This window comes from Camarhynchus parvulus, chromosome Z (assembly GCF_901933205.1).
Source record: "Camarhynchus parvulus chromosome Z, STF_HiC, whole genome shotgun sequence".
NCBI lineage: Eukaryota > Metazoa > Chordata > Aves > Passeriformes > Thraupidae > Camarhynchus > Camarhynchus parvulus.
Genome location: NC_044601.1, coordinates 20,809,912 through 20,931,807, shown reverse-complemented (window position 1 = coordinate 20,931,807; position 121,896 = coordinate 20,809,912). Strand labels below are relative to the sequence as shown.

Below are 121,896 nucleotides of genomic sequence, written 5' to 3'. Positions count from 1 at the left end.
AGCAGGAGAATTAAGATCATTTATCAGTGACCAGCAATTCTTGCAAGAGTAAAGAGTAAGATCACTACTCATTGACAGGATACTTTGATAAGCTTTTTGATGTTTTGTCAAACAAAAGTGATTAGGGTTATAGGAGTTTATAACTTTCTTCGGAGGAACATCTACATACGCAGAGTGCCAAACCTGATGATTTTTTTCTCATATCTTTAAAAAGAAATCTTTCTTTAATATGCATGAATGATCATCATCAAATTGTGTTATGGTGACATGCTTGTCAATCTGCTTTTCAAAGGATGCAGGGCTTATATTTACTAAAATGATGTGTAAGACATAATGCCTGAAAGTCTATGAGATTGACCTTGCTTATGTAAAGATGGGGAACGTAGGCATCACCATCTACAGATACACAGTATCACCTTATAAGTATCCTGGGATGTCGTACACAAAGTTATGCCTAACACCGTCAAATTATTTTAATTTTGCATTTTTTTTTTCTTGGAAGAGCTTCTGGGCAGAAAGAGGATCTAATATTTGATACAGGGATAATGTAAGAATGTAAATTGATGTGGGTTCTGTAATTTACAAGAGAAAACACTTGTAATGCTGAAGTTTCCTATGAAAAATTGATCAAGACTAAAAACTAGTTACAGTGGAATACTATAAAGAAATACTATAAAGTGTAGCAGAGAGAATGGCCACGCTGCCTCACAGCAGGGAGACATCTCAGCCTGCCGTACCCTTGGTGGTGAAGAGCTGCTGAAATGGTGAGGTGCCGCGGTCGGACGGAGCCGAGGGGCACACTGCCGGCTGAGCTCGGGCCGGGCCTGAGCTCCGCTGCTCTCTGGGGCCCGGCCCGCCCTCACCGCCCGGGAGCTGCCGCGCCCATCCCAGCCGGCTCCCGCTTCCCCTCATCTCATCCGGACGGTGAAAGGCCCAGCTGCTCACAGTCACTCTGAGGTCCAAGCAAAAACGATTAGTTTCCCTAACCTCGGGGACCCAAGGCTCCTGCTACCACGTGCTTCCTCTTGTCATTGCCCGGTGGGAGGGAGTGCTGCGGCCGAGCCTCTGCCCTTGTGAAAGGGGCTGGGAGCGGATGCGCTTGGGGTCGGCGCTGCCGGCCCGGGCAGGCGGGAGGCGCAGCCGCTCGGCAGGTTTCGAGTCCGCTCCGTCACCACCGCCTGTCTCCGGCGCAGCGGCAGCGTTTTCCAGCGCTGTTTTGACAGGAAAGTCGGGTTATTTTAACAGGAAAGTCGAGTTCCACGCGGGGCGGACGGAACTGTCAGCCCGCCCCAGGGACGGCGCCCGGGCCGAGCATGCGCGGCGCCCGCTCCGCCCCCGGGAAGCACCGCCTCCGCCGCCGCCGGGCGCGGGGGGACAAGCGGCGGTGGCCGAGCGGCCGCGCCCTCCACCATGAACCTGCACCAGGTGCTGACGGGCGCCGTGAACCCCGGGGACAGCTGCTTCTCTGTGGGCAGCCTGCACGACCAGCCCTTCACGGTGAGCCTCCCCCGCCGCGGCCGCGGCGCCTCCGCAGGGCCCGGCGCCGAAAGCGGCTGCGTCAGGCGCGGCGGCCGCGGGCGGCCCCGGGCGCGGGGCTCGCCCCGGTGGCGCCGTCCGGCGGCGGCGGCGCCGCCCGAGGGGCCCGCGGGTCCTCTGCCCGGCGGGGGCGGGGACGCGCAAAACTTGTGCGGAGCGGCGGCCCCGCTGCCGGCGGCGGTCCCGGGCGGGCACGGAGCCGGCGGGGCGGCGGGCACATGCCGGCAGCGGCGGTCCGGGGCCGCGGGGATGTGGTGGCGGCGATAAAAGATTACATAAACGGCTGCCGGGAGGTGCGGCTCGCTCTGGAAGGGAGTTCAGCGCTGCCTTGCAGTCAGCAAGGTGGCTGAAATCCTCTTCTGCGCATAGCTGAGGAAGGCTTGGAATACCCAACCCTAGTGTTGCTGAGGTTTTCATAGCCTGTTTGAAGTCCCTGTCTCTTGGAGTGGAGAGAAAGCACTTCAGTACGTTGCAAAGGCCGAAGTCTTTATTAACGTGCCTTTTCCTTCCTTTTTTTTTTTTTTTTTTTTGTAAACACACTTCTGTGGTGTTCTTTTTCCCACCCTCCCTCCGCGTAGGGCTGAAGAGGAATGAAATCAGATGCAGCAAAGTTTCTCAGGGCACCACGCTGGGGTATTTTTAACCTTACCTTTTATGGCTGCCCCCAGCTTCAGCCTGGTGTGCTCTCCAGTTTGATAAGGGAATGATAGACGGAAATGCAGGAATGAAATCTTGTTGTTTGCTGTCCCGTCTGGTGTACGCAGTTAAATTCGTCCAGCTACTTGCAGCTCTGCCTGGGCCAGTGGAGCAGAGGTGCTTCCCCAGGGTTAGGCTGGCTCTGCAGAGTCTGTCTGCAGTGTTGTTCGGTCATGCCCTTGCTTCCCATAAATAAGTTCATGTTGGAAGATATCTTAAACTCAACAGTTGAGATTTCAGGTACCAAATTGTGCGAAACTCTCTAATTTTACATATCCAGAAATGTCAAAGACCCACCTACGGTGGGAAGCCATTTACTAAGAGACAAGGAGGCCTGCTTTACAGAGGAATGCTAATAAGCTTTCAAAATATCTTGTCATAAGCTTGCCATTTGGAGGTCATTCTTTTTTGAGGGAAACAATTTGAGTCATTCATGCCACTAGACTCACTTTCTGCCTGTTACAGCCGAACTTATCTAAAATTTTGGAGGTCCCCAGTGGACAGGAAGAGTAGGAATCTTTTCTTCAGGAGAATGGAATGATTGAGAAGTGTAATTTTTGATATTCATTACTGTAGTATCTCTTTTGGAGGAGCTATTTTCATAGAAGTATATTGTAACAATGTTTCCTAGGCATATATATAAGAGCAACATTTCCTATAGCTGCATTCATCTTCCTTTCATTATCCTTTTCCCTGAAAGGTTGTTGATGAATTTCTTTTCCTCATATTTAAAATGACTAACAGAAATATCCTTGACTGCTTCAGGGCTGTTTTTGTTGTTGTTACTGATTCTGTAATGCTGTGTTAAGTTGACGAGATTGCTCAGAAGGATTAAGAAGTAAAAGGCACTGAAGCTAATTTCTGCTTTTTTGGAAAAGGATGATGGACTCAAGCATTAGAAAATCCTATTAAAAAATGCCCCATAGTTTTTCCCTGTCTGAAATGATGATATAAGCATTAATTAGTATAAATACTATTGATTTTTTTTTTCCAATTTAGAAATGGAAAAAAAAAACCCAAACATGTCAATCTTCCTTGCTTCCAGTTATTGTGGCTGAGAACATAGGAGTTGATATTTCAAGGTTATGTACTGTACAGGAGGGACAAATTGTCCTTGTCCAACAGGAGAACTTGGTCTGCAATTTTATTTTTTTTTAGATACAGTATGCTTCAGGATATTTTCTTATAGACAGCACTGAATGTTCAAAGTGAAGTATTTTAAAATATTACAGTTCTAAGCTAAAAATATCAAAATTCTTCTCTTAAAAGCTGAAAATTTTGAAGCAAAATTAGTGTAAAACTTTCTGTATCCACTGAATCATATACACCTTTTTAAGTATGTGCTGTTATATTTTAAGGAAGTATTTCAGATATCTAATGTGAGGCAGGTTTGTTGTTCTGACTTTTTTTTTTAGAATGTGAAGGGTAGAGTGGAGCATGAGCTTCCTTGGAGAGAACACTGATAAAGTTTTTAGCCCATCTTTTATTTATGTGTTGAAAAAGGCTCATAAGTATCAAGATACCATAAGAAGCATGCCTGTTGTTTCTCTGCTGAGGGCAGGTGATAGTAACGTATGGCACACTTAATCAATGAGAACCTGGCCCTCAGCTGTCAGAAGTTACTTGTTTATTCTTTATGTCCTTCTCCAGATACTGAATTATTTTATTTTCCATGTACTTGTCCACAGTGGAAGACATTGTTTACTTTCTTTTATTCATGTCAGGTCTGAAATATTTGAGTAAAAGTTTAAAAAGCTCCTGGAGTTTATCACATAGGATTCCTCTGAACTAGCTATTACTGAAGTTGTATTTAAGTTATTAAGTTAAGTGGGTAACCAGCACTGATACAATGTTTTTGCATAATCAGTTCTGATTCTCTAATTTTTTTTTAGTCATTATTATTTCCCCCCACCAAAGTAGCAAAAGATTTTGGAGGGGGGGAAGTCTCTGTGAGCAATAGCAACTTTACAAGTGCAAGTCCCAAAACTGATAATGGAAATCACAAAAGAGTGATTGTTCGTAGGGGAAAAATGTGTGACAGAAGGATTAATTACATACATTATTTCAATGGAACCAAAATATTTCCTTGACAGATTTCATCTCTGTGTGTGATTAAACTAATTCTGGACTTGAGACTTGCAATGTACAATTGATAGAACTGGGAACTAAATATCTGAAGTTGAAAGGCACCTGGAAAATTGGGTTAGGAGTGAGGTTCCATAGCTTGATTAAGACCACACTGAGTTTTCTAAAGGTACTGGGTTGCAGTAGAAGGAGGTTTCCCATTCTGCAAATTTTTCTGATAAATAAAAGTAATTTCTATGACTCAGTGATATTCCTTCTTACCTGTCTAGAAAATACTTAATGTCTACACTTAGAACTCCCTGGATATCTGTAGTCCAGAAATTTAGATATCATAATAGTCGGTCAAGAAATTACACTGTTTACACCTCACCTGCTTCTTGGTTGATATTGAGTAAAGGGAAGGGATTTAGTAGGAAACCTTTTTAAGAATGCCTTTTTTTTTTTAAATAATACTTGAGTTAAGCTACTCTGGACTTAAGAAATTAATTATGTCTTAACTGAATTAATTAAAAAAAAAGATATGAATTGGGTATGTGTATATACTCTAATACAGTTGTAGTATAATATTCAAGTACTTCTGATAAATAAAAAAGTTGAATTTTTTTATGAAACACGATGAAGTATAATTGCTTAAAATTTAATTTAGCATCCTAATAAACTAATTTAATTATTTCAAATAAATGTTTAAGTGGAATACTTAGACTAGTGTAAGTTTTGATCAAAAGTGGGGCTAGAGAGGGGCCATACTAAACTAGAATAAAATAATTCAGCAAGATACCATGTGGCTCATGGTGAGTCTTTTGATTTTGACGATTCTATGCATAGGACAGAAAAAAATAGCAATTATTGCAGTATCATCTGCTTAATAGATTTGTCTTTAGTTTTTATCTTGACTTTACTGAGTTTTGCATTGTCTTTCTAGTGTGTGTTCATCCCATATATGCTTGAATGTGTTTATATATGTATCTTTATAAATATGCATGTGTGCACACATGGTCTGCTGCATTTAGCCATGGATAATAGCTGCCCTTCATGTAAGAGAGGTAGGTTAAATAAAGTTTGTGGAAGTTGTCTAAGGTAATGTGTCAGCCCTTACATAGCTGTAGCAGAAACTATAGCAAAAACTTTGTATGTCAATACATAGAAGAAAGATGTCAAGAAGGTTGATTGTAAGGGAAATAAATGTGTGGAAGGTGCTGTGCTGTGTGAGAGGTTGAGGCCCCCAGTTGTTGGCTTTCCTTCTGTTGAGGGTAATTTCCCAATAGCAGTCTCAGATTGTGAGTTGTGTATGTCAGACTTTCACTTTAGAAAGAAATCAGAATAGTTTGTATAATTGTCTATACTATTTCCCGTGCTTTTAAAGCACTGTTCCACTCAAAATTTCTATTCTTCTTCAAAGAAATATTAATTTAGAACTAAGAGCCAACATTGGATTAAAAGAATGGGCAGAATTTTTGTGAAAACCCACTTCTGCAATACAAAATCACATTTATTTTCACAGGTCTAGAACATCTTTCACTTCCTAATTTCAGACTTGTTTGCTATGTCAGCAGCAAGTGAGATCCATGGTCCTGCAGCCTGGACTAGTTCTATCTTGTTTATTTCTGTAACAGAAGAACAAAGCACTGTTTAATAAACATTCCAAGTATGTGATAATATCACGTTATCTGCTTGTCTTATTGTGCAAAGACAACTTTCTTGTAAATGTTCTAGGGCATTCTTAAGGTGAAAGGCTTTTATGGCCTGCCAACATCAGACATAGAGGCTCTGCTTGCTTCAAAAACTTGTCTTAGGGTTTTAATATTATTATTTTAAAAAGTTAATATGCATTTAGGAATTCTTTCTCCATTCAACTGTATGACAGCATTTTATGCCTTGCCCCTCCCTTCCTTCCCTTCCCCTTCCCACAAGGGAATATAGGTAAACGAATATATATATATGTATATGAAAATATCTATGTGTGTATATATACACATACAATAAATTCTTATACTGGAATCACTTGCACTTGCTTAAGAGAAGACTGGAATTACCTTTTTTCTTGGTTACCATTGCTTACAAAGATGCACTCATATTAACTCCTGTTAAAATGAAGATGAGTGGCATGTTAACTATCATGGACAAGTCTCACAATGAAAGTTAGATAAAGTGTCTGGTAGGCAGAATTCATTCTTGTTGTATCTGAGACCCTCTTACGGTATGGAAAATATTTCTTACTCCCGAGTACAGACTTCTACACTAAAATACCTCTGCTGTGAATAAAAAAATCTTAAATGTAAAATAAGTCCAGCAGTAAATTTTGTGCATTTTGTTTGGGGAAACATCTTGGTAAGATACTGCTGCTTAGGAACCTCATTTTCAGCTGAAGTCTGGGCTTCAGTGAGTATGTAAGAGGATCTGACATCTCTGCACAGAATCAGTCTAATGGATGAGTTGCAGGGGGGCAACAAAGAACCAAAGGAAGGACACCTTAGGAGGGTGTCCCTAAGGTGTCTGATCAGTGTGAGGAATAGTGACAACAGTAGAAAAGGGAGCCAGTTGCCAGAAAACTTAGTCATCTTCTTCAGCAGACACTTTTTCCATTGCAATATAAAATTTCCCTACCCTCTGCATCCTTTGCCTTTTGTCTTTGAAACTGTGGTTCTCCTGCAGGCAAACATTAACTAAACATCAAAAATAACCTCCGAGTCATCATCCTTCTGCTTGGCTGTAGTTCTGTTTGGAAGCTCTTTGAAAGGGCCTTTTTCTCCCCTTTCTGTCTCTTTGGGAACAGATCAGTTCTACAGGCTTAGGAGCTAGTCAGTGGTTCTGCAGCTTATTGGCATTAGGAAGCCAATGTGACCAGGTATGATCCAATCTGTCTGAACAGACTGATGTCTGAAGTGATTCCTTTTTTTTCCCCCAAGTGCCAGTCTTTTCAAATAGTGTGGAGAAATGCCGGAACATAAGGGTGTTTTCCTTCAGGAAACAACAAGTCTAGGATGCTTTAATACTTCTTTAAGCTACTCTTGTTCTTCATAGCCCGGGTTAACAGGAGCTAGCTTGGCTTCTGACTTTAGAGCAGCACAATGTTAGAAGGATATAAAGCTGTGAGAGAGCATCCAGATGGGACAGTGAGGGGTTTGGAAGAAAAGCTGTATCAGCAGTGATAGCCTGACTAAGAGGAGACTGAGGGGAGAGCTCGTGACAACCTACATCTTCCTCATGAGGGAAAGTGTATAGGCAGGACTGATACCTTCTCTCTGCTGACCAGGACAGGACTCCAGGAAATTGTCTGAAGTTGTGTCAGGGCACATATCAGCTGGATATTTGCAAAAGGTTGATCTCAGAGCATGGATGGGCACTGGAACAGGCTCCCCAGGGAAGTGGTCACAGCTCCAGCCTGAGAGAGTTTTAGGAAGTGTTTTCACATTGCACTTGGGCCTGTGGTTTGATTCTTTTGTAGGGCCAGGAGTTGGATGCTGATGGTCTTAGTGGGTCCCTCCAGCTCAAGATATTCTATAATAATTGTTTTAAATCTTATTTCCTGGTGCATTGATGACTATACAATTCCTCAAGTAGCCAGTGTATAATGTTTGATAGTTACTAACAGAGTTCTTCCAGTGCAAAATGCCAACTGTACTGAGGTCTTAAAACTGATGGAGTTATGACCTCTTTAAAATAGTTACTTCATGGATTGCATGATTTCTACTAATGGCATGTGTTACTCATTATGATGGCATTTTATATGAGGTTTAACAAGGCCAAGTGCAAAGTGCTGCACCTGGGCTGGGACAACCTCTGTTATCAGTCCAGGCTGGGGGATGGAGGGAGAAGAGCAGTCCTGTGAGAAGGGCTTGGGGGTGCTGCTGGGTGAGAGGCTGGACATGACCCAGCCATGGGCACTCGCAACCCAGAAAGCCAAACGTGTCCTGCAACCAAAGCAGTGTGGGCAGCAGGGTGAGGGAGGGGATTCTGCCCCTCTGCTCTGCTCTGCTCCGCCCTGGTGATACCCCACCTGGAACCCTGCATCCAGCTGTGGGGTGCCCAGCACAGGAAAGGGACAGAGCAAGTCTGAAGGAGGGCCATGAATATAATTAGAAGGATGGATCACGTCTCCATGAGGAACGGCTGAGACAAATTCAATCTGGAAAAGAGGAGTAAAGATTACCTTATCTTGGTCTTCCTGTTCCTGAAGGGAGTCTATAGAAAGATTGAGAGAAACTGTTTACAAGAACATGTAGTGACAGGACAAAGGGGAATGGCTTCAGACTGAGAGCAGGTTTAGATTAGATGTTGGAAAGAAATTCTTTACTGTGAGGTTGATGAGGCATTAGAATAGTTGTCCACAGAAGCTGTGGGTGCCTCATCCCTGGAAGTGTTCAGGGCTGGGTTGGATGGGGTTCTGAGCAGCCTGGTCTAGTGAAAGATGTTCTTGCCCATTGCAATGGAGTTGGAGCCAGATGATCTTTAGGATCCCTTCCAATCCAAGGCATTCTTTGTGTTCAATCCTATGATTGTGGTGGTGGCACAAGGTGGTTTCAGGCTTATCTGTGAAGCTAGAAATGGAAAGAACCAGATGGAAGAAGTATAGTAAGTCTTTGAAGTGCTGATGAGGCCTGGGGAAGCATGTACACACAGCAGGTGGGCTTCCATACAGCCTTTGACACTTCAGTCTTAAATACATTTATAATAAAGCTGGGTCTAGATTTCTATGTTATGTCTTTACATGGAAGCGCTTCTTTTAGTTTGTTTTTGTTTTCCTTAAAACTGCCCCTAGACAGAACTCTAAATTCTGAGAAACTGGTTTAGGAAAAAATGTATATATGGTATTTCTAAATAAGCTTTTTCTGGTGAACTGTGGACTTTACCAGTGAGTCACCAGGTGAGATTATTTTGAACTGAAGAAAAAAATATTCTGTGGTGAACAGGTCTGAAGTTAATGCCATCACAATATCAAAATAATTACTTTAACATTTGAACAAAAATTACTACTCAATTTCCTCTTTTGAATGAGCTTTCACTTAGATTGCTTTGGAACCTGTAGTTCAGTATGCTAATTAGTAATAAATGCTGCTCTTTTGACAAGAGGAATTATACTACTTGAATGTCTTGAAGCTTAAGGGGGAACTGGACAGGAAGGAGCTCAAAAACCTGCCAGTAATAAGTGTTCATGAATAAATATATGGTTATATATAGTCTGCAGAATTATAGACAGCATTTTCAATTATAAAGTGGTGCCTGATGTTCTGCTCGTTGCAGTATGATAAATGAGTATTGGCTGGGAGTGGTGAACACAGTCTTCTGGATAAGACTCTTCTTTGAAGCATCACTTAATCCTTTGTGGGGAAAATGTCCTTTGGACTGAAATCTCAATATTTTTCATTTTATTTATTTATTTTAAGATGTGTGATGGTATGATAGTCTAGGCCAGTCTTGGTAAAAGTACTCTTTCATGTAAAACACTTGAAAATATGATCATCAGATTTCAAATTTATATATCTAGCTTTCAGTTATTCTGCTTTTGTTTTCAAGTCCACAGTTTTTATTTCATATATTGGAAATTCGTAGAGAAGTTGATTGTGAGGCATGATATTTCTGTCAGTGTATGGAAATCTTTCATCTTCAGTTTCTGTGATGCTATTCTACTCTTGAAGCTTTTAATCAATTAAAATGGTGTATTTTTGATCCTTTTATCAGTCTCTTGCTAACAGAATACTTGTTTGTGCTCTTAATTTTGTTACTGTCTTTCTGACTAACTTTTTAATGAGTGTGCATTCCTTTTTCTGAGAATTTCATCTTTGAATGCTGCTTTCTTATGCTAATTGGATGATTGTCTTCACTGTTGTTTCCAGAAATTTCTCCGGGTTTAACCTTTTCTTCTATTTTTATCTGTACTCAATATCTAATAAAACTTCCAAGAAGGTAGGAAGAAATTCTGACTCAAGCACTGCAAGAGTCAGTGAACTGTCTCTGTGAATGTGTTAGATATAGCAACATACTCAGTGACAATATAAACTTGAGAGAATACAATTCATGCAAATAGCAGGAGACTCAACAAGTCTGAGAGGGAAGTTTTGCTTCTGTATAACTAAGCTTCATGTTGTTAGTCTTTTGATTTTTGCCTGTACAAAGTCCTTACTGAATGTTTTACTAAAATTTTAGCTCCTCAATTCTACTCCCCCTTTTCAGAAATTTCAAAATTAAAAGAAAAACTTCTCAAGTCTCTCTCTCCAATCTAAGAAATATATTACTTTTTTCTACTTTGCAAGAACTATGGCTTTTACGCTTTTACATTTCTTTTACATGTTTTTGTATGTCCAATTTTTTTTGTTTTTATCACAAATCACTGTTTGCTTGTTATGCAAGTCTTATGATGAACTTGTAAGCATGGAGAAAGAGAAATTTGCTGCTTCTGTTGCTTGGTTTTAAATTGCAGACATCTGTATTTTCTCTGCAAAGACCTCTTCTGACTGTATAGTGTTTTACTTGGATAGTATACACGGACTATAGTGTTTCATATTTCACTAATATGCTGCAAGTAGATAAAGCTTTGCATTATTTTGGAGTGGGTGTTTTTTTGTTTTCTTTGGATGTTTTTAATTTTTCTTATCAATACTGTAGGCATACGCATCGGGATGTGATATTGTGGTACTGGGGACTGACTTTGAGCGATTACAGATAATCCCTGGAGCAAAACATGGAAACATTCAAGTGGGATGTGTGGACTGTTCAATGCAACAGGGGAAGGTATGTAGAGCAATGTTTCTAATAATGTTCCAGCAATGTCATATTAAGTGCCTTCTTAGGAATGTGCAAGTTAGGGGAAATATACTACAATGAATAGTAAAATGACTGATTGCTTTCCATCTTTACTTGTAAGCAGCACAGTAATTATAAATAGTAACCACAGATATGATAGATAGTTGTAGAAGAGAGGTAGGACTGCACAGGAGGTGTGGATTCAGGGTTACATTCAGGGCAAGAATTTGACTAAGAGATTACTAAGTTGGAAGCAAAAGTCATTTATTCACTATGGCTTTGCACTACCGGGCATGTCATTGACATTCTTTGACATGTTAGTGGCTGGCAGGAGATGAGTGCTTCCACAAAAATCACTTTCAGATCATCCAGAAAAATGACATCTGTTTCAAGCAATTCATAAAGCCTCTCTTGGATGGGGTTTGCTTTCTTGAATTCCTAGCTTTTGTTTTTTTGTAGCTAGGTCTGCATCAGAATGTTGCATTTTAGACAACATTGGGTTTTAATTACTTTTAAGAGAGCTTTTTTTAAATTTTCCTGTCAGAGTGAAAAAGAAATAACCAGGTAACTGTTCACTGGGATGTCACAGTTCTGTATCACTCCATTGGGATGTCACAAGGATTAAGCTGTTGATCAGTTTACTGGGAACTTTGGATAACAATTTGTTCATGTTAGAGGGGTTTTCTACCTCTGTTGTTTCTTTAAGCTTGTCATTGTGAGTAGATAATGTCAGCTTTCTACAAGCCTTATGAGCTGATGAGAGCTTTGGTTATATTCTGGCTTCCATCTTGAGACAAGACCTCTGATGGAAACCAGTTTTGTTGTGAACACTCTGCTGATGAAACCCCAGCCACACCCTGCTCCTGCTTTTTAGCATTTGAGTGATAAACTCTTGCAGTGCTAGTGAAAGAACACAAATGAAAATGAGGAAATGTTTTTCTTTGTGACTCTGACACCTCATAGCCATAGTCTACCTGAGTTTCTCTGCTGGCTGCTGTTAACTAAAGGGGTTTTTTTTTGACTTCACTGAGCATTATTTCTCTAAATTTGCAAGGTCACCTGGATTGCATGATACCAATTCTGTATACATTTAAATGAGAAATTGTCCTTGAATTGTAGATGAACACACATGAATGTATCACGCTGTAAGGCTTACTAAGCTTTGGAGATTTTTCATTTCTTAAGTAGACATGTGAAGTCATTTAGAGTCTGCAAGTTGGTATTGTATTGCTGTACAATTGTATTGTAATTGGTTTGCTGTAAGGAAACTGGATGTATTTCTAAAATGCTGAAGTACTAAGCAGTGGATGGCTAGGAATTTGCTAATTGACCAGACTGATCAATGAATTTTCAGGTCATTCTTAAAAGGGTAGAATTTCTTCTTAGACATTCTTCATCAGTACTGACACACAAATTCCACTTTGGTTTGTCAAAACATACAGTTCTGGTGCTCTCAGTGTGTCTTCATAGGAGAAGTACTCCAGTTCTCTGACCGTTTTTGTGTCCCTTCTTTCAATCCAACATGTCCATTTCTGCCTGATGCTGGGCAGAAACTGGATGTGATACTCCAGTTGATGTCTCACTAGGATAGGGAAATCATCCCCTTCACCCTACTGGCCGCCCTTCTTTTGGAGCAGTCCAGGACCTGGTTGGCTTTCTGGGATACAGACGCATGCTGCCAGCTCACGTACAGATTTTTTGTCCACCAGTATCTCCAAATCCATGTCCACAGGGTTGCTCTCAATCTGTCAGTTTCCTTAGTCTGTACTGATTATGACTGACCCAGGTGCAGGACCTTGCCCTTGGACTTTTTGAAGTAGATGTTCACATGGTTGCATCTCTCTGCCTGCCAAGGTTCCTCTGGCTGGCATCCCTTCCCTGCAGCCTGTGGCCTGCTCCACACATCCTGGTGTTTTCAGGGAACTTGCTGAAAGTGCTCTCAATCCCACCATTATTCTTTTTGGTGGAGTGCAGCTCAGTGAAGATGCAGGGTGAGTGGCTGTGGAAACTAGTGGAAAGTTTTGGGAGCAGCAGTTGCTCTGGACACTACAAGTTGAGTATTTTGGAATGCTAATCTTATCTTTAAAAACCACTGAAAAATAAAATAGGAAAAAAGGAACAAAGGAAAAAAATCTAATCAATATGAGTTTATATAAATTTTTACTGCTGGGTATGGAATGGAATTATTAGAGAATACAACAGTAAGTGAGGTAGTTAGAGAGAATTAGAGAGGGCAGATATTAGTATGGAAAATGCCTGAAGAAACTTCTTCCTTGCAAATGTGACAAAATTATTCTTGGCATTTTTGGGTCAGGCTGATGTTAGTAGGATGGAAATTTATTTAACTATCTGTTCTTCTAATGTAGAGGGTTTCTGTTAAAGCTATGGATCTGTGGATTTTAGGATCTATATGAATCTTTAAGTTTGTATAGATCTCAGGTATGGCAGTTTAGTTTGGTTTCCTTTCAAACTTTAGTGGCTGATGCTGGAATCAAAATTTTTTTTATAAAGTGAATCTAACTTACTTTATTATTGTTAAAGGAAAACTGTGAATACTTTAAGTCAGAATTTTATGGAAAGAGAAGATTGATTATTGCAGCATATCGTATCTGTAGATGTTCTCCGTTTAACTACCATCAGTTCAGAATGCAGGATGTCTGTTGTTCATGACCTATGCAGACTCCTTAAGTTTTGTAAATCTGTAATTCAAAATACTTTTTGGCCACATTGTCGTGTGACAGTTCTCTCAAACTCTCTGCCTGAGGTCTTTAACATACGTTTGCTTGTTGTGGCTCTTCTTAGCAAGCCTTCTAGGCTTGCTTTTATATAGATACCTTGAGATCAAATACTAGTAATTTTGTATTAATGCAAGTTTGAGGTGATTGATAATCTGTGATGAAATAAGACTTTCAAACACTGACTTAAAACTGATCATATTGCAACTTTTTTGGACTGTTTTATGTTAGCCTTTAGTAGTGGTTTTATTTACAATTTTCTGCACTGGGTGTTTTTTTGGCATAGTTTGGATCTTTTGAAATAACGTCTTGAAAGGTAGCCTGTTCTAATGCTAGGGAAGTACACAAAAGTGCTCTGATTGTGTACTGGTTCCATGTCTGAGAATTGGAACTCTGCAGATTGTATTGAATGTTTACATAGTGTGTTTACTGCTAATAATCTGATTTTAAAAAATTGTCCAGCTATACTCTCAGTAGTTTACTGTGATTAATGAATAAATGGAGGATTGTATTTTTATTATTGACAACACTAGGTTAGAGCTTTTTGATAAATGTAATTTTCTGTTTTCAAAAGGAAATATGGATGTGAGCTTCAAGTTTATCTACAAGCAGGGTTAAAAGTTAAATCAACCATTTGCATCTTGTTTTTATTTGTTCAGCTTGTTTCTTTTATGTCTATATACATATAAATGTATATTACTTTAGATTGCAGCTTCTTATGGAAAGGTGATTTGTATTTTTGAGCCAGTTAGCATCTTGAAGCAGAACAGCAGTCATCATAATGTAAGTATTTCATCAGTTCTTAATTTATTTGAGCAGTTACAAAGCCTGACAGATTTTACTTTAAAGTAAAGTTTGCTTTAAAGCTGGAGCTTTTTTGGTGTCTTCTTCTAATGCTGGAATAAAGTTGAGACATAAAGGTGGTCCTTGGGAAGTGAAAAGGGTAAGATAAGGACAGAGGCCTGTAATTTGAAATAGTTTTGAGGATGATAGGCTTTACTCTAATGCTTCATATTACTTGCTTATGTAACCATGCAGTTCATAACCAAAATATGGCAGAACCCAAGAACACATACACAGCCCCATTCTACCATGAGTGTAGGCATTAAAATAGAAATTTCTTTTTGAACCACCCTGTGTAGCCTTTATGTGTTGGTGTGTTTTGCAGTTCTTACTTTAACTTCCGCTTATGAAATTACGTGTGCTTGACCAAATTGCAGTAGTTTCAGAAATCTGTGGCTTTTTTAGAATGATTATACTTCAGTGTTATAATGGTGAATAAGAAAAATATTTATTCTCTTGGGGCTTTTGGTGACAGTGGTTTAGTGATTAACATCCAGAATCTTAATTTCTGAATAATAATATGATTTAGGGCAAATTAACCATGTTTCTTACATGAGGAGAAATATGGCTATAATTAGAAGCATTAGATTCTAATTGAAGTCAGTTTGTTGATATAAGAACTTTGACAGCAATTGCTCAAGGAGCTGTCTCCCTCTTCAGGGGCTTGGTCACCATTTGTATTAACAAATTGTTTATATGACCATCTAGTGGATTCTCCTCTTTGTACTAACCAACTCAGTCATAAGATCCTCAATGTACGTGTAAACTTGTGGTATATATATTGTGGTATATTATGTATTAATTAATTAGCTGGAAATTAACACCTACACTGTAATTTACATCACTGGAAAGCAGTGGAATAAAATTACTGTAAGATGTGCGTTCTCACATTCCTATGAACACTTTGGATATACTGCTCTTGTTTTTGGTCCATCCACCCCATTTTCCAGTCCATCCTGAATGATTTTCTATACTGGTAGAGAGTACACTTAGTTTGAAACTTCAGAGTTGGAGTAGTAGCTGTAAGCAGTAGAAGAAGCACTCACCACCCACGATTTGCTTTCAAATGTTTTTAGTTGAAGAAATATTCTGTTACTTCATTCTTTCAGTTTACTTTTATACAATGGTTTCCAGCATATTGTTCAACAAAACCCCAAAAAATCCAGCTTTGCAAATACTCTGTGTAGGTCCTTATCTGCAGCTGCTTCTTGCTGTCTTTTGCCAAACTTCTGAAGAATTGAGTTGTCATATTTTAACTTCACATCTATTTCTGTGTGGTATTTTTGGGGTGGAGGATGACTACTTTTAAGAAAGTCTGGAATTAAGAAAGAAATTGGCTCCTAATATTATTTCCAGAAATGTTCTCATTTTCTTCTATAAATCAAAGCGTCAAGCTTTTTGATCTATTACAGAAACAGACAAGATAAATATTTTGTAAACTTAATCCTCAACCTGTTCTAGAGAGTGAAGCAGTGATGCAAAAATGAAAAATACTTGACTGTGCTGTTGTGTATTAAAAAAATTTTAAAAAAAGAGCGGAGGGGAAATATCACTTGTTATCTTGACCTTTCTGAACTGCTAATTCAACAATGGTACAGATATCAAGCACCAGGTGCCTTTAACTTGTGTAGTTCTTGGTATCTTATCTTTGTTTCAAAAATAAAATGTCACATCCTCCTAAAACATTTCCCAAATTCCAGTAATGATTTTATATACTAATTTTTTTCAAGCTAAACTTTTCAAATAAGAAGTTAAAAACCTCATAAGTATGGCAATGTTAGTGAAAAGCTATTTTGTTTTCATGTCAGAATGAGTCAATTTTTATTAGATAAGCAGTAACTTATGTTAAACATCATAAAATCTAGAGAATGCAGTGAAGATGTACTATTTATATAATAAAAAGAGGAGAATGAAGAGTTTTCATGCTCATGTTTGTAAATACTTGAAATTTCAGGTGTTACATTACCAGTGGCAGAAGAATGCTCAAATCTCACTGGAAGCCATAGTGCATAATCTAACATGGGATCCTCCAGGTACAAACAGATTAAAAGAAACACTGCAACTAATTTTTTTACTTTAAGTTTTGTCATTACTTGTGGACAAGGAAAAGGTTTTTTTCCCCTGTCCTAGCATGATAGAGAATATCAAAGTGGAGTGAAATGTACCTTTTGTCACTTATTACAGGAGAACTAAGTGCATCTGTATGGTCTGGCTTGATTATTCTTATCTGAGCCAATAAGAAAACATAGCTTAAATGGTAAATATTTGGTGAGAAAGAGTAATGTCTGCAGTAGACCTAGGCATTTCTTTTTGAGAATAACTCAAATTTGAATAATTTTCATAGTTTGCACTCTAGGTGCTCAAATCTACAAAAAAAATCTAGAAAAGGTGTATCTGCCAGTTTCTTTTCTGCAGTTTCAACTTTGCAGAAATTTTTTTCCTCTCTCTATAAAAGTCTATAGTTTGCTACTTGCTTGTTAGATTTCGATAAATATTTGTTCCAGGTACTCGTCTTCTGACTGGTTCCAATTGTCTTCAACTTTGGTCCAATGTTCCATTGGAAAACCCTACTGACAATGACAGTACTGAAAGAGCAGGTGTTGGCCTTGGAGAGTGGAGATGTATCTGGCAATGCAAGTAAGGAATCCATTTAAAGACAAGTAATTCAGTTTTCTTTACTGATTCATAACTTTGAGATTAAATACTTAGTGTAGTTACGTGAAATGCTATTGCATACTGTTACTTGATAAATATTATTGATGTGAGATAAACTTTAATCATATTTACCTGGACTATGTGACATTCTTTCCTCTTATAATATCAGTTGCAATTGGTTTTGGAGCAATTCTTCAGCTACAAACAAGACTAGTAAAATACTGAGGGAACGCTAATACTGAAGCTCTCCAATAAGCACTCTTCCTTGTAGAAGAAATAAGGTGAAAGCTGTGTAATTGCTGTCAGGACTCATTAAAAAAACCTTCCTTCTATGTTCAGTGTACTCCATTGTTGTTTCCTTCTTACACATCCACCCCTTGCTTTCACTCATACTTTTTCTAGATTTATTCTGGGTATTTGGAACAGTCAAGGTTGATACATTCTCTTTACTGTGTCTCTGAATTCTCTTCTTGTGTTCATGTTGATATTGATATTTGCATTTGTATATTGTACATTCTGAGGACTTTTAGTTTAGTACTTAAGTTTATAAGACAATTTAAATCGTTCTGCCATAAGTAGACTTTTCTAGTACAGTGGGGTGGGTACATTGTTCGTGTGGGAGCAATGTTCCATATGGTCATCTCCTAAAGAAGTTTCCCGAAGTGGCTGAATGGGCAGACCCACCTGAAGTTACTCTTTGTGAAGCACTTAAAATTCTAGTAGGTAGTTCTATAGGTAGTTTTCTGGATGTATAAGAAAAACATCCATTTTATGATCCTTCATTGTTCCTTTTTCTCTTCACTTGAGCTTCTATCAGTGATGTGTTTAAAAACCCTAGATCATCCAAATGACAACTCAAAGACTTTTCTTCGCATGTGATGAACTTTCTAAATACAAGCAGTTGAAGACTTACTCTATTTTTTGAGACATCTTTGGGCATTCATCTCTCAGCCTAATAAGAGAAGTCAACCTGTAGACAGAATGCCATTGAGTATGGCTTAGAATCTGGGGTTCTGGTAACAGTAGTCTAGATCATATAGAGAGTGCTTTTCTTCTGTCCCTTCTGTAACAGGTTTTGAATTTGTATCATGTATAAAGACTTACAGAAGTCTCAGCTCTCCACGTTTTCCTCTTTTAAACTCTCTTTGTTGGAGATAGCTAAGTGTTGCTTTTTTTGAATGAGTAGGTCCTGGAAAAGGTCAACAGAACTTGCTTTTTTTGTATACCTTTTATGCCTGTATGTCTTCTGGCGTTTGTAGTGCAATTAGATTTAGAATAGGTTTTTCTTGTAGAGAAGTCTGCAAGAACATTATTTTGCCCCTGAAAATATCCTGTTTTAATCCCTGAAGGAAACATTCCCAACTGTTTTCATATTTGCCCCAGCAGGAGAATTTTTCTTAAACCTGGATGGACTTCTTTGATACAGGGCTTTTGTAATTGCCTTGCTCTTGTTACTGGACATAAATACACCCGGCTTTATTGACATTAATTTAACTTAATCCCTTTTGAAAGTTGGGCCTCAACAACATATTATATGTGTTTTAAATTCAAGACAAAAATGTACACTGTATCTGTGGTGTGCAATTAAATTTGTGTATGTTCTTGTTGCTATTAATAAGCCTTGTTACTTGGTCAATAGCTGAGTCCTTCAAATCCTGTAAAAGAAGCTTCTTTATTAGTGGCCAATTAAAGTAAAATGCTCCAAAAGTTAACCACATAATTAGGTTAGAATATTTTGGTGTAGCATCTTATAGCAGTGTGACCATTCATGTAACAGCTACTTTCAGACACTTTTTAACTACATTTTTCCTTTTACACTGTTTTGTTTTCTTGAGTTGTAATTCTAGGAAATATGAAAAGTGAATCTGTCTTTCAGGAGAAGTTGGAAGATAATATGGTACAACAGAGACCATTTTGAGATCCCTATAATCGTGAAGTGGAAGTAGAGCAGGTTAATCTGTTGGCAACTGCTTTTCTGCTACAATATTTGTGAATATTGGATATTCAGCTACAAGATTTTGGTTTTCCGGATCACTACAGCCATGTGTTGTACATGAGTTTACATCTTAGTCTTTTGGACTTTGTTAAAACTTAACTTTCACACAACAGGATACACACTTGTATTTAAGAATTAAAAAAGTTTTGTGCATTCAAGGAAAAAAATGTCTAGAATTCTATAAAAGTTGTTAAAGGTTTTTTTTCTCCTTTTAATTGTCTTTATTCTATAGAACTGCTTCTCAAGTTTGTTTAATGAAATTCTCACCAGATGGGGAGTTTTTTGCTACTGCTGGAAAGGTAAGCATTTTTTTTCCTTAGAGCTTTGTGGGAATTCAGATAAGCATTAAAGCAAACCAGCAAAAACACATTAAAAAAAAGGTTATTTAATGAAAAAAATGTTTTTCATAATTTTTTTGTAGTCTGTCTATGTGTCTTTACACTTTGGTAAACATGAATTTGGTAGAAGGGTGGTTCCAGGCAGGGAGGTCACACACCAAATATTCAGTGCTTACTATTCTAAAATACTAATTTTTAATTTGTACCAAATTATAAGACATCAGAAAAAGAAGAGTTTTGAGGAATGGGGGAAATCTGTGGATGAGATCGCTGCTAGCTATCCTACTAGTGAGGAAGTAACACCAAAAAACATTTAAAAAAATCAAAAATAGCTCTTTCATATGTTTTTGTGTAAACATATCAGTACGCCTTTTTGTGTCTGTAGAAGAGGTTCGCATTCCCCTCCATGGGTGTATTGACACATGGTCATGACAGTGTTTGTGACCAGTCTCACTGGTTGGTTCCATGTGCTCAACACTGAGCAGTTTGTCAGCAAAGCAGAGCCCCTTGGCAAAATAAGCAAAAAAATTAAAGCAAATTGTCAGTCTTTTGTTTTCCTGAAACAAACTAATCTTTTATTTATACTCCAAAACTTGTTGTTCAGGTTTTGTAGGGGAATAATGCCCTTACAAATCAAAGCAGAAAAAAAAAATCAAGATCATGTAGAGGATCCAGTGAACAAATGTGACAAACCCATACAAAAATTTATATTACTTGTTAAGGAATATGAGTGGGAGAAGTAGTTGTTTTCTGCATTGAGTTTTTGCTACCTACTGAAGAACCTAAAGGCTGCAGAGTTACTAGATACAAAACAACATTCTAATATGTAAAGTTAATATCAGTTGCTGATATTAGGGAAAACCTGGTTTAAGAGTCTCAGAATCCTGAGCAATAGAAACCTGACAGAACTTGTTTCAGACTGAAGAATAAGAGACAGTTTTGCAATTTGCTCTAGTCTGTCTTGGATGTATGAGTGAAAAATTAGTGTGTACACGTATTAAGTGGTTAGAACAGCGTTTGATTTAGTAATAATGTGGAACTTGGCTGTTTGGGTCATCGTATCCCTTAATACATGCTTAAAAACAAAGACTTGATGGTGATTCAGTCTGCAAATAAATCTTGCTTTTGAAAGGTAGTTGTCATGCATGTTTTTGTGATTCAGTTATGTGTATCAGGAACAGATGAGTAATCTTTACTAGATGTATGTGGCTTTTTTCCTTTAAAGCTTGCCATTTAAGGTCATCATGCTTGATTAGAAGACTAACTTTTCAGACATTTGCTATCTTTAAAGAAAAGGTAAAGGTGCAACAAATCTGTAAAATTGCCTAGATTTCCTTTTGTAGGGAAACTATACTCCAGTTAACAAGCTTCCAACACATAAAGTGAAATACTGGCTTTCTTCATACTAGATTATTATCTGTATCAAAACAAAGCAATAAATTCTCATGCTCCATTCTTTTTGTGCTTATTTGAATGTTGTATTTCTTGCTATATGTTCTGTGATGCCTTTAACTGTCATAGAAAGGAGAGCCATTCCAGCCACTTTGCAGATAAATAAAATTCTTTGGGTATATGTTTTATGTAAAAAGGTAGTGTTTTGTTATTGTCAACAATATATATATATATATATATATGTATTCCACCTTCTTTTGATGGGTAGGAGTTAGTGTTTATTTTACAAGTCAAGTGTAAATGGTTTAATGGTTTCTAATGTTACAATTTGATGGAATGGTGGAAAAAGGAATTAATCTGCAAATAGCTTATATAAGGTTAATATTGCAGAGTTTTTGACTCCAATATTTTATGTCCTGTTATTTTAGATTATAAATTCCTTCAAAGCGAATTACTGAATAAGTAAGAAAATTAGTAAGTAGGAAAATTAATAACGTATTTTTTACCATAAATGCTTAAGTTAGTTACATGCCTGGAGAACTTTAAAGGACATCTTTGTTTCTATGTCTTAATCCTTTACTTAACTTTTTGTGAGGGACAATGCTGGTCAGCAACACCAACCTATCGTCCCCCCCAGTAGGGTCATGTTATGCATACCCAGGTTATTTCAATATTTTAGTGCCATTCACATTTAATAGTTGATCAACTAGTTGTGAATCTGGGTCCAGATTAATTTATCTAGTCCTTGAAGGCATAATCAATTCATGTGTGTGTCTGCAAACGGGCTGACCAGTATACTGAGCTTGTTTTTTGAGATATCATCTGTGACCTTTGTTTTCCTATTTCCAGTTAAATTTATGTAGGGAGTTTGGGTGGTTTTCTGACAAGGTACAATTAGTTGTATTAACATTTGAATACCATCTCAGGTTAGTGCAAGTTGTGGTTTTGTGATTAAAAATTGGCAGCTAATCAGAAGGACTTCTTTGAAATCCAAGTTAGTAATGACAAGAGTTAAGTGGAAGCTCTGCTCCTGTGTTTTCTTTAAGATCACATTTTGAAGTTCCATTATGGAGTGTTCCTCTCAGATAAGAAAAGCATTTTACTTTAAAGAAAAACAAAACCTCAAGAGAGGTACCCAAAAGTATTTGAAGTGCATCATATTCTTAAGCAAGGTAATCTTATTTACTATCCTTTTTTGTCTTTCCACAGGATGACTGTCTTGTGAAAGTATGGTACAATGCAGAGAGCTGGCGGTCAGCCGTATCACCACCTGGTGCCAGTCCAGAAAACCGAACAAAAGAGCTTGATTTTTCATTTGTTTATTTGGCTCATCCTCGATCAGTAAATGCATTTTCATGGAGAAAAACCAGTAAATTCATGCCACGGTCAGTAGTTCTAATAACTAGTTCATAAATTGCCAAAAAAACCCCTACACTCTAGAGTCTGCCTCTCTCTACAATCAACAGCCACACAATTATGTGTTTTACTTCAGTTATTGAGTGTGCACACCTTTTATACTGTTTTTGCTCTTGAGAGGAGGGCAAGTATCCTCTTACATGGGAAAGAATTGAAAAGATAGAAGTGTCAGAGACTGACTTAGGCATTGAACTAAATACAAAATTAGCTCTTGAAAAGTCATGTCTCTTTGCATTTTTTTTTGATTGCACTAAGTGACCATTCATGCATTTAATTCTGACTTGTTCTAGCCTGATGGAATCAGAGAAAAAGTTCTGTGACTTGAAGTCCTCTTTTACAAACATTCAAATATTTTTGTGTATTTTTATTTGTTTCTCTGCCTACTACAAAGCTGGATCTCTGTCAGAAATAGTATCTGGAAATTGGATTCAAGTATTCATTTGGAACTGATACCTTTAGTTTGAGGTGTTAGGGTTGTGTTCAGATGATTCCAAAATGACCTGTGCCTAGTTTTCACCAGTACTTTAAATCTTAAACTGAAGTAGTGTTAGCAGTTTTGTGGCCTGCAACCAGATTTTTGGCATGTTATTCCAAGTAGCAAACCAATTTGCATACCTTTGTGTTGAGCAAGTTTATGTTGTTCATTATACCAGTCTTTAAGACTCTTTATAAAACTGTACTAACTCCATGTGTTACTTTTGAAAATCCGCCTGCTCCATGGTTCCTCAGGGGGTTTGCTGCTGGACAGTCTGGTCGTAGCTTTAGAGCATTATGTAGAGCTAAATAGTGAACTTCTATGACCTGGAAACCTGATGATCTGCGTAGTTTTTTCCAGTATCTGGCTTAGGGTAATGGGATTTTTTGGCTATATATTTAACACACGTTAGACTTGGAAAAATAGTAACTAAGATTAAAAACCCATAGATTTAAATTGTCTCTTGTTTCTCTGGTATTATCTGAGTTTCTCTCTTTTGGATATATATTGTTTTGTAATTGGTAGATAACAGTAAGATCTGGAATTACAATCAGATATCCAGAATATTATTAGCTTTTTATGTGAATGACTTTAAAATATAAAAATTTGCATTTTGCTATTCTAGATATGAAGTTTTCTTTAAATTAAAATCCACAATTTGCTGTTGCTCTGTTATGTGATGACGTTTGAGGTGATTTATAGCCAGATACTTGAACAGAGGGGGAAAGCCTTTCCTGCATCATTTATTTTCATAACAATGTATTGATGAGTTTTTCTTGGGCCAGTATCTGTAAGTTGGTGCAATTCCAAAGACTGATAGTGGAAAACTGTTTGGAAATGTTGGTTTATTTTGATGCTGTGTAATAGTTAGCAGCTTCTTCACTCCTTAAATTTTCTTTCATTAGTGGTGCTGTCTGCAATGTACTCCTGACTTGCTGTAAGGATAATGTTTGTCGTCTCTGGGCAGAGACTTTGTTACCCAATGACAGTCTGTTGTACAGGGGAGGATACAGCAATTGGAGTGAAGCAGTGAACTTCACAAATAACTTCAAGAGAAATACTTCAAGTAAAGAAAAAGTGCATAGTGCATTGGAGGTAAGAATTGAAATTGAACAGTGAGAATAAACACATGTAAAAACTTGTGATTTTAGACAAGTTGGTAATTTGTATCTCAAACATGTATCACAAGCTGAAATCTTTTATACTTTTAGACCAGAGAGGTGCATAAAATGTTATGAAAGGGTGAATTTCCTTGAAATCTTCCTTGGGCAGGCTAAGCCAACAGCTCTTTTGCTGAACTTCTCACGTTGAAGCCATACTGTTCCAAAGTCACGACTGCCTATTTTTGTCTGGTGACTGAAGAAAGAATGCTTTGCAGTATTTAGTTCAAAGGGCTAGGAGCAGTATGGAGCACACATTATATATAGGTTATGTGAAACCCAGGGGTGATGCTGCCTTAAGATGTATGGTAGGGCTCTCTTGCTACCTCTGAAGTTGTGGGATGGTCTCTCTGACTTCTGCAAGTGGAAAAACAGTAATATGGAGGGAAGAAAAATAGTCTTTCTGCTGTAGTCCTCAGAGCAGACTGCTCATATGCATTAGGGCAAGTGATTCTTACCAGACAGTGTTTTCTAACCAGTATGAATAAGGAAGAAAGTGTAGCATTAATGGTCTGCTTCAAAGGTATGTTGAGCATATATGGGTATTGTGCTTTTATATTAATGGAGTGATGTATTTAGCATGCTTGTAGTGCATGCTATACCTGAAAAATAGTGCAGCATACCTGAAAAATATTGCAGGCTAAAAGGCACAACAGAGAAAAGGAAATAGTCAAAGAGAGGAGGAAAAAGGAAGCTGGAGAAATTTCTGTGTTCCTGTGGAAAATAAGAGGCAACATTAGAAATCAGGAACAGCAATTATGTGATAATTGAGAGAAGACTGTTTCACATGAGCATGCTGTGTAAAGATGGAAAGCACAGCAAGTGAAAAGGAATGCCAAGAGTGTAACACCATCTTTAATACAAATTGTGTACCTCTGTGTACCTTTGAGTGCTTACATAGATGTTTACAGCACAAAAGGCTTGAAATGTTTAAGTCAGTCTTAAAAACTGAATATTATTCTTTCCCTTGGAAACAAGTATTTGTATAAAAGAGGAAGACCCTAAAACTCGTGGCCTTTTGTGGGGTGTTGAAGTGCTGATATAATTAGATCCAAAGTACAGATCCCGTTTTTCATGAAATGAGACTACTCAGTATTGTTGCTTTGTTCAGAATCTTGAATAAGCATGGTGTGTGTTCATGAAACACGAGTATTTTCTGTGAAAGTACACGAAGTGTATGAACATTGTCTGCGCGCTGAAGTATGAAGTAGTTACTACATGAAAGTATTTTATGGGCCTTCATAAATAAATCCAAAGGGACTGGTTTCTCTCTACTGCAGACTCAACTCAAGTTTGCAAGAAACTCCACTGATTCTTTAAGTTAGCTTTTAAGCTGAAAAATATCACTCATTAGTGCCTAGAAAACCATTTAGAGATTAAATATGCTTTTTCTTTTTGAAAGGATTTTAAATTATGCTTTATTCTTCATGCAGTTAAACTTGAGGCACTTCCGACGAGGAAGGAGGAGGTCAGGTGCTGTTGTAGCACATACTGGATATGCTCTGCATCAGCAAGATCCTCATGAAGCTCACAGGAACATTCCTCCTCATGCAAATGCCCTTTGCCACTACCATATTGCTGCCAGTATCAATCCAGCCACAGGTAATAAATGTAATCTTTGCTATGAAGTGAACTCCAGTTGCTGTTAGGTATGTGTTCTCTCTGGAAACTTAGCAGATGTATTTGTTCAGTATTTATATGATCACACAAAATTGCTAGTATGTCAGTTTCATTTTTGCATGAAAGAACTTTCTACAGTAATAAAATTATTTGAATAAATTTCCAGTGCAGTAATCCTGTCTTTTATGTTGTTCATCTTTTACATGAGATTGATAGTGTCTAAAATGGAGAAAGCTAAGTATTTGTAACTTGAGTTAAAATTTACTGTGAATTGTGTATGATACTGGGAACACACTGATAAAATAAAAAATTTCTAAGCTTCTTAAAGTGAGCACCTGACACTTAAGTGTTGAAATAACCACACATTCATGTCTTCCTGTCTCTGAACCAAACAAAACATGCCTTCACCCTGTATTCCATAAACTCTGATATTGCCTTGCACTGGAACAACATGTTGGTAGGGGATGAAGAAACTCCCCTATAGCTGCTGATACTTCTGTCTTTATTATCTTTGTGTACGCTGTTTGTTATCCCAAGTGACCATTCGGTGTGATAGGGCCCTGCTCTGCTCCAGATGGCTGAAGATTTCATTTTCATGAAGTGTGTGTCTGTTCATTGAAAAACTGACTAGAGATGCAATATAGAATGAGCTTTCATGAAGGTTCTGGTGTGGTTTTCTGTGTCTAGACTTAATGAACAAACATACTATGTAATTCTTTTCTTAAACTAGTTAAACTCTCTTTTATAGTATTGTTTTTCTGTTCCTACTTGTTTGAAAGGCCAATTTTCAGCTAAGAGCATTTATGATGAGTTCATGTTTCTAGCTATACAATCTGGTATGATTGGAAAGAACAAGTGATTTCCATTAACACTGCTTTGCTAAGCAAAGCTCTAAACACTTTCTCCTTGATTATTCTTCAGCATTTTGAGTGGCATTTCACTGGTTCATATTTTAACAGACAGGACTAGAATCACATCCAGCCTACCAGAAGGAGACTTCTTACAGTTCTGTGCTGTACCATCAGTGCTATCCTATTTCTACAGGAAAAGTCTCCAGTCATTGCTTGTTATTACCCAATGTCACACAGGAAACTTTCTTGAAAGCTTCTTGGAGATTTGTTTATCTCCGCTTATATGTTTTCCTCTTCAGATTGCTCACTGAACTAGCTAATCTTTTCATGTAGGTAGCGCATAATCTTTGACTTTTTTTTTACTTGCTTTTAAAGCATTTTTTTTTAATACAGAATAGCTAATGTTATGATTAACCATGGTTAGCCATCAACCAAGCCCCAGGCAGTTGCTTGCTCACTCCCTGCAGGACTAGGGAGGGAATCAGAAGAGTAGAAACCTCCTGGACTGAGATAAAACCAAGTTAATAGGTTTTATCTCAACCTTGTTTTCCTTAATAGTGAAAGCAAAAGCTGCACACATGACCAAAGAGACACAAGGAATGACTTCAGTGCTTCCTGTGGGCAGGGAGATCTTGAGCCATCTCCAGGACAGCAGAGCCCTATCACACCTAACAGTCGCTTGGAATAACAAACACCATCCCTTCAAGCTTTCCACCCTCTTCCTTCCTCCTCTCACTTTAAGCATTGACCATGATGTCACATGGTCTGGAGTATCCTTTTGGTCAGTTTCAGTCACCTGTCCTGGCTGTGTTCTCGCAATGTCCACTGCAGCCCCAAGTGCCTTGCCAGTGTGGCAGTACAAAAACCAGAAAAGGCCTTGGTTCTGTGCAAGCCCTGCCCAGCAACAACAAACACATCTCTGTGTTATCAACCCTGTGCTCGGCACAAATCCAAAACACTGCCCAGTACGAGACACCATGAAGAAAGTTAGCTCTCCTCCAGGCAAAACCAGCACAGCTATGCAAACTTTAACTTTGCTTTTGATAGACTTTGCAGTTTAAATATGCCAAGCAGCAAACTTACAAATGATGATAAAAACAATTTTGAAAAAGATTAGAAAAATTAGGTACTTAAACTTGTCTTTGGCTTTTCTAATCTTATATTCTTTTTATGTTATCTATATCAATCAGTATCTGTTTCAATAATATCTTTTGGATCACTTGTCTTTTAACTCAGTAGATTGGAGGCTAGCAGGTTGTTCTTTATTGTAGAACCTCTGAGGTAACTTTCACATTTTAAATCTTAATTTGAAGAAATAAGTGTTCTCCCTCACAGTCAAGTCTTTAAGTACCTCAGTCTTACCACATTCTTCATGTAGACCTTTTCGTTTGCCATTTTGAGATGAAATTTAATCCAAAAACTTAATTTTATTTCCTTTAATTTAAAGCAAATTGGTTTGTGATGTCTTACTTTAAAATTTGCCATTACTACAGCATTTAAAATTATCTGATAAAAACTAAAGCCAAAACAGCTTTATCTCTCATTCACTTCACATTTTGAAGAGTAATGCTTTCATATATACTTATATATAAGATTATAGATAAGAATAAATACAACATGTATGCAACAAAAATTCTTGCGACCTACTTTTATACTATAATTTTATTTCTTCTGGTGTCCAGCCTGGGTGGAATTCTGTGAAAGGAATAAACAGTGGTTGCTAGGACGAAATTGTCTCTAGGAAATTACAGATAAAGTTACTGAATTCAAAGACTTAGATGTTTTCTGGGAAGAGATATTGTGATTTATGAAGCAAATAGAAATTCACTAAGAAAAATGTGCAGAGCTGAACATCATTTAGAAGCTGGTAGTTTTAGATGGAAGTTGGGAAAAAAGTGATTTATTTAGTGACTTTGATAAATACTAAAAAAGCACGCAGATTTATACTTAATCTAAAAAGTAATCTTTCTAGTTCGCCTTATTCATGCTCACTGTAGCTTCATCTTTCAAAGGGCGTCAATAAAGTTTTTCCCTTCAGATTCTGTTACTTTCCAGATGTATAATGATACTTTTGAGACTGGCATTGGCCTGTGCAGGAAGATAGACTTCTTAAATGACCTGTTCTACTTCTGCCCTGTTCCCCTGCTGTGTCCCCAACCCACAACAATACTGCTAGTTGTCGTGGTGCTCCTTTCTTTTATCTGTGTGCTGTCAGTTACAATTTTCTTTGGCTAGATTGGACGATTAGTAATTCAAATCTATTGCTGATTTTGATAAGAACAACAGATTTTGGGTGAAAAGTATTTTGTCTCCCAGGGTGTGGAATTTAAATAAGGGTGCATAAATAGGGAGCAGAAGGAGAAGAGACTATACATGGAGACTTCTAGGTGGGAATTACATGCAGTTTGAGATTTTAACATGCTGCTGTATCACTCATTTGAGGAAATTGCAGTAAATCACCTGTCTGCTTTTTAGCCTAGATTAATTTAGATTATGTTACTTTGCAGCAGTCTGATCCTTGCTTTTGTCACAAACTTTGTGATTTCTGCTTTATTTTTCACAGCAGCATGGGACATCAAATACCATCAAACAGCCATATGAATTAACAGAATGTATCAGAACCAGAACTCTTGGGGTTTTGTGATGGTATTACAGAGGGCATTCATTGTCTGATCTCTGTACTAATTTTTGCTAGTGTAAACCCTATGGTCTTTGGTTACAGTGTATATCTACTGCTGCATCCTTTGTGAACTAAATATTGGAAAACTATGCTTAAATAATTTGGTTCATACTGAGCTGTAATAGAAAAAAAAAAAAAACAGTAAATTAACCTGCATGCACAGTATTACATCAACATTGCAGGACCCTACTGTTATCCTAATGTAAGCATACTAAAGAACCTCTGTGTGGAACAAGTCTCAAAGCAGATGGTTTTGGTACAGGGAATGACAAGTGGCAGCACACTTGGATTTATTTTTTTCATTGTGGGATTTCTGCTTAAAAACCATTTCTATAAAATTGTTTTTTGACCTAACTTACTTAGTTCTCAAGAATGTCAATCAGTATCTTTTTCTGGTAGATATTCCTCTACTGCCTTCTATCACATCTCTAAGTCTTGGTGAAAATGAAGAAAAAAGTGGACCTTTTATTGTACACTGGCTAAACAACAAAGAACTTCATTTTACCTTATCTATGGAAGTGTTTTTGCAACAACTTAAAAGGAGTTTTGAACATCATTCCCCTGAGACTAATACTGAGGATTCTAATCAAATGGATGGCAGATCAGAAGAAGGTAAAAGTCATGCAGACATATATCATATAGAGAAATGGCTTTCAGTTTTTAAAGTAATTTGTAATGTTCACCCAGGGGGAAGTGAGAGATTGGCAACTTGACATCCAAGGATACAGAGAAATTACAGTGGCATTCAATGCATTTTCTTCATTTGCGCTGAAAGTATCTAAGTGACTTTTAAAAAAATGTATCTGAAAGTTCTGATTTCTCTTTTCATAGTTGTTCTAGAAATTTTGAGTTATATATGCTGAAAACTGTGTTATTTAATTAGGCCTGACTGGAGGCCTGTGCATGAAAATGTTACTTCAATATTAAGGAAGCAAGAGCAACTTTAGAATTAACTTTTTTTTTAGATATTAATGTACAGCTAATTTAAATAGCTTAATTCTATAACATAGTACAGTCAATTAATTTGAATATATACATCCTGGCCATTATTATCCTTTGTTCTGTCTATGCATGCAAAAATTTGTATAAAATAGAGGAAAAGAAAAATATTTCAAATTAAGGTGCAATACAAACTCTTTTGGTTTGTTAGACACTGAGATCTGTTAGAGGATTTATGGTTGTAATCTTCATCCTTTTAAATTAGTTCTTATATGGGTAGCTTATAAAAGGCCTGAAATTAGCTCCAGTGCCTGAATAACACTGCTTGTTATACTTTTGGTTTTGAATATATATATCTCTATATATATGTCTATATATACATATATATGTGTGTGTGTGTGTGTGTTGTAGAAGCTGATGAAAATTCAGATGAACAGAAAGGAAACCAAGAGAAGAAGGAACTGGGTGATGAGAAAGCTGCTCCATATTCAAGCCTTGTTCCTTTATCCTCTGCTATTTTTGATCATGAAATTGAAGTTCTGCTTTCTGAATGGAGTAAAAATGCTGACATGCTCTTCAGTATACATCCTGTGGATGGCTCCCTGCTGGTGTGGCATGTGGACTGGCTGGATGAATACCAGCCTGGCATGTTTCGCCAGGTGCAGGTACTTTATTCTTCCTGAATTTTACATCCATGTTCAGTGAGAAATATGATGGGAACCTTAATACTGAGTCTTTCTTTCTTAAATTGCAGGTGTCATTTGTCTCAAGAATTCCTGTTGCATTTCCCACAGGTGATGCAAACTCTCTTTGCAGAAGTATAGTGATGTATGCTTGTACCAAAAATGTTGACTTAGCTATTCAACAAGGCAAACAAAAGCCTTCTGGCCTTACACGATCTTCATCTATGCTTATCTCTTCTGGACACAGTAAATCAACCAACAGCTTAAAACTAAGTATCTTCACACCTAATGTTATGATGATTTCCAAACATGCAGATGGGTCACTGAACCAGTGGCTCGTGAGTTTTGCTGAAGAATCTGCTTTTTCAACCGTACTCAGTATTTCACACAAATCCCGATATTGTGGTCACCGTTTTCATCTTAACGACTTGGCTTGCCACTCAGTGTTACCACTGCTGCTTACAACTTCACATCACAATGCTCTAATTTCACCAGATGTTGAGAAAGCAATACAGACAAATGAGTCTTCTAAGTCTCAGGAGTCACCAGTAAGACCTCAGAGTAGAGGCAACGCAAATGTGGCATCCCAGGATCCCAATGCTGTTTACAGTGAACTTATTCTATGGAGAGTAGATCCTGTTGGCCCTTTGTCCTTTTCTGGTGGAGTTTCTGAACTTGCTCGGATCAATTCTCTTCATGTTTCAGCTTTTTCTAATGTTGCATGGCTGCCCACACTTATACCCAGCTATTGCCTTGGTGAGTTTCATTTTCTGATTTGTAACGTATTCTTGAATAAAATGAATACAACCTAATAATTCACTTTAATAGATAATGCAGGTATACTTGAATGTACTGGAAAAATGTTAAGCATTAACATTTTATTTCACAAATTTCACAAATTTTCAAGCTGCTGATACTTGGGAATTCTTTATTCCTCTGTAAAAGGTTTCTGTGTTCTACTCTTTTATGTATTTGATATTTTAGAAGCTTATGCAGTAGAGTTCTTAGGTACTAGTGCATACTTCATAGCATGCTGAAGATTTAAATGAGGGAGATTTAGCTCTAGTTTGCAAATGGAATTCTTGTTTCCTTTCATATGCTTTGATTTGGTTGCTAAGCACAGCTTTAAACTTTGTAATTCTTGCTTGTGAATAGAAGCTGTGTAATTTTTTGTCATAACTTCGAAAATGGCTATTGTCAAAAAACAAAAAAGGAAGCCATATGGTGTTTGAATATTTGAGCACTTTCTTCCTGCTTTTCAGGTGCATACTGTAATTCTCCAAGTGCCTGCTTTGTGGCTAGTGATGGACAGCATTTAAGATTATATCAAGCTGTAATAGATGCTAAGAAACTTCTGTGTGAGCTCTCCAATCCAGAAATTTCTGTAAGTGAAAAGTCATCTGAAGTTTTTGCATGTTATGACTTCATTCAGTTGCACTAGGCTCAGACTTGGTGACTGACTAAACTGGTTGCTGAGGATTTCACAGATTATTCTGCTTGTAAAAACAGATTAGCTATACTGTATTTCATTTAATCTCAAACTCTGCATATTGAGGCAGGCCAAGGTTTGATTGGGAAATATCTATGAAGTGCTTACCCCACAAGATAATAACTGTGTGGGTGCATTGCTATCCTGAGGAAAAGCTGAGACAACAATTCAGCTTTTGGGGTAAGGACAATAAATTGCTGTATGTGAGGCTTTCCAGATAATCTTGTCACCTTTCAGCCGTCAAAACCAAATGTGCTCTTCATAAAACAGAGAATGTTACCTCTGTTCTTACTGAATCACAACTAGTGTATATTTTATGCTTTAGTTAACATTTGCACAGTGATGTTGCACCTATCCAGCAGGTTGTGCCACAGAAATGCATAAAGAGTTAACAAGACCACCCCCCTGATTCTTTTCAAACAGAAATACGTTGGAGAAGTTTTTAATATCATAAGTCAGCAATCTACAGCTCGCCCGGGGTGTATCATTGAACTGGACGCCATCACAGAGCTTGTAAGATCTTCTGCTATACTCATCTTGTGTCATAATTAGCTTTTTAAAAATCATTAATAATAAAAGCAATACCTGTAGCTCTCCATTAGGTAAATTTGGGGTACTTAGACTGTTTTTGACATATTCTTGTATTTGTTTTCAACAGTAGCTGTAAATGGAAAGAATGTGAGTAACGAAAGTGCATTTTCATGAGGAGTCTTCTGTTGATGTGTTTAACTTATCAAGTTTAAAGCTCCTGTGTTAGGGAGCACTATTGAAAAGTATACATCAGGATGTTCACTTCTTGTGTATTTTTACTTCCTTAGCATGGCCGGAAAACACAGTTATTCCATGTTTTTCAAGAAGACTTTATTTTAAATACCCAGGAGAAGGAAATACCTTCAAAGAAGAGCAGTTTATCAGACTCAGGTAAAAATATTTTTTTTTTCATAGAACATTGAAGACAGTGTTTTATTTTTCATTCTAAAGGAGAAAAAAACTTGTTTAATGGCTTGGCTTTTATCATTTAAATGTCAAATACCTTAATTTGAAGTCTTCAGAAGAATGTAACTAGTGAAACTCAAGGGTGTTTCCCTTCCTTTGAGTTGTTTGCAACCAAATTTTAGATCAAGTAGTTTAAATCACAAGATACCCATTGTGTCCTGTGTTAGGCAGTCCCTTAACATGAAGGGAGGGAAGGGTTTTAAATGTCAAGCCTGTGCTTGTAGGGTATGACACAGACAAAACTTATTGTATCCTGTCATGGTAGATGCTCTTCTTTTACATCAGCTAAATACTGCTCCTCAGGCCTTGCATGGTACAACAAATGGCAAGCCAAACAATTCCTCCTCAACATAATACTGTGAGTAGCATGTGGATTTCTAGATCCTTGGACAGATCTGGACTGCTCTGGAAAAAATGATTGGCTTTCCTTGGTGGAGTGCCTCAGTTATTTGGATATATAGGCATTGCATTGTTCTGTCCCAATGAAATAATGCGCGAGGAAAAAGGGGTTGGAGTAAAGTTTGTGATACCAGGTCATCTGGAGTACTAGATAAGAGTCCTGAATGAAAGGAAGCAGAATGGTGGGAAAGTGTCAAAGGAACCTAGGGAAATATTAAATGAACTGAATATACATAGTGATTATTTGGGTCTGGAATTGGCTGTTTTTAACTGAGGAAGAGTTTTGGAGTAGTGAAGATAATCCCAGCCCTTAGTGGTGTTAGAAAAATGCAATTGAGATGTTGAAAATAAGAAACGAAATAGAAAACATAAGTGTTACTCTGCAGCATAATCATGTGTTTACATCTTGAGTATGACAAACAGAAATAATTTTAGAACAAATAGGGAGTTACTTGATCTTAGGCGACTGTATACATCTGTATGTGTTCTGAAAGTTGGTAACAGATTGCTGCATGCCATCCATGTAAGGAATTGGGCTAAACAGACCCTTTGAAAACTGTTAAATTAGAACTGTATCATTTGCATGCATTCTAATTGAAATTATTTTCTAGTACTTTCATATTTTCTCTTTAATAATGAGGTAGTTACCTCATATTGTTTTTAAAAAGAACAAATTCACTTACGTTTTTCTATGGTACCATAACCATTGCAATGTTAAAAGCACAGGGCAAATATAGCCTATTCTTGGTAATGTTTTATGTATACACACACCTAAAGGGTCAGAGGAATCATGGAGGAAAAAGACTCCCTAAATTATCTATTCCTTCTTGGTCCTAATGGGTTGACTTTTATATGAAAAGAAGAGAATACCTGGGTAAACTCTCCAGGAATGGGCATCTATTGATAGTACAACTCATATCTTCTTTTTGTGTAAAACTATGGCAAGTAAATTCTTAGGAAGAAGCATTGTATCTCTTTCTCTCTCCTAGACTATACTGTACTGATAATACATTCTGGGATTTAACTTTAAAGATAGCAAAGTCAGCCAAATGTGTTGTCATCTCTGAAAGAAAACGCTGGCAGTTCTTAAATGAGTGTACCTGTAATTGTAGTGTTTGTTGGTTGTGGAAAAAACTGAGAAAGCTAATGTAAGAGTTAGATGCAGTCAGATCATTGCATTTCGGTATTAGTTCATGTTAGCTTAATCTGATCATTTGCTAGCCAACAAAATTTAGTTTTGCTTTCAGGTGAATAACCCCTAAGATCTTCCTGTTCTCAATTTCACCAGGAAACCAGCAGAATGGATTCTCTGAAAAATTCTACTTAATAGTGATAGAATATACACAAAACCATTCATTACTACATATGTGGCATTTACATTTGAAAGCAATTCCTGTCTCAATCGGTAAGCCTTTCTACTTTCTTGTAGTTTTCTTTTAAAAAAACCACTGTCTAGTGAATATCTGCTGTTCAGTGTAATCTAAAATGTTTCATCTTTTTGAAAAGATTCTGCATTTGATTACAAGATTTTTATGACAACTATTCTTTTTTGATTACCTAATCTTCTGATTGCTGAAACTCTTCAGTTCAGCCTGAGCCTAGAGTTTGGTATTTTTTGTGCATTCTAAGGCCAGATATGCTTAATGGGCTTTAATACAGACTAACAGTTAAGATGTTTTGCTTTTTGGAAGTTTTAGTTTGCAATTTTTGAGTTTATGCATACATTTTAAATAGGACTGTAGTCTGAAGCACCTGAGCATCAGTGATGCCATTACAATTCTAAATAATTTTGATGTTCTGAAATCTGCTGGTCCTCTTTCAAACTACCAAACTATCTCTAAAACTCTTAGGTTTCATAGAAAGGTAAGATACACTTTGGTAGTTTTCTGTTAACATTTAAGGATTATAATAAATGTAAATCTGATACCACTTACCAGAGAAATCTGTTATAATCCATGTTTCTGTCATTTAAACTAAATTAGCATTTCTTACTATTGCTTTCAAATGAGAGAAAAAGTGTTATTGCAATTAATTCATAAGTTAGTGAGAATAATAAAGATCTAAATTTTCTGATGTTCTTATGTGATGAGAAAATTACTGAGAAGGCTCTGCAGCAAATCTGTTGGAAATTTTTGTGTTCCATTTCCAGCAATTTTATACTCCAGGTCTTGAGTTTTATCTAAAAAGGGAAGCATTCATATCACATTCTCTGAGAGCCTATGTTTTAAGGAATAAAATGAAGCTGTTATTAAAACATTTCTCAAAAATAACTTTCATCAGTTTGTAAGCTAGGACATGAGGGCCTTAATTTAATTTTCCCTTGCTGCAGGTATTCTATGCTTACTGAAACCTTATTTTCAGTGGATAGCCACATACATATTTCTTTGCAGTTTTTGGTCTTTTTGGTCATGCTTTGATTGTTTTATAATCTCTCAGCAGTTCTAGGATCTCTGAAGTATTTAATGTGAGATGTCCTAGTGTTTCTCTTTAAATCTGAATCTGAGAATACATTTCGTGACAAAGAATGTAAAATTTTAAGTCAGGTTTTGTCTGTCTCTTCTGGAACTATTAAAGTGAATAAAATAACTTCTTACATTAAAAGAAATCATTGATCTTTTAAAGTTAATAATGCATACCTTTTTTAGATGAAAAGATAGGTTCAAATCCATCTGAAGAAACAACACAAACAGAAGAATTGTATTCTTCACCAGATCCAGAGAAGATCCAATCACCTTTCACTCAAAAGTATCGGGCCTGTAGAGCAAACCTTCAGAGCACCAGCTGGCTTACTCTGTCTTCCAAAATGGTGTACAGTCAAGAGCTGAGTATGCCAGAAGGAGTAGAAATAATAAGTGTAAAGCCATCAGCAGGTTTGTCATCTTTTCTTAAAATACTAAAATAGGGAATCTCTGCCTTTCTGACTTTGGTCTTAAAATAGCAACAAAGTAATAGTGAGTTTTGGATTTGTTGTTAGAATCAACATGTGTAGGTGAATCCAGAAGGTTTGCTAAAATGTACTTCTTGTCACTTAATATCTCAATCCTGGAACTAACATGAAAATAAAGCTCTTACTTAATAGAATAGTAGAAACACAAATTTTGTTTTGCAGTCATTCATGAAATTTTTTGTAGGATCTGTACTTAAATGTTAAGGTTTTCATCAGCAGTCTTTCTAAAATACAGTTTTAGATTTTTCAATGAAGAAACATTTGTTTGACAGAATATATATTAGTATTCATGTTTAAATAATATTATTTGACTCCTCTCTGGGGCACAAAATGCAATCAAAGGATAAAATGGTTTCATCATGTTTTTGACATATCGTCTTTGTGAAGCCCTGTAAATGACCTCTTTGTGAGGAAGCAATAATACTTTTTAAAATTTGGAGTCATAAAATGGTGGCTGAATAACAATGTTGCTAATTTTGTTTTTTAGTATTTCCTCCAGTAAGAGTGTACTTTTTTCATTTTAGGACATCTCAGTTCTTCTTCCATATATCCTGTTTGTCGTGCACCTTATCTGCTGGCTACTTCCTGCTCTGATGGAAAAGTTCGATTCTGGAGATGCAGGGTTGTCACTGAAGCTTCTTCCATGCCACAATGTGGCACAGACAGTGATGTTAAATACGTATGGGAAGAATGGCCATTATTGATTGAGGAAGGACTTCCTAGTAGTAGTGCAATTAATGTTCCAGGGAGGCCAACTGATGTCAGCTGTGCACACACAAACAGATTAGCAGTGGCGTACAAGCAGGCAGCATCTAGAAATAGCCATCTTTCTCAAGATTTTGTGATGCACGTTAGTATTTTTGAATGTGAATCTACAGGGGGTTCTTCTTGGATTTTAGAACAGACACTTAAATTAGATGAACTAGGCACCATGTTGGACTCTGGTGTTAGTGTTGATAGCGATTTAGTGGCAGATAACCAGCAAGATACTTCTCTGTCTCGTGGTGGAAGTATTATACCCAACACAAAGCACTTGGTACACTTGGATTGGATGTCCAGGGAAGATGGTTCACATATTCTGACAGTGGGAATTGGATCAAAACTTTATATGTTTGGTCAGGTGTCTGGGAAGAGGCAGGAACAAAATGGTAGCGAGATTGCTACAGTTTCCCACAGTGGCAGTCCTAAGGCTGCGACTCTTTCTGGGTTTGTTTTGCTGCGTTGTGTTGACTTGGTTTCATCTGTGGAGGGGTCGCCTCCTTTTCCTGTATCCTTGTCTTGGGTGCGTGATGGCATTCTGGTAGTTGGAATGGATTGTGAAATGCATGTTTATTCCCAGTGGCAATCTCCTTCTAAGCAGGAACTAGTTAGTACAGATTCCTACAGTGGAAGTATGCCATGCCTAACTAGCTTAATGAAACAAAGCCAGTCAGCTGCCTCAGGTCTGCATCCACCAAAGAGAACTTTGACCAGATCTATGACCAGCCTTGCACAGAAACTTAGTGGGAAAAGGTCTGCCTCTGATCTGTCTATGGAATTGGAAGATTCTGGTCTATTTGAAGCAGCTCATACATTATCTCCAGCTTTACCTCAGTACCATCCGTATCAACTGTTGGAACTCATGGATCTCGGTAAAGTACGCAGGGCAAAAGCCATTCTATCCCACTTGGTGAAGTGCATTGCTGGAGAAGTTGTTGCTATAAATGAGTCTGAGCCTAATCATGACAGGAGGCTCAGATCTCTGACGATTAGTGCCAGTGGAAGCACTGCAAGAGATCCCAAAATGTTCAGAAAAACAGAGACTACAGACTATATAGAAATAGATTCTGTTCCACCATTGCCTCTGTATGCTCTGCTTGCTGCGGATGATGATTCATCTTATTCCTGTTCAGAGAAGTCCAATAATCAGCATTGTCAAAATAAAAAGGATATGCCCAATGACAGTTACGAAAATCTCTTCCAAAATACTGTTATAAGTACAGATGACCTTGTCACATTTGAGGCAGATGAAGACAGTTCAAAAGTCATTGATCTTTCTCAATACAGCCCAACTTACTTTGGACCAGAACATGCTCAAGTTCTTTCTCGTCACTTACTTCATTCAAGCTTGCCAGGTCTGACTAGGATGGAGCAAATGTCATTGATGGCCTTGGCAGATACAATTGCTACTACCAGTACTGACATTGGAGAAAGCAGGGACAGAAGTCAGGGTAAGGTGTCTCTTCCAAGTTAAATGTACTAACTACTGTGCTTCACAGCCTTTCCAGGGTTTTTTTTTCCTGTTGTGGAATATTTTTGTGGCTTGTAAGATGATGATGCACCTTCATTTCATAGTATAATTGTTTCAAGACCTACTGCTTGGATAAAAGTAAAATTTTCTTTTGCCACCTGGTAATGCCACTGTGAATCTATCAGTCCACATACTATAATTATTTTTAATTCACTTTTGAAGAGACAGGAATGACAAATATTTGTTGTACCGTGTAGAGAAATTGAGGAAGAATTTGGTTTGTTTTTTTTTTAATATATAACTTTTTCTGTCTCTTGCATTAAACAGAACAATAACTTCAGAAATTTTAATATTTGAAATTTTCTTCTTTCTCTTTTCTTGAAGGGAAGAATTATGGACTTAGCTATCATTTACAAATTCGAAGTATTAGTAGCCACAAAATTATATTTCTTCTATTAAGACCCACAATACTTACTTGGATTAATTGCTGTAAAATGTGTGTAAAAATATTTATTTCCAGGTGGAGAAACTCTCGATGAGTGTGGTTTAAAATTTTTATTGGCTGTCCGGCGTCACACCTTTCTAACAACTGCGCTTCCTCCTGTGCATCGAGCCCAGCTGCTTCACCAAGGTAACTGATGTCTTTTCTTAGATGAGTTGAGTTTTAGTGATGTAGCTGCACTGGTGAATGATGTGCTGTTGATGTGCCTCTGCAGAATCAGTAATTAAATTCATTAGGGTTTTTCAAGAAATACTGTCTAATATGAATGAGTGCTAGAGCAGAAAATGTCTTGTTTTGGTTGTGGTAAAGGTCTTGGAACTGATTTTTTTCTAACAAGTTTTTAGTTGGTGGGGGAGAGTTTCTGTTTCCCCAAATTAAATACCTCAGATTCCCCAAATGAAATTCTACTACCATGTTGTTCCAATAACCTTCTGCAGGAGTAATGTAGTAGACAACTGTACCTGTTTATGTAGGGGTTTAGTACATATTTGGAAAAAAAATTACTACTCAGACTTTAAATATTTCTATATACTTACTGTAATTATACAGTCAACTATTTCATATATGGAAGGTTTTTTTTGTACAATTTAACTAGTTCCATCCTGACATTGCAGATGACAGAACGAGATGGATTTGATAAGTGATAATCAGATGTAAAGGACTGGCTATGATTACTCCTTTAGCCATCATGACAGTTGTGGTAGCATTTTCAGTTGCATGGCTTGTCACCCCTCAGCTGAATCAGAGGCTGGAATTTGCTACAACTGCCAGAGCAGAGTATTGCAGAGTTAACTTTTGATGGGCTAATTTTAGTTGAGATACTTCTGTTTCTGGTGAGCTCAGAAATTGGTGAGTGGGAAGTGCCTCCAGGGCAAATGTGGAAGTGCCTTTCTACAAAAAAGCACCTGGCCCTCACTAGAGTTGCAATTATCCCTAGCCAGCTATGTTGTTGTTTAGTAATTGCTTCCTTCCTTGTAAGATTTTTTTATTTCAAGTTTTCTTTTGTATCTCTATCCCCAAAGGTGTTTTTGCTCTGATTATCTGAAGCTTGTGCATTTTCTAATCCAAGTCAAAATAGTGAACGTATCTTTCAAAATTTTGAAAAATGTAATCTGTACACTGCACTTTGTGTCATGGCTAATCTTAGTGCCACTTACTATCCATATGTTTGAACTTCATAGAGAAACTCCGTTCTTCACAAACTTACATAAGGAGTTTGCTGATGAAAAATTGTTCCCAGTTGTATAATTTTTCTGTAATATTTGAAATGCAGTCCTAACAAATACTCTTAAATTTCTGTTGCCTCACCAGCAGTGCACTTAAAAATTCAAAACAAGCAGTTTGACCTACTTTCCTTCCCCCATTCCCATCCCTTTATCTTCAGGTTCTGGATTATTTTATGAATTAATATCTTCTGAATTTTCTTTTCTTTTTTTTTTTTTTGAATGTTCATTGTACAGGTTTATCTACTAGTCACTTTGCCTGGGCATTCCATTCCGTAGCAGAGGAAGAGCTCCTGAGTATGCTCCCTGCAGTGCAGAAGGGTGATCCAACATGGTCTGAGCTCCGAGCTATGGGTGTAGGATGGTGGGTTCGAAACATCCACAGCCTGCGGAAATGCATAGAAAAGGTAAACAGAGCATTCTAAAAAAACCCAACAAAATCTTTCCAAACACCTGTTTTCCAGTGTTTACCTTTTATTTATGTAGTTTTAAGTTGTTAGATAATGAAGTTTTTCTGAGTGTTCCATGCTGTATTTTTTTGTATCTAAGCTGCTCTGTGTGCAGCTCTATATTTAACTAATTTTTTTTTAGTACTTTAGACTTCAAATTCCGTTGTGGAGTACATTTTTTGCTCTTTGATACTTCATCTTAAAGGTAATATTGTACAGTGCTTATTGTGGATGCTCAAGATACAGATGGAGCGTGTAGTTGTTTTTTATAGCAAAACTGAGAAACAAGTCGTGGGAAAAGGTTCTTAGAAATCTATCAGATGTGGGAACAACTTAGATATTCTATGTACATCTGTCTTGCAAATTTATTATTTTACATGATAAAACAAACCTTCTATTGTTTTGTTTTGGCTTGGTGATTTTTTTGTTCGTTTGAGGGTTTTGTTGAGTTTTTTATATTAAATATTTTAATAATCACAAATGTGGTAATAAGCCTGACTTCATTATCCCTTGTTTTAAGCTCTTGGGAAAGCCAAGTGTGTTGAGCTAGAAAATGACATGCGCAAGATACTTTGACTACAAAGCATTAAGTGGTAAAATGCATGTCTCTACTTTTACTTTTAAATCTTCAGTAATTAATCATTATTTTATGACACTTAAGTGCCTTGCATTAAAAAAATTCCAGTTATTCTGGACCTGAGTTTAAGATTATCTTACATGGGACTTGGACTATTCTTGCTGCCACTTACCCTTTTTCCTTGCCACCTTCCAAAAGCAATCACTGGTCCCAGGCTGTTTTTCAAGACTCCATCTTGCAGATGCAACTAGTAAATTAATAGTAATAACTAGTAAATTAATTTTGCTATGATTTTAGAAACTGATTTCAGATATAGGGATTCCCATTTGATCTGCAAAAACCTTCTTGAACTGGAAGAGCATGGACTAAGTGATATCAAACAGGTTGTTGTATCTTCACATGTTCTTACATTGGACTCATAATGACAGTAGAGATCCTGTATTAAAGAGAACTTCAGAGCACTATGGGGTATGAGATGCCAGAAGCACCACGAATCTCATTTAAGATTAATTGAAATTGTGATTGTTTTTTGCTTTTTGAACTGTCTTCTCAGGTGGCTAAAGCAGCTTTCCAGAGAAACAATGATCCACTTGATGCTGCCATTTTTTACCTTGCAATGAAGAAGAAGGCTGTTATCTGGGGATTGTACAGGTATTCAAGCTTTTACATGGAATTTCACACTGTCTATTGTAATTTTTTGGGGAAAAAGTTGAATGTGATTGTAATCCAAAGGAAGCACAAATACTGTCCTTGAAAGCTGAGGTTTGATTTCTAAACTAGTCATTACATTAAATGACTAGTTTCTAACCTTCTTATATTTACTAAAGGAGTTTAGTTGCTATTTCTGAAGGTAGGTGCTGCACGTTTTAGTGTCAAATCTCCTCTAATTTCAATTACTGCTTAATTCTGATTTACTTTTGAGGACTAGCAGTGTAGTGTGTAAAATGTCATGTCTATCTTTTACATAAGTGTTGTTAAAAATTTTACCTGCAGATCAGGGGACTGACTTATGTCTTCCTAACTGTAGTTTCATACAGCAATTCAGTGTTGCAAACCTTCTGAAAACTAATTTTCATTGTCACTTAAGAGCTCACTTTAAGAAAAAAAGAGATTTTCTGTACCAGGTTATTGCAAATACTGTTAGGTTTTGTATTTATTGAAGTTTCTGCTATTTTTAAATAAGTAACCTTCTCAAATCCCAGTGTGGTGAGGGACTCTGCATTTCCTAATGTGAAGATCTGTGTAAAATTATACTGAAATCTGCAGAAAGTAAGAACTGTAACTAATAAAGAGTAAAATGTTTTTATCAATTATGTTTGATATGCAGGTCCCAAAAAGATACTAAAATGACACAGTTTTTTGGAAACAACTTTACTGAGGACAGGTGGCGTAAAGCAGCCTTAAAGAATGCTTTTTCTTTGCTTGGCAAACAGCGGTTTGAACATTCTGCAGCGTTTTTCTTGTTGGCAGGACACTTAAAAGATGCAGTGGAGGTAATAAAATTTTCAATGTTTGAGACTGTTACATTGTCCCAAATGTACAAATACTTTGAATGCAGTTTTCATTTTGCATTAATATGATCCCTGAAGCTTCTTATGCTTTCAATTTTTTCTCTTCTTTCCCACCCCAAATGAATGATAAGTACAAAACCTTCATCTTTACATTCTGATTCCTTTTTAGCTGTCAAATAACTGATACTGAAAAGTGACACGGGTAATTTCTCTGCTCTAATACTAAGGGGCCTACCTACAGTTAGCTTCCTTTCAGATTTTCTACCCAGTCCTATAGGAAGACAAGCATAGTTTTTTATTAGGAAGTTCCAGATGTGGTGTTTTGGCAGAGATGTGGATTAGTTCCTAGAATCCCTATACAAAAATCAAAGCAAACACAAATTATTTCCTGGGTCTGTTTGAATTGTGTAATTGTGAGGAAGTTAATCTCTGTGATAAGAAAGGATTTGTTCTGTAAAGCTTTGTAGCTAAAACAACCAGAATCCAGAGGTAAGAGGTGGCATGTAGATATTGGTAATGATCTGTTGAAGCTGGTTGATTTCAAAGATCTGTTGTCATGCCATACTTAAACTGAAGAAATGCAAATCCATTCTTGCATGTGATACTTAGCTAGACCTGTTCTGCTTAGTTCCTGCTCACTTTTTATGGAGTTGGTAGACCTACTTACTTTAATCTGAGCAAATTTATGTCACTTCCTGCCCTGTAATAATTTTAAACTGAGGAGAAATGACAAAGTTTGATCATTTGAACATACTTATTTTTAATTAGGTCTGCCTTGAAAAACTGCATGACATTCAGTTGGCTCTTGTAATATCAAGACTTTATGAATCGGAGTTTGAAGTATCTAGTACTTACAAATCTGTACTACAGAAGAGAGTTTTGGGAAGTGTGTCTACTGGAAAAGAGAGCTCAGGAAACATTCACTGTGACCCTTTCTTGCGAAGCATGGCATACTGGATTTTGGAAGACTATAGCAAGGCTCTTGACACTTTGATTAAACATTCTGTTGAAGATGAAGGAGGTAAGAATATAGGTATTTGGCCTGTTGAGTTGATTTTAAATATTTGCTCATTTAAGCCGCAGTTTCTTGAAGTGTCATCTGAACAAAACCAGTTACCACACAGTTCCTCACCACTGTTAGTAAATACTTGCTGTAGCAATCTATGTGGACTTTATTAGCAAACATGGTTACTGTATTATTGTTACCCTGTATCCCATGGATGTATACCTTGTCCTTTAAGCATGTGACTATCAAGATACTGGAATGACCCTGCAGTAATGCAGCTGTTTTTCCAGAAGCAGTCTAAAGATGAAGAGAAAGATTAACTTCTTAAATTTGACTCCATCACAGCCTAAAACAAAAATTTTTTTTGACCACTTATGTAGGAGAGTCTGGAAGACATGGTGTTTTGTAGCTTTTAGGCCTTTGTAACAGCTGGCTACAATAATAGACTACAATAGAAAGGTTTTGATACTTGAAATGGTACAAGGGAGGCCCATGTGCTGTCTGAAACAGCACATGAGTCTCCTAGAACTTTTCATTTCTATGTTCACTTGCTGGCTTTATAGGCCTTCTAAGAATTAATTATATTTTTTGCTAAAGCTAGTGTTTTCATTGAAGTTAAATGCTTCAAGTCCTAGGTAGTTAGCTGGTTTCAGTCCTGGCTACTGAGAGAAATTGGAAGGGGATAAAAAAAGGCTCAAATACTGGAATTGGATAACTAATTCGTGAAACTGATTTTAGTAGAAGTTAAATGCTTCAGGATGATTTTGATCAAATGAGGAATATAGTGTTTGGTTTTTCTGTCTTGATCCCATCTTTCTGTGTAAAAAATTTTAAAGTGTTGCTAATTCTGTGATCAGTTAATGGCTTGTTTGTGGTGTCTTGCCTCATTTTCTTACCTAGAATGTGCATTTTTATGTAGCTCTCTCTGTTAACTGTCACCAGTTGTGCTATAACTTCTGATAGAGGAGAGTGTAAGGGTTTATTTCAGCTATCCTGAGACCTTTGAAAGCTGTGTGAATCATCATATGCTGATTCTCATACCTCTTCAGGGTTTTTTTTCTTGGACATGAAAATGAAATGAGTAGGTGTTGCGCTGCTGTGTAATTCATTTATTTGTATGTAATACTGCTATCATCATATATAAATGTTGTAGATTTCCTAGTTTTATTGTAAGTTGCATTTGAGATGTAGACAAAAAATACTATTCCAATTTTTTAAAAGTGACCTTAAATAAAAGAAGTAAGATATTGTCTTATTGTCATTTAGATGTGGAACATGGAGACTTCAGAAATCTAAAATTAACACAAAAGTGGCCTTGTTTGACTTCAGTAAAACTGGCCTGACTACAAGGAAAAGAAACGGTAGCTGTTTTAATTTAAAAAGTCATGCCTGCTACCCCACTCTGCTTGTTTTTAGTAGGTTTGGCAATGTCCTTCCCACTGAGGTATTCAAATGATGAAGGTGTAGAGGAGGGTGCAGTGAAGTAAACAGTAGAATGGATGTGTGAAGTAGACAATAGAATTGATGCTAAGACCTAAAAGTCTTCTGATGAACTTAGGACTTTGCATATTGGTTATTCCATGCAGAGTGGTATGTTATCCTCATGCTGCCATATCTTTTCAGATGAAGGGGATGGCTCATCGAGTTGCAACCCTGCAGTGTTTAACTTCTATAACTACCTAAGGACACATCCCCTCTTGCTGAGGCGTCATTTTGGCTCTTCTGACACATCTTCCACACACATCTGCCTAACAGTAGAAAATGGATTAGCCGACAAAATCAACCTAGGTGAAAGACAGCTATTTTTCACCACTGCGTATGCTCATCTAAAAGCTGGTTGTCCTATGTTGGCCTTAGAAGTGTTATCAAAGATGCCCAAAGTTGTCAAGAGGTCAAAGTTATTTTGTAAATCCCCTACTTTAGTGGATACTAGTAAAGATTTCTCACCATTATCTCCAGTTAAAGAGTTTGAAACAAAAGATCAAGCTTCCAGTATTGATTGGTCACAGCCAGTATTCAATGGTCTAGGTTCATCTTCAGATTGCTCATCAGGAAACCATCCAAGTTCCACTCTTTCCTTTGATTGGAGCCAGCCAAGTGCTCTATTCCAAGATGAACAATTGCAACTGCAGTCAGACAGTGATGAAAATGAGGAAAGTGAAGATTCTTCCCTGGTAATGAAAGAGCTAAAACCTCTGAAGGAAACTGAAAAATTACATGAAACAGGTTCTAGCTACACAGAATCTTTTAGTGTAGTTGATGACAAAGATATTCTGAGTCCATCAGAAGATATCATTTCAGCACAGCTGAAGTTTAGGGCGTGCCTGCAAATCCTTACTGTGGAGCTTCGTACGCTGTCCACTGGCTATGAAGTCGATGGTGGAAAGTTGCGGTATCAGCTTTACCAGTGGCTTGAGAGAGAAGTGGTAGCTCTTCAGAAGACCTGTGATTATGGTGTTGAAGTAGAAGAGATACAGTCAGGAGTTAGCAGGATGCCAGAGGAAGGTACATTATATGAAAACACTGAAGATTTAGCTGACCAGGAAAAAACTATGCTACAGAAAGAAGACTTTCAGAAACGACGTCAATGGCTTCTGAAGTATCAGTCTCTCCTCAGAATGTTCCTTAGTTACTGTATACTTCATGGCTCACACGGTGGAGGCTTGGCATCTGTCAGAATGGAATTAATTTTGCTCTTGCAGGAATCTCAGCAGGTATGTGGGGGAGCTTAGGTTTTGTTTTCTCTGCTTCAGGTTTATAGATTTATTTGAAAGTGTTTTGTAATATTTTTGAAATTTTCCTGCTGTAGCATACACCTGTTTTTTAATAAACCTAAATCTGTTTTTAACATGTTTTTTTATGTACACTGTTTATTTTTTGTTGTTGTTTTATGAAATCCTTTTCCCTCTTTCGAAAGTTATTATATTCCCTTAAAGAATATGTACTATTGCTTTGTGGTTTTTTTTCTTGCTTGATTTTAGGAGCAGTTGGTACAGATACCTTCCAGCCCTCCACCAGAACAAAACTCCATACCTCTCCTATTTGCTTGCACAGCTAGTGCCAAAACAGTCGTGGCTAATCCATTGCTACATCTTAGCAATTTAACTCATGATATATTACATGCTATAATAAACCTTGATTCACCACCTCATCCAGATACTCAGAACAGCAAGGTATGTATTTTTTTACAGTTGTGTTGTTGTTATCATCTGGTTTGCTGAAGTCATAAATTCTTCTTTCAGACAGCATGAGAACTTTGTGTTGTGCTTATTTGTGACAAAGTCAAACCATGAAACATAATCATTTTCTGTAGTACTTACCTTGAGCTTAAAGAAATGTCCAGTGATCATTGATCATTGTTAAGGTGTTGAGCATCTGGTTCAACAAGCTGTTTTAGATTGGCCTCTCTCAGAACTGGATATTTGTCCAAGAGTACATTTTAATGGAAAACATGTTATACTAAACCATCAGCCTAATATTTGTCTTTATGACAGTATGTTCATTACTTCTTCTGTGTTAATGGCAGATTCTGCATTTCGTTCTTAAACATAAGTAAAATTAAATGTTTAAGTACAAAAACTGAGTGTCAGCAAACTTCAATAAGCCCATACTGTCTTTTGTGAAACAGTATGTGTTTGTATAGTAGTTTTTAAAAATTGCTTCTGTAAGATTTATCCTGTATTTAACCTTTGGCTGGAAATAAAACTCAGTCTTTCCTGAAGTTTTGTATTGTTAGGTCCCAGATCATGTCTGCGTTTACTAAGAATTTCTAGACAACACTAAAAAGATGGCTTAGTCCTACTTAGCTTTGTTTTAGAGGGAACAAACAAATAAATACAATAAACTGATTTTGTTTTAATAGAACCTTTTTGATTAACAGCTTCTCTAGCTTTTTAATGTTAGTGTGTTTTGCGATACATTAAGAAAAAAGTGTCAGCTGTATTAAAACTACTGATCAGTACGATACTGAGTAAATTGAGTGTGTGTCCAAGAGCTGCACTAGAATTGATCAAAAACTAAGCTGCATTATAGTTTTCATTCTGAAATAAATTCTTTGTATTCTGAGCCAGCCAACTGCTGCTGTTTTAGGGTGTAATTACATAGGACTATTGAATACAGGCTTAATATGCTGCTGTTTAATAATTGAAAACATTTCAGATGGAGCTGATCTGTGATTGTGTTGGTGGGGTGAGTGAGTTTTCTCCCATGCTTTTCATAAGGTGTGAACTGATTTGTCTGATACAAATTCTGAAGCAAAAGAAAGGTGGCTTTCTAAATGCATAAGGACTTAGACCTTTCGTGTCCAGTGCTTGTTACGCATCTGTATGCAGAGTGAAAGGCTGCGATACTAACCACAGCTCACTTTGGCAGTAATATGAGTTCTGTATAACTTTGTCTTTCAGATATATGTAATGCATACCTTAGCAGCGTCGCTCTCTGCTTGCATCTACCAATGTCTCTGTGATGGCCACAGCTACAGGTAAAGTCTATGAAAAGTGATTTTTAGACAGCTCTCTCATTGCTGTCATGGTAATGGATAGGGCACCAGAAGGCCATGATCACACTTGCCTACATAGAAAATGCTATTACTTGAATAGTTGTAAACGTAACTTTTAAAAATAAATGTTATTTCCCTGTTCTTCTCTGTTTCACAGCTCATTTCAAGCAAATCAATTCACTGGAACAGTGTACCAGACCGTCCTGTTAACTCAGCGTCATTCTTTAAGAACAGCAAGCTTAGAAGAAACAGTGACTCCCAACACATCACCTGCTCAGTGGCCAGGTATCTAGACTTGTTTCTTTCCTCTTAAGGAAAACTGAGTTATCTGGATCCACTGTAAGAGCATGTGGCTATGACTTTCTAGGGTGTATTTGTGACAGCTGTGTTGAGTTCTTAGATTAAAATGTTGTGGGTTTTTTTTTTTCAGAACATCTAAGTTACTACTTCTGATTATTGACTAAGTCAAGTTGATTTATATTGCTTTCTTTAACTAAAAAATGTTAGTGCTGGATCTAGTAAAGAGAGAGCAGCTAAACAGGAGGTAAGGTGAAGTCATGTCCTGTGTGCGCTCTACTTGCGCCACCTGTAGCACTAGTATCCTACTTCTTGAGTCCTAAGGACTGGGAAGGCTGTCCTAGTTTGTGCTCCAGCTAAGAATTATTTTACCTTATGGACAACCTCTGAACTACCTTAAAACTATTAAAAATGAGACATTTATAATAAATCATGCTTTTATTTAGCTGTAAAATTAATGTCAGGTTTCAGGTAATACTTAGAGTGTGCTGACATTTGTGCTGGTTAAACTGTGCTAGGGAGCTACATTGGAGGGAGTGTTATCAATGTAATACATCTAGGTATGGGCTTGAGTTTACAGCACTAACTTTAATGTAAGCATAGCCAGGAGATGTGCTTACTTATTATGAGAATTGTTTCTTAAATCAGAAAATTCCTCTTTAAAACTCTTCATTGATAACCTGAAACAGCCTTTGTATTTTATGCTATGCCATTTTTTCTTTTCTGCTAAACATTGTCACTGAATCTAGAGATTTTATAGAGAAACTAGCTTGTCATCTGTTTTTTTGTTATTTAGCTAATCGCAGGGTTAAATTTCTGATGTGTTGGACAAGGAATTGTTAGCAGTTGCTCTTATGAATGACGTCACCTTGAACTGACTTTTTCTGTTTTTTAGTAGATTCACATGCTATGTGCACAAATTGGAGAGCATGGCAAAAAGCAGAATTCTTTGGCCATGACTATGTGCACACAAGTAAAAGTGCACAAATTGTCATGTTGAAGCCACATCTGAAATTACACCCTTTTGTGGAAGAATAAAAACATTACAACAGGTTTAGTATTGGGTGGAAGAACACTTGCCAGACAATGTGTAATGCAGGTTGATGCCCATGATTTTTGACTGTAAAGTGAGAAGATAGAATTTCAGCTTTCAGGATTATAATGTCATTATAATAATTGAAAAATGTTTTGCATTTCTTTAACCATTAGTCCAAAACAGAAAGCTAAAAAACTAGTAAATTGTTAAAAATTAAGAGCTTGCCTCTTTCTCCTGAAGTTTTCAACTTGGGTTTCAATGTGTAGAGCTTGGAATTTTTCTACATTAAACATTACTAAGTAATGTAGGTTGCCAGACAAAATTATAATCTGGAGTATGTTCATACACACACATCTGTGCTTTCTTAAAGAATATGTTTATTTTATATAAACAGGAATGACGGCTCTAATACGTCTCTTGAATTCTGCTGGTGAGGAAGCCCAGCCAGGTCTCACAGTTCTACTTTGTGAAATTCTAACTGCAGTCTATCTCAGCCTGTTCATCCATGGCCTTGCAACACATTCTAGCAATGAGTTGTATAGAATTATGGCTCATCCACTTAACAACAAAATGTGGTCTGCTATCTTTGGAGGAGGAGCTCATACGCCCAGCAAAGGACAGCAGCAATTAAAGACAAAAACTGGTCAGTTCTCTTGTTTTATATATATTTGTCTTCTGGGATTTTTAAGAAAATTATGTGACTGCTGAAAACTTAATTACTTTAAGTAGTTTGTGTTCAATAAGAATTCTGTATGGTTTTTGATTTGCATAGAAAAACAAGGATCTGAAATAATTCGTATAGATATTGTGTAGAAGAGTGAAGCAGAAGTGAATGCTTCTGAAAAAAGGTTTCCTTTTTTCCTTTCCATACTAGAGCAGAGCTGCTCTAGTATGAGGGAGTTAAATTGATTTTAGAGAGTTTCCAATACTATTACAGTCTACTTTGTGTTTATTTTAAAGCTTTCCAGTTCTCTTCTGACTGGAATATATTCCCATTTTACGAATACAGTATGTTTTCTCTCTTTGACAGGTAGGCACTTCCCAATGCCTAGCCCACATCAGGTAGTAGTGTTCTCCATGGAATGCGTGGGGTTTTCCAAATCCCTTACCTCCTTCAGTACTCATAGTCCTACCAAGCCTTCAGGCAAGATACTAGATTTAGTATTAGGCCTCTACATGCAGTTTGCTATGTGTGGTTTTTGTTTTTTTTTTTTGCATATGCAGAAAGACAGAAAAACTTCTGTTTGCAAGCCATGATATCAAAATTTGAAGTAAATTTTTGTAACTAAAGAAGCACATAAATTGGGCCTTTTTAAAAAAAGAAAATTGTCAGCACTGTAGTATTCTTATGGCTCTTCATTTGAAGTAGATTTTAGATACAAAATTACTTTGACCATGGTTTGAAAAGATCAGAAGTGTTTCATATCTTTTTTGGAGAGCTGCTTGTTTTGCTTTTTGAATATAAGCATTATTGTGCATGTGGATTTCTAAGTGTTCATTCCAGACATTACAAGTGAAAGGCATCTTTTTGATATTCTAAGAACCCTTTAGAAAAGCAAACAATCTTAAAGTTTTAAATTCAGGTAGTGATAAACTATCCTCAGGTCCAGAACTAATTCCTGTAATGCTTTTATTTTTCATATAGTTATGTGCTTTTGATTTAGTTTGACTTCTACGAAACCAACAGCAAAAGTGCTACAATTAACTAAGTTTTTAAGAGAAGATTTTGTAAAGACAAATTTACTTAAACTCTGATGACTTTCTATATTACATCTGAATATATATGTAGAGAGACAAAATGTAACTTTCTATTAAAAAAAATATTTAGATGTATGCTAACGTATCAAGATGTCTTACCTTCCAGTTATGGAAAAATGTAAATGTGGTCTGTTTAAATATCTTCATCAGACTTTTAGAAAAATGTTGTCAGAGTAGAGATCTTTACCCCAAAGTGAGCTCTTATTCTGATTAGTTTTCCCTGTGGTACTGAGCAAACCTTTCTCTTTATCACTTTAGTTAGGTAAACATGTTTGCTGTCACAGAATTGTCAGAAGTTTTAATTGACTTTTGTTGGAAATTCTGCTAACTAGGTGTTGGTAACTCTATACTAAACTGTGTTAATACTACTGCTACCACTGGTTTAAAATGCAGGGTATTTTTACAAAGAAGTGTATTCTGAAATGCATGCTAAATATAGCCTATCTGCTGCATGTTTTTCTGAAGGAGGAATGCTGGCTGCCTGATTGCAGGTTTAAACTGTTGCTGGAAGAATCCAAAAGCTCTACCTAAAAACTGAAGGGAAGAAGGAACATTTTTAATTCTAGTTTTTAGGGATCATCACTGAGCTAGAGGCCTAGAGCTGTTGTGGGATCTCTATCTTTGGAGTTACTCAAAAACGTGAACAAACTAGGCCATCAATTATGTCAGCCCTGTTCTGAGCAACAGGTTGGACTGAGTGTCTTTCAACCTATGTAATTCTAGGATTCAGCACTACTTGTTTTTGATGTGTGTTTATGTAAAGCAAATCTGGTGGAAAGGTATTTCTCCAAAGCCCTTTCTTGGTCATATTGAAAAAAATGATGGGGGGAGAAAGGGAAAAAAATAGACCTCCAATGAAGCAGAGGGATTAGGATTAAAATCAGCTATATTTTTGTGCCTTTACTGTTTCTGACACCCAGAAGCAAATAGAAGTGACTGGAATGCTTATTCCAGCCAACTAGCCGTATTCTTCTGTAATATTATTTAGATTTTTTCTATATCTTACCATTTTGTTATGCTTAACTAGACTATTTTCCCTTACATTTACTTTTAGATTTTTTGTGAAATGCTTCCATTCTCAAATGGAGATAGAAAGCTAAAAATTCTGAACACTAATAATTCTAATACAATAAGACTATGCATATCCTCTCCTCCTTGCCTCCCCTCCAATCCTTTAGTACATATTTGAATGTGGGTGTTGATCTCCAAGTTTGAAATTTCTTTTAAGAGACATTCATAATTCCATGTATGGCATTGGTCAATAAAGTTATGTTATTTCCCTTTGTGCTCTTTGCTTTAGTTGAGCTTTGAATATCAAATTTCACTTAAGTAAATATGATCTTTCTCTTAGACTCAAATGGTAAAAACAGGAACCAAAAGCCAGTATCTGGTAGTCTTATAAATCCCTAACCTCTATTAGGAATTATTTTTTATTAAAAACTTGTTTTAGTGCCTTTGTCACATAACAATCAGACAGAACAAAGCAGTTTGAATGCTTTTCAGCCATGTTTCTTGTTTTTGCAGTTGCAGCAAATGATTTTGGCAAACAGAACTAGAACATGGTGTTTTGTTTTCCAACAGGCAGTTATCATCTGAAAAAGAACCTTGTTGTTGATTATAGTAGATTTTTTCAGAATCACATTTACCATATTTCGCTTGAAATCTACGTAAGCAAACTGTTTTATAATTTAAGTCTATATAGAGATAGTAAGTTCTTTATCATCCAAAAGGTTCTTAAGGAAGAATGACCTTTGTTTCAACAGCTAGAAATCCATAGTTTCATTTCATATATTCAGTTATTCCATGCTGCAAGAGTAAATGAAGAGAAGTTGAAAGCAATCTGCCTTTTAGTTCTTCCTGGGAAGGTGGAAAGTAACAAATCTTTTCCTTATTATTGCATCTCTTAGGACCCGACAGAAATTAAAGAATTTTCCTTGTCTGAAATAGTGCAATATTCTTGGGAAATAACATAAATTTTACTTTTGTCTTATAAGTAAAATGGGAGCAAAGATAAATGTTTCAAATAAAAAACAAAACACATGTAAAAGATTTTTAATTAGAAATAAATAAAAAATTTCGAAGTGTATGTAATTGGTAATTTGAAATCCCAAATGACAGTCAGATCTCATTTTTAATGTAGTTAATTGTTTTAGAATGTGTAAAAAGAAATCTGCTTTAGTAGCGTTTTTCAAACTTAGGCGGTTGTTCTATCATTTACCTCACATACTGAATTTTTTCCAATGGCTAGCCTGCAGTATTCTTAGAAATATAAAGAGTGATCCAACAGAAAGGAATAAAGTACTTTTAAAATAAAAAAGTAAAAACTTAAACTTGCGTTTTGAATTCTGCTTAAAAAAAACAACCTACAGGCCTATACTTGCTCATTTCTGTATCATGCAACACTTGCTCCTTATTTCATGCCTACTGAATTTCTTTTATTTTAAGTAGTTGCTAAATTTTAGCTGGAAATTCATAGTGATGCATGTGCATGCTCCTTAACTGATAAGTCTTGAATAATGAGATGAAAATGCATTGTACTGCAGTTGTTGTGGTTTTGACTTATAGCACAGGTAAGTGGATTTCAAATACTATCCCTAACAGGAAAAAAACATTATGATACAATATAGAAGTGCAACACATAGTGTTATGATATTCCTGTTTCAAGATGAAAGATGGGATGTCATCATCTTTTATTAGATTCTATATATGAATTCTTTTGTCGCTGTTGTGCTTTAACCCCAGCCATTACACCCTGCCTCCAAATGTCCTCCCCCTTCCTCCTCCTTCCCCCCACTTTATGTACTGACCTTGATGTCAAATGCTCTGGAATATCCTTTTGGTCAGTTGGGTCACCTGTCCTGGCTGTGTCTCCTCCCAGCCCCTTAGGCACCCCTAGCTCCCTCTCCAGGGTGGAAGTGCGAAAGCAGGAAAGGCCTTGGCTCTGTGTAAGCCCTGCTCAGCGATAACAAAACATCTCTGTGTTGTCAACCCTGTGTTCAGCACAAGTCCAAAACACAGCCTCACAATAGCCACTTGTGAAGAAAACTAACTCTGCCCCAGCCTCAACCAGCCTAGTAGTTCAGCTGCTTGGGATGATAATGCTTGTCTTCGTATGTAGTCAAAAATCTTTCTGAATCCTGGAATAATATGTTTATTCCTGGTCCAGAAATGACCAGAAGTAATGAAAAATTTCCACTGAATAGTGTGATTGCAGAGAATTTGTCCCTTAGAAGACAACATATTAAAAATTGTGAAGTATGAAAATCCTGGAAGATTTAAAAAAAACCAAAAACCTTGTATTTAAATCTTAATGGCCCAGAGTTACAATTGTACCGTTGGCTCGGTTTGTGTTACGAGCAAGTCTTACATATGGAAATAAGTGTTTGTGAATTACCACTGTTTTTCTTTTGTTCAGACTGTTAGACCTTATGTTTTCAAGTGATTGGAATACCATAAGAGTTTTGAAGGACATAGTCTTTCTGGCACCTATCAAGACTCAGAAAGTCTCTTGTGGATAAAACACTAAAAATATAAGGGTATAGGAAATACTTCATGGTAGTTTACTCCAGGAAAAGATAGCTGTGCTGGCTCTTCTTTTGCCATCCTCAGCATTATTAATAGGAGAAGGTAATTTTGGAAGCTTCAGTGGTTGTTCGTTTTGATGTTTATGTTAGTTCATTCTTGCAACTGGTCTGGCCCAACATGTTGGTGCTTGAACTCAGTGATAGACATATCTGTCCCTGAGGGGAGCTCTTTAAACCTACAGAATTGCTTTCTTGGCTCATACTTACTACTGCTGTTAAGGCAGCCCATACTCCCCTCTGCTTAAGAAAATGGACTCAGCTAAATCGATGTTCCAGGTTTTGTGGACTCCAAAACAATGTTCAAAAAATCAACTTCCTTTTTATCTTCATATTTAAGCTTTCTTTGTTTTACCTAAGTCTTGAACCCACTATTAGGTTTCACTGTAGAAGCTGATCTCTGCACATTGCATGTATCTATTTGAGAACAGGATAAAAAAATCTGCAACCACACAACAACAGCAACAAAACAAACACAAGCTCCACCTTCTACAATCAAGTAGGAAGTTGATTCAAGTCCATTTTCTCGGTTACAAAAGATGGCCAACAAATCTCCAAATGTAATTTCTTTCCTCCCTTGTTGCTTTCACTTCTGATGTGTTCTGGAGAGTCAGAACACTGACAATAGGTAACAAGGGACAATTGGTATCATTCCTCCTCAGCTAATAGAAAGGCTGTATTGGACTATGATTCCTAACAAGATCCAGAAGTATTGCAGGGTATGAGGGGATACAAATATGTTAAGACATTCCTGAAATCTTGAAATCCTTCAGTACTGTAATAATCAAGTATGAAAATAAAACCTTCCATTGACACTTCTTAGTTTGAAAGAAGTCAGTGTTGGGGCAAGCGAGGGGACCACTCTGCTCCTTGGATTTAGGGTGTTACTGCAAATAAATAATCTTTCCCTGTTTAATAAATTGTATATTAGATTGTGTTAGTTAAAATGTTATCTTTTATATTTGCTGAAGAAACGTATTGTCAGGGCATGTGGATTTAGCAGACTTGTACTACTTAGAAAAAAAACACAGATCTCCACTAGAGGGACGCATGAAGTTACAAGTTGGAGCAGGATTGGCAAGCTTACGTATTTGCAATATATATTCTGAAAAACAAGTCTCCTGGCTTGTCTTAAAAGCTAACATAATCAGTATTCAGTAGTTTTTATTAAGTAATTTAGTTTTGCAAGATCGTTGGCTTGAGTAATAATATTTGTCGCCTTTGTAAGAAGAGATCTTATCATGTGGTTATGGGTGTATTATTTGCAAGAAGTTTTTACATTCTGGATTTCTAGTTATATATTTGTTTTATGTATTCAAGGATTAAAATTCTCTATGTTTAGTTGTTACATAAATGCTAAGGTGAAATTCTGAAAACTTGTCATGATGGAAGTTTTTACTTTTCATTACGAATCTGTTAATTAAAAGCAATAGGGAGATAGAGCAGATGGTGTAAAGCAACATACTCTATTTTCTTCTCACATAGATGATGGAGAGAAACAGCAAAAACATTACAGGCTTTCATCAAAAACCTCTGCAAAAGAGAGTTCTCAGTTGCCTGCATTGCCATTGGTAGACCAACAGTCATCTTACAAAGAAAGATTTATCCCTCCTGAGCTTAGCATCTGGGATTATTTCATTGCAAAGGTAAGTTTTTGCTGTTTTGACAATTAAGTGTCTTCTATCACTTCTGGATTGGTAGTTTTTCTCTTCTTAGTCATTATTCTAGGTACTGATGTGATAGAATCTCCTTGGTTTTATGGCTCACATTTAGCTTTTTCTAAAATGGAGCCTGTACGTATTTTTGAAACAGCTTTCTTGAAAACTGTTGCTATTCAAGGTTTCTTTTTTTCAGATAATGATATGAACAAATAATGTTGATTTTTATAGTTACAGTGTACAAATGTGTAGATAATTACGGATCAGGTATTTAGGGGAACAAGGAAATGTAAGAAACATTTATTAGCTATTTCAGCTGGGTGAAGTGCATGTGCATACCCCCTGGAAATCAAATTATGTTGCCTTGTTAAGTCCATTGTGGCAGATCTTTCTTTCTAGAAAGTTACATACTTCTGTGGAGTTGTACACACATTTCTATATCAAGTGTTATCTACATAAGCAAAGTTAAGTGTATTTTAGGCTGGAGAAAAAAGAAAATGCAAATACTGAATAGCACAGTGAGGCAATGATAATGGGCTGATTATAAATATGATAAGGAGGGGAGGGGATACGATTTCTATGAGCTTTTAGAAGAACTGAAGAGAATACACCCTGGTGGTTTTTGCTTCTCTCTGACAGGCACGTGTGTTTCACGTCTGGTTTGGTATATCTGGCAAGAAGCTAAAATAAGACTTCAAAACCAGTTAGTGTTTTCATTTTCAGCATTAGAATTTTTCAGTAATATAAAAAATAGTTAAGGTGTTAACTTATGTATGTAGTGCTTATGGACCGTTATCCTTTTCATGAGATACAAACTCCAAATGTTACTAAATGGAGTAAGATGATACATCTGCTTTTTATAAAAAGCTTCAAGCATTGTAACTATTCAATTTTTAAAAGGTAATTTAGAATGAGATGTTGGCTAGAAGATATTTACAGATTTTTTTGAAATTTTTAGCCATTTCTTCCATCGCAAAGTAGAGTGGAATATGATTCAGAAGAGAGTCAGGAAAGTGATGAAGATGATGAAGACAATGATGGAGATATGTTTGCATCAAATTCACATAACCAAGAGCATTCTAATTCAAATTCTTACAGGTAAATAACACTTCAGAATGCAAGATATTTTGCCATGTCTAGACTTGCATTTCTGCTTTTGTATTTTTGAGATAATATACCAGTTACTTGATATTTTCATGTATTACCCAGTAGTTAACTAACTATAGTTACTTTTCAAATCATTATTTTATTCATTTTATTAGTATGTTGTGTGATGATTTTTGTATTCAAAGTACCTATAATATTCTAAAGTATGGTTTGTAGTTTTCAGTAGTTTATAATGAAGATTTGAAGGTCTAAATTTAAAACCTAATATTGAATAAGTGAGAAAATTATTTTCCTATTAGTAAATGACTTACTAGTGCTTTCTTGTTAGTTGGTCACTGATGAGATTGGCAATGGTTCAGCTGGTACTTCACAATTTGAAGATTTTCTACCCTTTGGCTGGACATGATCTTTCAGGTAATAAGCAGCAGAGCTGTGTCTCCATACCTAATCAGCACGTTAAAATCAGCAATGTGTTGAATAATATGCATATGTGGTAGCTTTTAGTTCAAAAGTTCTTAGTTTTTTAGTGATACCGGAATAAATGTTCTGATACTGTTTACATACAGCAGGTATGTTTATGAAATGTCATAGTGGGTGGCTGAGATGAATGGGTGAGAAAGAATGCTCAGGTCTCCCCGTACTTATGTTTTCTTTGCTTTTTAGTCACATAAGAATGTTTGCAATATTTATTTCCTGGTACAATATTTATTTCCACAATATTTTTTTTGTAATTGAAGTAACATCATTCCTACTTCTTGTTTCATAGACTCATAGAATGGTTTGGTTTTGGAAGGGATCTTTAAAAATCATCTAGGTCCAACCCTGCCCACCACATTGTGGACAGGGACATCTTTTACTAGATGTTGTTGCTCAAAGCCTCATCTGACATGACCTCCCACATCTGGGGCATCCACAACCTCTCTGGCAACCAGTTCCAGTGTCTCACCACCCTCATCATAATAGTGTCTGTCTTTTATCTAAATGAAGTCTTCTTGCTTGGTGTGAAAACATTACTCCTTCCCCTATCACTGCAGGCCCTGGTAAAGAGTCTCTGTGTCTTTCCTGTAAGTCTACTTTAAATACTGAAAGGCTGCTGTATTATGTCCCTGGAGCCTTCTTCAGTCCAGGCTGAAGAACTGCAGCACTCTCAGCCTGTCTTCACAGATGAGGTGTTTCAGCCCACTGACCTGTTTTTGTTGCCCATCTTTGCATCCCCTCTACAGGTCCCTGTCATTCCTGTAGGGGGGTCCCCGTTCATGGATATGGTATCCCAGGTAGAGTGTCACAAGAACGAATTAAAGAGGCCAAATTCCCTCCCTCACCCTACTGGCTGCTCTTTTGATGCAGCCCAGTATGCAGTGGGCTTTTTGGTCTGTGAGCCAAGTCATGCCCAATTTTCCATCCACTGGTATCCCTAAGTCCTGCTCCACAGGGCTGCTCTCAGTCTGTTCATCACTCAGTTTTGGTACTGGTGATTGCCCTGACACTTGTCCTTGCTGAAGCTTGTGAGGGTCGCATGGGCCCACTCCTCAGGCCTGCCAAGGTCCGTGTGGGTGGTATCCCTTCCCTCCAGGAACACAGCTGCATGGCTCACCCTGGTGTGAGCTGCCTGCAGGTGTCTCTCACTACCCTTGCCTGTACCATTATCAGAGACATGGAACAGTACCAATCTCAACATGCATCCCTGTGGCATGACACTTGTTAGTGATCTCCATTTAGACGTTGAACCATTGAATGTAACTCTTTGGGGGATGTCATCCAACCGGTTCCTTAGCTGTCAAACAGTCCATCCTTTTTGTTCCAGTGGAGAGGCAAAGATGTTGTGTGGGACACTGTCAGAGGCCTTACAGAAGTTAAAAGTAGAGGACATCAGTTGCTCTTTCCTTGCCCTCCAGCACAGTCTGTTCTCAGTAGAATGCCACTAACCGATTAGTTGGGCACAATTTGCCCTTTATGAAGGTGTATCAGCTTTCTCTTATCACCTGCCTGTTATCCATATACCTTGGTATCTTCCAGGAGGATCAGTTTCATAATGATCCACTCCATGATATAATCTCTCCAATACTGGAGAAATCTGTTCCTTTTTTTTAGCAATAATAGCCCTAAGCAGCTCATCTTTTTATACTTGCAAATATCTACTTGAGGTTTGAGCAAAGCTTACTTGTGGAGATATTTGTAAAACTTCAGTCTTCACCTGCTGAAATTATCTTTATCAAGGTTATAACGGAAAGGGGAGGGGTTTTATTATTATTTGCTTGTCTTTCTAGAGCTTCCAGTTAGCTCCCCGATATGCCATGCAGTTTTGAAAACTTTACAGCGCTGGGAACAAGTTCTTCTCCGACGTCTTGAGCTGTATGGGGGTCCACCTCAACATTATATTTCAGTTCATGCTTCTGAAGATGCCCTCGCTGCTGGTCCTGCGTTGCTTCGCCACAAAAGTTTACTTGAGCCTACAAACACTCCTTTCAGGTGAGTCTAATTTCTGTAAACACTGACTGTAATATCTTTGATATAAAGCAAGTATTAGGTTGTTAGTGTACATGATAGATTGCAACTTCAATAACTATGTGAAATGAAGGGTACATGTCAGATTTCATGCATCAGTTAAACGTTGCTTAAAAGGCATCAGTTTAACATGTATCTGCTGTCTGACATTATTTTTAAATTATGTTTTAAAGCAATTCAGAGTTTGATGGATTTTGGCTTGTCATAAGCAACTATATATAGCAACTATATTTGTATTTATAATTTTTGCTTGAGTGTGTAATTTCTAGGGATAAGCATAAACATTTGAATTTTGATCTGATTCTACCATCCTTCCAATTTTGTTACTAGAAAATCATGGATGCTTCAGAGAAGTTACACAGCTGATGATGTGTTCCTAGCAGGAAGTGTTAATCATTCATTGTCCATGTGAAAGAATCACTCTTTAGGACTTAACAGAAATGATTCATATTCTAAAGAATGAGCTGGACTAATAAATAATTGATGTGCTGCTCTTACCATTGTGTAATCTCTTAAAGAGATTTTCTTACTTGTCCCAAGATAGAAGGAGAAGATGCTACATACTCTATTTCTTCTTACTTTTGCACCTCCTCTCAGGAAGAGGGTATTAAAGTGCTTTCAGATTGGTCTTAGTATACTGTCTATAGCTCTGTAGTTTTGCTTCAGCATTTCTCCTGACTATAGTTTGATTAGAATGTAAAATACTGCACTGTTGTATAAGTATGCTTATGGTGCATTTATTCAACTTTGTTCTGTAGATCTAGCAGTCATGTTGCACTGTCTGTGAAGAGGCTCTGGCAGTACTTGGTCAAACAGGAAGAAGTCCAGGAAACTTTTATCAGAAATATTTTTACCAAGAGGCGATGCCTAAATGAGGTTGGTATGATATATAAAATGCAGAAAATATTGCAGGTCAATGTGGCAACTTTCGTTTAAGTTACTTGGCTGGCTTGTTTACTTCTGCTGCGTGAAGAGTTGATGTACTTGTCAATGACTCCAAATCTACAGTATTTCATACAAAAAAATACTTCTGCCTTTTTCATAAAATACAAAAATAATCAGACTTTGAATGTAAAATGAAAACTAGCACAATGTTGCTACAATCAGTCTCTTCTTTAAGATGAATATAAAAGCTGCCTCAAAAAAAGGACAAAATGGACCATTTCAAAGATTAAAACCAGTAATCTAATGAGCCAGAGTATTGAAGTTTTAGTTTGTCCCTGCCGTAGTCACCCTGGCTTTTATCCACTGCTTATGATCTACCATGTTATGATTCAATTTTAATAAGTGCTCATGCAGCAATTACTGTTTCTGTCCCTGATTATTTGTCACAGTGTCTAGTTGGATTCCTGATCCAGATGCAGTTAAATGTTTTTAATTTTGGTTCTGTAATGAGCTTTTGGATTTTTTTATCTCACTTTACTTCTTTTTCTTACGTACCACTGGTCCTAAATTTGAAAGAATTGCTGGTATTACAGAAAAACTGTAGCACAGCAGAAATGGAGGAGAAAGAAGCAGATGTGAACAAATTAAATTTTGCAAGAGAAAGAATATTCATGACTAGTAAAGCCATGACAGCAGAGAGTTCTGCATGACCTAACCTTTGTCCTGTCGCAACTAAAATACTAGCTTGTTTGGGTGATGTTGGCTAATTGTGTTCACTACAGAGTGCAGTTAAAAGGAAATTTTTCCTTTTTTGCCATTAAAAGTGCACCACTTCTGATCATATCTTATGTTAACACTGCCATGTTATACTGTATTGACAGATATTTTGGAAAATTTTAGATGTGTTTTATATGTTTCAAGGTAAGCTCACAGCCTTACAGAGTGTAATTTGCTTTATTTTCTGTCTTGTTGCTGATAAAATGACAGGGCAGACTGCCTATTTTTACAAGAAATTTTGCTTTTGGGATGGATGAGATACTGTTACAGTACAGAGTAAGTAAATTAGTCTATTCTGTACTGAAAACAGAGTTTGGAGTTTGTTAATTATTCTTACTGTATAAAATATGCACCATGTGTGTGCAGACATGCTGTTGTGTTTCAGTTGTCCTGTGTTTGGGTAAACAACAAGGAATGGAGGATTTCCTTTATACCATGCATATTATGTCTTATCTTTATGCTTTGTTTTGTGGTGTTTCTTTCCTTGGTGAAGTCATTAGAGGAGCACAGTGAAACCATGAAAAATTCCATGGTGGAGGAGCCCGTCGTCAATAAGGTACACAGTAATAATCCTCAAATTTATTACATGTAACACTATTATGAACTTTTTTTTTTGTCTAAATGGTGCTGATCTCACTTAAAAAAGTCTTTGCTCACATAGCAAACAAACTTACACATTTAGAAAATGCAAGGGATTGAGTTAAACGGTTTCAGAGTTTAACTGTAACTTAATTACCTTAGCTGCATCAACCAGGTACAAACAATATCTGTTATCAACTTCTGTAGATTGGCCAAGTGAAGAGCTGAAGTTGAGATTTGGCCAAGTGATAAAAATTCAGTAGTAGTATGATACACAGTACCTACAGAACCTATGATCAGTATGAGCTACAATAGTTGCTTTTAAGTGAAGGCTGTGGGCTGCTCTTTGATCAGATTTTTAGGATGATACAAGTTTGCTACTGAAAGCTTTCACTGAACCTGTTTAAAAGATGGTGACAAATCAACCCATATAACAGTGTTTTAGCAACCATCTTGAGGTATTGGTGTGACATGCTAAAAAGGTAGAGTACTATGCCTAGATACTCAAATGAATACCATATTCCTTTCTTTTAGAAAACTAGTGTGAGGACAGAAATGTGAACCCTCTGTGGCTTGGGCTACCTTGTTAATATTAATTATGTAACAATGCAGTATTCGCAAGTAGGTAATTGGAACTGGCTGGAGAAAAAATAATTTTAATTTTGTGCAGGTTTGTTCATCATAAAACACAAATTATGGTTTTGTATCTGTTTGCCACTGCAGTTTTGTCCAGCGTTATATACATAAAATTAATGAAGTATCAATTTTGTTTTGACTTGAAAAAAGATATTCTACTTCTTGGTCTGTAACAACTGTTTTTTTAGACTTTGTAAAAGACCTTTTTCAGTTCTTTGACAGAAAAATCATACTGTTTTTCAAGTAAAATATTATTGTTTAAATCTTTTAAAGCACAGAAAATTAAGAATTTGAAGATGAAAGGCTTGAAATAGTTCTGACATAATTCTTTGGGGTTTTTTAAAATTAAATATTACATTTGTAACTCAGGTTTGAATTCTTAGGTCACCAATAATTTGGCAGTGTTATTGTTTTTACTGTAAAATTACTTTTTAACAGTCTGTGTCTGTAACCTATCAATTTAATTCTTTCAGTGCTGAGTTCTTTAATTTTAAAAAGGACTTGCTACAGTGTTGGTAAAGTTTAGAGTTTTGTTGTGTGCTGGCATGTACCTGATTGTATTTTTAAAATACCAAATTCTAGACAATATTCACATCCAGCATTAGATCACATGGGGGAAAAAAAAGTCATAGCAAAAGCTTTATTGTTCTGACATGTACATGATTCCAGATATATATAATTGCAATAATTGTGATTAGATGCACTGATGAAGTTCAAATTCATTTTCCTGTTCAGGAACTTGCCTGCACCTTCTTTTGAACTATTTCATCAATTTCAGTGGCAAAAGGTGGTAGCTAAGAGTAATCATAGAGTTAGCAAACTTTTTTGAGAGCAAAACATCAAAATTCAAAATTTCAATCAACAGTGTGCTGCATGTAGTCTTGCTAGTTTTCAGCATCCCTGAAAAATTTGAAAATGAACACAGTACTGTGGCTTGTGTGACAAATTACATTTTCTCCATTGCTGTGGTAATCTTAACATGGCAATGGGAAGCTATATTGTTACACAAAACAGGTGTAGCATAATTTTTACAGGCTGTATTTGTTGAGTTTTCTTTGAATTAAAATTAAGGGGAAAAAATTTCACATGTAACATTGTTATGTCTCTGTACTTTCAGTAAAAAGTGGTATTGCACAGAAGTTTGCATTTAAATGTGCTTTGTTTTTTAAATATAGATAGAAACAGATTTGGGATACCCTGGTGGCAAAGCGAGAATAATCCATAAAGAGTCGGACATCATTACTGCTTTTGCAGTCAATAAGGTGAGTATAAAGGAGGTAGAATAACCCAATTGGTGTGTTTCCCACCTGATAGACAGGCACACTGTGACTGGGTGAAATAGGCTTTGCTAGCCATCCTGCTGTTTTTAGCACCTACAACTTTTAGCAGTCCCTTCTCTAAAGCACTTCAAAATTACCTTTTCATGAACAGTTCTACTATAAATTTTCTTCTATTGTGCAATGAATCGATCAAAGGGGGAGGTGGCTTCAATTTTTTTTTTGAGGCTTGTGTGTAGGAGTATTTGTCCTTTTCTGTCAAACAGGAAGTTATTTTTTCTCTGTTCAGCCACGTAACGCTTCAGAACTTGAGGAGGGGAGCCTGGTTGCAAGCCTTATAATATAGTTACCTATTGCTTATTGTCTGAAAAAAGCAAGGAGATACTTGAGCTGCTTGAGAGGTACAAGATGCAAATAGTGTGTGATACTATCTCAGATGCAAATAAGTTTTGAAAGGGAAATATCAAGTATATATGTACATAGACTTGTAGATGTAAATGTTTGGTGTTTGTAAATTAAGTGTATATTTTTGTGAGCAACAGTGCCATAATCAGAAAAAAAAAGTCCATTTTTGAGGTTTCCTTTTGCATCTGTCTTTCTGTATGTTTTTTTTTTTTCAGGCAAATCGGAACTGCATTGCAATAGCATCAAGTCATGATATTCAAGAATTGGATGTTTCTGCAATTTTAGCTACGCAAATCTACACCTGGGTTGATGATGATATGGAAATAGAAAATAAAGGGTATATGTTCTTTGTTTTCAGTATCACACTTGAGTGTGCTTAAATCAGAGTAACAAAACATGGTATTTACTGTTGCTGTTCTGAATCTTAATTTGAAATGTTTTCTTCATCTCTAGGGCTGATGATTTCCTAGTTATACATGCTCGTGATGATCTGGTAAATGTTCAGGGAAGCACTCCTTATACTCACAGTAATCCTGGCACACCTATCAATATGCCTTGGCTTGGTAGTACACAAACTGGCAGGGGTGCATCTGTGGTAAGTCACTTGTCAAAGATTAGCATTTTGTATTCTATCTACTTCTCTCCTTTTATCTGTTCAGTCTTGCTTGTTATATTTTGTAGTAGAATATAAATATAACCTAAATGTATACAACCTTTATATAACTAAATATAACCTTTCTGTTATAAAACCTTTCTGTTGTAAATCCAGGCAAGCTGGATTTTTTAGGTAACAATCACTTAATAGGTTAAAATACTGCACAGAATTTAGGGGACAACTAAACAAGCAAAGCTTTCAGTCAAGTCATACATAGTTTTTTTAAAAGCATCATCTAAAAGCAAAGAATCAGGATTTGGGTAAGAAGGTAAACTATAAATTCTTCTTTAATGACTTGAAGCTGAATGGTCTATTTAAAAAGCATATATTTAGCAGGTTTCAGAATATAAATTCATAGGGATTGGGTAGAAATGTTTATATGAAATTTTGTGGTAGCTTTTATTTTAAGCATAAACTTCAGCTTCATTCTGAGCTTCAGAAAGAGAATTTGTGTCTGGAATGAAGCTTGGCCCTGGCCAAAAGGCTATTAAGTTAGATTTAATTCAGATCAAATTATAATTATAGCCTGGCCATTGACATTCTTATCTTAGTTCCTGTGGAGCATAGAAGGAGATCTGTTGATTAGCTGGCTGAGAGATGCCTATTTGGAGACACCTAAGGGAACTGAAATGGTCATACAAGACACCAGTATCTCAGTCCTTCTGTGCATGGAGTGCAGAAAGTGGAGTTTTCCTAAATAATCGAATGTGTTAAGTCTTGAGACTTGGCTGTACTTGGTGTCATGTAACAATTAAAAGCGAGTTATAACTGGTGGCAAAATTAAGTAACCATACGTTAATTAATATCATTGTTGATTTGCAAATAGCTGATGAACAGGAGAAGTAAATTAGGAATAAGCAAGATAAGATTGATAATGTTTTCCACATATAGAAGTGGAAAACCACTGTGCCAGTACCTACACCTCTGCCTTCACTTTAGGAACTACTGATCCTAGGTTGCCGTGTTGCAGCTCTGCTATTTCAGTCAGGTCTCTTGTGCAAGTAGTCTTTGAATGCCTTTGCCACTTTCTCTTCTCTCTTTCATTTTTTAAATATATATATGTGTACATACAGAATTTTTGTGTTCCTGTATTTCTCAACCTTAATTGTGTAATATATTAATGCAAATGGTATTTACATGGCCTTTTATTTTGCATGCTGTAAAACTTTCTTCCTAAATATATTCGGCTATGCTTGTGTTGAACACTTTTGCTGTTAAACTTTGGACCTAAATTTTGTCTGGCGTATTGTTTGACTGTGGCCAACAACCCATTACAGAATAGAACAGCACGTGCCCAATAGGGAAGAAAGACAGAGGTACCTAATGAAGGACAAAGTAAATGAAGGAAAAAATAGGGACTCCAGGGAGGAAATAGTGTTGCTGTGGAAGAACTGGAACCTGGAAGAAAAGCAGCTTCACTAAGACCTTTCTTTTGCTACTATTTGCTACTTTGTTCCTGCAGATACTGCTGATTCTTGACCCTATCTTTGCTTTTCTATAATGTTCATCCCATTTAGTAGTCGTAGCCCACGGTTTTTTACAATTACTGGCTGTCCAGTCTCATTGTCTTTGCTTCACTTTCATCAGCAAGGGACACTCAGGCAGTTAAAGTTTTATTAGCTGTAGAGTTTTTCTGACACTCTTCACTGTTCCCTGTTTACACAGCTCATACAAGGTAAGTAAGGAGGGTCAGACACTTCAGCACAGTTTGTTTACACAGGTCTTACAGGAGGTGTTTGTGAGAGAGTACTGAAGGGAATAGTATGTACCTACAACTCTGAAACTCAGGCAGTGTTACCAACAGCTTGTCATACATGTCAGTGTGACTGACACCAATATTTAACAGTTTAACAATGGGTGGGATGGAGTTAAAGTGCATTTTTATTTTTCAGTCTTAATGTACATTAAGGCACAAAGCACCCAACTGTCCAGCAAAGCAATCAGTGTTCTAGCCATCAGCTGTTCTAAGGGCAAACTGAGGGCTAGCAGTGTCAAATGTCAGTTACATTACCAATGGAAGTATTTGCATTTCATAATTGTACTTCTAAATTGGAGACACTGTACCAAAGAGTTCTGTAGTGTTGCCCTTCAAAGGCACATTTCTGTAAATTTGCATTTTTCCAAAGCATAATCCAGCAGGGGTTAGGGGATCATGATGTATGCTTGTCTGTTGAATGGAGGAAGATGACTTCCATTAACTTCTGGGTAAAAGTTAGTTGCTGTAAAACTCAATACAGCCCTTCATTTTAGTGAAGAAATAGAGTGGACATGAATTATTGTTCGTCCATTTACATTCAGAAGATAAGTTGTGAGTTTAGAGAGCAAAGTATTGCAAATATAAGTGCACATACCACTCTGTAAATGAAGAATATCATTCTCTGTTGTCCTGAATTTTAAAATATGTATATAATTTTACCAAACCTTTTGGCTTTTTCCTTGATATTTAAACTACTTAGAGAAAAAGAAAGTGCCATATATATTTCAAGATCATATATTTTATCTGAAAGTGTTTTGGAATGAGCTGAGGGGCACAAGGCTTTCTCTTCAACAGTGGTAAAAATTTGAGAATTGAAAGATTTAAATCTGCTTCCAAAGTGTAACTAAGAGGATTGTGGTTATTCCTCAAATCCAAACCCAGGGAATATTTTACAAGAAAGTAAATTATTTCCCTTTTGAGTATTTTTCCTCTTTTTGTTTGCAGACTGATAATTTAGAGGCTATTTCTTTTAAACTCTATTGATCGTATTTAGGATTATAAAGCACATGAAAATTTGTAATTCCTGCCTCCTTCCAGTTGACACCCTGATATAATTGGAGGCCAGGGGAGAATAGCATAATTGAAATACCTCATCACTATCTACTGCCCCATGACAAAGCAGTGTTAAAATACTGTACAAAATTACAGCAGTTGAAAGTCAGTTGTTGGATTCAAAGATGTTAAAGGTCTTTTCCAAACTAAATGTTTCTCTGAAAGTGGTTCAGTGCCAGCTTGCTGTTAGTGGATGGTAAGTGATAAGCTGCTGTGTTGAATATAAGTACCCTGGCAGCAAAATTTCTTATGCGTTCTCATTTGAAGTTAGCACCTGCCACAAATATCTATTTTGCCCTTCTCCAATGTTGAGGTAAATAATACGTGTAAAAGCAAACCATATCCAACAATTCTCTGAGGGAAGAGGATCCTCAAAGAAGTCAGATACTTTTGAGAGCGGTTGAGAAGTAAAAGAATGAAAACTTTAACATACATTAATAGAAAGAAAAGAAGGGAAGATACAACACAGGCACAGATGTATTTCCATGATTAAAAAATCTTTACTCTTTTTTTCCTTTTTTGTGTTATAATTTAATATATAATTTTACATATAATTTTAATAGCTGGGGGTTAAATGTTATTCTCTAATGTCTCCAGTCCTCTTTGCACATTGAGTTCTTCCCAGCTGGAATTAATAAAATGAGAGAAAACAAAGATCTGAGTGATATGCCCGGCTCAAAGCCAGTTTTGGAATTTAGGAGCAAGCATGCTACTGAAAATTCATTGGATTGGTATTTGCAAAATTATGAATACATTGGAAGAATTTATTTATTTATTTATTTACTTATTTTATACCAGTTACATGGTATATTGCTTGTTCTGGATGATGACAAATAGCTGCTTTTCAATCAATGGCAATAAGTTAACTAGACTTGAAAATAGATATATTCCTTCCTATTTTTTACTTCTGTTAAAGTTTGTTTACCTCTTTCTTTACATGCTTCTGCCTTTCTCTTGCTTATCTTACAATATTCAGGAATATTCCAATAAATTTAATGGAATCAGAAAGGAATTGGCAAGAAAAGAGGTAAGACTGCAGTCTAAGGAGTGTTTGTATTTGGATCCATACACTTCTGAAGCAAAAGTTTAATATTTATCTAGATGTATAAAGCTGCAAAAGTGGTAACATCTACACTAGTCTTGGAAGACACAGACTTCTGAATCTCTAAACCCAGTACTTGTTTTCATAGGAGTTTTGGTAGGAAACAACTCTCTGCAATCACTAATTTTTCTCTAGTTTGATAGCTTTTTGTTCAGTAATACTGTTTAATTTTTTTCTATTTTTTTATGTTGAACAGATGCTCAAGAAAGCTATTAATAATGTCAGAAGAATGGCTTCTCATCCAACACTGCCATATTGTGAGTTGAGGTTCTTATAAAAACCAGAAAGGTTATAGAAAAATGATATATTTCTTACTGATCTGTTTTTTGGTGTGTTGCTATTTTGTACTAGTACAACAATCTATTATATGTTTGAAACTTCTTTATAAGCCATACTTACTGAAACTATTTTTCATTTTAAAAACAATATTGGGAGATGTAGAATAGCCTTTAGAAACAGCAAAAAGTACTGTATTTCTCTCTTATTTGTGCCTAAAATGAAAGATAGTAGCAAAAATGTGTTGTTATCTCCAAGTAAATGTAACTAGCTTCATATTTGATGAGCATCTAAATACAAATCATCATCCAATAATGAGTAACACAACTTTAGTTGTGTTGCAGTGGTACATCCTGCTCCTACACCAAGACAGACACCATGGCATAATTTTAGCACTAATTATTTTGAGATAGTATGAGTTTTCTTGAAATTATTAAAGCTGCAACTCTTGTTAAAGGTCATGTAAATATTTTGTGTTGCAGACCTGACGGGTGCTCAGGATGGAAGTGTGAGAATGTTTGAATGGGGTCATGCGCAGCAGATCACATGTTTTCGATCTGGTGGCAACTCACGGGTAACTCGAATGCGATTCAATTACCAAGGAAATAAGGTAACTGACAAAATACTTCTCTATGCTTTCTCTTCTCCCCTCCCCCACTATAATTGCAAATTAGCAGAAACATCACATGCTTCTAATTTAAAGTATCTTCTCAAAATTGTGGATATTTTCTCTGCAAAACATACTTACGTATTTACTATTACTCGGTATTTTCTTTCAGTTTGGAATTGTTGATGCTGATGGATATATAAGTTTATATCAGACAAATTGGAAGTGTTGTCCACTTACTGGAACCTCACCTAAGCCATATTTGGTAAGCTGAATAATAAACTAGTTTCCATAAAGTTGCATTGTATTCCCTAACTTCTTTCTCCCTTCAGAATGGCTAGGAGAGGGCAAGGATTGTGATGTTAACCAGTATTAATCAAGATTAGGTTATGTATTGCTGCCATCCCGTGGTCTGTATGACAGGTTCTCACACTCGAATAATACTTGTTAAGTGGAGAGTGGAGAATGTAACATGAGGTCTGAAATAACTTCAGTGTTCATTTAGACTTGTCAATAATTGTCACTTGTCAATTAATGGACAGTTACATAGGGCTGCAGAGTATATTTCCATGAAAAATTAAGAGTCTTACAAGGCATACCAATACCTTTGTATCCTATGTTTTTAAAATTTCTTATTAAACACCTTTTCTTCTTTTTAATATTACTATTGCCTGCTTGCACAAAATAGATTCCTTTTTAATTAAAAATTTCTAACTGCAATTTTTCAGACATGGCAATGTCATAACAAAACAGCCAATGACTTTGTTTTCATCAGTTCATCATCATTGATAGCTACAGCAGGATTTTCTTCTGACAACAGGTAAGATCTATTGTGATAATTCATAAAAGTGAAGTGGTGCCACATTTTCTCTCCTTTCCCCCACTTTGGTTTTTTTTTATGATTCTTTTTAAGCAGTTTAAGATTACTTCTACTTGATTTCTTTCTTGGCGGGAGAGAGAAGCAATGTCTGCAGCTAAACTCATGTGCTTGTTAAGGGAGGTTTCATGGGGAATCACAAATATCCTGCTCATATGCCCTATGACGAAGAGAAGGAGAAAGGGAGGTCCTGAGTGATTTGGCCGAGAATCCAGTGAGGGGTGTGTGGGAATGGTTTAAAGCTGTGCCTGGGGAGGTCTGCCATGAGACTGGACATCAAGAAACATTTTATTACCAAGAGGTTCAGACATTGGAACAGGCTTCCTTGAGGTCAGTCCCCAAAGCCTGTCAGAGTTTGCGGCATTTGGACAATGCCCTTAATGACATGCTTTAACTTCTGGTGAGCCCTGAAATCCGATATCATATGTACTACATTTGTAGTACAAAGACTGTTAACATAAATGCTTTATGGAAATAGCCAGTTGTAGAATAATTATGTGGAAGGCATGTTCTTGCAGCATATGATAAACTATGGAAGTAATTTAGGGTCTGCTCAGACATCATCATTGAGAGTCTATGTACAGTGCTTTATGCCTGAAAGAACCCTTTTAAGGTACAGATGACTTTTCAAGAGTCCAAAATGCCTCTGAACATCTGTTGCTGAATTAAGCCATGGGGTTTTTTTACAGAAATATTTGCCTTTGGGATACTCTGGTTTCTCCTGCAAACAGCTTGGTGCATGGTAAGTAAACTACAACAACCAAAATATTTGAACATAGTATAAAAAAGTGTATTTGTGAATCAATCTTTATGGAAGCGTTATTGTGGGAAGTAATTTTAACATTGGCAGTAAAACATGGCCTGTGTGAGTGCGGCAGTGGGAGTATAAAACCAGATTCTTGAGAAATTGCTTGGTGTTCATATGCATGATTGGTTTCATGGACATGAGCACCTTCCTTTGCATGCCTTCTGTCCTTGTATCACAAGTGCAAGCCAGACATTTCTGTTCTTTTGTAAAAGGCTCTGGGCAGCTTCTGCTTCAGAACAGTTATTCCTCTAAATTGGATTTTGGGGGTGCAAAAAGTATTTAGCCCTGTTTCATTAGTTTTATTTAGCCCTGTTTATAAGTTTATTTATGTAATAATATTGCAAAGTATTATTACTAATACTTTGTTGCAAATAATACAAGAAATGCATTTCAGTATCTGGAATATGGAATTGAGATCAGAGAGTTGTGAACTCCTTGTACTTAAAGTATGGTGAATGCCTAAATGTATGTGAGAGACATGGAATTTCTACATGTAAATTCATAGGACTTTTGAACTACAAGTACAGCATACCAAGCTGTGTTGTGATAATTGTAATTTTCATTCATTCTCCCACTCATTTAGGGGAGTAGACATAATCAAATAAATGTACGAAGCAGCAAATTAGCAGTAAAATGACCAGTGGAAACTTGCAAGATATTTGTGCAAGTAGTTTAGAAAGACTTTCTGATGGGCATATATGACTTAAAAAACCAAATTATGTTACTTAAAATAACAAATCTGTTCCTTTAGTAGTATATTATTAAAATAATCTGTTTCTGGTCAAGGATTAATAGTTTGTGATTACACAGGGATAGAAATTTTTTTTTTGTTAATACAGATTTTAATTGCTTAATTTGAGAGATTTTGAAGATTTTTTAGCTTCAGAATGTCTGAGGGGAATGTGGGTTTACATGTATATTGGTACTGCAATAAGTGGGCTGGTTGTGGTCAGCTGGATTACAGCATCAAAGTCACTGTTGCTACTGTCTTGAACTATTAGGGGTTGATGGAAAATGCAAGTTAGTACAGTGTTTTATTTGAATTACTTTCCTTTGGCTTTCAGCTTTTATCTGTCATGATAGTGGAGCAACTGTGCTAGCATATGCTCCAAAACACCAGCTGTTGATATCTGGAGGCAGAAAAGGCTTTACCTGTGTAATTGATCTTCGCCTAAAGCAGCAGCAACAGTTACTCCAGAGTCATGATTCTCCAGTCAAAGCAATTGCTGTTGATCCTACAGAAGAGTATTTTGTCACAGGATCTGCTGAAGGCAACATAAAGGTATTGATGAGGGGGAGGGAGCAGAGGTGCTGTGTATATTCAGAAAAAATCTTGTACAAGTGTGGAACAATCCGATATCATGTGTACTACATTTGTTCTTAACTCTGACTTTCACATTTATCAATTTAATTATGAAATGTCAGCCTTAACATCTTCTTAATGCAGTCGTCCTTTTAATTAGTGATACCTTAGTGTCTCTCTATATTGCTTATTATAGTAAATGAGTACTAGTATTCTATAAATGTGTCATTACAGATTGCTACATATTCTTCTCTTACAGTTAGTGTCAGAATAGTAAATGCAAAATGTAGTGCGATTCCTGCACAATTCACTGTTGACGATTTTAAGATCATGGTAATTTTCCTTATAAGAGATTGATGTTTTGATGCTTTTCCAGGTATGGAGTCTGTCTGCATTTAATCTTCTTCACACGTTCATCAATGAGCATGCTCGACAGTCTCTCTTCAGAAACATTGGGACAGGAGTCATGCAAATTGAAACAGGACCAGCAAATCACATATTCTCCTGTGGTGCTGATGGAACAGTAAAGATGAGAATCTTGCCTGATAGATTTAGCCCTTTAAAGGATGTGTTAAAAAATGATGTGAAATTTATGATCTAATGTTTTTCTCAGAATAGTGAATAACATTCCCCTTCTGCCATCCTTGAAAATATTTTTCCTGGAACTAACCAACAAAGGGGATGCACAGTGATAGCTTGTGATACAAAGATGTTTTGGGTTTTTTCCTTTCTCCCCTTCTGCCCCCAACCTCCTATTTATTATTTACCTGGAGCTTTTAGTCCCTGATGCACTAATGCCTTAAAGATTAAAAGATCCTTCAGATTTTGATCATTGCCTAAAATGAAAGCTAAATATGACTTCAAATTAAATAGTTATAATTTATAAAGATGTTACTGAAGTGGTTTACTCTTCCTTTTGAGATAATTACGCTCTCACCTGGAGTGTACCATCTGGGCATGACCTCTGCTTATATTCAATACCTTGCCACCTTGTAAAAGCATGTCAGTCCTGATGGAAACCTTAGGTAATGTTTTTTCACTGTGGCAACCATAAATGTCTCTCTTCTCCATTTGTTTAGTTAGCGAACAATAAAAATGTATACCTGTGTGCAGAAGAGAAACAAAGTTTCCAGGAGTGAATAGTCCTGGTCATGCAGAGATTCATATAACGAGCCACTTTTTCTCTCCATTCCTGAAATCCAGGCTGTTTACCTCTCTAACTTGCCTGATCTCCTTCCTCTCATCTAGAGTATAAGAAACTGAAGGATGTTCTGTAACTTGTCTTCTGTTCTATAGCTTGAATCACTGCCATCAGGATGGCAGGCTGACCTTTTAAAAATAAATATATTTTTAACCCTGAACACTCCCTTTACAAAAAATAAAATGTAAATATGAATGGATATCTTCCTAGTAAAATAGTCAAGATTATGTGTGAAGCCTTAGACTTGATCAAAAAGATACAGGAGGATACTACTTTAGGATATGGCACTAGAATTTCTTGAAAGACTGTTTATTTAAATGTCTGTAGAGGAAATAAAAGAAAAACCCAACCTAATTTATTTTTACATTTTTTTCCAGTAAGACTTTTATTTAGCCCAAAGATAGTCCATTCTTAGCACTTACATTCTTGTTTGTCTGTTTTTCCTAAGTACTTTAAAAAAGGAAAAAGTAGTTCAACAGCAAAGTACTTTCTACACTGTCAGTCTTTCTTTCTTGATGTTTATGTTTACATCTGGTGTCACATGAAAGAAAACAAACTGAGAAGGATAGATGTAGAGAGGTTTTTTTTTGCCAAAATATTAGACTGCATAACTTAAATGTTTGACCAAATTTTTAATGCACAAGGCCTTCACTTTTTTTTTTTTTAGTCAGCTAAACTGTTTCTGTATGTATTTTGGTTTACTTTTCCTTACTTGAGAGTTTGACAGAGGTTTAATTTGTAAATTAGATGTGAGGCTGGATTACTTGAATGCCAATGATGTACTTTTAGCTAAAAGGTATTTTGTGAAATATAGCACCAAGATATTAACTGTAAAATAAACCTGTCAAATTAGGAACTATGGGGATAAATAAAGCATAGCAGAAATGAAGGGCTTGCATAATGAACTATGTAACATTCTCAGGATGCTTTTATCTTAAGAATATAAAGTTGTTTAAAAAGATTTTGTAAAATGTATTAAGGTCATTTTAAATGTATGTTTCGCAAGTTGCAGTGCAAACACTATGAAGGTTTTTATGCACATAACCTGAATTTTCAAATTGTGCAATAAAAAGAATGTGAATGTTTTGCCATGAAGAAACATGTGACAGCATTTCAAACTGGTACAGCTGTTCAGTGATTCAGTTGTAATTGTTCTTCCTTAACACTTAGAGATTGAAATTGAACGTGATTTCAAAACAGTTTAAGTACAGTGATGGACCAGAAAAGTGACTAAAAGTGACACCACCTTACAAAATAGACTTGCCTAATGAGTATGAGTTATCTGCTCAGTGGCTGAGTTTCTAATATTCTTTATTCTTGTGGAAGAAGGAAAACAGTGGGATAAACAGTAGCACACTGCTTTAGAATCAGCTGAAACTGTTGTGACTTTGTAGCTGCTTTATATACATGCGTCAGTTTTATACACCCACTGAACTAACAAAGTTACATGTGCAAAAATCATGGCAGTATTATATAATTATGTCCTTGATGTTTTGTCCTTAAATATTTATATCTCATTAGCTTTAATACTTCAAGCTCAAATCTGTTGTACTGGCAATCACAAAAAGCTGTCTTACCATCTGCAAACTGAGCAGATTTTAAATGCAATTTGCCAAGACATACAATGTTGTCATTTTTCTGAGCAAAGCTGCACTTTGAAAAATCCTGGCAAACTTATGCTTATACCAGAAAAGTACTGACCTTGACCAGGCATTTTCAATAATGTTTATAGTTACCATAAGCTATTCTTGAAACTAAATTATGTAAAATCACAATGTATTTGCCACGCCTTTATAATCTTTCCAATAAATCCTGCAGAAACTCAACCTTCTAGAGTTCCATGTTGCTGCTATTTCATTTAAAAATCAGTTGTTCAGTTGCATATTGTTCATTGTTGTTTAACTATTGTAAGATGAATTATCAGTAGCTTTCTTGTAATGATGGATTAAAAATGAGTTAAATTCTGTTGTATGTGAAACTTTTAAAGGGACACTCTCAACTTTGAATCTAGTAATTGGAGAAGAACTGAACTCAGAACCCTCTGGCTGTTGCCCTTAACTTCCACTGACTTTTGTCCTCCAGCAATTAATGCTTTTTCCCTGTTGCTATGCAAGTTACTCAAACTTAAGGGTACTAGTGCCTACAGAGGTCCCAGTGCTTACAGTAGCCATGTGCACAAATTGAACGTAAAATTTGCTTTTGCCAGTGCTTAATCAGTAATACTTTTTTTGTCCAGACAAAATAATTTAGCTTGTAGTTGATAATGTCCCTTTTAAATATCATAGAGTGGAAGCTGTGACTTGTGTTTGTCTTTGTAGCAGTACATGATACTGTCAGAGTGTGTCATTCTTGTGTTGCTAACTGATTCCGTTACCTTAGACACATGATCCAAGTTCTTCATGATTACTTCAGCAACTTGTGAAAGTTAAAACTCTGGCCATCTAGGTACTTAAACTGGCTTGGTGTGTGACTTTACACCAGAAAATTCTCAGCTGACAGCTGACGTTGCAGGATGTTGATGGAGAAATGTGTAAGAGATGCAGATTTTGTACCATGCCAAGGTGGTGCAGGGTGAGGTTGTAGATGTTCTGCTGCATTTTAGGAACCTCAGAACCAGTTGCAGGAAATAAACTGTGGAGATATCCTACACTAGGTACCCCCTTCCTGTTAAGAGCACCCAATGCTAGATTAGATGCAATAGTTATGAAAAAAGCAACAGTGATTATGGGGAAATAAGCTTGGAGATTATATATTCTCCAAGGTAATTATTTTCAAATGTTTATTTTTACTAAAAATAGCAAAACCATCACTAATGGCAGGTTCAGCACACTGATCAAACTACTTTCTATAAAATAAAGATCTTGATTTACCAAGTTTTGTAGTGTTTCTTATTCCTCCCATTTCTAGCTCTAAAATATGCATTATTTTTTTTTAATGTCTTATGCTTTCATGCTTTATCTTTCCTTGTTCTAACTTTTTGGTGTTTAGGAGGGGGACTGGTTGCTGGGGGTTTGTTTTTTGAATCCCCTTTTCTGTGTCATTTAAGCTTGAAAACCTGTGTAGGTCTTGGGGACCTCTGTTGTCACCTCTAGCAGAGGTACAAGTATGAATGCACCTGTTATGACGTGATTAGTGAGAGATGCCCAAATTAAGGAGCAAACAAGACAAAATGCCAGTTCAACAATACTGACTTTATTTGTAGCTTTTAGTGTTTAGGGGAAAGAGAGTGCCAGTAGACGACAGTCGCCACTCACAGATCCAGTGGTGTCCTGTTGGTCCTTTTTCATCCTGGGCTTCTCAGTGGTGGGATGGGGGGGACCTAATTCATTCTTCTTTTAGTAAGTTCTGTGCAGGTACATAAGACAAAACTGACTATGAAATTTTTTCACTATTTATTTTAGCAAAGGAATCCATGCTTATTGGCTACAAGTTGCATAGTTCTCTAGTTAGTATCCTGTCTTGTACCGATTCCATTGCAGTCTAATTTGTTCTTTCTCTTTTGAGTCAGTGGATTTCTTGGATCAGAGGGCTATGAGCTGGTGGTTGCAATCTCCCCCACCGGAGTTACCTTTTATCCAATCAAGGTGATTGTAGCACGGTTGCTGAATTGGATTTATTGGTATCTTGCTTATCTTGGGAGCTCTGCCTGATGTCCTTGTGTCTGTGAATTTGGCACTTTTTGGTACTATTACACAGTAGTACATCCTTCTTTCCAAGGAACTTTGGAAGTTAACTTTGTTAACTTCCCCCTAGGTCATTAAGCAGTATATGCAGTATTGCCTTTTTACAGCCCAGGTTCCTGGTATCCACAGTGGGAACTCTGGAGGCTCTTGGTGGTTGCAAAGGCCGTCTGTCCCGTAACTTGGGATGCTTCTCTTCGTCGATAGGTGCGCGAGCTGCTTCTTTCAGTCTCTCCCGGGAGATGTACGGACCAGGTTCTGCTAACCTGATCTGCCCCTGCCAGGCCTCGAATTAGCGCCTTCCTGGCACGAATTCCCCTCCTCTCTAGCCGAAATAGTGTTCAAGAGTTGTTCTTTAACTCCTAGGAGCACCTGCGCGAGTCACACGACAATGGGTATGAGTAGAGCATGCATCTCGTCAGGCTCGCAGCGAGGTGCTGCCAAAATTCAATCCGCCTCTGCATGCAGCTCGGTGCCTACAGACGATTGTGTGCCTGGTTCGGCGGCTGCGGCTGGTGCGAGAGGCGAGGCGGGGCTCGATCGGCCCCGCCCCGGCCCGGGGCGAGCGCAGGGCAGGGCAGGGCCGGGCTGGCAGCGACCCCGCCCCGGTCCCGGCGGGAGCCCCTAACCCCGAGCCCCGAGCCGCCGCCGCGCCGCTCCGCTCGGCACCGCCGCTGCCGCCGCGCACACACACACAGTGAGTACCGCCCTGCGCCCCGCGGGCCCCCGGCCCCTTCCCCGGCCCCGTCCCCCCGTCCCGCCGTGCCAGGCGGCCCCGGCCCCCTACCCCTGCCCTGCGCGCCCGCAGCAGCCGCGGCCGAGAGCGGCGGCGGGGCGGGCTGGGGCCCGGCAGAGCGCTGGGCGCAGCCCGGGGGGCGAAATGCGGCCCCGGGTCCGGGGCCGGGTCGCTGCCGCCTCCTGCCCCGGCGGGTCCCGGCGCCGCGCTCCAGGTGCGAGCTGCCCGGAACCACGCGGGGAGAGTTTCCTCCCCGCCGATGTGCTTGGGTAAAGGCTGCTCTGCTCTGCGATACCGAAACTCTCCGCTCCTCCTAGGCTAGCCTTTCACTGTTTTCCCAGAAATGTTTCTGCTTTCACTCGGAGTGAGCCGTGCCCCGCGTCCTCGTGTGCCGGAGCGCGCAGGACTGACCTGTGGCTCTTGAGGCGGAGGCAGGCGTGATGATGCAGCTGAAGTCTGCGCGGTGGTGGTGAAAGAAACTTTTCTGAGACGTGCCAGTTTGGCTTTGAAGTACTACTAGCAAAAATCCTGAAGTTCCGCCTGTAGTTGTATCTTATTTACATACTGCTAATCAAATAAAAAGAGATCACAGTTCAGTGTGGATTTTTCCTTTTTAGAAACCTGAATGGTCAGACCTTCCACACCTCTGTGTGTCTCTAGAAGTACATGTTCGCAGTCTTTCCTGACCTCCGGTAGAACGAAACACGGTCCAGGTGATGCTTCCCCCTCTCTGCACGTGTCTTGTTTCAGTCACTCTCCTTTGCGGAACTGCTCGGCGAAACCACTCACGTTAGAGCCTGGTCAAAACTTCTCCCAGCAGTCGTTTTCACGCTCACTGCCTGGGTTGACTACTGTCAACTCTGTTTATCTTTTGTCAGCTCTAAATAGGAAGTTTGCTTTGAAAGAGCATCGACAGTGTAGGCAAAAAAAAAAAAAATTCTGGAGGGGAGAAGTGTTGCGGTGGAAAGAGGTCCGAGCCCTGTATTTGGAAGACAAAACTTTGTGAACTTGGAACATGCTTAGAAGCAGGAACAAGGAACTGAAATGTTCTAGTACGTTTGCATTTAGTACTTGAACTAAAACGTTCTAGTACATTTAGTGTCTCTGCTCCACCTGAAAGCAAATTTCACCTGGAACACTATTGAAATAGAAGTTGTGGTGCAGATCTTTGCAGGGGCACAAAATACTGCAGCTTGAAGTGGAAGCTGCTCGCTGTTTGCCCTGACAACAGGAAGCTGCTCATTTCCGTTAAATAGTAACGTGCCTCGTCGGACTAAACCTAGATTTCAGTGTGCTTCATGGCTTAACTTATCTCTTTTAAGTTTTCTTTAAATAGTTGCTGCTAGGTAAAGAATAATACTTGCTGCTTGAAAAAGGTGAGCGGATTATCAAATCTCAACTTTGGTCAGTCTCGTATTTTGGTACAACAAGGCAAGTCCTCCAAGTGATGGACAGTAAAATGCCTAATTAGCATTAAAGCAGATGATACATCCTTACAGTTTAGTTTTATACAAAACTAATACTGAACTACTGAAATTGCAATTTATGGTATGTAAATGGTGGCTGGTTTGAGATAAGTTATGTCTTAGGATGAATTTTCTTCCAAGTTGCAGATATGTTTCTTGAGTTTACCTCATAATAGAGGTTTTGGGCCAGAATTCACCTTTATGTTTTTCGTTAATCCTTGTACATGAATCGTACAAAAATGAGAAGGAAAAAAGTCACCAAATGGTATTTGTCATAATCTTACCATTGTATATATCCTTTAAAATTACATACTTAATCTAAAAGGTTGGCAGTACCTTTCCATCATTTTTTTCTGCATTTATTACATTCTAGCAGCTTTAACCATGTTCTAGGTAAATTTGGTTATAGCTTCTTACATCCTTAAGATAAATCATGAGGCAAATAGATGCTACTGTACTTTTTTTCCTTTTGTCTTTATTTTCCCACTGCCTTTGTAGGCAGGTTTCTTGTAATTTTTTATATTTTCCCTGTATTGGACTAATCATTTAAACTACTTTCATCTTCTCCCATTGACAAAATTCTTACACTGTGTTTGTCACATTTGTGAATCAGATTGAATTGATGAACAAAATTTTATTGAAAATTAAGTATTTAGGAAGAATTTTCTTGTAGGGAAAGTATTCTTTGTGCACAATATACTTTGAAAAAGTGTCGAGACAAATTTCAGTAATGCGTATCTCGACAGATTCTAGTGCTCTTGTTTTTGTTTGGAGTATCAACAGACAAACTGTGGTGCTCCAGGAGCTATGATTTAATGTCAAAGTAACTTGGGGAGTTTTTTGGGCTGTCTGGGTTGTTTTTTGGGGGGTTTTTTTTGTGTGTCCATCTACTGACAGCCGTGAGCAGCCATGTTGTCAATTCTATTTGTGATAAAAATGTTTACAACATTCTTCAACTGTAATGTAGTGCAAATTCTAGGCCTCTTTATTTTATACTGGCTTTGGAATCACTGAAAGTGAGTATGGCTTGAAATTACATGGGTTTTTTTCTTCTTACGCTCCAGTGTCATCAGATCATAAGACCCAGAGTAAATGTTATTTGTGTTTAAGTGAAAGTTAAGATGGCATTTTTCAGTTAAGCATGTGAATACAAGGTTTCACACAGCAGATTTACATTCTCTTTCTTGAGCAATGTTTTGCTCAAACCAGAATTTCCTTTTTTAACCTAGAGATTGACCTCACCCCCACTGAGAAGTGAGCTCTGTGCTCAGAGACTGAGGTGTGTAATTTGCAGAGCAGTGGCAGCACTTGGCTGTTTCTTGGCATCTCTAACAAGTCTCAGGAAGGGGAAGAGTGTGGAATACAGGATTTGTGTTAGAAGCTGTTAATCCTGTGTTTCAAGTGCTCTTGTCTGAGCTGATCGTTGACACTGTCACTTTCAGCCAAAACATTATTTCTTTCTTTCTTCATTTCAATGTGGTGGTTCCTGGAATCTCTGTAGTAAGGCAGGTGTGTGAGATGGTGTAAGAAATAAAATGCATAGCTTTTAAATTACAGGAGTTAAAGCTGCTCCTTAATTTCAACACATTTTTATTTGGAAGTACAGATAATGGATAGTAAATGTCTCAGTCCTTGAGCAAACCTTGCAGGGACTTAAAAGGTGTTACATGACTTTTTGATGATAATACCCTTAGCTGGCATTGATGAGTTGTATGCTGAGGACAGTGGGATCAACAAAACTGGACACATTAAAACCCAGCATTTTCTCACAGTTTATGGAGTAATGCAGTGAAGAAAGTGGGAGTGCAGTAGTGCTGGCCTATGCAAATCAGGCAGGGTGCAGCTGTGGCTAATGGCAGTTATATGGATACACATCTGGCCCTGGGTGATGGTTGTTAAACCATCTGAAGGAGGTGTGTGTGTGCATGAGCTGTGGGCTGGGCTCTCTGTGCTTCTGTGCTTGCAGTTGAGCAATTGGTCTGGTCTGGAGCTGTGTCTGGAGACCCCAGAATGAACTGGGGTCTTCCATTTACCGTAGCAGTTTGATATTTATTACCTGATCAATTGCAAAATTTTTATTGTGTGGTGTGTTTCTCAGCCACACAATAGCCTTTCTCAGTTAATGGATTCATTTTTGCCGTAGTACTGGAGCACGTCTGAATAGTGTGCCCATGCTAGGGAGGTCTTGAGAGGAATTCAGGAAATGGCAGAGCAAAGCAAACTGTTTTAAACAGTACTGGCTTCTATAGTTGAAGATTTTACTTGCTTGCTTCTTTTATTGTCTTTGGTACTTATAAACTGAATTTCCAGCTGACCAAGTATTTTTTACAAGCAATATGTTTTTTTCTGGTTTGGTGTTTTGTCTGCAGAAGTTACTGGGGCATGGTTATATTCAGAGTGAACTGTAAATAACTGAAGAAAAACGTGTAACTATAGTCCATGTTATTCCTCTACTTGTAAAAGGAACGACTATATTAAACTTTAAGGTAATGAGACACATATACCTGCATGTCTCATCTGTTAAGGTATTTGTCTCTTGAACTTTGAAGCTGGAACACCTCTCTGGTGGTGGAAATAAAATCCATTAGTTACCTGTGACTGATTGTCCTCTCCAGCATGTATATGACACACAGTGTTGTAATTTGGTTGTCTTGAAAGGCATTTTAAGTAATAATAAGTGATCCAATGAGGAAAAAAAACCCATACCTGTTAGGTAAAAAGTGTTTAGGAAGGGGACAATAATTTTATCCAAATACATGCTAAATTGAAATTTATCAAACAAAATGTTACCACATTTAAATTACTGATTGTGCAGTATGGGGTGTGTAACCACTGTGATTCCATGAAGAGGAATTTCTCTTTAACTCCTAGCTGAAGTAAGTTGTTCTCAACCCGATTCCCATACTCCAGTGCTGCCCACTTCCAATTTGATGCATAGTACTGGGCTATCTAAAGTATGTTGGCATTACTGCAGAATATTACACTTATCTAAAGAACTTCCTTTACCTGCAAGTACAGGTGGGTGAAGTTCTGAAAGTTAATTGTACAATTCTGAAAAAAAGGTATTAAAAATTAGGCTTCAGGTGATGAGGATCAGTCTCTGTCAAAAGTCTCTTGGGTGTATGTGCAAACTAGCACTTCCAGCCTGAATGTATTGCTGCTCTCACTCAGTTTTGAAAAAAACAAAAGCGTAATTTCCTGCTTTTGCCAGTTCTGCAGAAATCTGAGACATAGGCAGGTCATTGCTATCACTGGAATATTGTTGATGGGATGGGGATAAAATAATTTCTACTGGTTTCTTATGGACATGGGCACTGAAAATGTTAAGCTTTATATGGGAAATTATAAAAGTAAAGGATATGTCTGGGCCCATGAATCTTCTGCTGTGTTCCAATTTCGAAAAGTGATGTTTGCAACAAATCCTTTTTATCCATAAATCGTACACTGTATAGCAGAAAGCTTATCCCCAGCAGCTATAAATAGTGAAATGATCTAAAATATGATACAGCTTTTTTATTGCCATGTCTGAAGTAAATAACTGCCTCTTGGCTTACTGAAAGCATTCCAGTGTGTCGTGGGCTGACCTTGGCTGGCTGCCGGGCACCCATCAGAACTGCTCTATCACTCACCCTGGTAACTGGAAAGGGGAGAGAAAATAGAACAAAACGTTCAAGGGTTCAGATAAGGAGCAGGAGAGATCATCCACTGAACAGGATCACAGGATAATGACAAGTAAAATAAGTGTTAAAAACACCTGTCCCTCCTTCCCAGCTCTCCCTTCTCCCCAGCAGTGCAGGGAGGTGGGGGATGGAGTCTGTGGCTGGTTCATCCCGCGTTTCTGCCGCTGCTCAGGGAGAGAAGTCCTGCTCCAGTGTGGGGTCCCTCCCACAGGAGACAGTTCTCCAGGAACTTCTCCAGCTTGAGTCCATTCCACGTCAACAGTTCTACATAAAACGCTTCAGTGTGGTCACTCTTCCATGGGGTCAGTCCTGTTCCAGCGTGGGTCCCCCAAAGGGTCACAAGACCTACCAGGAAACCTGCTCCAGCATGGGCTCCTCTCTCCAGCAGTCTGCAGGTCCCTGCCAGGAGCCTGTTTCAGCACAGGCCTCCCATGGGTTCACAGCCTTCTTGCACACACCAACCTGTTCCAGTGGGGGTTCTCCATGACCTGCAGGTGGATCTCTGCATCCCTGTGAACCTCCATGGCTGCAAGGGTACAGCTGCCTCTCCATGGGCTGCAACGTGGGCTGCAGGGGAATCTCAGCTCTGGCACCTGGATCATCTCCTGCCCTCCTTCCTCAGTGACCTTGGTGCCTGCAGAGATGTTTCTCTCACATGTTCTCACTCCTCGCTGAGCACATTTTCATCAGCCCAATAACCTTTTTCTCCTTCTAAATATGTTCCCACTGGGGCATTGCCATCATTCCTGATTGGCCCAGCCTTGGCCCCTGGCACATCCATCCTGCAGCCAGCGGGCACTGGCTCTGCCAGGCATTGGGAAGCTGCTGGCAGCTCCTCACAGGAGCCACCCCTGTAGCCCCCAGTACCAAAACCTGGCCATGCAAAACCAACATGTAGTGCTATTAAAACAGTTACAAAGGGCACTTTAGTGCTCCTTTGCCTTGGGGAAGAGAGAGGAATTTCCTCCTGTGTTAATTGCTATTAATAAAGCATTATCATTTTATATTAAATACATTTGAGAGCTATCTCTTGTATATCATGGTTAACTAGTATGAAATCAATAGCAAAACCATACCTCCCGTCTTTTGCAAAACATTTGGTAGATGGGGTTTTTTTGAGTGTTTACATACTGTGGTTTCAGAATGTGGAGAAATATTAGTTTGGTGTTAGAAGGTAGCTGTGCCTTTCTGACTGATCTGCTGCAGATGGTTCTTTCTGAGTGGTGAGTATGTGCATGCATAAAACAGCTAGATAAGGTAAGCCTGGTTAAATGGCCTGTAATTAAGCCCTGATTATTGAGTTGGTTTGGAGTATTCATAATTAGATATGTGTTTGTTTATGATATCCTTCCACTCCTCAGCAGAAGGTTGTTTGTTTTGTATATATGCTTAGCCCATTTTCTTTAGTGTATTAAAGTAATTTTCAGGCTCTGTGGAAGAACCTTTGCCCACCTTCAGCTCATTCCACATCCTTCTTCCTCCATTCAGAACACAAAATCTGCATTTTATCAGGTGGACTTCAAATTAATTTTTTACTATATGCTTTATAAGGTGAAACAAAAATGAGCAACTGCTTAGCAATTTTTTTTTAATTCTAGCTAATCTTGATGTTTTATCGTCAGTAACTGTTGATATTAAGATTTTGTTTAATCCTGATGTATATAGCACTGTCTTTATGACTAACTGCAGGACTGTTTTATTTTAAAAAAAAAATCTTCTGAGGAAACATTGTTTACCTTTATGTCTTTGATATGGAGAAAAACGTTTTGCTGCTGTTGGGCTTGTAGCTTGTAGTGTTTGGGATTCCAGACATAAAATCTGTGTCTCAAGTAGTCTAGAATTGGTCTTATTTATAGTATTGCTAGGACTTTCAGCTCTGTTATCTTTTTGGCATGACTGGAATGATTTTGTAGGCAGATAAGAGGGGTTTAGTGGCATGTGAAAATTAATTATGTTTTTTATGAGATGAAAAAGTAGAAGCGTTTTGCAAAAGATTCAGGAAGGAGGACAAGAGGACAGAGCAAGAGAGACAAATTTGAGCATGCTGTGGGAGCCTTGAAGTTTGCTTAGCTGTCCAAAAGTTTGCAGGTCAAGTTAGAAGAAGATAGTTGATAATTTTTATGTTTAGATGTTTTATTATGGCTGGGATTATAGTGAAACAGGGAATAGGAAAGCTCATCCTGATCCTTAAGGTCCATTGCAGCTCTTAACATTCTGTGAATCTATCTTCCTTGATTTCCAGTGGTTTCAGAATAATTTAAACACATTGAGGGGAAGTCTTTCTCTGTTTGACTTCAGTTTTATTTTCCTTGTAGTTACTGTGTATAAATTACAGGATGCTTTAGCCTCCTCTCTGATGAAATAATGAAACAATACAGATCTGTTACTATAAGCAGTGCTGTAGGAATCTTAATAGTTTTGTGTAGCTGCCAGACCGTTTTTTTTTAAATCCTGTACTTGACAACATATTGAGGGGTGGAATTTCTTCTTGTTTGAAAATCTCATTCTAGAAATTGTTTGTGTGATACCCTTGTATTGCCATGCATTTCATATCAAGGTCTTATCTGCTACTTTTGTGAATTCAATTGATTATTTCCAGGCATATTTACTTAATTTGTTCTTCATTAAGTTGTAGTACTTCAGTGTATTAGATCACTCTCATGTTAAAGAAAAAGAAATATTCAAATCTTGTTTTGTTTGGAGCTTTTGAAAATTTATTAGAACTTACAGGTAGAGCTGAATGATAGTAGAAATGCGATTAACATCTGAATTGTAGAAAAATCTGTGTAATCCAAACAATGAATTTGTGTTGTATTGGTCTGCAAAACACCACACTGATCAGTGATGCAGAAAGTATGCTGATTGCGACCAAATGCTTTTGTGCAGGTTTGCCAGCAGTATTTGCTGTACAAGTGGTTTTGAATATGCAGGTGGATGGTTTAAAGTCACTTGAAATGTCAATTTTGTTTTTATACCAGGTGGATAACTGGGGGGAATAGTGAATGTGAGGTCAGTGATAGGTGATAAAATACTGTATGCATTTTTATTTATTCCTGTGAGGTGTTCAAATGTAATCTCAGGTGATTAGCAGTTTATACATTTCTTCTGCTTCAGATCTTACACTGGATAGTATGGAAAGCCTTAATTACTACTAAAAGATCCATCTGCTGAAGGCATGTTCAAGGCAACACCAAAAGATGGAAAGCACAGGACATGATCTTGCTGTTGACCTCCGCCCATGGACACTGCTGTCCATCTCATCCAGGATCCCTAAACATTGGTTGTTTGCCAGTGTTTTCAGATTGGCTTTGTCCAAGTTGTTTATTGTTACCTGTAGTTTTTTAGAAGTTTCTTTGCATTTCAGCATACTCATTTTTCTAATTACTTGATTTAAAATTTAAGGCCATTTAAAAAAACCACAAAACCACAAAATCCCACCCAAACTGTATTGGTGCGAAGATTCTGCTTTACATGGAGTACCCAGTTGTACATGTCAAGCTAGGTGTTTAATTTCAGTGATCACAGAAGAAGGTGTATGGAAAAAAAAAAAAATCTGAGTGTTTGGGTCCACCTGATGGAAATTTTCAGCATTTGAGACCTATAAAACCTCTAAGTGCCTAAACCAGAGCATGTGCTGCTGTTCTGTACACAGGAAGCCATGTCACAAAACCAACCCTGCTTTCTGCTCAAGCACAAGAATTTATATGCATGTGACTGAGGTTGGGGAAGGAGAGTGTGGGGTTACAGTGGACTTTAAAATTTAGGTTTAAAATTATAGGAAAGCAGACCTCTCTACTAGTCAGGCTTAAATGCAGCGTGTAGCATTTAATAATCTCTAAGCTTCACAACTGTATGTGAGAAAGGTAGTACAGAATTCCACAGCTAAAAAGGCAGCTGTGACTTATTTCAGTTTTATTTGTCTTAAAACAATGTTGCTTAAAAAGTGAATAGCTACAGCACAAATCTGAAAGTTGGTGTTCTGAGCCTTGATGGCAATAAAGACATTAATGGAGAAGAATGTCAACTAATAGATAGGCAAAGGAATAAGTTATTAGCTAGGAGGATTTAATTCAAAAGTTGGATCAAATCAAATACTGGAATAAGGATTAGAAGAACCTTGAGAAGCTTAAATGAATGCCTTGAGATGAAAAACAAAAGACTGAAGAGAAAAAAAAATGTGTGTTTATACCTTTATTTTTTCTTCTTATGAACAACTGAGTAACATCATAATAAAATAAGCTGAATAATAAAACATTTAACAGTGCCAGGCAGAAGAGAAGTCTTTGTCAAAGGCTCTTCATAGAAGAAAAGTAGTTTAGATACCCAGCATGACAGTCTGAAACTATGTGATCATGCAGCTTTTTTTCTGTGCTCAGTCAACTAAGGGCTTGCTCTGTGGCAGTGGTAGAATCAACGGACTAAAATTTTTCTGGATTTTTTTTTTTTTTGGTGGGTATGAGCTGAGAGCACCACAGTAAAAACGAAATGCATGGGAAGCTTCCTGGGTCTAGAGCACTTTGGGGCATCCTCTTGCCTTGAGAAAAGCTGTCAGACCCACCTGTGCCATTACAAGAAGCTCACAGCTGGGGCACAGCTGGGTTGACCTCTGGGCTGCAGGTCACAGGGGCACATGGAGCAGAAGTGCCTGGAGCCCCACGCTGGCTGTGGGCATCCTGCCTCATCTGGGGTGGCCTCAGGGAGGCAGGCACATCACACGGGGTGCCTTGGGAAGCGTGTCCCCAGAGTGGGGCTGGCTCCCTGCCTGAGAAGCCATCGGCCACCAGTAGCGGTGTGGAACCTGGCAGGAGTGCGTGTGTCCCCTGTGGTGGGTGGGTGACCAGGTACAGATCTCACGGGGCTGTGCTGGCTACAGAGGCAAATAAACAGTTGGTGTCACACTGGCACTGTGAAGAACTGTGAGCATTGCCCAGTTTCTTCTTCTGCTCAGGTAAATTCAACTGAAGTTCCCTCAAGGGCAGCGCTACTGGGCCTGACTAATTTGGAGGCAGTTTGTTAAGGTGCTTAGTGTTGCTGCAGTGTAACCCTGAAAATAACATGCCTTAAGCTTGTTTATACCTTAAACAAGACCGTGTTGTAATTATGGTGTTCGGGGTCTTGAGTGAGTGCTGCTTGTGGAAAGCTGTGCATCCTGCTAGCAGAGGCCCTTCAGTAGTCAGAGCTGGGAAATCCTCTTCTCTGGACAGCCCCCATCCTTCTCTCAACCTTCTTTATTGACAGAAAGTACTATAGAAACAGTGACTTTCTCCAAAATAAAACATGCAAAAACTGTTACATCCTGCTAGACTTCTCAGTTGAAAAGCACATTGTAACATTCTCTGCTCTATTTTCCATCGGTGGCCTCAGAGCAAGCTGGGGAAGTCTGGAAGCATGCAGCAGAGCACTGCACTTAGGTGTCTGTATCCCAAAGGTTGTGGTCCTGTGTCTGAAAATTTTGGCTGAATGCAGTAAGGTTGAAATGGGAAATAGCTGTCTGTGCAAATGCAGTTATTGTGCAGCAGTTGTTCTGTAATACTCAGTGTGTGGCAACTTACAGGAAAACGAACTCCTATTTTGGATCTGAATCTTGAAACTTTCAATGCAAGATTACTTCAAGGGAATAAAAGGCAGCCAAGTGCTTCAAAACCATAACATCTTTTTTCCCTTCCCTTTAAATTATTTCAAGTTGTTATTTATGCATGATTTAGTTTTTATCTATAAACAGACATTGACAGAGTAGTCCTGTTACTTAAAATGGGAATCCTGAGGAGATTCACAAGTCCACGTAGTTTAGAAAAAATGTTACAGCAACAATATTTTTACAGTCTAGTCTAACTGCTGAGGGAAGGTGGGAAGATAAATTAGTGAAGTTACTCTAACATAAGCTAGTGAAATAAAAAGATGAAAAAAACTGTGGAAAGACTTCAATCAATAACTTGCCTGCTCCCTTAGAACTCTCTTCTTTGAGTGCTCTAAAGGAAGTAAACAGATTAGTTCTACACCCATTCTTGTAGTACCTCTGGCACTATACATGCACGTATGAATGTTTAGTATGACTAGCAAATTTCACCATTCCTCTTTTTATGTGCTCCTTCTATGCAGAGCTTGTACTTAATTCTTTCTTCCCATGCTCTTCTCCTCCTGAAAACCCCCTGGAGATACTTGAGTAGTGTCAGGTAAAGGCAGTCCTAGATGTCCCAGTAAAATATAATCATCACTAAAGGAAAATAGGTTCCTCTTTGAGTACACAAGATCACTTATTAACAGTGGAGGTATGTAAGTCAATTAGTGCTGGTGACTATAAAGCTGGTTGGGTGATCCAGGGTAAATATGCTCCAGATATTGTTGTCTGTTTTGACACCAAGTTGAAAAGAATCTGTTGGAGGAAACCTCTCTGTGACATTTTAAATTCCTTTTACTTCACATGATTGAAAGAGTTAATTTTTTTTTATTGGGATAAAGCTTCCTTCCAAACTGTCAAAGAGAAGAATGTAATTTCTTTTGTGTTTTGCCATTATTCAGGTGAGGAAATTTCAGTAACTGGTAATATTAGTATTATACAATATAGTTTTATTACATAACATCAGGTTTTTTACACAGTTTAGGAGGTAATTCATACCAAGCTAAACTTTGTTATGCACAGAAATATTTCTCAGACATCTATTTGTAATACATATTTATTGATTTGATTCATTAAATGCCATGTGCTTTCAAGGTTGTTTTTCTGCCTACGATTCATATCTCTTTTCTTTATTTTTTTCCCAGAGTGACAAATCCAGACAGGTTTCTCTAAATTTCTCTGTAACAGCTGCATCTAGTTACATGTACATCAAGTAAGTATAGTAGGTCTGAACAGTGTTCTCCTCTGTATGAATAACATACAGAAACTACTATGATGAAAACTTTTTTGTGCTTGGGACCACAAGCTAAATTTCTTCTCAAAATCTAATTTCTCTCTTGTTCTTTCAATGTATTACTCTTGGACTAAAGAAAGTAGCTCAAAATATTCAGACCTACATTTTCATTCATAGATCTTTAAATATTTTTTAAGCAAACGTTACACCTGTATTTACTTGGAAAATGCCTGGTGCAATTTCAGCGTGCTGGTATTCTCCTTATTTCCTTGACTATATGCTCCCATTTTTTCAGAGTCATAGAATGGCCTGGATTAGAAGGGACCTTCAGGGGTAGATCAGGCCTGGCCCCCACAGTCATCAAGGACATGTTTCACTAGGCAGTGTTGCTCAAAGCCCCTCCAGCCTGGCTTTAAACACTTACAGGAATGAGGCATCCACGACTTCTCTGGGCAGTGTGTGCCAGAGCCTCACCCTCGTGGTAAAATATTTCTTCTCTATGTCTGGTATAAAACTACCCCCTTTCAGCTGAAAACCCCTTGTCTGGTCACTATGGACTCCAGCAAAAAGTCTTTCCTCTTCTTTCTTTTAATCTCTCTTTGAGTGTCGAAAACTCAGAAAAGTTTTCTCCAGAGCCTTTTCTCCTCTGGGCAGAACACCTCCACCTCTCATCCTGTCTTCATAGGAGAGGTGCTCCAGTCCTTGGATCATCTTTGTGGCCTCCTCTGGACTCTCAACAGCAGGTTCACATCCTTCTTATGCTGGGGGTCCCCGAGCTGGATGCAGCATTCCAGGTGGGAGTAGAAGGGCAGGGTCAGTTCCCTGGACCTTCTAACCACATTGCTTTTGATGCTTTTTGATGCCTTTCTGCAAGGGCACACTCCCAGCTTATATCCATTTTTCCCAATTTTTGGTTTAGGTTCTGTTGTATGCACTTGACCATATTTCCAGCTCACAACTCTGTCAATAATCTGTGCAGCTGAACATGACAGATAGGCAATAGCTGGTTCTAGAAAGAAAGAAAGGAAGAAGGGAAGGCCCTATAATGAAAGTCACAAATTATTTTGCTTTTAGTCTGTATTCTTTTCAGGGATAGTTTGCTTAATTTTATGAAAAACAATGCATGGCCTTAATCCTCTAGGAAAGTCTAGTAGGGTGAGAACAGTGGATGTAGTTGTGTATCTGTGCCAGGTGACAGCCTCAGTGGCTTTGACTCCAACCCAGTGCATCCCGGTAAGAAGTTTCAAGGAATATTTTATTATATTTGTGATTTTTCCCTGCTTAGAATGACCTGCAACTGAAAGAGTCTCATTTCCAAAAAGAGATGTTCTTAGCTAATGTGACACAAGATAGTGTTTGCATGATGCTTAATTAATGTAACATTTTCCTATGAAACTTCCAGATAATTCTGGTATCATGAAGGTGTTTAGGAATTTCTGGGGAAAAAAATGAAATCTACATCAGATTTCTAGATGATTTACATAGAAATGTGTTATCTATAGAGATAATTTTAAAAATATAGTTTAGTACAGGGTACTGCATGTTTAGGGGAACTGGCCTTTTCTCTGCCTACATTCAGAAAATATATTCTTGGATTGTTTCTGTACTCTTATGAGTATTACTTATTTTGGTGTTTCGTGTTTTTTTTTTTTCCCTTAAGATTTCTGTTTATGTGTAAAGAAAATTTATCTCTTCTGTCATTGTTTGTCAGCCCTCCCCTGCTTTGTTTGTTAGCCATGGGAAGCGAGCACTTTCAGCCCTTACATGCTTGCTTGGGTAGCATATGTAGATTGGGAACCTGTTTTTCAGAGGTAAAATTATGGAAATTTGTTGCTCTGCTGACAACTTATTTGTGTATCTTGGAATGAAATTCTAGCACCATCTCAGAATAGCATTAAAGCACCTCCTTGTGTTAACTACAACATCTAGTACCAGATAGCTGTAAGGAAGTGTGCCTTGTCAATAGCCATATAATAAGGAAATTTTACAGTGTCCTTTGGATAACATCTGGGTTTTTTTGTTTGTTTCAAAAGAATTGAATTTTGCTTATTTTACTTGCTGGTAAAGATGGTGAGTTACACCACATTCCAGGACGTGCAGCTGTGTTAGCCCCCTTGCAAAATAGTGAATGTATTTGTTGTAGAGACTGTGCAAGGAGACCAGTCCGTCAGTGACTGATGCTTCTTTGCCTATTGGAGAGCTTCAAGCCAGGAATCTGGAGCTGTTGAGAGACTGCTTCAGATGGTGCATGTTAAAACCAGCAGAAGCCTTTTCAATCTCAGACTGAAATGAACTCTCATGCTGCAGTCATCAGCTGCTTTCATTCAGATTCTTCTCTTTATTGTTTTTCAAATAGGTACTTTAGAAAACTCCCTCACTTCTCAAGCTTTTTTCCTGAAAGAAACTAAATATATAATATTTTAAGCCTGTTAAAATAGTTTTTAACATGGCAGAAGTTGACACATGTCTGTGACTTTACTAAATGATTCTTTGAGTCGGAAAATGGATTTAAAGGAATTTAACTTAAAAATTATATTCATAATATCAAATTAATCAGAATCAAACTCATTGTGGACCATTTTCCTGGTTTTGCAGACTGTACAATTTTAGTGTTTCTGGATCTAAATTTCACTGCTATTCTCCAATTAATATTGAATGCTATTCACTTTGACTCGCAGAAAATCTTTTCTGGTGTTTCATCTCTTATAACTAGGGACAATCTCTACATACTTTTTGCTAATGTCTGTGCTGCTAGTGTGTAATCACTTGATGGAATTTTTACGTTTAATAATTAAGAGATCCCCTAGTTCTTTTTGATAAGATAAGGTTTGTAAGAAGGAGCTTTATAGCTTTTGTCCTGGTCATGTGTGCACCCATACCAATTTCATTAGGCCAAAGGTGGTGGCTGTGCTTTAGGAAGAATAGCTGGACAAAGCCTGCCTTCTGAATCACAGGTGCCCATGTAGCAAGCATTTGCATCTCATGTTGTGGTCAAACTTAATTTTAGCTCTGCACAGGCACTTTCACTCTTTACAGGGATAACTGGGGAATTTACTCCAGTGTTGGAGGCTTCCAGTACAGCTTTATTTGTCTTGTGGCTGGTCTATTCTCACATGTTTTCCTATCATCTTGCAAGTTAAAATAATTCTTTCCATGACCTGCTATTCAGACCCTGGATATTTTCATAGGCTGAGGTCTTGCCTGATGAGCATGCTGGTTGAAAGAGGAAATATATCGAACTCTTCTGCCTGCTGTGCACTCCCTTCCCTTGACTGCTACATTCCTTCTTTGCAATTCCCCTGGTTTGCTCTCCTGGGCACTGCAGGCAAGTACATGATTTTCTTTGCATACATACATATGCATGTGTCATAAATAACATCTCTAGGTGGGGTCTCTGCTGGAATCACTGCTCATGGTATTTCTCTTCTGTTCTTGCTAGAGAGAGACAGGTGGACTTCTCTGCCAAGCGTTTTCATGCTGCCACAAGCATAGATACACACTGGCATTAGCTGGTGTATTGTGGCAGCATTTCTGGTACAGCTTGCAAGAAGGTTGGGCTCATTGATCTTTTAAAACCTGAGTGATTTTAATGTTCTAAGAATGGGTATCAACAAGCAGGCTCACATGGCCTTATTACTAGCAGATTCTTATGCACATTATTAGCAAACATGTGGCAAGACATGTTTTTCTTCATGCTTAGCTGTGACAGCTTCTCAGAGCAGTGTTTGTGATGGTGTAGCAGATGCCTTTGGAGCTCAAGGGGATGTGGGGCTGTCCTGCAAGGGAGGACCTGGTGAGGTCCTGGTACACAAAGCAGTGAAGTGGTAGCTGAAGCAGAAGGAGATGCATTGTGTTTGGTTCCTTCACTTTCTGCATGTGAGAAACTGTACAATTCCTTAGCAAACATTGTCAGGATTCAGCCATTTGAGCTTTGAAGAGCTAGGGTGGAAAATCTCTGGCCACTTGAAGTTATCCTTGTTTCAGGTGAAAGTTAAGCACAGTTCTCAGCACACACTGCTGAGGTAGCTGCTCATTTAGAGTTGGCCTGAGGATGAAGAAAGCCCAGTTTAATAAGATAAATACCCAGAAGGAGGGAAGCTCAGTGATGTTTGTTTGTATTAGACATACAGCGTTTCAAGCACCAGTAGATGTTGAGATTGTGGGTATGTGAGCCTCAAAGGAAGCTGTGAGGTGAATATTGTGCTGGGAGCATTTTGGGAGTGGTTTTTGAGTTATCTTCTCCACTATGGGAATCGTGTGTCTTGCGTGAAAGAGGTGGTTGATGAAATAAATAGGATCAGCCACCAATGCTGATGGGCAGGTCTCATGCTATGACATCCATGCTGGGGACATTACCATGGTAACCTGAATTTGGGTTTTGAGATGGTCAAAATCTGTCAGATTGGGTGAAGGGTGGGTGGAGAGAAACAAATGTGGTGCACCTAGGAAAAGGGTTTGAGGGCTAGTAAGGTCCCCTGTTACCAAATGTGTGTAATGCCTGACTGAAGGTAATGGGAAATTGGGCTGAGAAATAGGGCGTACAACAGAAGTATTTTTTGAAATGTTTTTTGTGTGGGTGTTGTTTCAAATGGAGGACACTCTGTGTAATCAAGCAGCACAGGATTATGCATGACAGATATACACCAGGGGAAAGGTTGCTGCACTAAGGGGATGCATAACTGAAGGAAATACAGTGAGCTAATAACTTTTCAGTCTCAGAGAAGGAAAGAGGTGACCAGAACAATTTTTTGACCTCTGTGGTCTCTAAATGGTTAAAGGATTATCATGCATGACTTTGGGTACAGGATAAAAAAGCAAGGCATCCTTAAGCCCACACATTTTATGACTTTAGTGAGTTTCTGTAGAAGAGCTGAAGGTGTGCTTTATTGTTTAGCCACATACCAAGTGTCTGTATCATCCTTTGTATGCAGATGAGTGTCTTGTGTGTCTCAATACTGTTGTCTTATCTTTTTCAGAGCAGTGACAGATTGGTTGATTTGTCATGATCTTGTGGCACAGGTCTTTTTCCTTTTGTTTCCAGTGGGTGATGTCCTCTCTGCTGAAGGATTCAAGTCAGTTGGCGCTGATTTCACACCCCTTCTGCTGCCAAAAATGTCATGCTGTCCTGTTCCCATGCTCGTATTGTTTCCTTCCTTGTGTCAGCAGAAACCTTCATGTTTGTCAGAACGAGGAACTCAATCATGAGATCAGTTAGCCTTTTTTATTTTCCCCCCAGCAGTCTTTTTTTGTGATTTAATTCTTCAATCTGATGTGTTGTGAAGCTAAACAATGCTTTTGCCACCACAGGGAGCTCTCAAGGCTGTGTGAAAGGAAGGGACAGAGTGGGTATAACATGTCTGAGTGTGGGGAATTGTGCAACCACTTCATTTGGAGGCAGTGCTTAAAAGTTTGTGTTTATGGAAGTCTCTCAGTCTGACTTTGTGGTTAGGTACACTGATCTGCATCCCATTTCACTGAAACCCTGCCCTGATTTGTTCCTTTTTTCCTGTGTGTTTTGTCTTTCTCTGTTCAGGACACCTCTCAGCTTTGTGGGAGACATCTCACAAATGCTCACGTTCTTTTGAGCCAAGTTTTATTTTTAAAGTTTTGTTTAGATACATTGAAAGACTAGGACTTACCCAAAATTGTAGAAGAAGGCTTCTTTTAGTCTGGTATTTCCCCTTCCAGTACTGCATACTAAAATTTTTCCTTTAGCAACTCTGCTATCCAATTAGGTATTAATAGTCACCTGTTTTTCACTACATATATATATATATATATATATATATATATATATATATATATATTTAATATGATGTCTGAATTGGAAAAGATAATAGGTTGTTTTCATATCACCTCCTTTTGAGATAGCCGTTCTGAATAATGTTTCCATTTCTTTACCCTCTCTTTAAAAAGCATTCCATTACCTGGAGTGCTGCTGTAAACCAAGAAGCAGTAGTAGTTGGTCAGATCACTTATTCACTTCTCCCATTCCCCTTATTGTTTGCTATTTTGAAGGTTTCCTAATTTACAGATGTAAATTATTCAGCCTTAAATTCATATCATCATCATCATCTGCATATGAGAATTTTGTGAGAATTTTGTAGTGTGTTTGGATTCTGACATATTTTTAGGAAGGGTGTTTGATCCTCTCTATGTCAGTTTTAGAAGTATGGGGTTTTTTGAGCATTCAGTACTTGATAGAGCTTAGCTTTGTTTCTCAAGCACTAAGTTGATAGAGCTTAGCTTTGTTTCTCAAGCACTAAGTTGTGTACCTGAATAAACTGCCTTTCACAAAGGCTTATGATCCGTAACGTGTGTGCTGGGCCCCTGTAGTGTGGGGCATTTATTGTGCCACTTGTCACAGTGAAGGGAGAGATTTACCCTGCAGTGCAGGGGAATTTGACCCAGCAGTGCCTAAGTACAATGGATGTATGGAAAACAAAAGATGCAAGACACTGAGGGATTTTTCCATTAATCTTACCCATTTATAAATCTGTGTCTAATGATTAATTTTGTAGTTAACTTTTATGAATATGTGTCTCTCAGGGTCAGCAGTGGCAGGCTTGCATTGCAGGATGTAATGAGGAGAGCTGAGGTGGCATCTGCAAGCCACATGTGTGAGCACTGGCTGTTGTATATTAGAAAATCTTTGCTCCATCAACATCTCACTAAGTATGTGTGTAGCTGACATACATGTGCTTGTCAGAGTATTTTTGTGTTTCTACTAAAACATACGAAGTTTTAAACAAACAGCAAACAGAGTTTTAAAAAATCTTCTTCCTTAGCAGTTGTTTAATTGTTTCTGGATAGCTTTTCAGTACAAGTGGAAAGTCAGTCAGTACATGTGAAGGAAGGACTGGGATTGTTCAACATACTTGAAATATTAACAAAGGGAGAAAAGCTGGTAGTGCTAAATCCTGATCTTCAGTCTCCTTTTCAAAATGCATGAGAAAGCTAAAATGATAGTATTTCTTAAGCTGATTAGACTGAATACTGAGTTTTTGCTGTAGTTCTTTGCTTCTCTGAAATCCACAATAGAGAAGGTGATTTAAAATAGCATTAGTTGTGACAGAGATACTTCAACAAAGCAGGACAATTCACAGAAGCCAAGATGCTGTGGTTTTCTTCCCTGTTACAGTTGTTTTTAATTATCTGCTGAACCAGAGTGCTGAAGACATAGATGTATGATTTTACTGTTCAGGATTTTTCCCAACTTCTTCAAGAGATGCTTGAAGAGTAGGTCATTTAGGGGTTTATTTTTTCCATTTACATAAATGAACAAAAATAGATATTTGGATTGCCTTGTAAATTAATATAACTTTTTTCTAATTTCATGTTTACTTGTACAATATAAGCAGATAACTCCTATTTTTATGACCCTTAACTACTATAAATTAAAACAAATTATTAAATACTAGTCCGTAGCTATTTCAAATAACTTTCGCCTAGTATTACAATATTTAAGCTGACTTCAATACTCTTCCAGAAGATCACCTTGATTTGAATTTTCCCTACAAGAGGTGCTGGAGTCACAGCAGCAAGGATAGAGCTGTGCCCTTGAGGGTTTCCCCTTCATTTTCTGTACCATCTCTGAAAGAAGCTAAGCCAGAATTTAGCAAATGCTGCATCTCGTATTTTATGTTACAACCAGTTGTAACATAAATACATGTATTCAGGAGAGGAAGCAGTGCTGTTGCTTGTAGAGACTGTCTTCCTGTCTTTGCCTCCAACTGCATCTCACCACCACATCTTTGGACTCCTGCCAAAAAGGATGTGGTCTTTTTCTTCTTCTGCTCTGCATTTGGACGCAGATTGTACAATTTCCATTTCGTTGCAGCTGTATCAGGATGAACATCCCTTCTCATGTTTTTGGTACAGCGGAGTCTATGACGTCATCAGCTGACATGGTGTCTCAGGCTATGTTCTACATAAAACAATGCAACGCATCAGAAGTCCCTGACAAAAGCTGGGATCAATGTTCTGAGAATTCTAAATTCTTTCTGGATGCTGCAAGGCAAGACAAAGTTTTGTAGAGGATTGACGCATCCAGATTTGCATGATGTGGAAGCTGCTCTCCTTAGCACACTTGGGTGGTTAAGGCACAGCATTTCTGTGTACCTCTGCGCAGCAGCTCCATGCAGTGTGGAGGGATGTCTAGCATTTTCCAAAATGAAAGAACAACTGTCATGCTTCAGTGCTGACAGTCAGCAATCATGATGTATCACATAAACAGAACTGTGAGATTTTCATCCTTTGTAGGGAAGTCAATGACTTTTGGGAGGTTGTCCTACAAGATAACTCAGTTTGGTTAAACATCTGGGCTGCTAGTGAGAGACCCAGTGCAAAAGTTGAAATAAACCGGAACTTGTAATAAGTATTCCTAAGCCTTACCTTTCTTTTTGACTTTTTTTTGGATAAAAAGTCATGGCTTTTCAGGTTCTGAGCCTATGGATTCCTAGCACCACAAATGGGTGCCTTCCCCTCTTCTCAGTCTGAGGTACGAGTTCCTACTGAGCACTTCTGCCTCATCTTCAGAAATACTCGCAAGTCCTGGACGTGTTGGGACAGCTTCCCTTCCCCAGTGCTTCCCCTTGTCAACCAGAGGGTTTCAGCCTCGTTTACATGGGGGTTTCTCAGCCCCATGAGATGTGCTAGTCAGTTTTAAACACAGGGGCAGCCAACACGTGCCACCCCATGTCTTCCTGTCAGGCCTCAGTTGAGTTCCTTAGTATTTTCCTGTGTTCAGGGATGGTGTTTCATGGGGCACCTCAGACAGGCATTGATGTCTTTTGCTAAGGAGTCTTTGAAGGCTGCGGCCCTGAGGAACCTGTTTCCTCTGGGCCAGAAGAAGGGTGTGAGCATGAATGAGCACTCACCTGAAGGAGATGTGAGGGCTGTTTATTGATAACTACAGATAATTCCAGATGCATTCCATGTATTCACTGTCCTCTGTCATTCTGCTTCAAGTGCTGTCAAGTGATTTTGATATTTAGGTTGTAAAGGTTGTAAAGAAACCAAGAGTACTGCAGCATGATGCAGCTACTTGTGTCCTCCTGGAGGGAGGAGATGTGAGCACATCTGTCTCTGCCGTTCCAGTCATGCTTAGTCAAAATGTGAGTAGACAGTATCTCTGTCAACTAAGATATTGGTTACTGATAACATAAACATTTAGGAATACAGCAGAGTGGCATTTGAAAGCACTTTGTTTTGTGGATGAAGTGTGCATGTCTTAGAACTATTTCTGAACAGCCAACCAGGTAGGCAATTGTTTAATACTGCTGTCTTATTTAATACATAAACCTTGATTTATGTAGACCAGGTTGATGGCACAGACTGGTCGTGGGGTGCTGAATATATTCAGGTGTTTGGCCTAAAACTAATTTACTTAATTTTTGTAATGAAACTGGTCCCCAAAAACTTTGTAATCACTAAAACATATATAAAAATAGAAATACGTGTTTCATTTTAAGAGAGTATCAGGTATCACAAATACAGTTAAACAGGAGCCTTGTGGGTATCTTCACAGATGTTAACTGTTAATGGTTTTTGTCACTACTTGGAATTTATCTTTCATAATGTTGCTGACCGTTTTTCCTTTCCTGGAGGTGTATCAGACACTTTGATCAACAGCTTCTCTCTGGTTTGGTGCAGAAACAGATATTATTTATTTGTTGGGGTTGGTAGTTCTGCTGAGATGCAAAAGATACAGTTTCATTTGTCTTGTTTAGTCAAAATAACATTTATATCTAGTTTGAGTTTCAGTATAAACCACCTGTGAATAATTAACTTACCTGTGGAGCCAATTTTAGAGCAGATATTTGTAGTCACAGTGTTTTTACTCTATGGAACCAGTAGTAGGTGAAATGAGAAATCTGTAACTTTATACATGAGAGTTTTGCCATAAAAAATTTGGGGAGGAAAAAAACTGCTGTTTTACTCACCAAGGGTGATTTGTTTATTTCTTTATATAATAATGTTAGAAATAGCTTCAAGGTGGTAAAAATTTTTTCTTAGTTCAAGTTTCCACCAATGACAAGCATTTCTAACCCTGTTCAGTTTTGATTTCATTTAGAAACCAATTGGTAAGAAGGCATCAGTAGATTTGAGTTTGAGATCTGATGAGATGAGCATAAATCACTGTGGTCATCAAATATGTTACTTTCTTTCAGATCTTTGTTGCACAAACATGATTAACTGAGTGGTTTCTGGTTGTTTTTGTGCACATTGGCCCTGTGTCCATCTAGTTCTGCAAAGAATTTTACCCTCTCTTTAAAAAAGGCTGCATTTAAGAGGAAGAGTTGGCATTCATGTGCCACACTCTTCAAAGGATAAATGTTCACAGATACCACATTTCAGAGGATCTGGAAGAAATAGTGCATACCCCGAGTGCTCCGTATGTGCGTGGTCAGCGAGGGCTCTGCAGAATCTGTGTTGCCCAGAGTCATACAGGGGCTGCTGACATTTGTTGCACCTTGACTTTAAAATGCAATATTTCATGATGAGTGTACTTGCATGCTTCTTCAAAACTAGAGAAATAAAAAAAATGTATCAAGTTCACAAATCTAAGACAAAGTAATGGTGTTTGTCATCAGTCATCACAAAATACTAGTTTTGAGTAGTAATTTTTTTAAATGACATTCCTTTTCTTGGCTTTTTGTGTTTAGACAGATTTCTTTATTTGTCTTAAATGCTTGCATATTTTAGTGTAGTAGTTATTTAGTGTAGTAGTTAATTTTTTTTCCCAGTATTTGCCCATTCATTCACTATTAAATGTTTGTATTTCACCTATTTCTGATAAATATTGGAATAAATGTCAGAAACCCACTATGACAAATTGGAATTTTTGTTTCTTTCTTGCAGTCATTGGGGCCAAAACTGCTCTTGTTGTTATTTTGTCATGCCTGTGATTTTTGCAGTATTCTCACTTCTTAATCCTTGATCCACATTGTTTGATAGACTGATATACTTCTAGATATCCAGGTATCTACATGGAGTCTGCTGTGTTTAAATTGCAGAGAAATTTTGAAAAGAAATTAGATTATTTGTGCAGTGACTATGGAAGAGCTGTCAAGAATTGGTCACAAGCTTGAAGGTCAGTCTGCATTTATAATATAAACTGTGGAGTAAAAACCACAGAAGATTGTGAAAGCAAACTCTCAGGAAGTGGGGAAACATGATGGCCTTAGTATTATGTTGCCCAAACATGCTCACTGTTTACTGTCAGGTAAGTTCCTGCTGGCTTTTTCCTGATGTTAAAGACAAGCTATGTTATGTAGATGTTGAAATTATCTATTTTGGGAAGGCATTGCATTAGCTTTGAGTCAAATATATTTGTAGCCTGGCCTCATAATGCCGCATTTCAGCTCTGCTTTTCTGTTCATCAACTGGACTTGCTACTGTTTTCTACGCACAGACAACTGCACTGAGATCAAGTAAGAGTGTTTGGTTATAAAAATCCAGTTTGAATGAAAGTGAACATATGAGCTTTGTGCTAAATAGATGCTATTTTAGTGCTTCCAGTTAATGTGTTCCTTAGTACTATTGTCTTAGTTTCACAGTTAAGACAAGTGTGTCATGTCTGGTATTTGGTAATTGAGATTTGCTTTTTCTATTTCACTTACAGAGATGAAGAACTGCATATCTCTACATTGGCTTAAAATAAAGATCAAGATTTTGGGGAAAATCTTACTTGCTTAGATAGCGTTGTTTTGAGTAAAGGGAATGTTTCAAGTGGTGGCAGTCCCTGCTTCATCTTTTTTATAAGGAATGGAGGTGCATTTGCCATACGTTTAGAATTAAATGCAGCCAGGAAGTAGAAAAGATAGATTTAGTAATTTTTGTTTTCATACCCATCTAAAAACATGGCAGGCAATTGTCTCTACCCAACACTGATTAAACTAGAATATCCTAATTTTTCTAATGGCATGTCTGTTACTATAAATTAGTGGCATAGGAAAAAATATTGAAGGGGGATGCCCCAGATAACTGCTGTTTTACAGTGGACACAAAAACAACAGCAATTACCTAATTTTAGTTGTATCATCTTTTTGCCACCATTTGAGTAGTTCTTAATTTTCCAAAGAAAAACATATTTTGAATATCTGAATTCTCACAAAATTAATGAGACTGTCTTTTTTGTGGAGGTAAGACAAAGAAAAACTTAATACTTGGGGATGTTTTTCACACCTACTTGAGGTTGCATGTGCAATCTTTATACATGGCATTCCTGATTTATGATGGGCATTTTAATTCAACACTGTACCCCCCAATAATCCACCACCTCTGCATTCAAAACAATCCTGCATGTCCCATAAGAGGAAATGCTGGCACTGATTTTGCAGCTGGGAAGTTGAGTTACACAGGTAACTCAACACATCCTGTCCAAGGGAAAAAAGGAGGTGGTTACACTCTCCCATTTCTGGAAAGGCAGGATGCGGAAGGGAAGAACAGAGGGCAGAGCAGGTCTGAATTAAGTCATTGCAGGCAGACGTTGGGAGCAAGGGGTGAGCCTTGTGAGCAGCACAATTGTATCCATACTTTGAAGTGATACTTCAAATTTTAGTGTGGTTTCAAATTCAGGAAGCCAAACTGGTACCACTACATTGTGTGCTATATTGCCATGGTACTGTAGCTGTCCTCTAGATGTAATTAAGTTTTTTTTTCAAACTAATCTGGGTTTTGGATTGTGAAAAAGTGATAAGTATTTTGTACTGCTGCCTGGTGTTTTGCTAACAGATTTCAGACTATGTCTACTGCTTCAGAAGCATTTAGTTCTCCAGATTTGCCATACCAGCATGTACAAAACACAACTGCAGCCTTTCTGTATGTTGCAGTATAAAATGCTATTGCAGGGCTGTATGGGAAGCCTCTTGCTTGACGTTTTAGCCAGTGCTTTCCTGCTCTGCTCCCTAGATGAGCAAAATTCATTCAAGAAGCCCTGCTCTTTTTTAATCAGGGTGCTGTTGCCACCTCGTGGCATTGGCCAAAACCACTAGCAAATGCTCCATGACCTACATCAATCACTGACATGTCCAAGTGAGATGGATGTGGGATGCACAGAGGGGAGCAGGTGGATCTGTTCTGAGAGACCTGACCTCAGTGCAGCTCTCAGAAGTTTGTTACATGGGATTTCTGATCCAAGTGCCACATTCCTTGTGTGCAGAGTCAGTGGCAGTCTTTGTTCTTTCTCTTGTCCTATTTATTTTCTAGTGGACAAAGATAGTAGTTATTGTCCATACTCAGTCTCAGATTTTGGAAACACGAAGTCCTAAGCTCTTAGGAAGAATTGCAGAAGTACAGCCCTGACAGACCATCTGCCTGAACAAGTAAATCATCTTAAGTATATGCCATAATTCAGCTTTCTGTAAACAAGATATTGAGCAACAAGAGTTATAAGTCTTGTTCAGATCTTGTTATCCATAATTTTTTTTGGAAACTGAATACTTGAAATAGTTCTTGAAAGCCTTGCAATGGCCCTTTGAAGTGGTATTCAGTTTGGCTGAGCCCCAGAGTGCAGATTCTGTTGTTAGTGTTGCTACAGCAATTCTAAGGGCTGAAGTATGAGTTTCCTGTAAAGTGGATAAAATTGTTGCGAAGTTAGACCTATGAAATAAACTCATTTGGAGTCCAGCAAAATTCTGATGTGTATGGTTGGTTTGGTTTTTTTTAATTGGAACTGAGAGCAATCAGTAGAAGTCTAATATTGAATTTTTAATGCAATGTGGAAATGCTAACCAGAGTTTACACATGAAATTTGCGTGAACATTGCTCACCAATGTAAGCTTGCTTAATAGAAGGAAAAATGAGCAAGGTATGGATTTTCAGTGGTTATAACTAAATTAGAGATCATCCAAGACCTTCTTTTTGAGACAAATACTTAATTTTAGCTGCAATTAATTATTTTATATTAAAAAATAACAAAAAGGAGAGCTCCTACCTGTGGTTTAAATTCTCCCAGCCAAAAAAAAAAAATTAAAAGTTAGCTATATATGTCCTGTAAATAGACACTATATGCCTATGCTGGCATGGTAAATGGAGAGGAAGAGGAAGATGGTGCTGCTCTGGTAAACAGACATTCTCGCTTGGACCAGTCTGAAGTGCTGTTTTCTCAAGTGTGATTTAGTTATGAAAATGTTACCATAAGCCAGAGGAAGCAAGTGCTGAAAGACTTCCATAAATTATGAGTTCCTGAGTTTCTTTGGGTATTAAAATTCCAGCACTTGTTCAACATATTCGTAGTTAATATTTTGGGAAAACAAACAAACAAACAAACAAAAACACAAGAACAAACAAACAAAAAAAAAACCAACCAAAAAAAACCCCAACAAAACAAACCAACCAAACAACAACAGAAAAAAAAACCCACCCAAAAAACCAAAAAAAAACCCTCTTGCAAGTGTTCCTCCAGATTCTTTCTGGCTTCAATCTAAGCTTTATGCAAATAATAAACTGATTTAAACCAATTTGGAACAAGCAGATATCAATATGGTTATTTGAAGGAATATCATATAATTAGGTATATCTGGCTTGTGAATGTAAACTATAGCTAAACTAAGTCTTAAAGAGCAAACTCTACTTAGGTTTAATATCCATTTAAATCTCTCTTTTAATCTCTTAATTGAATTTGTACTAAAAGGAGATTATTCATATATGTATTTTTAAAAGATTTTTTTAATTTGAAATTTTTTCTAGATAAGATCTCCATTTGATATGCAAGTGGTATTTTGACTGTTTGCATGATTACTGTCTTTGACATCTTGGAGAAAAAGGGCATAGTTTGATTGTTACTCATTAGCAAAACCCTTGGATTGTGTGCTTGGAACTGGAACACAGCCCTCCCCAGCTGAGACATATGTGTTTTCCCACATGTGCACTACTTTTATATGAACAGAAACTTCCCTTTTTTTAAGATAATTTTCAGTTTCCTGTTCTTTCAGCTTAAAAAAAAGCCATTATTTGCCATACACTTTGGTAGCATGTTTAAATGCACTGTATTTAACACTAGTTCAGGCACCTGGTTTTTGAGCTCCTTTTGAGTTTTGGCTATGTGATACTAGATTTTCTGTTTGTAATTAAAATACCCCTTTCCAATTAAAATTGTTCTAGCATTGTGTTTTGATGCACAGGCATCAGGCAATACCACTTCTGTCGTGCTGGGAGCAGATCTGGTGTAGCTCATGGCCTGTGGTGGTGCTGTCAGCAGGCTCTGTGTAGCACACTGACTCCCTCTACTTGTCTGGGGAAACTGACATTATGATGTGATTTCTGTTTTCTGTGCAGGGATTTTTTCAAATCTGTGTTCTTAGTGCTCTGCCCCTCAGATTTCTTAGACCTTGCTTTTATTTTTGCAAAGGCTGCAACTACATATAGTAACACAAATATCTCACAAGAATTAGATGATAAATTACTGCTGGGAAGCTTATGCTCCTGTGTGACCAAACTACAAAACTACCTCTGATCTGCTGTACTCTTCACCAGACCAGAGAATTGCATTTTCCTACATCTGTTCATGCAGGCCACAGTCTCATTTTCTCCAGTGCTGCTCTTTGCTTGGCATAGCACTGTTGGCCGGAGCAATTTGTGTGTAGTCCTGTTACAGGACCTTAAAAAGAGTTCACTTTAAAATGTGAAAATAGTGAGTCAAATGTTTGCTATTTGAATAAACAGTGCTATAAGCCAGTGTCAGTATATGTTGCATGATTTGGTGCAAGGCCGTCAAAAACAGTCTTTTTGACTTCCACCACACCAGTATGAATTCCCAAACCACCAGAAACTGTCACTGATTACCTCCTTGTGGCAGCAGCTCTCTGGCCACAGAGAGAAGCACAACTTTCCCAAACATCTTTCTGGGAAAAGCTGTAAGAAGATCAGAGAAATGAATAAGAAACAATTCTTACCTTAACTTGCTGCACCTGGTATTGTGAACATGTAAAATACCTTACAGAAATTTGTTTATCAAAGGGTGGTTTCTTGATTAGCCAATGGTGATAGTATTTTAAGTAAAAAACCAATTAAGTCCACATATAGCGAACTAGGATATAAAAAACCAGTAAGTTTCTTAATAAAAGAAATTCATCAACCTTCTATAAATACATAGAATCTATACCAATTATTACCCCAGCTGGGGACCTGTTACTGTGACACCTCCTCTTTGTGGATAGCTCTGCTGGTTTTGGCTGTGACAGAGTTAATTTTCTTCACAGTACCTAGTGTGGGGCAGTGTTTTGGATTTCTGCTGGAAACAGCCTTAATACAGGAGCATTTTCCTTACTACTTGCACAGGGCCAAGGCCTCTTCAGCTCCTCACCCCACCCCACCAGCAAGCGGTTTGGGGCTGCACCAGGAGCTGGGAGGGGACACAGCCAGGACAACTGGCCCAAACTGACCAGAGGGATATTCCAGACCATTTGGTGTTGTGCTCAGCACATAAAGCTGGGGGAATAGGAAGGAAGAGAGGGACATTCAGAGCGATAACATTTGCCTTCCCAAGTCACTGTTACCTCTGATGGAGCCCTGCTGTCTTGGAGATGGCTGAACACGTCCCTGCCCATGGGAAGTGGTGAATTGTTCTGCTTTGCTTGTGTGTGCAGCTTTTGCTTTGTCTATTAAACTGTATCCCAACCCATGAGTTTTCTCGCTTTTGGCCTTCCAATTCTCTCCCCTGCCCCTGGGTAGGAGTGCACAAGTGGCTCTGTGGGGATCAGTTCCCAGTTGGGGCTAAGCCATAACAAGAACATCCAAGCCCTTGAATGTTATTTGGTATGTTTGCTCTTGATAAATTGTTTTGTGCTTTTTTATGCATTGAAAACTTGTCTTCACTAACTGCTAACTTCTGGATGAGTTAACCACTCTCAGTGCACAATATCTATGTGACTACAATAAGACCTCTTATTATTAGTGGGTTTTGGCAACATGATATGTACAGACAAGAAATCAGAATTACATCACAATTCACATCTCAGAAGACATGGTGTTGCTTTGTGTGTGAATTTTCAGACTGATTTTGAAAAGAAAAAAGATAGGCCAAGTGAAACCATTTCTGAGCTGAGAGTGGTCTTGTACCCTGGAAATGTGCTGTTCTGTAACAAGTAACAAACATTGTGAGGTTGAATAGAATGGATCAGTCTGAGCCACCATTCCATCAGGCCTGTGCTGAGAGTGTGTTGTGACTGATAATCCAACAATTAATGGGAGATGCAGCTAAAATTTATGAAGAAAGCTTCATTTTGAGGCTAAGTGAAGGAGTTTCCTTACCTCTTAACCACAGGAGCTTTTGAGTATATCTTCACAATAGCTTAAAAACAACTCTTGTCACTATTTGGAAACTTAAAATATCAGCATGTTTGTGTCAAGGACACCAGTTTGGAAGATGCACACTGCATGCTGTCTTGACAGTTTGCAACGTGCTTACTATCACGTCTTCCTGTCAGCTCTGAATATTTATAAATGGGGTCATGGGTATTGCAGAGATGGGACTTCCAAATGTTGTAGCAAAGTTATGTTCAATATAAAGCAAGTTCAACTTTATGGAGCCTTTTGTGCATGTATCCTCCTGCCCTCTCTCCATGCATTTTCTGTCAGGGAGAGGAGCTGGAGTGAGGACTGTCTGTTAGGGAAGTTTAACTGCATCCATATGGACTCCAGGATCTGTCCCCCCACTTGCTGCTTTTTCCTGTCCTTCACTTGGTAGGCTTGTTGTGAATTCCTTTGTCACCCAATACTACTGCTCATTCGTCTGGTTCATTGTCAAAAGGAGGTCCTTCAGATACACTTTTGTACATCTTACCCTGTGGTGAAGCTGTAGCTTTTGCTCACTCTGAAGGACCACACCACCAGTGTTGCGTGGGTTCATTCAGCACCAGATTTGTCATATTTTGCTTTTATCATTTGGAAATGAAGGTATGGCCAGACCTCAGTACACCAGTAGCAGGTGAGGAATGGATGTTTTAATGGGAAGGTCTAGAAAAAGGGAAGGAGGGCAGCATGGGGAGGGGAGAAGAATAGCATGAAGTGCTGGATGCTGAGCATGGTACAAATGCCATTGAGCGATCCCCTAGTAAAATTATCAGGTGACAATGACATGTTTTTATAATTTGTTAACTTATAGTTGTTAACTTCTATAATTTATTAACCACGTGGCAGAAGCACAAGCTAGAGTATCATTCATGGGTTTCCCCAACAGGTGGGGGTATTGTATGTGTTTCAGCAAGTGCTGAAACCAGACCATCTGCATTGGTCTGAAGTCTGCTGGGCAAAGGGGAAGTAATGAGATAAGGGAATAACAAGCAGCAAAAATCAGGTCAAACCCAGGAGTACACATATTTTTCATATCTGGATTATATCTCAATCTCCTAATTTTTTATTTATTTATCTTAGGAAAATTCAGCCTAGAAAATTCTCTGGGCTGAATTTTCCTAAGATAAAAACTACCTGATAGTTTATGTGCATGTAGAAAAATTAGTTTAAAATTCTGCATCATATGTAACTGAGATGTTAAAGTTGTGCTGTTACATGGAAACACTGACTATTGCTGAAAACAGTATTTTTGACATTATTCATAAGGTAAGCACTCTCTAGGTTATCTTGATGTATGTCTTGGTTCTGGTAGAAGATAAAACAGTAGTAAAGTCTGGTTACAGCAAAAGATAGGCCATTGTACCTAATATTCTTATTTACAGAGCTATATAAACAGTACTATTAAAATCACACAGCTAATCAAGGTAATTTTTTTTACTCAACTCCAAAATAATTAAATTGTGTAAGAGTTGGAATTTGGTTTTGATGTGCTCACACCTCATGGACAGTGCATATTGCACTTACTTTTGCAATAGTAGAAGTAATACAGCTACAGATGATGTTGCTTTACCTCTGTGTTAGGAAATAACTTTAACTTGTCAGTTTGCCTGGTTTGCTTGGTCTGCTTGCAACTGTTTAAGTGTGTAACTGAAAGCAGAACAATTTGGATAAAGTGGGTTTGCTTGGTCTGCTTGCAACTGTTTAAGTGTGTAACTGAAAGCAGAACAATTTGGATAAAGTGGGCATAATACAATTCTTCATTTCAGCAAGAAAGCTGAAACTTCACTTTTTTTTTCTGTGCCTGTAGCACTCTCTCCACACTCTCCCCATCCTGCACACGTGATGTCTGCGTGCAGCTTCATGCCTGTGTGTGGCATCAGCAGAGGGCACGGACTGCAGGTCAGTGTGGTACCCTTGGGCACTGACAGCTTGGCAGGTGGGTTTCTGCATCCTGGGAGAGGAGATGGACAATGCTAGAAGAGACAGCAGATCCTGCTTTTGTGCTGCAAGATCTCAGTGCTCTGACAGCTCACCCACCAGTCTGAACTGAGAGAGAAGTGCTAGAAAACAAAAATATTTCCTGTTTTGTAAATCTGCGCTTCTTGAAACTCAGTGAAATTATGATCTGCCTGCCTGAGGAAAAGGTTGTAGTGGTACTGGAAGGAACGCAGGAAAGGAGCAAAGGAGCAAGTTAAGGGCATGCCTCTGTGCTGTCTTTGCCTGCTTACTCAATCAGTTACCTCTATAAAAAGGTCTTTCAGGGAAAATCTGCAAGTTATTAAGGCATGACTTGCAAAAGCAGTTGTTATAGTTAATTTCCTAATAATATCTCAGCGTGGCTTCCAGACTTGAATTTAACAACTTTCCTCTTATTTCTATGAGGAAAATACCAACATTATTTGTATGGTTTTTTTCCCGCGGTACTGTGTTAGCATCTGGTTGCCCTTATGAGAGGTCAGCGTGTTTGGAGATTCCACACATGTATGCAGACCAGACCTGATACCCTTTTCTCTGCTTGGAAGATCTTAGACTTACATATAACAATCTTACATCTTGTTCCCTCTCAGAACATTAGTTTGAGAAGAAGTCAAAACTCTTTAGAATTGGTGAAATGCATTATAGTGTGGCACATAATTTTCCAGTACATTTTGAAAATTGTATACTCAAAAAAAATTAATATGTGTGCGTGATTCAAGATAGTGTTCAATGTTCTCCTTATTCTGTTTGAAAAGTTGTGTCATATATCCATAATCCACACACACTGAAGAGCCTCAGAAGCTGAAAATCTGTAAACCCAAACTTCTGGTGTCAGGTATAACAGCTTATTGTGGCTAAAAGGAGAAATGGCAAAAGGTTTCCTTGTATTTTTCCTTCAGGATTTCTGGCCTGCCTTCTGCGACATTATCTGTCCAAATATGTGATTGCTTTTAAGCCCTTCATTGTATGAAGTTACTTTTGTTTTCTGTAAGACAATCTGCCCTACAAAATTTTGTTGTGTCTACTGAGTCTGTTTTTAGAGTTTTTGCCATTCTTTGTTTTGTCCCTCCTATTCCATATATCACATGCAGTGTTTACTTGTACACCTTTTCCTTTTCCTCACAATTGGGAGTGTGGTGGGAAATCCAGATCTCCTCAGCGGCTATCAGGGTCTGTCATGTGGCTTCAAACAATTCAGTAAGTTGCAGTCAGTAAAAGAGACATAACTGACTTAGGGAAAAGGACTGATGACTGTCATCTCTGCCAGGGAATTTTAGTTGGGCATAGATTGTATTTTTTATTGTTTAAAGGTTTGAAATCCACTGAATGTGACATTCTGGAAGAGCAGAAGGTATTAATCAGACAACTTTATTATGTTAACAAATATGGGGAAGTTTGTTTTTGTTTTTTTTTTAATCCCATGAATGTGTGAAGTCTTAAGTGTGACATTACTATGTCCTTCTCTCTAGAACTGTTCTAGGGCTGTACAGGGTTTTTCTTACAGTAGAGGATTTAGTCTTGCTTCCATGGCAGCTGCCTCCTTTTGAAAGCTTCTTGCTGATACTTTTCTGGTAGTGGTGCTGCTTCCTTTTTTTTTTTATGAAACAAAATATTATAGTCTTTTTTGACATTTCAGAGTCTTCTTGACAGCAATTTTAGCACTTTTTCTTTCTTTTTTTTTTTTGCTACTAAAATGCCTATTATTCTGTTATATACTTACAAAATGGATCATTGTATTTGCAGCTTCTGTATCTAATGGACAAATGCTTGTGTAAAGAGAGCTGTTTCAGCATGGATTGTGACACAAAACATAAACAGGGTTTTGAGCTGGAGACGGGGGATGTGCTGACCCATCCCTTCACAATTCCCCATGCACTACTGTAGCAAGCCAGGGCCAGGCTCTAGTCTGCTCTTGCTGTGGTGACCCTCCGTTAGGGTTTTGCAGAAGTCAGGACAATTTACAGATGATGAGTTAAAAGCCAAGCCAAACCAAAACTAGCTTTTTTTTTTTTTTTTGCAAAGTAAAACCAAAAGTTGAGTTTTTGTCAGCAGAGAAGGTTGAAAAGGACTATACTCCCCTTGTCTTACCCAGCTTTGAAACTTTTAGGCTTTTAGCTACTGAATCAGCCCTTTTTTTTTTTTTTTGTGTTGTACACAGATGCTTTCATTTTCTTGTGGGAATTCTGGCCTTCCCTCCATGACAGTGTCTGTCCAAATGTGTGGTGAGTTTTAGGCCTTCACTGTAGGAAGGTACTTTTCTGTAAGAGAATGTGTCCTATGAAATTTAGCTGAGCCTACTAATTACGTTTTTGGAATTTTTGTTATTCTTTTTTTTGTTGTTCCTATTCCAAATCACATGCACAGTTTACAATTAAAGAGGGATTTTTTGGGCTTTCCAGGCTTTTTACTCACCATGGGATCGAAATCAATCTGGATGCTTTCATAAATGTCGCTTCCCTGTAGATGTAGTGTCATCTGTTACCCAGGCTTTAGTATTTTTCACTGACTCTGCCTAATTTTAACCTGCCTCATTCCATTACTTTGGCTGTCTTTCTAAGGATGATAATTAAAGTTGATTGGGTGCAGACTCTGAAAAAGGTGATAATGTTCTATTATCGTATGCCAAGACGAGTTCCTGCTTAACCCAAGAGCAGAAAATTACATACCTGACCAGTCTTTGGCCAGGTTGGAGTCTTTTCACCAGTCTTTTCAGTACGTGCACTTTTAAGAAGCCTAACAACCAGAATGAAAGAAAAATCAATTTCTCGAGTCTGAATTGAGACCCTGTATGCAGGAGTATCAGGACTGCGTGAGGAGATGTGATTTTGACTTTGTGCATAAGAAACAAAATAAAATCACTGTATTTTTGTTATCTATCCAGTGAGGTATAAAGTTTCTGAGAGATTTGAGAAATCCTGATTTACCAAACTTGCTGACATTTAAAAACAGGTCTTATTATCTCTCTGTGTCTGTCTGTCATCTAAAATAACAAAAGGCATCCATCTAATATGTAAATCTGATCACGCAGGGATCTTGATGCTGGCTTATATTCCTATTTCTCTACAACACTTCCTTTGATTAAAGGACCCCAGAGGCTACTGCAGTTCTTCTAGACTCACCTTATGTTTCTTCCTGTTCCTTGTCTATTTTGTGTGAAGTTTTTTGATTGGTTTTAATCTCCTAATTACCCTTAACTACTGCTTTAATATTTTTTCCTTTTTGTTTATCTTGAAGATGTGGCTTCTTTAGCTACTCCAGTGATTGTAGTTAGGGTAATACTCAGTTTCATTCTCTGTGCTTTCAAGGATGCAGCGTTGTACACCACAGGAGTTGAAAAGGCCTGCAGAAGACAGCTAGCTTCTTAAGGAATATCTTTAAGGAACCCATGGAGTTATGTGTATTGCAAAACAGGAAATTGGCAGTGTCATCAAAAGCCTTAAAATAAAAGGAAATCTGTCTTTCCTAGGTGTGGGCAGAGTACATGGCAAAGGACAGTCCTTATAATAAAATAACTGCAAATAGGATGAAACTGCTAACATTCTGAAGTATTATTTACCCCAGTCCTCAGAGCAGCTTTGCTGTAGGTAAAGAATTCGTGCTGTATCTGTTACTTGCAAGGCCATCCTACCTACATCTGGTCTTCCCAGCTTTGTAAGTGTTTAAGCCTTAACGAGTACAAGGGAATGTTACAATCTGAAAGAGTTTATTTATTTTTTTTCCTCTGTGCCTCAGTGCAGAGCAGCTAACAGCTTTGGCTCTTTCTGACTTTGTGAAATACGAATACACTTACTTGTACTTGACTGCAGTAGGACATTTGCTAACTGTTAATAGCTGTTAATGATGTTTCCTCCGGGAGACCCTGAGAGCCTTTCAGGCCCGCAGGTTTGACCCTGTGAGACGTAAGTGGGAATTTGATGGCATGTTGGAGCTGGCAGTGCCATCAGGCACCTGAGGGACCACACCTCTCCTTTTGTCAGAGCAGTCATGTTTCCAGCAAGGTTTTGTCCTGTTCACTGTGCTAGAAATCCATTAAATGAGTGAGCAGGGATAGATGGTTTCCTAGGACAATGATTTTACTGGAGTCTGTGCTAACTGAGAATAGGCTTCCAAGTAATTCCCTCTGATTTTGCACTGAAGGCATGTGTGACACATTGCAAACTGGGAGGTGGCTGCTAAAGACCCCGATCTCTTTGTAAAACTGTATCATGTAGTAGTTAAAAACATCAAGTCTTTTCTGGGATGTCCGTGGGGTAGCACAAAGAATCCAGATAGCTTTTCCTAGAATGTAAACTGAATCACTAGTCTCAGGGTAGATGGCACCATGCACTGAGCACGACTGAAAGAAAATTATTTTTGCTTAAACTACCTGAAAGAAGGCTGCTACTTCTCATCTTTAAGCACCTATTAAGTCATCCAGTATTAGTCAGTGTAATTATGGAGGCTGCAGAAGTAATTCCAGATAGCAAACAGTGTTGAAATGTACAATTTAGCCTTAAAAACAAAACAATTTAAAATAGATTTTTTTGCAAGTTAAGGGAGCCCCAGTGTGATTGTCAGTCACCGCAATCAGACACTGCTGTGCACTCAGGGCTTTTTTGGCCTCTCCTGCTTGCTTTCTCATACCACGTTGGCAAGCTGCAACAAGTGAAAACTCCACCCTTCCTACAGACTGGGGAGAATAAGATTCATAAACGGCAACAGCTGGCGAGTAAAACCGGGGTTTCTCTGAAGGTGCTGTTTTTTCAGTCACTGTGTGCAGTTGAGAAAGGGGCGGGATCTTTTCAAATAGGTTAGTTGTGATTTGCTGAATTCGTAGACTTTTCCCCTCAAAACCCCAGCCCTCTCTCTCTCTTCTTTTTTTTTTTTCCTTTTCCTCCTTCTGAGAGAGAGAGAGAAAGGGAGAGGGAGAGAAGTTGACTTGCGGCTGCATCTCAGCACGCACGTCAGCGTCGATCTGGTCCCCAGAGCCTCGCCCGGCACCATGAGTTCGGAAGCCGATGAGCCCAAGGAAGGTACGGTTCTGAACTATTTACTTTCCTAATATATTTATTAGGGAAGGAAGTCCACACGCTGCTTCTCTCAGCATGGAGGAGGAGAGTTTCTGCTCTCTTTAGCTTTCGGGTGTTCAGAGGGGAGGGGAAAAGGCCTTTGCAAAAGTGTTGGAAGTCCTGGCGATTTTGCGGGATTCGAAGTGTTGGTACCCAGGGGTATCTGTCTGCCTCGGCAGTGGTAATTTACCCGCACGTGGAGTACAGATAAGTGGAAGAAACAGTGTTTCAAAACACTGGTAGTCAAATGTCGAAAGAGGAAGATTTCTTTAGTTTGGAAGCACTGTATTTTTCAGCAAAAGAGGAAGTTGCATGGGGAGAAGTGAAAGGTCATTATTTTGGGAATATGGTTGATGCCACTTACTTCCCTGCAGATGAGTGTTCGTGTGTGCGTGTGTGTGTGTTAAAACAGAGGAAAGTGCCAAAGCTACAGCGTGCTGCTGCTTCTGGACTGGAACGTGTGGAGGGGCTGGAAGTGCTCCAACAAAAATGCAATTATTCCCTGGTGTTGATCGGGAGGGGGGGTGTGAGAGGGATTCGGACAGTGGGGAGCAAGCGGGGGAGGAGCAGGGCAATTTCCTGAAAGTGCCTATATACAAAAGAGCATTTATATAGATGAGGGAACAGGGCAGTGATGGGGTTGTATGCTGGATTTCTTAGAATGGAATTGATGTTTCATGGTTACATAAAGTCCTTAGGGGGACTCAAACATACAGACATCCAGTATGGCTGAGAAAAATACCTTTAAAAGCCCCAACAGAAAAGCAAGCAGTAAGGTGACCTAAGCATTTTGTATTTGGTAAAAACAAGAACTTTTCAGAATGTTTCAGGTGGTTTTCCCCTCATAGTCTGTACAACTTCCTTCACTTGAATATAACATTACCAGGGGCGTCTCTTTGCTTGCTTAAAAGAGGATTTTGTTGATTTGCAAAAAAGTCTCCTCGCACTGAATCAGAATTAATGCTAATAGTGCTGGTGGAACCTGATAAGTAATGGAGCCCAATAGCCTCTGTTTTGATATGAATAATCCTTATAGTTTTTTTCTTGTGAAATGAACAGCTGAACCAAAAGGCAGCTTGTCTTTTTTTTTTTCCTTCTTTTTCTTTCCGAGAAGAAGGACGGATTTATTGAAAAGCAGAACTGTAAACATTATTTCTCTATAGAAACTTTGAAAAAGACAATATGTGAACTTTCTCCCTCAGTTTTACTGCAGGAAAGATCTGCTTGCATGCTATAGCAGGGAAGATCCTCTGGTTTATACAGGAAGCTCCAGACAGTTTTATGAAGCTGGCTATATTTGAAATGTAAATTTTATTGTTTGAAGAAATGTCTTACCTTCTTAGATGACTCTGACTCTTAAAATCAAATATGTTTGCCTTTCTGTACATTTCTTCATAAACAATTTGAGGTGCCAGGATTTTCATGCTGAAAAAAAGCATTTGAAGCAGGTGTCTGAGAAAGAAAGAAAAAAAGGGTAGCTTTTTGATTAGTTATTTTTAACTTGGGGAATATTTGGGTTTTGTTGTTCTTTGTTCTTAATGTGTTAGAATGGAAAATGAAACAATAACCATTGTGGGAAGATGAGGTACAGATGTCACTGAGAAGGTTTTTCAGTCGGTCTGTAAACATATCCCAGGTAATATATTCAGATCTTTAAAAGAACAATTTAGAAAATGCATGAGAAAAGTGTGTATGTGAATAAAAACTGGTATTATCAGGTAAAAATGTAGAATTGTGGCTGTCACACTACTTTGCCTAGTCTGATTGAACATTTATGGAACCATAAAATATTGAAAAATGCAGTCAAATACCCGTGTATTATTAGTGATCCAGTGTATGTAGCATAAAATAGTCAGAGTCTTTCAACAAGCTCTGCTTCATGAAGAAACTTTGGTTTTTTGCATAAAGAAAATGGATGCTTCACAAATTCAAACTGAATGTGTGTCTCAGTCTTTTGACGCTGAGGATATATAATTTTTAAGTGGTTTACCAAAGGGGAGGTTGTTGATTTTTGCTTTAGGTGCAAGACTAAATGTCACTCTTAAAGAGAAATTCTGATTTGCCCACAAACTATATGGTCCCCCTAGGGAATCAGGAGGTAACTCCTGGTTATGGAAGGAGGAGAGGATACTCTTGGACAGTTACAGAACAGGTATTTTACCAGATCCTGTACATTTCAAGGCCAAAACTAGTGATGAAGGGTATAGTGGCTAATCTGCTACAAGCTAAAAAGTGAAAGTAGGAGAAGGCTACATGAGAAATGTTGGTTTAATGAATGTTTGTAAGCATAGGCAGATTTTTTTGTTTGGTTTCATTAAAGCAGAGGTTCTCAAATGGCCAGGAGCTGGTAAAGGGGTCTGTGAGGAGTTCTGAAGTTCAGTTGCATCTTCCAGGCGTGACTCCCATGTGTTGGAAGATCAGGCTTAGCGAAGAAGAGAGTTGAGGGTGCAGTAATAACACTGAACATTGTGTATGTTCTGCCAACGATCTGATGCTGAAGTGAGCAATATTTCACTTTCAGCTACTTTATACAATGGAGTTGCAGTAATTGGAGAACATTGAGATGTCTATAAAATTAGACTTAGTGTGGATTATTTTTAAAAATCTACATAACAAGATCCAAGATTGTAGGTTTTACTACTGTAAAAATGAACTATAACCACTGTTAGAATGAAATGCAAAATCAAGGTCAATTTTGAATGGCTAACTCCTAGAGATTTTCTTGTTGTAATTAATCAAATAAAGGTATAGCATTTGACCTCAAGTAAAATCTAATTTTTTAAACAGGCACAGAGACTAAAAAGACATTGCTAGAAGACAGGCATTACCCCACTGTATATTACACTAATTGCTGAATATGGGGTATGCAGCAGTGTATGTGGGCTTTTCAGCCTCTGCCTTTGATGTCTTCATGGTCTGTATTAGAATGGTAACATGAAACAGGTTTTTTTTCCTCCTACCATGCTGCTCAGTAACTTCAGAACAATCTCTGTATTCGTCTGTATCCCACCATGCTGTGGTAAATATGTGCATGTGTCTTTATGGCATCAATCTGTATAGCATTTACAGATTCCAACAACTGTCATGATATAAATAACCCTGTCACATTTTCTTGTTTTCATTGCTTTCACCCCAGATGAAACAAATCGTGTGTTAAAGTACATAAGAAGATTTACAGCATTTAACTGCATGGCATAATTTCACTCTGGTGTTGATTGGTGGCATGTCACCTGCCATGGAAAGTACCAAATGGTTTCAGGCTTTGATTTGACTGAATTCCTTTTTGAGATCTGAAGGAAATGTTATTAGTGTTGTTGTGTTAAAACTAATGCGTGCACATTTTAAAGTACATGGCAGCACCAATCAAGATTATTGTGATGTGAATGCATTTCTTCAATAGAGGGAAACAGTAATTTATGTAAAGCTCCAGAGAACTTCAGCCTCATGCTACAGGTTTTATGCAGTATATTTAAAAAATGGGAGAAGTCTAATATCTCAAAGGAAAAGTAAAATAATAACAGATATCAGGGTGAATGTAATACATAGCCTGTAGAACAAACTCAGACACAAGTAAGAGCCTTCATTGCACCTTTTTCATACTTAGTTTTGAATACCACATTTCAGGAGAGAGAGAGATCAGAGCATGCCTACAAGTGCTTGGAGATTTTTTTAGACACGATTAGCATTTTTTTAATCCAAATGAGATTACTGAAGAATGAGCTCACCTGTTTTGTTCCTTTTAGAACAACACAGGGGTTATAAAATCACAGAACAGCCACTGTTTCATGAAGTTGGTATTCCCTCCTATAAGTAGTGCTGGATTTGCTTTGACATTTTGGAGTCACCTCTCATGTGTGAATGTTTTCCAAGCTAGGATTTTGTTCTAGACAAGAAATCAACTGCTCTTGTGCTCCTACAGTCCACTTACTCCACCTACTCCATCAACGGGACTCAGTACTGTATCATTCTCCATCCCACTAATTCCAAAACTAGAATTTGTTAGAACCTGTTTTTATTTTATGACAATGATGGGAAATCCAAACTGTAGAAATAGAGCATGTAATTAGTACTTAACCCCACAGACTTGAATCACCTTCTGCTCTCACCCAAAAGACTAACAAATGTAGGCTTCCTTTGTTTCACCTGCTCTTTGCTTAGCCTCCCTTGTCAAGATAATAATCTTCATAAAACATTAAGACCTGTGCAACAGGGGCTTTTGTTGTAATAGTCTGGACAGTTCAGTTCAGAAGCATCATCTGGCCCCAGTGGGGGCCAGATGTCTTAGAGATCTTGATTACTCAATTTGAGAACTTTTTTTAAATCTCACAGATCACTTTCTTACTGTTGACGAGGAGAATGAAAAGATAGCTGGCTATGCATATCATGTACACAGCTTTGTAAATCATAGCAATGCTTGACAATTTGGCCTTTTGTGCAGTCCCTTCTATAGTTAATTGGAATTATTAATAGGACAGAGTGATAGGAAAAAAGTATCCCCCTAGTACAGGAAAGCAGGAAAAAAGAAAATAAGTTTGTGAGAATTTTGAAAGAATTATTACTAACCAGGTTCTGTAAAACCATATCACATATGCATGAGGAAAGCATTGCCAGAGGTACAAATAGCAGGGAAAAAGGAAAACAAAGAAGCTAAAACCTTGATGAAGAAGAAGCAATGGGAAATTTGGGGGAGTAAGAGTACTCCCCCAAGAGTTCATAGGCAAGTTGGAACTGGTAGATTTTTTTTTTTTTAGTGTAGTTTGGGTGACAGTATATTTAATGAAGTGAGATGCAGGAAATAAAGGTCTGTGAGGACAAAAACTGCCATGGTTTGTAGCACAGCTGCTGCAGCTTCATTGAGATATGGGCCCTTGAATCTATCAGTAGGAGCACTGACTTCAGGCTATTAAGCCATAGGACTCTGTAAGAAGCTCTGCACCTCTCCCCTTCAAAACTGAAAGAATGGTTGTTTTTATTTTCCTGGCCACATCAGGGTCATCTTTGACATAACCTGTTTGTGAGTGGATCAGATGGCCACTCTGTTTGCTTTTCCTACAGGCTCAGAATTTAATTAGTTGAACTGGTGGTTTTTTGTTGTATTACACATTTGGAAGTCCATATGCAGTAGTTGTTTTCTGCAGGACACATTGTACCTCATGTATTTGTTAATCTGTGCAGCTGGATCAGATGAGAAAGCTAGGTGGTAATTTGAGCACAGGCCATGGGATAAACATGGACTGTAGCTGATAGATTACTTCAGAGAATCACTGAAACTTAACAGGTTAATCATTTAGCTGTGATTGTAGGGTTGAATGCTAGGTTGCTTTGAGAAAATTCCATTAATATAATTATACTTATGCAATCAAAGCCAAAATGAATTGCAAGTTTCACATGCTTGGTTTCAAATAAGATACAGTCCCTTGAGCTATCTGGTTGATAGAGAGAATCACAGATTAACTGAGGCTCTAGGGAATTTCTAGAGGTCACTGAGCACAACCTTCCACTGAAGGCCGAGCCAGCTTCAAAGTTGGATCCAAATTCAAAGTTAGATGAGGTTGCTCAGGCTTTTTCCAGTTGCATTGATACTGTCTTTGAGAGTGGTGATGCCACCACTTCTCTAGCAACCACTTTTCTAGTACTTCAGTGTTTGGTAACACTTGCTATTTTGTTCCAAATGAGACTTCCCCATGATGCTGCTTGTGTCTCTTGCCCTCTTCTCTTTTGCTGTGCATCCTCAAAAAGAGCCTGGCTCTGCCTGCTCTGTAACTATTCAGTAAGAAATTGCACATGTTGGTAAAGGAACGCTGTTATTTTGATCAAACCTGACACTCTCAACACATCTTTGGTATCAGGTGCCCCACCTCCCTAACTATGCTGGTCACAGCCTGTAGGACCTGCATCCATTTGCCAGCTCCTTTTTTTGGGGAGATATTGTGGAGCCCAATACTGTTCATAGTATTCCACATAAGGGAAGAAAGCAGTTTGGTTTCAGGTTCTACGAGTAGAACTTTTTCATCTTCTGAAATTGTTTCTTATACTGGAGACTTAGTTTCCCAGTCTTCCTTTCATTTATCTGTGATCATAGCATTTGCTGTATCATGGTACTTACACCTTTGGGTTGTTTTCCTCGGGGACTTTGCAAACAATGGACTGCCACAAATGAGACAGAGGTTGGAGACCAGGAGCAAAAGTCAGAGAATCTCTGCAGAGTCAAAAGAAATACCTGGGTAAGGGAAGGGCCTTGCACGGACACTTGGTAAAGCTGTATTCTTTACCAGTACTACTTCCAAGCATAGTAACAGACTAAATTACTTCTAAGAATAATGAGCGTTTTGTTATACATTAGCCAGGAGTAG

At 37.9% G+C, this 121,896-nt stretch overlaps 2 protein-coding genes across 5 annotated transcripts in view; both read left to right on the top strand.

Moving 5' to 3' along the window:
• Nucleotides 1–1,349: 1,349 nt before the first annotated feature.
• On the top strand, nt 1,350–76,642 carry DMXL1 (Dmx like 1). 4 transcript variants are annotated; one of them, XM_030968118.1, is made up of 45 exons: nt 1,350–1,497; nt 10,921–11,046; nt 14,499–14,576; nt 16,591–16,669; nt 17,141–17,273; nt 19,520–19,586; nt 22,227–22,402; nt 23,814–24,003; nt 25,502–25,670; nt 29,619–29,831; nt 30,570–30,823; nt 30,913–31,597; nt 32,104–32,225; nt 32,754–32,843; nt 33,149–33,251; nt 35,014–35,130; nt 36,371–36,595; nt 37,197–38,882; nt 39,423–39,533; nt 40,865–41,034; nt 42,207–42,304; nt 42,981–43,146; nt 43,933–44,185; nt 45,794–46,884; nt 47,152–47,343; nt 48,574–48,650; nt 48,826–48,953; nt 50,396–50,644; nt 51,032–51,145; nt 56,826–56,986; nt 57,957–58,096; nt 58,434–58,519; nt 60,373–60,574; nt 61,369–61,486; nt 62,766–62,828; nt 64,663–64,749; nt 65,385–65,506; nt 65,623–65,764; nt 69,932–69,992; nt 70,494–70,621; nt 70,791–70,883; nt 71,347–71,438; nt 72,185–72,237; nt 73,368–73,585; nt 73,983–76,642. In XM_030968118.1, the coding sequence occupies exons 1-45, from the start codon at nt 1,411–1,413 to the stop codon at nt 74,205–74,207; spliced, it is 9,240 nt and encodes a 3,079-aa protein (XP_030823978.1). In that variant the 5' UTR covers nt 1,350–1,410; the 3' UTR covers nt 74,208–76,642. The 4 variants fall into 4 exon arrangements, with proteins under 4 accessions (XP_030823978.1, XP_030823977.1, XP_030823976.1 ...); XM_030968117.1 differs by lacking the exon at nt 51,032–51,145 and having other exon boundaries at nt 23,910–24,003; XM_030968116.1 differs by lacking the exon at nt 51,032–51,145 and having other exon boundaries at nt 47,158–47,343.
• A 38,552-nt stretch (nt 76,643–115,194) lies between these two features.
• The window catches only part of TNFAIP8 (TNF alpha induced protein 8), a 20,273-nt gene continuing 13,571 nt past the window's right edge, over nt 115,195–121,896 (top strand). Inside the window, exon 1 of the mRNA XM_030969185.1 lies at nt 115,195–115,507. Within this exon, the coding sequence (XP_030825045.1) occupies nt 115,477–115,507 (31 nt within the window). The 5' untranslated portion in view covers nt 115,195–115,476. The remainder of the gene's footprint in view (nt 115,508–121,896) is intronic.

Excerpts from the sequence above, each read along its gene's own strand:
- DMXL1 (XM_030968118.1), top strand. The coding sequence starts at position 1,411 with ATGAACCTGCACCAGGTGCTGACGGGCGCCGTGAACCCCGGGGACAGC. Across the intron at positions 17,274-19,519 it reads AGATGTATCTGGCAATGCAA|AACTGCTTCTCAAGTTTGTT; the intron begins GTAAGGAATCCA and ends TTTATTCTATAG. Across the intron at positions 70,622-70,790 it reads TCAATTACCAAGGAAATAAG|TTTGGAATTGTTGATGCTGA; the intron begins GTAACTGACAAA and ends ATTTTCTTTCAG.